The following is a 144,179-nucleotide window of genomic DNA, read 5'->3' as shown; positions in this document are numbered from 1 at the left end:
AGAAACACTTCAGGCCAGAAGGGATTGGCTTGAAGTTATCAAGGTAATGAAAAGGAAGAACCTACAACCAAGACAGATTTATCCAGCAAAACTATCATTTAATATTGAAGGTGAAATAAAAAATTTCCCAGACAATAGAAGGCTCAAGGAGTTCGGTACCACCAAACCAGCATTGCAAGAAATGTTAAATGGATTATTTTAAGAAAAAGAAGGAACACCGAAAGAAAGATACATCAGCATAAAAGAGAAAAATGGCATTAAGTAAGTATATATCAATAATAACCTAAAATGTAAATGGCTAAAATGCTCCAATCAAAAGACATAAAGTAGCTGAATGGATAAGAAAACATGACCTATATATATGCTGTCTACAAGAGACACACTTGAGAGCAAAATATTCACACAGGCTGAAAGAGAAAGGATGGAAAATAATATTCCATGCAACTGGAAACAAACAAACAAAAAAGCTGGAGTAGCAATATTTATTTCTGACAAAATGGACTTCAAAATAAAGACCATACCAATACACAATGAAGGACACTACAGAATACTAAAGGGATCAATCCAATGAAAGAAAATAACCCTTATAAATATGTATGTATCTAATATAGGAGAACCTAAATATAAAAAATATTTCTTGGTGTACTGTAAAGGGGAGATAGACAAAAACACAATCATAGTGGGGACTTTAAAACCCCTCTGTCATCATTGGACAGATCATCAAGGCAAAACTATCAACAGGAAAACACAGACCTTAAATGACACACTAGTTTTAATGGATTTAATTGACATTTACAGAACTTTTTATCCCAAAGCAGCACAATACACACTTTTCTAAAGTACATATGGAACATTCTCAGAGTTAGAGCACATGATAGGGCACAAAAGAAGTCTCTATAAATGAAAGAAGACTGAAATCATATCAAGCATTTTCTCAGATCACAATGGCATGAAACTATAAATCCAACACATTAAAAAAACTAAAAAGTACTCAAACACATGGAGGCTAAATAGCATGTTATTAAACAATAAATGGGTTACCAACGAGATCAAGGAAGAAATCAAGCACTTCCTGGAAAAAAAAGAAAATGAGCAAACAACAACCCAAAATTTATGGGACACAGTGAAAGCAGCCCTCAGAGGAAAGTTGATAGCATTACAGACATACCTCCAGAAACAAAAATAAGCTCTACTAAATCATCTAACAAAACAACTAAAAATATTAGAAAGAGAACAGCACAAAAATCCTCAAGGAAGTAGAAGAAAGGAAATAATAAAGATCAGAGAAGAAATTAATGATGCTAGAGAAAACAAGATGGCGGCGTAGGTGACAGCTGCACCTGCCGCCTCCCACAACCACATCAAAATTACAACTAAAATACAGAACCACCATCACTCAGAACCTCCTGAAATCTGGCTAAACAGAAGCCCTACAACCAGGGAACTGAAGAAGCACCCAGACCGGTAGGAGCGGTGGAGATGGGGGCAGATCAGGACTGGATCATGGAGACCCAGCTGCAGGCCCACACCTGGTACTGTGTTTAAAACCAGGGAGGGAATCTCGGCGGTGGAGGTTTCCTGAAGAAGTGAGGGGTCCCAGCCCCACAGCAGGCCCCCAGCCCAGGGCTTCAGGGCCAGGAAGAGATGTCCCCACAACTCTGGGCTTTGAAATCAGCAGGGACTGAGGCTGAGGGTCACGAAGGCTGTGGGGGTCCCAAGCTTTCTTCTTAAAGGGCCTGGACATGATCTCACTCAGCAATGCTCCCTCTGAGCCCCAGTGCAAGGCAGAAGCTTGAAAGGAAACTGGGACATTTTTGGAGGAACTAACCTGCAAGAAATTGGGGTGAGAGGTGAAGGGGTGGCTTTCTCCTAGGCAGAAGAGATGGCAGAGGCCATTGCTCCCCACACACAGCCTGCAGGCAGGAACCATATTTGAATCGCCAGCAACTGATTCACAACTTTGGCCCTGCCCTGTGATTCCTGGAGGCCTCACCCCTCCCCACCTGGAAGCTCATCCAGGCCATTACCAGTGGATTTTCTACGCAAGTGGCCTCTTTAGCCTCATGATTAGGACTTTCTTAAAATCTCTCAAACAAGCAGCAGCAGGCCCCATACAATTTGGTAAGTGGCCCCAGGCCTGGTACTAATGGCAGCCTGCATTGACTCAGCTTGTCCTCTCCTGGACACCAAGCCCAGGACAAGTAGCAGCCAACTACAGTTTGCTGTGTAGCTCATGCTGGGTGGCCCTGGGCAAGGCACTGGCAAAGGCTGACTTTGCACCTCCCCAGTGGCCCCAGAGGCAGTGCACCTGGTGGTCAGACTCAACCACGCTGATTTACAAACCTACCATATCCCCAAGTGACACACTCAAGGGGTGCATTTGGTGAACACCAAAGCTCCACTGAAATAAATCCTGATCCACAGGGGTGTCTGTAGTACAGCAACTCTTTGGCTGTAGTTGCAGCTGGTCCTCACAGCTGACTGGCCTGGGGGTCAATTCCTCTCAGGGATGCCAACAGCAACCAAGTCTCAACTACAACAAGACAGTGTACACAGCCCACACAGGGGAGCACCTAGAAGGTCCAGCTCAGGTGCCAGGGGAGGCTGAACCACTGGACCCTCCAGGACACCTACTACACAAAACCACTCTACAACTTCCAGGAGACATAGCAGCTCTACCTAATACATAGAAACAAACACCAGGAAGCAGCCAAAATGCGGAGGCAAAGAAACATGTCACAAAGGGAAGAACAGAAGAAATCTCTAGAAGAGGAACTAAATGAAATAGATCCAAGCAAGCTAACAGATACAGAGTTCAGAATTTTGTTTATAAGGATGTTTCAGCAGACTATTAGGGAAATAACTGAGAAAATCTATAACATAATAAAGTACCAATTTGAAATGACGGCTACAAGAACTGAAATGAAGAATAATTTACATGGAAACAACAGTAGCGTAGAAGACGCTGAGAATGAAATCAGCAATTTGGAACACGAGGAAACAAAAAACACCCAACCAGAAGAGCAAAAAGAAAAAAGAATCCAGAAATATGAAAATAGTATAAGGAACCTCTGGGAAAACTTCAAGAGGCTCAACATTCATATTATTGGGGTGCCAGAAGGGGAAGAAAGAGAGGAAGAAATTGAAAACCTAGTTGAAAAAATAACTACAGAAAACTTCCCCTACCTGGAGAAAGAAATAGACTTACAAGTCCAGGAAGCACAGAGGAACCCAAACAAGAGGAACCCAAAGATGCCCACAGCAAGACACATCATAATTAAAATGCAAAAGGTTAAAGACAAAGAGAGAATCTTAAAAGCAGCAAGAGAAAAGCAATTAGTTATGTACAAGGGAGCACCCATATGACTGTCTGCTGATTTCTCAACAGAAACTTTGCAGGCCAGAAGGGAGTGGAAAGAAATATTCAAAGTGATGAAAAACATGGAACTACAACCAAGATTGCTCTACCAAGCAAAGCTAGCATTTAGAATTGAAGGTCAAATAAAGAGCTTCACAGATAAGAAGAAGCTAAAGGAGTTCATCACCACCAGACCAGCACTACAGGAAAAGTTGAAGGTTATTCTTTAAGAAGAAGCTAATGAACAAAAGAATCTGATGAACTAAATACATCCAGAGACATTGACAAATGCAACAGATGATCATATTTCAGAGGAAAGGGGAAAGGGGGGTGGAGGGTGGGAAGAGATTAACCAAAGAAGTTATATGCATTACCCATGGACACAGTTAATAACAGGGTGAAGGCCTGGGGAGGGGGTGGGAGCGAAGTGGAGGGGGTCAATTGGGGGGAAAAAATGGGACACCTCTAATACTCTCCACAATAAAGATAAATTTAAAAAAAGAAATTAATGACATAGAGGACATAGTGACTAAAATTATATACAATAAAATCAATGAAACCAAGACCTGGTTCTTTGAAAAGATAAATAAAATTGACAAACCTTTAGTGAAACTCACCAAGAAACAAAGAGAGAGGACCCAAATAAATAAAATCAGAAAGGAAAGAGGTGATATAATAATTGACCCAACAGAAATAGAAGGGACTGTAGAAAATGGTATGAGCAACTATATGCCAACAAACTATACAACCTGGGTGAAATGGACAAATTCCTAGAAGCAAACAATCTTCCAAAGCAGAACGAGCAACAGGCAGAAAACCTGAACAGGCCGAACAACTGAGATTGAAGCTGTAAAAAAAAAACTCCCAGAAAAAACAAATGTCCAGGAACAGATGGATTTACAGGCGAGTTTAAACAAACATTCAAAGAAGAATTAGTACATATACTCCTCAAAGTATTCTAGAAAATTCAAAAGGAGGAAAAACTCCCAAACACTTTTTATCAAGGTAACATCATCCTAATCCCCCAAAGAGATAAAGGCACTCCAAAGAAAGGAAATTACAGGCCAATATCCCTGATGAACATAGATGGTAAAATTCTCAACAAAATACTAGCAAACCACATCCACTAATACATTAAAATGATCCTGCACGATGACAAAGTGAGATTTATTCCAGGGATGCAAGGCTGGTATAATATTCATAAATCAATAAATGTGATACACCACACACAAAAAATGAAGGACACAAATCATATGATCATATAAATAGATGCAGTAAAAGCATTTAACCAAATCCAGCACACATTTTTGATAAAAACTTTCAGCAAAGTGTGAATAGAAGAATCATACCTCAACATAATAAAGGCCACATATGACAAACTATAGCCACCATAATACTCAAAGGTGAAAAACTAAAATTATTTTCCATAAAACCACGAACAAGACAGGGTTGTCCGCTGCACCACTCTTATTCAAGATAGTGCTGGAAGTCCTTGCCACAGCCATCACACAGGAAGAAAACTTAAAATGTATCCAAATTAGAAAGGAGAAATGAAAACTGACATTATTTGCAGATGACATGATATTGTACATAGAAAACCCTAAAGACTCCACCAAAGTACTACTACATTTGATAAATGAATTTGGTAAGGTAATTGGATACAAAATTAACATCTGAAAATCTATGGTATTTTTGTAAACCAATAATGAACTCTCAGAAAGAGAAACTATAAAAACAATATCATTTACTATTGCAACTAAAAAAATAAGACACCTAGAAATAAACTTGACCAAGGATGTAAAAGCCTTTACTCAGAAAACTACAGGACACTGAAAAAAGAGATAGAGGAAGATATAAAAAAGTCAAGAATATACCATGTTCATCAATTAGAATAATTAATATCATTAAAATGTCCATACTACCCAAAGCAATTTATAGATTCAATGTAATTGCTATTAAAATACCAATAGCATATTACACAGATCTAGAACAAACATTTCAAAAATTTATATGGGACAAAAAAAAGACCCTGAATAGCTGCAGCCAACTGGAGAGAAAGAAATAACAGAGTGGGAGGGATCACTTTACCTAATATCAAATTGTACTGCAAAGCCATTGTGATCAAAAGAGCCTGGTATTGGTACAACACCAAACATATAGACCAATGGAACAGAACAGATACACCAGAAGTAGACCCAAGCCATTATGGTAAGTTAATATTTGACAAAGGAGGCAAGAGCATACAATGGAGTAAAGACAGCCTCTTCAATAAATGGCCCTGGAAAAATTGGACAGATATATGTAAAAAAATGAAACTAGACCACCATCTTTCAACGTACAAAAAATAAACTCAAAATGGATAAAAGACTTAAATGTTAGTTGTGAAATGATAAAAAGCCTAGAAGAAAACATAGGCAGTAAAGTCACAGACATCCCATGTAGTGGAATTTTCAATGATACATCTTCTAGGGCAAGAGAAACAAGAGAAACAATAAACATATGGGACTACATCAAACTTAAAAGCTTCTGCACAGCAAAAGAAAACAGCCAGAAAATACAAAGGAACCCCATGTTCTGGGAAAACATATTTGCCAAGGATGTATATGATAAGGGGCTAATTTCCAAAGTCTACAAAGAACTCATACTACTCAGCAAGAGAAAGACAAACTATCCAATTAAAAAATGGGAAAATGTCCTGAATAAACATTTCTTCAAAGAGGACATACAGATGGCCAAGAGACATATGAGAAAATCCTCAAAGGTCGCTAATCATCAGGGAGATGCAAATTAAAACCACAGTGAGGTATCACTACACACCTGTAAGAATGGCTACCATGAAAAAATCAAGAAATGACTTGTGCTGGCGAAGATGTGGAGAAAGGGGAACACTGGTACACACTGGTGGGAATGCAGAGTGATGCAGGTACTATGGAAAACAGTATGGAGGTTCTTTAAATAATTAAAAATGGAGCTGCCTTTTGACGCTGTGATCCCACTTCTAGGAATATATCCTAAGAATCCTGAAACACTAATCAAAAAGAATATATGTACCCTTATATTCATAGAAGCACAATGTAAAATAGCCAAGGTCTGAAATGGCTCAAATGTCCATCAGTAGGTGAGTGGATAAAAAAGCTGTGGGACATTTAAACCATGGAACACTTTGCAGCTGAAAAGAAGAAGGATCTCATACCTTTTGAGACAGTATGGAAGGACCTGGAGAAGTTTATGCTAAGGGAAATAAGCCAGGCAGAGAAAGACAAGCATCACATGATCTCACTTATATGTGGAATCTAAAGAACCTCATAAACTGATGAACAGAATAGATTCACTGACATGGAAGCGTAGATTAGACTGATGAATGTCAGAGGGATGGAGGGAGCGGGCGGATGGAAGGGTGGAGATTAACCAAAGACCTTATATGTGTATATGCACAACCCAAGGACAGGAACAATTGTTTGGAGAGGGACTGGGGATGGACTGGGGTAGGGTGCAATGGGGCATTAGGTAGAAAAAGGGACATCTGTAATATTTTGAACAAAAATAGAAAAAATAAAAATAAAACCTTATTTTATGTACTTGTAGTCTTCTTCTCTGATTAATCATAATTATATGCTATCAAAGTGTACTTTTTTCCCAGGGTAGAGACAATAACCTGTAGATTATATTGGGAGAGTATGATTTATTTTACCTAATATTTTTTTATTGATTGTGTACTTCTGCCTCAGTCAATGGAAAATCAGAGTGTCTCCAAAGCTATCCTTGAATAAATCTGAAATATTAATTCACATACAATATGTTAGAAAGTTTACACTAAAGAGAAGGAAAGTGGTGAAGTAGGCAACGGATTCATCTCTTCATCTGTGCAATTATTGTTCTGGCTGAAATGTTGGAAGTGAATATTTTGGAACTTTGGCATTTATTTGAACACTTGCAACATACAGAGAACAGTTTGGCTGGTAAATAGCAATTTATTTCAGTCAACTTCAGCCTTCAGCCCGCTGGTAGATTTTTTTTAAAAAATTATTTATTTTTTAATTTTTAAATATTTTTTGTTTGTTTTTTGAATATTGTTGAAAATATTACAGATGTCCCCATTTTACCCCATTGATTCCCTCCACCCCCACATCCACTCCACCCCCAGGCCTTCCCCAAAACAATGTCTGTGTCTATGAGCTATGCTTATAAACATATAAGTTCTTTGATTAATCTCTCCACCCACTTCCCCTCCACACCTTCCCTCTGAGGTCCCTCAGTCTGTTCCATATTTCTATACCTCTGGATCCATTTTGTTCATCAGTTTATTTTGTTTATTATAATCCACATATAAGTGAGATCATGTGGTACTTGTCTTTCTCTGACTGTCTTATTTCACTTAGCATAACACTTTCTAGTTCGCTCCATGTTATGCCAAAGGATAAAAGATACTTCTTTTTTACAGCGGCAAAGTATTCCATGGTGTAAACATGCCACAGCTTTTTTATTCACTCATCTACTGATGGGCACTTGGGCTGTTTCAAGATCTTAGCTATTGTAAATTGCGCAGCTATGAACATAAGGATGCATAAATTCTTTGTGATTGGTGTTTTGGTTTCTTAGGGTATATGCCTAGAAGTGGGATCACTGGGTCAAATGGCAGATCAAATTTTAATCTTTTGAGGAAACTCTATACTGTTTTCCATAGTGGCTGCACCAGTCTGCATTCCCACCAGCAGTGTACTAGGGTGCCCTTTTCTCCACATCCTCGCCAGCACTTATTCGTTGATTTGTTGATGGTAGCCATTCTGACAGGTGTATAGTGATACCTCATTGTGGTTTTAATTTGCATCTCTCTGATGATTAGTGACCTTTGAGGATTTTATCATATGTCTCTTGGACATCTGTATGTCCTCTTTGGAGAAGTGTCTATTTAGGACCTTAGCCCATTTTTTAATTGGATTGTCTTCCTTTTGTTAAGTTATATGAATTCCTTATGTAATTTGGATATTAACCCTTTATCAAATGTGTCATTGGAAAATATGTTCTACAATACAGTGGGCTCCCTTTTCGTCTTGTTGATGTGTGTTTTTTTTTCTGTATAGAAGCGTTTTATTTTGATGCAATCCTATTTGTTTATTTTCACCTTCGTTTTGGTTGCCCTAGGAGATGAATCAGCAAAAATACTGCTATGATAGATGTCTGAGGTTTTGCTGCCTATGTATTCTTCCAGGATTTTTATGCTTTCATTTCTTAAATTTAAGTCTTTTATCCATTTTGAACTTACTTTTGTGTATGGTGTAAGTTGGTGGTCTACTTTCATTTTTCTCTGTGTACCTGTCTAATTTTCCCAGTACCATTTATTGAAGAGACAGTATTTACTCCATTATATGTTCTTGCCAACTTTGTCAAATATTAATTGACCATAATGGTGAGATTCAACTTCTGGATTCTCTGTTCTGTTCCACTGATCTATATGTCTGCTCTTGTGCCAGTACCAGGCTGTTCTGATTACAATGGTTTTGTAGTATAACTTTATATCTTGTATTGTGATCCCTCTAACTTTGTTCTTCTTTCTCAAGATTGCCTTGGCTATTCAGGATGCTTTTTCTTCCATATAAACTTTTGAAGTGTTTGTTCTAGATTTGTGAAATATGCTGTTGGCATTTTAATAGGGATTGCCTTTAGTTTGTAGATTGCTTTGGGTAGTATGGATGTTTTAATGAGGTTAATTCTTCCAATCCATGAGCATGGTATATTCTTCCACTTGTTTATATATTCCTGTATTTCTTTTTTCAGTGTTCTGTAGTTTTCCAAGTAAAGGTCTTTTACATCTTTGGTTAAGTTTATTTCTAGGTATCAAATTTTTTTAGTTGCAGTGGAAATGGGATTGTTTATTTAGTTTCTCTTACTGAGAATTCATTACTGGTATATAAAAATGCCATTGATTTCTAGATGTTAATTTTGTATCCTGTTACATTGCTGAATTCATTTTTTAAAAGTAGTGTTTCTTTGGTGCAGTTTTTAGGATTTTCTATGTACAATATCATATCATCTGCAAATAATGACAGTTTTGTTTCCTCTTTTCTAACTTGGAACCCTTTTATGTTTTCTTCTTGTCTGACCCCTGTGGCTAGGACTTCCAGTACTATGTTGAATAAGAGTGGCAAAATGAGCACCCCTGTCTTGTTCCTGTTCTTAGGGGAAATGGTTTTAATTTTTGCCCATTGAGTCTGATGTTGGCTGTAGGTTTGTCATATACAGCCTTTATTATGTTGAGGCATGATCCCTTTATTCCCACTTTGATGAGGGTTTTTATCAAAAATGGGTGTTGGATTTTATCAAATGATTTTTCTGCATCTATTGATATGAGCTTGTGATTTTATCTTTTAATTTGTTTCTGTGATGTATCATGTTTATTGATTTGCAAATATTGTACCAGCCTTGCATCCATGGAATAAATCCGACTTGGTCATGGTGTAGGATCTTTTTAATATATTGCTGGATCTGATTTGCTATTATTTTATTGAGGATTTTAGCATTTATGTTCATCAGGGATATTGTCCTGTAATTCTCTTTCTTTGTAGTGTCTTTATATGGTTTTGGAATTAGGCTAATGCTTGCCTTGTAAAAAAAGTTTGGAAGTGTTCCTTCCCCTTGGATTTTTTGAAATAGTGTGAGGAAAATAGGTGTTAATTCTTTGAATGTTTGGTAAAACTCACCTGAGAACCCATCTGGGCCAGGGCTTTTGTGTGCTGGGAGTCCTTTGATTACAGCTTCAATTTCATCAGCAGTTATTGGCCCATGTAAACTTTCTGACTTTTCCTGATTGAGTTTTGAAAGTTGTTTTTTTTTTGCTAGTAATTCATCCATTTCATCTAGGTTGTCCAACTTGGTGGCATGTAGTTGTTCATAGTATTTTCACAGTATTTGTGTTGGGGCAGTTGTTATTTCACCTCTTTCATTTCTGATTTCATTTATTTATGTCCTCTCTTTTTGTTTCTTGATGAGTCTGGCTAACGGTTCATCAACCTTGTTTATCTTTTAAAAAAACCGGCTCTTGGTTTCATTGAGCTTTTGTATTTTTTTTTTTTAGCCTCGATGTCATTTATTTCTGCTCTGATCTTTATTATTTTCTTCCTTGTACTTAGTCTGAGCTTTTCTTGTTTTCTTTCTGTTTGTAAGGTTAGAGAGTCTATTTGCAGTTTTTCTTGTTTTTTTTTGAGATATGCTTGTAGTGCTATGAACTTCCCTCTCAAGACTTCTTTCATTGTGTCTCATAGATTTGGACTTGTTGTGTGTTCATTTCCATTTTTTTCCAAGATGTTTTTGTTTTCTTTCTTAATCTCTTTGATAACCCATTCATTGTTTAAAAACATGGTTTTTAGTCTTCATATGTTTGAATGTTTTTTAGTGTCTTTATTGTGGTTGATTTCTAATTTCATGTCATTTTGATCTGAGATGATGCTTGGTATAATTTCAGTCTTCTTGAACTTGTAGAGACTTATTTTGTGTCCTAACATGTGGTCTAGTTTTGAGATAGTCCCATGTGCACTTGAGAAGAATGTGTTTTCTGCAGCTTTGGGATAGAATGTTCCGTAAATATCAATTAAATCCATCTGACCTAGTATTTAATTTAGGCTCACTGTTTTCTTGTTGATTTTTTTGTCTGGAAGGCCTATCCAGTGAAGTCAGTGAGATGTTAAATGCCCTTATTATGATTATATTGCTATCAATCTCTCAAAGTCCTCTAGAAGTTTTTATATAAATTTAGGTTCTCCTATGTTGGGTGCAGATATGTTTATCGGGGTTATATCCTCTTTTTGGATTGATCCCTTTAGTATTATGTAATGACTTTTCTTGTCTGTCATTATGGTCTTCATTTTTAATCTATTTTGTCCAATATGAGTATTGTTACCCTAGCTTTTTTTTTCATTTGCATTTGCATGGAAAAATTTTTTCCACCCCTTCAAACTCATCCTGTGTGCGTCTTTTGTTCTGAAGTGGGTCTCCTGTAGACAGCATATATTTGGGTCATGTTTTCTTATCCATTCATCCACCTTATGTCTTTTTATTGGGGCATTTATTCTATTTATTTTTATGGTTATTATTGAAATATACTTATCTATTACCATTTTATTCCTTTATTCCTGTGTTTCTCATTATCTCTATTTCTACTTCTAATTATAGCAGTCCCTTTAATATTTCCTGTAATGCTGGTTTTGTAGTGATAAACTCCTTTAGCCTCTTTTTGTCTGGGAAGCTCTTTATTTCACCATCTATCTTGAAGGATAATCTTGCTGGATAGAGTAGTCTTGGTTTCAGATCTTTGTTTTGCATTACCTTGACTACTTCATGCCAATCCCTTCTGGCCTTTAGAGTTTCTGATGAGAAGTTGGATGAAAGCCTTATCAGGGCTCCTTTGTAGGTAACAGATTGTTATTCCCCAACTTCCTTGAAGGTTCTTTCTTTGTCTTGAATTCTTGGCATTTGAATTGTGATGTGTCTCAGCGTGGGCCTCTTTAGGTTCTTCTTGCTTGGGACTCTGTGCCTCCTGAACTTGGGTGACTTTTTCCTTTACCAAGTTAGGGAAGTGTTCTGCCATTATTTCATCAAACAGGTTCTCTAACTCTTGCTTACTTTCAATGTCTGGCACTCCAATAATGAGAACATTGTTACGTTTCCTGTTGTCCCACAGCTCCCTCAGACTGTCCTCCCATTTTTAATTGTTTTTTCTTTTTTGGATCTCTGATTGAGTGACTTTTTCCACCCTGTCTTCTAATTCACTGATCCAATGATCCTCAGCTTCCTCTAATCTGCTGTTTATTCCTTCCAATGTATTCTTTATTTCTGCTATGTCATTCTTAATTTCCTTCATGGCTTTCATATTATTTTTCATGCTGTTGAGCATCTTTACAATCAGTATTCTGAACTCTATATCTGATAGATTGCTTATCTCCATTTCATTTAGTTCTTTTTATGGAGACTTTTATTGTTTTTTCATTTGGGGCTTATTTTTTGTCTCCCCATTTTGGCTACATTTTTGGGTTTGTTTCTAATTATTTGGTTGACCTGCTAGGACTCTCAATATTTTTGGAGGGTCTCTGGTACAGGCCAATCTCAGATGCAGTTTGTGACTGGACCTGAGTACCCTGTTTGGAGTTATCAACAACCTTAAGCTTGAGGTTTCCTCTGCTGGGACTTGGTCCACTTGTACAGGACCAAGATGCACACCAAAGTCTGCTTTTCCAAGACCCGGGTCGAGAAGCTGATCAGGGTAAGACTCAAAGCACTCTGAGGTCTGCCTCTGCCTGCAGGCTGATTCATCTAATTCTCTTAATGAACCTCAGGCTGTAGAAGCTCCACATGGTGGAGCATCTGGTTGTTAGCAGCCTCTTCACAAGACTCATTCTGTAAAAACTCCTCTGGGCAGGGCAAGAGGCTTTACAGCAGGGTGAGGCAATGCTTTCCCCCTCAGGCAAAAGCCTAAAATTTTCTGCCCAAGAAAAATGCCTCCCACATTCTGAGGGAACGACTTGACATAGAAAACCAAATGGGCATCCCCTGATCTTACTCTCCACAGTCCACAACCCTAGACTGTCCCTACACAGCTCCAGTCCACTCTGCTCTTGCTCCAGCAGAGCCCAAGGTGAATGGCTGCACACAAAACTTTGCATTGACTCTTTAAGAGGGTGCCTGCAGTTTCAGCCACCTCTCTCTGGCATACAGAAACCCTGCTGCTTTTCACAGCCATATATTATGTGGGCATCTTTCTCAGTTCTGGTGCTCTTGGCTGGGAAGCCTAGCCTGGGGTTTAGGCACCAGAGTCCTCAGTGGGAACCCCCCACAGCCAAGATATTCCTCTGGACCTTTTGCTGCTGCCTGTGTGAGCACAGCCAGCCCTCTCACATCCACACTCCCTACCAGTCTCTATGTGGTCTCCACTTTTCCTCCTTGGTTATGAGAGTGCTCTCCAGCTAGTCTTCAGTTGGTTTAGGATGGTTTTTCTATGTTTTAGTTGTAAATCCAGATTGGTCTCAGTAGAGTATCAGTGTAGCTTCCACTCAGTCTACCTCCATTTTGGATCTCCCACTGGTAGCTTTTATAATCCCACCACCCAACTCAAGGTAGACAGCTTTGCAAAATGACCTGAATGTCTAGAGTGATTTGCTAGAGCCAGGGTAGGCAATAAGGTAAGTATCCTCCAAAGATTGGATTTCTATGATATGAGCATGGATTGCCGCTCTGAACAAAGTTTAGGGTTTGGAAGTTGGCTACCATTTTTCTAACATCTACCAAGTAAAGCAGTTTCCAAGAGATTAAAAGAAACCACACCTGTTTTGTTAGACATTCAAAAACAACCACATATACAGGGGAATCTAGAAAGCACCATGCATAACCAGAGAAAGCCATAGACTTAGAAAAGACCTCAGAACACCTTACACATTCAACTCAGGCTGATCTCTGTCACAGAGAAACCCTACAGCAATGAAAAATATCATACCTGGAGAAAGAAGAAATTAATTTCCAGAGTTAAAAAAAATTGTCATTTTCAAATGTCCAGTTTTCAACAACAAAATTCAGAAGACATACAAAGAAATTGGAAAGCGTGGCCCATTCAAAGGAACAAAGTAAATAAAGAGAAATCATACCTGAGGAAGCCCAGATGTCAGACTTACTAGATAAGAACTTTAAAACACTCTCCTAGAAGTGTGTTTAAAGAACTAAAGGAAGACATGTACAAAACAGGAAAAAAATATATGAACAAAATAAGAATATGAGTAAAGAAACAGAAATTATAAAAATTTTAACACTTCTAAATTTTTTTTAATTGAAAAAGTATAATAACTGAAATGAAAAATGCACTATAGAGGTTCAAAATCAGAACTGAGCAAGCAGAAAAAAAAATAAGTGAACTTGAAGATAAGATAATCAAAATGATCATGCCTGCAAAACAAAAAGATAAAAGGTGAAAAGTAAACAGAGCCTCTAATATCCGTGGAACACCATCAAGTTGACTGACATACACAATATGCATCTCTCGTAAGGAAAGAGAAAAAGAGGAAAATAAAATATTTGAAAAAATAATGTCTGAAAGCTTCCCAAATTTGATGCAATACATGAATCTACAAATGTAAGAAGCTCAATAAACTCCAAACCCAAAAAGATCAACACCACAACATATTATAAGCAAACTGTTGAAAGACAAAGACAAAGAGAAATTCTTGAAAACAACAAGGAAGAAGTAACTTGTCCCATACAATGGATCCTCAATAGGATTATCATTTGATTTCTCATCAGACACCTTGAAGGCCAGAAGCAATGTGTTGTTATATTCAAAGTAAATGGAAGGGGGAATCTGTGAACCAAGAAATCTATATACACCAAAACTGTCCTTTGAAAGAGGTGAAATCAAGATGTGCTCATACCCCCATCAAAATAGTACACAACAAAAGCCTGAGAGAGTTCATTATAAGTAGATTTGCCCTGCATAAAATGCTAAAAGCAGTCCTTAAAGTCGAAATGAAAGGAACCTAGATAGTAACTCAAAGCCATATGAAAAAATAAAGGTAAGTTCTTTCTGATTAGTGTTTCAGGTTTCTTCAGGTATTTTCTTAGAAGTGGACCAGTGATCCAACCAGTCTGTATTCCCACCAGCAGTGTAGCATGCTTCCCCTTTCTCCACATCTTTGCCAGCATGTGGCCATCAGTATATCAGTGGATAAAAAAGCTTTGATACATTTACACCATGGAATACTATGCAGCTGTAAAGAAAAAGGACCTCTTGCCCTTTGGGACAGCATGAATGAACCTGGAGAATATTATGCTAAGCAAAATAAGCCAAGCTGAGAAAGACGAATATCACATGATCTCACTTATATGTGGAATTTAGAGAACAAAATAAACTGATTAAAAAAATAGATCCAGTGACATAGAAACATGGAACAGACTGATGAATCTCAGAGGGAAGGTGGGGATGGGGGAATGGGGGAAGGCAAGAGATAAACCAAAGAATCATGGACACAGACAATAGTGTGGTGAAGGCCTGGGGTGGGAGATTGGGGGTGCGGGGCAGAAAGGGTCAATGGGGAAATAAAGGGGACATCTGTAATTCTTTCAACAATAAAGATAAATTTTTTAAAAAGATTAAAAAAGAACAACAAGTAAAGGTTCTAGGTAAAGGTAAATACACCTGGAAATATAAAAACAAGTGTTATTTTAATTTTGTTTGTAACTCCACTTTTTATTTACATGATTTGAAAACCATGTGCATAATACTAGTTATTAATCTATGTTATTGTGCACAAAATCTATAAAGATGTAATCTGACATCGATTACCTAAAATGGGGGGAATAAAGATGTGTAGATTTTGTATGCTATTGAAGTTAAGATGACATAAATTCAAATTAGATTGTTATAACTTTAGGGTGTTAAATGTAATCCCCATCATAACCACAAATAAAGTATCTATAGATTGTACACATAAAGAAATGAGAAGGGAATAAAAATATTTCACTATAAAAATCAATGAAACACAAAGAAGGCAGCAATGGAGGAAATAGGGAACAAAAAAGCTATATGGCATATAGAAAACAAATAGCAAAATGGCAGAAGTCCATCCTATCAGTAATTAAAGTATAAATGGACCAAGTGTTCTAATCAAAAGGCAGAGATTAGCAGAATGTATTAAAAAAACACACGATCCAACTATATTCTATCTATTATAGACTAACTTTTGATAAAATACACAAAAAGGCTGATAATGAAATGATGAAAAAATATTTCTTGCAAATAGTAACCAAAATAGAGATGGAGTGACTGTACTAATATCAGACAAAATAGACTTCAAGTCAAAAACTGTTCAAGAGACAAAGGATATTACATAATGATAAAAGGACAAATTCACCAAGAAGATAAAAATTTATCCACCAAACATCAGAGCTTCAAAATATATGAAGCAAATATTTACAGAATTGAAGACAGAGCCAGATCTACAATAAACGTAGGACACTTCAATTCCTCAATTTCAATAATGTATTGAACAACTGGACAGAAGAAAAACAAGTTAACAGAGTATCTAACAACACTATAGATCAATTGGACCCACCAGAAATGTACAGTACATCTGCCCAACAACAACATAATACACATTTTTTTAAAGTACACAAGGACCTTTCTCTAGGATAAAGTATATATTAGGTCACAAAACAAGTCTTAATAAATTTTAAATAACTGAAATCATACAAAGTATATTTTCCAATCACATTGGAATGAAACTAGAAATCAACACTAAAAAGAAATTAGGAAATTAACAAATATAGCACACTCTTAACCAATGGGTCAAAGAAGAAATCACAAAGGAAATTAGAATACATTTAGAGATGAATGAAAATGAAACAACATATGCAACTTATGGGATGCAGTAAAAGTAGTGCTCAGGGGAAAACTTATAGTTGCAAATGACTACATTTAAAGGAAAAGATCTCAAGCCATAACCTAACCTTATACCTTAAGGAACTTAAAAGAGCAAAGAGCCTAAAGCTAGCAGAAGGAAGGTAATAGTAAAAATTAGAACAGATACAAACAAAATAGAAGATAAAAATACAATAGAGAAAATCAATGAAACCAAAAGTTGATTTTTTGAAAAGATCAACAATTTGACAGCTAGACTGACAGAGAGAGAAGATGCAAATAATTAAAAAATGAAACAACACTACTACTGACCTTACAGAGATAAAAATGATTATAAGTAAATATTATAAATTGTGCACCAACAAGTTAGATAACTAGAAGAGCTGAACAACTTTCTTGAAACTTACAAATTACCTAACCTAATTTAAAAAGAAATTAAATCTGAGCAGACCTATAACAAAGAAAGAATTTGAAACAGTAATCAAAAATTTCCCAACAAAGAAAAGTCAGGAACCACCAAAATTCACTGGAGAATTCTACCAAAGATTCAAATCATAACAACAATCCTTCTCAAAAGCTTCTCAAAAAATTGAAAAGGAGGGAACATGTCCTAACTCATTCTATGGAGTCAGCATTATTCTGATACCAAAGACAGATAAAGACATTACAAGAAAAAAAATTCAGACCAATATCCCTTATTAATATAGAGGCAAAAGCCTTCAACAAAATATTACCAAATTGAACATAATATGTTAAAAAGATCATTCACCATGATCAAGTGTGATTTATTCTAGAAATGAAAGTATGATTCAACATTGGAATGTCAATCAATATAACACATCATGTTAACACAGCAAAGAGGGAAAAATATAACTACCTCAACTGATGTAGAAAAGGCATTTGACAAAATGAAACACTTTTTCATGACAAAAGCCAATGGAAAATTAGGAATAGAGGGAAATTCCTCAACATATAAAGGGTACTTATAATATTTTTAAAAAGTCAACTTCATACTCAATGGTGAAAGACAGAGTATTTCTCCTAAGATTAGTAACAACACAAAGGTGCCCACTTTCATCATTCCTTTTCAACATAGCACTGGAATTTACAGACAGAGCTATTAAACAATAATAAGAAATAAAAGCCATCCAAATTAGAATGGAGAAGTAAAGGGGTGTCTATTCATAGATGAAATGACCCTATAGATAGAAAATCCGAAAGAATCCAAAAGAAAGCTACAAGAGTTAATAAATGGATTCAGCGAACATGCAGGCTAAAAGATGAACAAACAGAAATAAGTTTTGTTTCTATACACCAGGAAAGAAACAGTAAATTAAGAAAGCAATTCCATTTAAGTAGCCCCTAAAATAATTAAATACCTAGGAATAGATCCAACCAAGGAGGTGAAATACTTGCATTACTGAAAACTATAAAACAATGGTGAAAAAAATTAAAGAAAACCTAAATAAAAAGACATCTCATGTTCATAGATAAGACTTAAATATGTCAGCACTACCCAAAGTGATCCAAATATTCAATGCAGTTCCAATCAAAATTTCAACATCCTTTTTCACAGAAATGGTGAAGCCTATCTTCAAATCCATTTGAAATTCCAAGTGTATAATTTTTAGTGTTCACATTTCTTGCCTAAAAAGTCTTAATTCATCACAAAACACTATTCTATCCTACTAATATTTCTGCTTGTCAAAGTGTAGTAAATATCTTGAAAATGGTTTGTCACTTGCTTTTATCTATGTTTTCCTATCAAGCTACTACCAACATATTGAGCATTAAATTATACCTTCTTTTACCAATTACACTTCTTATTCTACATTTTGAAAATTAGTTGAAGTCTTTTTGCAGCTGTAACAATTTAAAATTACTTATATGACAGAAGGGAGGTGGGAGGGAAAGAAGAGATTAACCAAAAGAACATATGAATATATGCATAACCCATGGACATAGACAGTAGTGCAGTGAAGACCTGGGGGAAGAGCAGGGTGGAGGGGGGTCAATAGGGGGAAAAGGGGGACATCTGTAATACTTTCAACAATGAAAATGTTTTTAAATGGGGGAAATTTAATATAGTGGTACACTGGCAAAGCTATCAAACTTATGTCCTGTACATGTAGATACAGTTAATGGGACCATCTTTGTGTACCAAGGGCTGCAGCTTCCACATAACCTAGGTTCAAGTAGTATTGTGTGCATGCATCATAATTGTGAAGTCACAATGCTTGCATCTATGTGTCTACATGCTCTCCTGTGTGGTGAGAGAGGGGAAGGCAGGGCCCACTTGACCACTTTATTTCCTCCTCTCCAAGAACTTAAGAAAGTGAAGCAAGAAGTTGGAAGGAGTCTCAGAGCTTATGCTTGGCAGTCACCCAGAATGCCTGCTGTTTTAACCAACCAATTTAAAGATAGTTGTCCTAACCTTTTCTGCCTTCCATGCCCCAGTCCTGAAATAATTCATTTCCTATTTTTGTTCCACTTACCATCTCTTTCATGTATGAATTAGAATGCTTAAAAAGGGTTGTCCTCATCAGGTACTTAAGTTTTTAAGGCAGAAAATATTTCCTTACAAATAATTAAGAATAACTATGATTACTATTTATTTAGTTCTTTTATCTTAGGCTCAATGGGAAGCACTTTACATTTTCTCATTCAATCCCACAACAATCCTACTGTCCACAATTCTGAGGAAATTGGTTCAAAAGAATTGGTAACCTAACCTCAGCAGTTGGCAAAGAACCAGAATTCATACCCAGGTCTATTCAATTTCATTTTGAAGCTTTTTATCATCACACTATTCTGCCTCTTACACTATACTTATTTTCCACCCTCATATCTGTGAGATCAGGTATATTGTTCTTTCACCCCATCGCTGCTTGCAGAATTTTCTTTCTTATCATTTTATCTATTGGCTCATTTCCTCAACAGTGTATGTTATGTAACTGGTGCTAATGTTGTAAATGAAGTGTCATTTATTTTTTAAATATGCTGGAGAACCTTGGTTGAGGCTGTTCTAAGGCTCAAACTGTGCTAAGGGATTTATATTTGCATTTCCTCATTTAATCATCAAAGCAATCTTGTGAAATATGTACTGTTGTTCCCATTTTATGAAAAAAGAAACTGAATTTAGAAAGGTTAACTAATTTTCCCAAGTATAATCGGTGCCAAAAAGGGGACAGAGTCTAAACCCTATTCCATAGAGAGATAGGTTCAAATAGAACTATAGAGCACAATTACCATTTATCCTATGCTGGCTCTAAATGAAACCGAGAGAGCCCACCTTCTTAGCATGATAGGCAAATCAAGTCATATCACACGTAGCAGATGTAGATGCATTTCTCATTTTGATCCACTTGTAATAATGAGAGCTAAAATTTTATGAATGCTTCCTGTAGTGTCAGGTATGGTTTTAAGGAACAATTTACTGGTATTCATTTAATCTTCATAACAATCCAATTAGATTGGTGATATTGTTATGTTTATTTTATGGTGAAGAAACTGAGATTCAGGGAGATTAGGTAACTTGACTTAGATCACACAACTAAAAGTCCAAATAAAATAAGGAAAATCAAGGTATCATTTTGTTTTTTCTGAAATGTTAGGAGACAGATGAATTTTATTGTTTGTCTACAAAATAAAAAATTGGCATAATTTTTGTGGAGATGGATGATTTCTGTTTTTAGCTTTTTTAGAGAAAGAATGTGTTAGGTTTCTGGTTGATAACTTAAAGGGATAAAAATATAAATTACAGTTTAATGATGTAGAAATATTAACAAGTTTCTTTTTAAAAAATTTTACCTTTATTGTTGAAAGTATTACAGATGTGAGTATTTTTCCCCCAAAGATCCCCTCAACCCCGCATCCATCCTATCCTTATACCAATGTTTGTGTCCATAGGTTATACATATGAGCATATAAGTTCTTTGATTAATCTCTCCCCACCCACTATTCCACCAACGCCTTCCCTCGGAGATCCTTCAGTCTGTTCCATACTTCTATAGCTCTGGATATATTTTGTTCATCAGCTTATTATATTCCATATATGAGTGAGATCATGTGGTACTTGACGTTCTCTGACTGGCTTTTTTCACTTAGCATAATACTCTCCAGTTCAATCCATGCTGTGCCAAAGGGTAAGAGATCCTTCTTTTTTGTAGCTGCATAGTATTCCATGGTGTAAATGTATCATAGCTTTTTTATCCACTCATCTGCTGATGGGCACTTGGGCTGTTTCCAGATCTTAGCTATTGTAAATTGTGCTGCTAGGAACATAGGGGTGCATAAGTTTTTTCTGATTAGTGTTAAGGTTTCTTAGGATATATTCCTAGAATTGGGATCACTGGGTCAAATGGTGCTTTAATTTTTAATTTTTTGAGTACACTTCACACTGTTTTTTATAGTGGCTGTACCATTCTGCATTCCTACCAGCAGTGTACTAGGGTTCTCCTTTCTCCCCATCCTTGCCAGCACTTGTGGTTCTTTGATTTGTTTTTTTTTCTTTTTAATTTTATTTTTGTTTTAAATATTACAGATGTCCCTTTTTCTCCCCAATGACCCGTTCCACCCCATCCCATTCCCCTTCCTAGTCCCTCTCCCCACCATTGTCCGTGTCCTTGGGTTGTACATATATGCATATAAATTCTTTGGTTACTCTCTCCCCTTCCACCCACTGGCCCTCCTCCATCACTCTGACATTCGTGAGTCTGAACTATGCTTCCATGTCATTGAATCTATTCTGTTCATCAGTTTAAGTTCTTTAGAGTCCACATATAAGAGAGATCATGTGATGTTTGTCTTTCTCTGCCTGGCTTATTTCGCTTAGCATAATCTTCTCCAGGTCCATCCATAATGTCCCAACACGTACGAGATCCTTCTTCTTTACAGCTGCGTAGTATTCCGTGGTGTAAATGTCCCACAGCTTTTTTATCCACTCATCTACTGATGGGCACTTGGGCTGTTTCCAGATCTTAGCTATTGTAAACTGCGCTGCTGTGAACATAGGGGTACATATATGCTTTCTGATTAGTGTTTCAGGATTCTTAAGATATATTCCTAGAAGCGGGATCACTGGGACAAATGGCAGTTCCATTTCTAATTTTTTGAGGAACCTCCATACTGTTTTCTATAGTGGCTGCACCAGTCTACATTCCCACCAGCAGTGTACTAGGGTTCCCCTTTCTCCACACCCTCGCCTGCACATGTCGTTTGTTGATTTGTTGATGGCAGCCATTCTTACAGGTGTGAAGTGATACCTCATTGTGGTTTTAATTTGCATCTCTCTGATGATTAGCACCGTTGAACATTTTCTCATTTGTCCCTTGGCCATCTGTATGTCCTCTTTGGAGAAGTGTCTATTCAGGTCCTTTGCCCATTTCTTAATTGGGGTGTTTGTCTTCCTCTTGCTGAGTAGTATGAGTTCTTTGTACACTTTGGAAATTAGCCCCTTATCACATACATTCTTGGCAAATATGTTTTCCCATAACATGGGGTTCCTTTGTATTTTGAGGCTGTTTTCTTTTGCTGTACAGAAGCTTTTTAGTTTGATGTAGTCCCATATGTTTATTTTTCCTGTTGTTTCTCTTGCCCTAGAAGATGTATCAGTGAAAATTCCACTATGTGGGATGTCTGTGACTTTACTGCCTATGTTTTCTTCCAGGATTTTTATGGTTTCATGACTTACATTTACATCTTTTATCCATTTTGAGTTTGTTTTTATGTATGGTGAAAGATGGTGGCCTAGTTTCATTCTTTTGCATGTATCTGTCCAATTTTCCCATCACACCAATTGAAGAGACTGTCTTTACTTGATTGGATATTCTTGCCTTCTTTGTCAAATATTAACTGACCATAATGGTGTGATTCTATTTCTGGGGTCTCTGTTCTGTTCCATTGATCCATATGCCTGTTGCACCAATAGCAGACCATTTTGATTACAATGGCTTTGTAATACAGCTTGAAGTCAGGCAATGTGACCCCTCCCATTCTGTTCTTTTTTCTCAAGATGACTGCAGGTATTCAGGGCATTTTTTGGTTCCACATAAATTTTAGAAATGTTTGTTCTAGATCTGTGAAATATGCTATTGGTATTTTAATAGGAATTGCATTGAATATATAAATTGCTTTGGGTAGTATGGGCATTTTAATGATATTAATTCTTCCAATCCATGACCATGATATATTCTTCCACTTGTTTAAATCTTTCTTTATTTCTTTTTCAGTGTCACGTAGTTTTTTGCACACAGGTCTTTGACATTCTTGGTTAAGTTTATTCCTAGGTATCTTATTTTTTTAGTTGCAATGTTAAATGGTATTTTTATAGTTTCTCTCTCTGAAAGTTCATTGTTGGTGTATAAAAATGTCATTGATTTCCAGATGTTGATTTTATATTCGGCTACCTTGCCAAATTTGTTTCTCCAATCTACTAGTACTTTGATGGAGACTTTAAGGTTTTCTATGTATGATATGATGTCATCTGCAAACAATGCCAGTTTTACTTCCTCCTTTCCAGTTTTGATACCTTTTATGTTTTCTTTCTGTCCAATGGCTGTGGCTAAGACTTTCACTACTATTTGAATAAGAGTGGTGAAAGTGGACATCCCTGTCTTGTTCCTGTTTTTAATGAAAAAGGGTTTTAGTTTTTGCCCATTGAGTATGATGTTGGCTGTAGGTTTGTCATATATGGCCTTTATTATGTTGAGGTGTGGTCCCTCTATTCCCACTTTGCTGAGAGTTTTTATCAGAAATGGGTGCTGGATTTTGTCGAATGCTTTTTCTGCATCTATTGATATGATCATATGATTTTTTTCCTTCAATTTGTTTATGTGATGTATCACATTTATTGATTTGCAGATGTACCAGCCTTGCATCCCTGGAATAAATCCCACTTGGTCATGGTGTATGATCTTTTAATGTGTTGCTTGATCCGGCTTGCTAGTATTTTAGTGAGGATTTTAAAATCTATATTCATCAGGGATATTGGCCTGTAATTTTCTTTCTTTGTAGTGTCTTTACCTGGTTTTGGGATTAGGATGATGCCGGCCTCATAAAAAGAGTTTGGGAGTTTTACTCCCTCTTGAATTTTCTGGAATACTTTGAAGAAAATAAGTGTTTGTTCTTCTTTGAATGTTTGGTAAAACTCGCCTGTAAATCCATTATGTCCAGGACTTTTGTGTGCTGAGTTTCTTGATTACTGCTTCAATTTCATCAGCAGTTATAGGCCTATTCTGGTTTTCTGACTCTTACTCACTGAGTTTTGGAAGGTTGTATTTTTTTAGGAATTTGTCCATTTCATCCAGGTTGTCCAGCTTGGTGGCATATAGTTGTTCATAGTACTTTCTTACATTCCTTTGTATTGCTGTTGGGTCAGTTGTTACTTTTCCTCATTGATTTCTGATTTTGTTTATTTGGGTCTTCTCTCTTTGTTTCTTAGTTAGTTTGGCTAAAGGTTCATCACTCTTGTTTATCTTCTCAAAGAACCAGCTCTTGGTTTCATTGATCTTTTGTATTGTTTTTTTGTCTCTATGTCATTTATTTCTGATCTGATATTTATTATTTCCTTCCTTCTACTTACTCTGGGATTTTCTTGTTGTTCTCTTTTTAAGTCTTTAAGTTGTAGGGTTAGAGAGTTCATTAGAAGTTTTTCTTGTTTTTTGATGTAGGCCTGTAGTGCTATGAATTTCCATCTAAGGATTACTTTCATTGTGTCCCATAGATTTGGGGTTGTTGTATGTTCATTTTCATTTGTTTCCAGGAAGTTTTTTATTTCTTCCTTGTCTCTTTCATAACCTATCCATTATTTAATAACATGCTATTTAGCCTCCAGGTGTTTGAATGTTTTTCATGTTTTTATTGTAGTTAATTTCTAATTTCGTGCCATTGTGATCCAAGAAAATGCTTGATATTATTTCAATATTCTTGAACTTGTAGAAATTTGTTTTGTCTGCTAACATGTGGTCTATCTTTCAGAATATCCAAGATGCACTTGAGAAGGATGTATATTATGCTGCTTGGGTGGAATGTTCAGTAAATGTCAATTAAATCCTTCTGATCTAGTGTGTCATTTAAGGTCACTATTTCCTTCCTGATTTTTTGCCTGGAAGACATATCCAGTGAAGTCAGTGGGGTGTTAAAGTACCTTCCTATGACTATATTGCTGTTGATCTCTTCCTTAAAGTCCTCCAGAAGTTTTTTGTTTTTTTTATAAATTTAAGTGCTTTTATATTTGGTGCATATCCTCTTGTTGGATTCATCCCTTTAATATTATGCAGTGACCTTTCTTGTCTCTCATTATGGTCTTCCTTTTGAAGTTTATTTAGTCAGATATGAGTATTACTACCCCAGCTCTTTTTCATTTCCATTTCCACGAAAAATTTTTTCCATCTTTTCACTCTCATCCTGTATGAGTCTTTTGTTCTGAGGTGGGTCTCTTATAAACAGCATAGATTTAGGTCATGTTTTATTATCCACTCAGCTACCTTATGTCTTTTTACTGAAGCATTTAATCTATTTACCATTAATATTATTATTGATAGGTACTTATCTATTGACATTTTAATTCTTTATGTCTATGTTTCTCTCTTTTTCTACTTCTACTTCTAATTATAACAGTTCCTTTAAGATTTCCTGAAATGCTGGGTTGGTGGTGATAAAGTCCTTTAGCTGTTCCAACACAATGCTTTCACCAGCATGAGGAGGAGACCCAAAATGTAAGGAAACAAGGTATGCCTTAATTTTCTCCAAATCAATTCCATGATGTAAGGCTTTCTCTGTTATCAGCTGGGGATCATGTATTCTTTGAGCTCCTGACAGTATTCTTCTTTCATGAACATGTCATAAAAGTTAGTCTGTTTAGAATTTCTTGAATTAGGCATGATATAGAAAGATCTTACAGCCAATGAATATTTATCAAGAATATAAAAATCTGTATCATACATTTCTTTTGCCAAACGACCCAACAGTTTTCTCTTTTGTCTTTTTTTGAAATATACTTTTATTGATTTCAAAGGGACAAAGGGAGAGAGAGAGATAGAAACATCATTGATAAGTCATCAATGGGCCTTCTTCTGCACTCCTCCCCTCCCCCCCGGGAATCAAGCCCACAACCTGGGCATGTGTCCTGACTGGGAATTGAACTGGGGTCTCCTGGATCATAAGTAGATGCTAAAACATTGAGTCACATGGGCTGGGACTGATATAACTTCTTAAGGTAAGTACCCTTAGGTAATACCTCCTTGTTTTTAAACATTTTGATTTTACCAATAATGTACATGTATACCCATATAGTATTCCATGCTCATAGGAAACTTTCCTAAATTTCTTGATTTATTAAATTCTACCATTTGATTTTGACTTCATTGCTTTACAACCTGGTGAGAAACCTACACTGATTCAGAAACAAGATAATAAAGTCTTTTCCCTGCTACTAATATGTATATATTTTGACTATATGACACTTTGAATTTACATTTAAAGTAATAGTTTTTACTCTTTTCCACCTCTTTCTTTTTATTAATTTTATTTATTTTATATACATACATGTATATGTATATGTATATGTATATGTATATGTATATGTATATGTATATGTATCATCTCTATAATCTATATATCATATATCTATATCTATATCTATATATGATCTATATCTGTATCTATATCTATATCTATCGATCATCTATATCTATATATCATCTATATCTATCTATATCATCTATCTGTATCTATATCTATCTATATCTATATATCTAAATCATCTATCATCTATCTATATCTATCTATCATCTATCTATCTATCTAAATTGTCCCAAATGTCTCCATTTTCCTCATAACAACTTCCGCTCCTGACCCATTCCCCACCAAGGCCTTCACCACCCTATTGTCTGTGTTCATGGGTTATGCATGTAAATTCTGTCATTAATTTCTCCCCACCTACCCTCCCACCCCTACCTTACCTCTGAGAATCTTCACTCTGATCCATGCTTCCATGTCACTGAATCTATTTTTTTCATCAGTTTATTATGTTCTTTAGATTCCACATATAAGTGAGGTCGTGTGATATTCTTCTTTTTATCTCTGGCTTATTTCACTTAGCATATATCTCTCTAGGTCCATCCATATGATACCAAATGGTACGAGATCCTTTCTCTTTACAGCTGTGTAGTATCCCATGGTATAAATGTCTCATAGCTTTTTTATCCACTCATCTACTGATGGGCACTTGAGCTGTTTCCAAATTTTAGCTATTCTAAATTGTGCTAATATGGACATAGTGGTGCATATATCCTTTCTGATTAGTGTTTCAAGATTCTTAAGATATATTCCTAGAAGTGGGATTACTGGGACAAATGGCAGTTCCATTTTTAATTTTTTGAGAAACCTCCATACTGTTTTCCATAGTGGCTGCACCAGTCTGCACTCCCACTAGCAGTGTAATAGGGTTCCCCTTTCTCCACATTCTCACCAGAAGGAGTCTTTTGTTGATTTGTTGATGATAACCATTCTGACAGGTGTGAAGTGATACTTCATTGTGGTTTCAATTTACTTTTCTCTGATAATTAGCGACATTGAGCATTTTTTCATATGGTTCTTTGCCATCTGTATGTCCTGTTTGGGGAAGTGTCTATTCAAATCCTTTGCCCATTTTTTAATTGGATTGTCTTCCTTATTGTTGAATAGTATGAGTTCTTTGCACATTTTGGAAATTAGCCCCTTATCAGATGCATCTTTCACAAATATATTCTGCCAGGTTGTGGGGTTTCTTTGTATTTTGAGGTTGATTTCTTTTGCTGTGTAGAATCTTTTTAGTTTGATGTAGTCCCATTTGTTTATTTTTTCTTTTGTTTCTCTTTCACTAGGAGATAGATCAGTGAAAATTCCACTATGTGAGACATCTGTGATTTTATTACCTATCTTTTCTTCAAGGATTTTTATGATTTTGTGTATTATATTTGTCTTTTATCCATTTTGAACTTATTCTTGTGTATAGAGTAAGTTGGTGATTTAGTTTCATTTTTTTTGCATGTACCTGTACAATTTTACCAACACCATTTATTGAAGAGAATGTCTTTACTACAATTTATGCTCTTGCCTCCTAAATATTAACTGACAATAACGGAGTGGGTCTATTTCTGGGGTCTCTGTTCTGTTTCATTGATTGTCTGTTGTGCCAATACCAGGTTCCTTTGATTACAGTGGCTTTGTAGTATAGTTTAATGTCCAGTAAAGTGATCCCTCCAACTCTGTTCTTCTTTCTCAATATTACTGTGGCTTTTCAGGGTCTTTTTGTTTCCATATAAATATTTGGAATATTTGTTCTTGCTTTTTGAAATATGTTGTTGGTATTTTAATAGGAATTGAATCTATAGATTGCTTTGTGTATTATGGACATTTTAATGATATTAATTATTCTAATTGATGAACATGGTGTATTCTTCCACTTGTTTATATCTTTGCCTATTTCTTTTTTCAGGTTTTTATGATTTTATGAGTACAGGCCTTTTAAATCCCGGTTGAGTTTATTCCAAGATATTTTATTATTTTAGTTGCAATAGTAAATAGTACTTTTTTTAAAGTTTCTCTTTCTGAGAGTTCATTGTTGGTGTATAAAAATGCTCTCAATTTTTGGACGTTATTTTTTTATGCAGCTTCCTTGCCAAATTCATTTCTCAAATCTAGTAGTACTTTGGTGGAATCTTTAGGGTTTTTTATGTAGAGTATCATGCAAATAATGACAGTTTTATTTTCACCTTTCAAATACAAATATGCTTTTTGTTTTCTTCCTGTTTGATGGCTGTGACAAGGACTTGCAGTACTTTGTTGAATAAGAGTGGTGAAAGCAGACAACCTTGTCTTGTTCCTGTTTTTAAGGGACTTGGTTTTAGTTTTTGACCATTGAGTATGATGTCAGCTATAAGTTTGTTGTATATGGCCTTTATTATGTTGAGATATATTCCCTCTATTCCCACTTTGCTGAGACATTTTATCAAAAATGGGTGATGGATTTTGTTGAATGCTCTTTCTATATCTATTGATATGAACATATGATTTTTGTTCTTCATTTTGTTTATTAGTTTATCACATTTATTGATTTGTGAATATTATACCAGCCTTCCACCCCTGGAATAATCCCACTTGGTCATGGTGTATGATCATTTAAATCTATTGCTAGTTCCAGTTTGCTAGTATTTTGTTGAGGATTTTAGCATTTATGTTCATCAGGGATATTGGCCTTTAATTTTCTTTCTTTGTAATATCTTTATCTGGTTTGGGGATTAAGATGATGCTGGATTCATAAAAAGAGCTTGGGGGTTTTCTATACTCTTGAATTTTCTAGAATAGTTTGAGGAGAATAGGTGTTAATTCTTCTTTGAATGTTTGGTAAAACTCACCTGTAAATTTATCTGATCATTGGGTCAGTTGTTTCCTCTTTCATTTCTGATTTTATTTATTTGGTTTATCCCTATTTCTTTCTTGGTGAGTTTGACTAAAGGTTCATCAGTATTATTTATCTTTTCAAAGAACCATTCCTTGGTGTCATTGATTTTTTGTAGCATTTTTTTTTAAGTCTCTATGTTATTAATTTCGGTTCTGATCTTTATTATTTCCTTTCTTTTACTTCTTCAGAGTTTTTCTTACTCTTCTCTTTCTAAATCTTTTAATTGTTGTGATAGATGGTTTAGTAGAGTTTTTTCTTGTTTCTTCAGTATACATGTACTGCTATAAATTAACCTCTCAGGACTGTTTTCATTGTGAAACATAGATTTGGGGTTGTTGTCTGTTCATTTTTATTTTTTCCAGGATTTTTTTTTATTTCTTCCTTGCTCTCATTGATAACCCATTCATTGTTTAGTAACATACTATTTAACCTCCATGTGTTTGAATGTTTTTGAGTGTTTTTTTACTGTTTGATTTCTTGTTTCATGCCATTGTGTTCTGAGAGGATGTTTGATATGATTTCAGTCTTCTTGAACTTGTAAAGACTTGCTTTGTCAGTTTGGACATTGAAATGGCTTTTAATTACCATTACCATGAAGTTGTGGAAGAAATTGCTGACACGTAAGTACAAATATTCAAAGGACTTCAAGAAAGGTTTCAAACTGAAATTCAGACAGTGAATAGACAATCCCCATGTGAGCCTTTCAAATTTTTGAAGCTCACTTTAAGACTAGAGTATTGTGAAGCATTGCCTATGCTTAGGGAAGCTGTAATTGAAATGGGAGAGGAAGAAGATCTGAGTATGCCAAATGAAAAACTGTTGGGTTGGGTGGGGATGGTGGCAAGGAAGATGGCAGCACTCTGACAAGAAGCAGAGTGCCCTTGCTTCCAGCCATGGACTGAATTTACAGCTAAAATACTGCATATCCAGCTTGGAAAATGAGAGAAATATACCTGAGTGGAAATATTTCAAGTACAGAGCACTGAAGAAACACCATAAAGTCTGGTAAGAGAGGGGTTAAGTATAAAGGGGGTGTCCCACTGAAGCCAGTGCTAAGCTGTGATGCCTAAGGGTTAAAGGTTACAAAGCTTCCTCATTTTGGGAGTCTGGACTAGCATCCAAATCTGGGATCTCAAACCTGGAGGGGAAGAGAAAGGAAGGAGTGCCAGTGCAGGGCAGGCAGAGTGAGCCAGGGGAACAATGTGCCTATGAGAAAGGTAACACACCTTATAAATGAAACTACATGCCTGATGGTGGCAGCTGGGACAGGAGAGTTTCACCCAGGGTGCTGACCTCAGGAAAGTTTGTCTCAAAAAGTGTGGATTCCAAATAGAAAGAGGACAGAGGACTTCACTAAGCAAAAACATAAAGGGACTCTCTGATTTTCTGTAAAGCATTGTGTATAACCCCAGAATACAATTGAACTGCGTGGTCTGGGGAAGGGGAAGAGAGCCTTCTTGCCACCAGAGATGGACCAGAGCTGTCTTTGGGGCAAATCAAGACTCCAAGTGCCCGAGCTGCTGGTGGGGTGAATTGGAGATTTTTGACTTGCTCTAAGGGGAGCCACAATAATGTTAAAGCAGCTGCCCTAGCTTTACTGAGATCATTTGTGCAAGACACTTTTATGGGGCTGACTTTGTGACCACTCTTGCTTGGTTTCAAGGCCCAGGCATGCCATGGTCTACCATGGTGGGTTCTCTGTTTGTTGCTTTGTGCATTTTTGATTGTTGAACAAGCATCAACCTTCCTGACTTGCATTCCAGAGACAGACCAGTGAAAACTGGGATTAGTGTCTGCACTGTGGAGAGTTTGAGTTGAGGGCCCAGTGAGATCAACCAACCAGATCTGGGGAAAAAAGGGCCTATCACTCTCGCAGGGTAAGAAGACCACCCTTAACAGGAAAGGGGCTGGTTCAGCTTACTGAAGCCCCAGATATTCCCTGCATGGGACAGTCTTGAGTGGGAAGGGAGAACAGCTCACAGGACAAGAGTAGAACTCTCAAGGACTATTGTTTGGGAACTAGAGAAAAAGCTTAAAACCCCTTCTGGGGGCTGGGGAGGCAATGTGAACCCCAGAGTCTCTTTTGATCAAACCCACTGAGCCCAGGCCACTGAATCTGTCCATACAGAAAAGGCAACAGACTGAATTCAATCTGAACCCACAGCAGGCCATTGTATGGGGAAATAGAATTGGAGGATATGGTAAAGTCTGAGGTGTTTGCTTTGGAGCAGACACTAACTCCCCCACAGTGAGTGCCTGACGGTGATACCTTTAAGTAAGGGAAATAATAGCCTGCACACTAAAGACTCTGTTCAGAAGACTCTGGAGCTAGACCAGGCAACCACAAGGGGGAAGCAAAATAGCTGACAGTTGGAGGTAGTCCACAGAAAGCCTCAGATCAGCCAAATACTTGAGGACACGAGCCAAACCTAGACAGCTCCTGATGTTGGCTGGCACATAGGTACCTCCCAGGAGACCCAAAATCAGCATACAAAATAGTGAGCTTCAGAAAACATAAGCTGCCCAGATGAAACTGACCTGATTGACTTTTTTTCTGAAGAAAAGAGGGAAATGTCAAAAATTTTCTTTTTAAATATTAAAATTGTTTATGTTTTTAATTAATTTTTTAAAAATTTGTTTTGTCTTGCTTTGACTGTTTTTTGCTTTGTTTTGTTTTTTTGTTCTATTATTAGGATTTTCTTGATATTCTCAGCTCTATTACTAGAATATAATCATTATAAACAATAAGTTTATTGCTTTTCTCTATTGTTTCCTCCATATCTCTTATTGGCCTCCTTTGCTCCCTTGCTTTACTTCTCTCTCTCACCTTGTTGCATTGGCATAACTCTCTTCTTTTTCATTTTTCTTTTCTCTTTATCCACTTTTATTCTCTGTCTTTCTGTCTTTTTGTCTTTTTGTTTGTGTTTGTCTCTATTTTATTTTTATTTTTTCTTTTTCAACCATTTTGCTATTCCTGCTCTCTACCTTATTTTTTTTTGCTTGCCCTCTTTGCATTCAGAATCTTTTCTCTGCCTCTTTTATCTCCCAGTAGCTTCTCTATTTTATTAATTTCATTATAATAGCAATTATTATTAATTACTATTAGCAATAATATCCTTTTTTTCTCTCTCTTTTTAAATTTTTTTTTTTTTTTTTTTGGTTTAAGATTTGTGTTTGCACTTCACTCTCCCAATTCTACTTTATTTTGTGTTGTTTCCGTTGTGATTCTCAGGATACTTTGTAAAGTCCTGTTTGTTTGCTGGCAGTTTGGATGTGTTTTGTTTTGCCCTGTCAGCACATGTACAACAGCTCACACAACATGGTTGTGTTTGAGCCCCACAGTTATCCAACCTGATAGGAGAGTCCTCCCAAGAATATGTCAACAAAATTCTAGACCCAATCACAACAAGAGAGTCTAAAGTACCCACAAAAAGGACACACCTAGAGCAAATAGCTTAATATTATAAGAAAAACACACCTCTGGTTCCCTCTGGACATACAGTACAAAATCCCACACCACAAGACTGGGAGGCAGCAAACATATGTAATATACAGACACAAACACTAAGAGTCACTAAAATAGGGAGACAAAGAAACAACCCCTAAACTAAAGAAAAGGAAAAATCACCAGAAAATTACCTTGATGAGATGGGGTTAAGCAAGTTATCAGAAATAGGGTTCAGAGTAATAGTTATAAACATATTCAAGAAAACGAATGAGAACCAAAAGACAATTAATAAGAAAGTCCAGGAACTTAGTGAAAACATGAAAAAAAAAAGAAGAAAAATATCATAAATAAGAACCATGCAGAAATAAAGAATACTATGTCTGATATGAAGAATACACTGGAAGGAATTACAAGTAGGCTCAATGGAGCAGAGGATAGAATAAGTGAATTAGAAGATAAGATAGGAAAAAAACACTCAATCAGAACAGCAAAAAGAAAAAGAAAAAACCACTTAAAAAGCATGAGGAGAGTTTAAGGGAATTTTGGGACAACATGAAGCAAAGTATTTGCATCATAGGGCTACCAGTAATGGAGGAAAGCGAGCAAAGGGTAAAAAACCTGGTGGAGGAAACAATGACCCAAAACTTTCATTAGCTGGTTAAGTAGAAAACCACACAAATTCAGGAAAAACAGAGGGTCCCAAGCAAGAGGAACCCAAAGAGGCAGACTCCAAGATACATCATAGTTAAAATGGCAAATGCTAAGGACAAAGAGAAAATGTTAAGGGCTGCAAGACAAAGACAAGCAGTGACCTACAAGGGAGCAACCATAAGGCTGACAGCAGATTTCTCAACAGAAACACTTCAGTCCTCAGCTGAAAGTTCATAGCACTGTAGGCTTACCTCAAAAAGGAAAAAAAAATTAGGAAACTATGTAACACTACAAATGAAAGAATTAGAAAGCGCCCTTGTGAAGCTGTCTGAACTAGGACTTTTGTTTACTGGGAGGTGTTTTTTTTTTATTGCTGCTTCTATTTCATCAATGGTTATTATCCTATTCAGGTTTTTTGATTCTTTCTGATTCAGTTTCACATGATCTCACTCATATGTGGAATCTAATAAACAAAATAGACTGAGGAACAAAATAGATCCAGAGACACAGAAGCATGGAACAAACTGATGAATCTCAGTGGAAAGGTGGGGTTGTGGGAGAGGTTGGGGAAAGATTAATTAAGAACTTATATGTATATATGCATAACTCATGGACACAGACCATAATGTGGTGAGGGCCTGGGGGGGGGGCAGATTTGGGATAGAGCAGATCAATGGGAAAAAATGGGAGGATAGCTATAAAACTTTCAAAAATAAAGATAAATTCAAACAAACAAAAACAATACCATTTTCCATTGCAACTAAAATAATAAGGTAACCTTGAATAAACTTAACCAAAGATGTAAAAGACTTGTACTAGAAAAACTAAAAGACAATGAAAAAAGGAATAGAGGAAGATATGAACAAGTGGAAGAATATGCCATGTTCAGAGATTGCAAGAATTAATATCATTAAAATGTCCATACTACCCAAAGCAATCTATAGATTCAATGCAATTCTTATTAAAATGCCTACAGAATATTTTGCAGAGCTAAAACAAATATTCCAAAATTTTTATGGAACCAAAAAAGACCCCAAATAGCTGCAGTTATCTTGAGAAAGAAGAACAGAGGAGGAGGGATCACTTTACCAGATATCAAACTATACTACAAAGCCATTGTAATCAAAAGGGCTTGGTATTGGTACAACAGACATATAAATCAATGGAACAGAACAGAGATCCCAGAAATAGACCCATGCCATTATGGTTATTTAATATTTGACAAAGGAGGCAAGAGCATACAATGGAGTAAAGACAGTCTCTTTAATAAATGGTATTGGTAAAATGGTACATGTAAAAAAATGAAACTAGACCACCAACTTACTGCGTACACAACAATAAACTCAAAATGAATAAAGACTTAAATGTAAGTCGTGAAACCATAAAAATGCTGGAAGAAAATGTAGGCAGTAAAGTCACAGACATCTCAGATAGTGGAATTTTCACCGACACATCTCCTAGGCCAAGAGGAACTAAAAAATAAACATATGGGACTACATCAAACTAAAAAGCTTCTGCACAGCAAAATAAATCAGCCTTTTAATACAAAGAAACCCCACAGTATGGAGAACATATTTGTGAAGGATGCATTTTATAAGGGGCTAATTTCCCATGTGTACAAAGAACTCATACAACTTTAAAGAAAACATACGTGGAACAGAACAGAAACCCCAGAAATAGACCTATGCCATTATGGTCAGTTAATATTTGACAAAGGAGGCAAGAGTATCCAATGGAGTAAAGACAGTCTCTTCAATAAGTGGTGCTGAGAAAATTGGACAGATACATGCAAAAATATGAAACTAGACCACCAACTTTCACCATACACAAAAATTAACTCAAAATGGATAAAAGATGTAAATGTAAGTCATGAAACCATAAAAATCCTGGAAGAAAACATAGGAAGTAAAGTCACAGACATCCCATGTAGTGGAATTTTCAATGATACATCTTCTAGGGCAAGAGAAACAAAAGAAAAAATAAACATATGGGACTACATCAAACTAAAAAGCTTCTGCACAGCAAAAGAAAACAGCCTCAAAATACAAAGGAACCCCATGTTCTGGGAAAACATATTTGCCAAGGATGTATCTGATAAGGGGCTAATTTCCAAAGTGCACAAAGAACTCATAGCACTCAGCAAGAGGAAGACAAACAACCCAATTAAGAAATGGGCAATGGACCTAAATAGACACTTCTCCAAAGAGGACATACAGATGGCCAAGGGACAAATGAGAAAATGTTCAACGGTGCTAATCATCAGAGAGATGCAAATTAAAACCACAATGAGGTATCACTTCACAGCTGTCAGAATGGCTGCCATCAACAAATCAACAAACGACATGTGCAGGCGAGAGTGTGGAGAAAGGGGAGCCTTAGTACACTGCTGGTGGGAATGCAGAGTGATGCAGCTACTATGGAAAACAGTATAGAGGTTCCTCAAAAAATTAAAAATGGAACTGACTTTTGACCCAGTGATCCCACTTCTAGAACTATATCCTAAGAGTCCTGAAACACTAATCAGAAAGAATATATGCACCCCTATGTTCATAGCAGCACAATTTACAATAGCTAAGATCTGGAAACAGCCCAAGTGCCCATCAGTAAATGAGTGAATGAAAAAGCTGTGGCACATTTACACCATGGGATACCATGCAGCTATAAAGAAGAAGAATCTTGTACCCTCTGGGACTGTATGGATGGACCTGAAGAAAATTATGCTAAGTGAAATAAGCATGGCAGAGAAAGACAAATATCACAATCTCATTTATATGAGGAATCTAAACACAATAATCTGATGAACAAAATAGATTCAGTGACATAGAATCATGTATCAGACAGGAATCTCAGAAGAAAGGTGCGGGTCGGTGGGTGGGGAGTGATTCACCAAGTAATTTATATGCATATATGCATAACCCATGGATTCAGACAATAGTGTGGTAGAAGTCTGGGGAGAGGAGTGGGTGCAAGATGAAAAGGGTCAATGGAGAAAAAAGTGGTAAACTGTAATATTTTGTACAGCAACAAGAAAAAAAAAATTTTGGGTTTGAATCTTGTGCAATTGTGATTTTAAGGTAATGCACCAAAAATGTATGTTCCTGCTCACAGTTACTTATTAATATAACTTGTCCCATCTTAGGCACAGAATGAGACTGCCTCCATCAGCTATGCAAATAACTCCACACTGTAGGTGGTATACTATCAGGGAAAAAATGGTGATATTTTTGTTTGTATTTTGATATTTAAACAAAAGCTTCAATAACCAGTCTTTGACATAAGGTGGCAGTATTATCTAGTTTAAGAACTGAAGGTCTAAATGATAAATATTGTAAGCTTTTTTATATTTAGTAGAAGTGTACATATTATTTGAATTTGAGGTTTTCATCATTTCCAGATACTATCAGAAACTTTCTAAAAATATAGTTTTAATCTTAACATACTGTCTTATTACAGATCTAAGTTAGGTAGTGAGTTTTGTAAGCCAAGACCTGCCAAATTCTAAAAGTTCAAAAGGTGCATGCATTGTTTGCTCTACCAAAATATTTTTAATTTAATATAGAAAGCAATCCACATACATATAAAAATATGAATATGTTTATGCATTTAAACTCTAATGATTATAAATCCCCTTTTCTGAAGATGCTGAATAAAACTGATTATTCTGAATTCTGATTCCAGATTGGTTTCATCTAAATGAATACTCACAATTGAAAATAGTATTTATATAATTTACATCTATAGCAAGAAGAGTTTAAATTTGTTAAAATCTCTCTGTACTTCAGAGTCAATATCTTTTTCCTGTCCCTTTTAAATTCACAGGCTTTTGTTTTTTTAACCCTGTAAAATGAAAACAAACAAAAGAAAAGAAATAAAAGGCAAAAGACTGGGGAAGGGCTTAAGACAAAGAGCCACACTGATAAAGAGCTAACATGGGGTATTTTCTAAGATAAAAACTTAAAATGCTTTAGAAACATTCATCAGTTAGCAGCACTTAATATTTTATATTTGCTCTATTTTATTTTATTAAGGAGTACCTGATCGTTGTAAAACATTTCAAAAATATTTGTAACAGACCAGACAACACAACCTATAGAATTTGCTCTGATTGGAACTGAGCACACCCAAGAATTTGAATTTTCTTCCTTTCTAGATATCATAACACATTTCCAGTTAAGAGAAAATCATCATCTTCCTTATTCTGTCTCTTTGCTTAGCTGAGAGTGCAGATAAGGGATATATGGCTTTTTGTTTGTAAATATTCCTCAATAGTAATCTTTTATGAAAGGCAAGATGGGTCTAGACCCTAGTCTTGGATGCAGACTGAGAATTAAATTGCTTTGTATATAAAAAAAAGAACTTGGATTTTTTTGAAGGAGCAGTCTAGAAAAATGGGCTGAGTATTCTAAGAACTAGGAAAAGAGTGTTTAAATGGAAAAGAAGATTTCTTGGCTTGAGGAGCAAGACCTGTCAAAGTGATGGTAGTTTTAAACCTAGGGCAGTCAAGATTCTCTTTAAGATGTCAATATTCAGTTTCAAATTGTTTCCTATTTGATGCAGTGTAGAAATATGCCTAACTCCTCCTCAGTAATTTAGTGGAAGTCACTTACCACACACTAGCCTTGTATTTGTGGTAGTTTGTGGGGGATAAAAGTGGAGCTATAAAAGCTACATGTTGGGCAGAAGTGCTGAAAGAAGACAACAGCTTCAGGAATTGAACCTAGGGCTTCATGAATTGAACCTAGGGACTGGGAGAACTGACTGTCGTTTGGACTGATTCATGAACAGGTGTTTAAGAAGAAGGTTACCCTGGAGTAAGAGGGATAGGTAAAGGATATAGATCCTGTTACCTGGGGTAAGAGCTCAAGATATTTGATTATTACAGGAATAATTGACTCCAGAAGACTGGAAGACATTTGGGTTAACTAAGAAATGCATAAAGTAGACATGAAAAATCTCTTAGAGTTCTATTGGGAGATAATCATTATTTAAATTTCAATGACTCTCTTTCTACTCTTTCTCTCTAGATATAGATATAGATTAGATATAGATATAGGTATAGATATATAGATAGGTAGATAGATATAGATATATGGCAATAGATGAAGCCTATACAAAAGCTCTATTTAAGGCACTTAAACACCTTGCATTTGATATATAGGTCACTGAGGTAAAAAAATCTTCCTTAGTATTCAAGTTTCAGCAAATACTCAGGGAGTGTGAACTTAGAACATTATTTTCATGTTAATAAAAAGTGTTTTTACTCTAGTTTCTTAAAAATTTAGAGAATCTTAAATAAAATTGAAGTCATACTATCCTTATTTTAAATTTAAGAATATATCATTAGTCTTCCGCAGCTGCTATAGCATTACATATAACATTTTTAAAATTCGCTCTCATTCAACAAATATTTATTTATTTATTTATTTTTAAATCTATCTTTATTGATTTCAGAGAGAGGAAGGGAGAGGGGGAGAGAGAGGTAGAAACATCAATGATGAGAGAGTCATTGATCGGCTGCAGCCCGAAACCAGGGGAATCGAACCCTGATCACCTGGATCCTAGGTCTATGCTCAACCGCTGAGCAATGCCCGGCTGGGCTCAACAAATATTTATTAAATACCAACCATGTACCAAATTGAGTCCCTGTGGAACATTTATCAAGCACCAGATACTACAGCAAATGCTTTACATATATAATCCCATTGGATCTGCACAATAAGGTAGGCATAATGATCCCAATTTCACAGAAGGAAATTGAAACTTAAAGAAGTCTCCTGCCAGAGATCACACATCCTGGAAAGGGTTGAGCCAGAATTCGAACCCACAACTAGTATGACTCCTGAGTTCGCTGCTCTGAATCAGATACTGAGTCACTTCACTACTTACACGTTTTCTTTTATTTAACCATCAAATATTTTATTTGCATTTTAATTGTTTCCAATTTGTGGTATTAAACAATGTTCCACTGAACATACTTATGCAATAAATTTTTAAATGTATATCACTTTAAATATTCCTGGAAATCCCAGAAACTTTTTAGAAAAGTAGTGTAGGTAGATGAAGCCTAGACAAAAGCTCTATTTAAGGCACTTAAATGCCTTGCATTTGATATATAGGTCACTTAGGTAAAAGATATTCCTTAGTATTCAAGTTTCAACAAATACTCAGGGAGTATGAAGTTAGAACATTGTTTTCATGTTAATAAAAGGTCTTTTTATTCTAGTCCCTTAAATATTTTGAGAATTGGAGAAAATTGGTGGAGAAAAGTTATTTTAAAAGGATTTTGGATACCATTAGTAGTAATTAATGATATTTAAGTTTTCTAGTTCTTTCCACTTTGTTTTAACAAAGAGTAAAATCAGGATAAATGTATTTTGAAATTACTGAATAAAAGACTTAAAGGAAAAAAATTCCAAGTACTACAATAGAATAATTCAGGAAATATTTTTGAATTAACTTATCTTCACATTGATTCTTTTTTTCTATTTCATTTTTTCCATCACCATTTATCCCCTCCCTCCCCTCTTCCACCTCCACCCCCCCTCACATCCCTGCAATCACCACACTGGTGTTTATGTCCATGCGTTCTCTCACATTAATTCTTAATTAAGTAATATAATGTAATTTAATCCTTATCCAAGGACGTGCTTAGAGAGAGGAAGAGAGAGAGAGAGAGACATTGATGTGAGAAACATAGATCAGTTGCCTTTCATATGTGCCCTGACAGGGAATCCAATCTGCAACTTTTCGGTACACAGGACAACACACAACCAATTAAGCCACCGTGGCAGGGCAGGAATTTAATGTAATTTAAATATTGTTTTTCTGCCTTCAAATAATCTTCCTTTTAAATTACTCAGTAACCCAACTAAATCTTATTATAACCTGCTTTTCTAGTCTCTTTGAATATTCCTGCTCCTGCACTAGTACTCTGGTAAAGCCTCTTTATCTAGAATATGGTGGGTGAGAAGCATAAGACTGATAATACAGCTGTGGCTCCAGAAAAATTTTATATGCTGTTCCCCTTATTTGTACAAATTAATGTTACTAAACTTTGTCCATTTAATTATTGTCTTTCTGAAATGTCCCCAGTTAAAAAGGAAATCCCAGCTCCAAAAGAAGAATAGTGACAATCTTTCTCTTGCTCTATCTCCAATCAAGAACTAACATTCTTGGAGAAAATGAGAGGTAAAGTTAGAAACTCTTAAGAGGAGCATGATTCTGGGATGAAAGCAAACAAAAAGGGCTAACAAAGTTGATGAAATTGAGAATTCAGTTTACTTTGGGGTTATTAAGAAACATTCAAGATAGCAGGAAGCAAAGTTAAAGGAAGCACATTTTCAGAAACCAAATTTGTATCCATGATGTTTGAGGAGGAAATTCTGCTTCATTTGAACTTTGGAACTGGAAAAATCTATTTCATAAATAAATATGATTTTTTTAATGCCATACATTTATTATACAAAAAGTAATAAACTGTCTTCTGTAATACCTTGGGTTATTATGAAAAAGGTTATTACCACAAATATTGGGCTTAATTAGTACGCACCAGACACTAGTGATTTTGCAGTATATATTCTAAGATATTCTCTTTTTCTTCTACAAACTTATCTGTTACCAAAAATTTAGTTATCTATCATAGAAAAGGATGAAAAAAATAGATATTTCTTAAGTTGACCCTGGGGCCTATGCCATCCTCACTGGTTTGGTGATGATGTTGCCAACATCGTAATTGCTTTTAGTTGGCTGAAATGTATAGACTTTTGGAGAATAAGCTCAGAATTCAAAATGCCCTCAAATAGGGAAGAGGTAGTAGAAAACCACTGGATTTGGCATCAACAATACAAAAGTTAAAACATAACAAACATAAAAAACACACAAACCTGATTCAAGAATAGACTCTGTGCTTCTTAGTCCATTCAAACGAGAAAAAAAAATGTATTAGAAAGTAGAAATGTAAGGGATATTACATTTAGAGAGAGAACTATGAAAAACGAGAAATAGCTAACTGATCAAATATATGACAGAAAATAATTTAATGAATAGTTCTTGTTAATCTTCTAGACTTCCTCCTCTGAGCACCTCCGTTAAATGTTAGTGATCCCTGTGGTACCAGTCCTGATTATCACCTCAAGCTGTCATTTCCATGGGGATTCTTACCACTTACTACTGCCCTGCCTACCTCAAACTCTACTCATTAGCCATTTTGGACTTCTTTCATTTCCCAAGTACAGGCCCTCTCCCTGTCATATTCAAGCAAGTGGCTCTTCTTATGTTCTTATCCACTTCCTAACCCCCAACAATTCTTACTCATTGTTCAAATCTCAATCTAAAGATAACTTTCTGAAGGTCTTCCCTGACTCCCTTTTAACAAATTTGCCTCCCATGTGCTCCACATTGCACCCATTCTTCCTCTATATATTGCCAAAAGTAAACAGCCACATCAGAACCACCTGGGGGTTTATTAAAACACAATCCCCAGGATCCACCCTCCAGATGTTCTGATTTAGTGGATCTGGTGTGGAACTAGTCTTCAACTTAATCAACATCACAAATGATTCTGATTCACACTAAAGTTTAAGAGCCACATTCTTTCATATTACTCATAACCTGGAGTTAAAATTGTATAGTTGTCTCTTCCCTCTAATCTGTAATGAGATCAGGGACTTGTCTGTCCTGCTCCCAATTGTATTCCAGTGCCTGTCATATAAAAAGCAAGGATAAGTGGTGATGGAAGGAGACTTGACTTTGGGAGGAGGGCACACAATACAATATGCAGATGATGTGTTATAAAATTGTACATCTGAAACCTATATAATTTTATTAACCAGTGTCAACCCAATAAATTTAATAAAAAGGAAAAAATAGAAAGCATTCAATACATATTGGAACAAATAAATAGGTAAATATAAGAAAGAAAGTAAAGAAGGGGAAAGAACAGTTTTCCTAAAGTGGAAGGAACCATATGATCCTTTAAAACTTGCATGTCAATTATTACAGAGATGTGGTCTGAGAAAACATATACCAACTCCTGGATTCACTGTCATAATAACTTCTAACTAGGAGTTTCATAATAGTCTTTTAATGGAAATTGTAGATTTTTTAGAAACCAATAAGGCATGGTCACAGCACAGCAAATTGTTAAATCTGGTTACTGCCTGAGAATGGGATTGGGAGGGAAAGTAAGGGATTTTGGTTTTTACTTTATATAATTTGGTATTGTTTGATTCTCCTTCCCCCCACAAAAAATTAAGAGCATATAATACCTTTGTATTTTTTAAAAATCCCCCCAAATTAATTGTTTTAAAAAGTCAAGGATTGTGTTATTGACTCAATTTTTAATATGCTACTCTACAAAAAATGCATTTTGATAGTTTATAATACGACTTTCTCTCTGATATTTATATATGTGGGATTGAAGTGGAAGTATTTAGCTTCAAATGTTTGTCTTATTCTTTTATCCGGACCCTTTTAAATATGGCCCAGATACATCCCTTACATTATTGATTTACTGGAGAAGTCATACTAAACAGATATTGAAGCAATGTGGAAAGGGAGTGAGGTGGGGGAATTGGAGAGATATTGTTTAAAAGTAAAAACTTACAACTAGTAGATAAATAACTTCTGGAGATCTAATGCACAGCAAAGTGATTATAGTTAACAATATTGTTATAAATTTCAAAGTTGCTAAGAGACTAGATCTTAACTGTTCTCAACACAAGAAAGAAATAATAATTATATGATATAGGTGTTAGCTGACTGTAGTGATCATATTGCAATATATAACTTATACAATGCTATACATTAATTATATATCAATTGAAAAAAGAAGCAATGAGGTAAGCAAAGAGCACTTGCTTTGAAGTCAAGCAGTCTACAATCTGGATCTGATCACTGAATTTAATAATGTTGTGATGCTACAAAAGTTAGTCTTTCTGAACTTCAGTTTACTCCTGTTTAAAATGTGTTAATTAATACCTTCTTCACAAAACTGTTGTAAAGATCAGCCCTAACAGTTTTGGCTCTGTAGTTAGGTCATCGACCTGAGGACTGAAGGGTCCCAGGTTCAATCCTGTCAAGGGTGTGTACCTTGGTTGCAAGCTCGATCCCTGGCCCTGGTCGGGGCATGTGTGGGAGAGGGCCAATTGATGTATCTCTCTCAAGTCAATGTCTCTCTCTCTCTCTCTCTCTCTCTATCTCTCTCTCTCTCTCTCTTCCACTCCCTCTGAAAAGCAATGGGGAAAAAATATCCTAGGTGAGGATTTGAAAAACCCCCACACAATTCCTTTCAAGAAGCCATTTCTGATTACCTCAGCACAAAACTATAAAATTATTAAAAAAAATAACTGTTGTAAAGAACAAATGTGAGTTTATGTCTAAAGTGTCTAACAAAGGGATAGGTGTGCAGTAAATGCCAGCTTTCTTCTCCACAAATATGTATTGATCAACTATGTGCCAGACCACTTTATACACTGGGAATACACTGATGAGCAAAGTCAACATCATCCTTGCCCTTTTGATGGTAGAGTATAGTGGGGGAGACAGACATTATATCTATCTGTCTACAGAAAAAGGTATGAAAAGTACCATGAAGAAGAACCACAGGGAGCTATGAGAGAGTGTCACAGGGGTATCTAATTTGTTGGCGTTGCTTTTAATGTGGAAAGGTGGGTACCTTCCTTAGGAAGTGACAAATTGAGCAGGTTTTGGCCAGGCAAAATGGGGAGGCAAAAGCAAAAAGAAATATGTGTTGTTGTTTTTTAATCTGAAGCATGTTTTTTCTTCCTTCCACTTGAAGGTAGAAAAGTATAGGAAAGTGTGTGTGTGTGTGTGTGTGTGTGTGTGTGTGTGTGTGTGTTAGGGAGAGAAAAAAGAAAAGAGACCTGTCCAGTGGCTTATGTAAAGGGTAGATACAACTTTTGAACTCTGCACATACAAGAACTTATCTCTAAGTTGATCTGTAATGAGCCCATAGGAATTTGCTTAATCAAAAATCTGTAGTGCCCAGCTGGGCGTGGCTCAGCCATTGAGCATCGACCTAAGATCCAGAAGATCGCAGTTGGATTCCTGGTCAGGGCACATGCCCGGGATGCAGACTCAATCCCCAGTCGGAGGAGTGCAGGAAGCAGCTAATCAATGACGACTCTCTTATCATTGATATTTTGACTCTCTCTCCCCCCTCCCTTCGTCTCTCTGAAATCAATTAAGATATATTTTTTAAAAATCTGTAGTATCATAACACATACTATCAAGATTTCAAATAAAAATATACACACAATTAAAATAAATATTATATTATAAATATATATTTATATGTAAATTATAAAATACATTTTTGTAGACAAAAACTTGCTTGAGTGTTCAAATACTTTCAAAATCTCTCTATTAGCAAGCTTTAAGTTTTCTTTACAATGCATCAATGCCATAAAACTTGCAATAATAAAACTGTCTTTATACAATCAAGTCATTCATTCTTGAATCATTCCATTGAAGCCCTCGCTCAATATGTGATTCATTGCTAAGCAATGCCTTAAACTTCAATGTCTAATTTTTTTTAAAGATTGCAAATTGCCTGCTCAAGGTATTTAGTGAATTCCAAAGGAAAAGAATTGCGTGACAAGTGATGTAACGCACTAATAATCCTGCATTACTCCTGGTCGAGAAGGTCTCTTCAAAGCCAAAAAAAGAAAGTTTTGTGTCTTTTTCAGTACAGACCCAGTAAACCCTAAATGATCTCAAAGGTCTCTGAATTGACCTAGGTTCCCAAGAGTTATTTTGAGGATTGATCCATAATTACAATAGGTTTCAGGTTCTTTCTCCCCTTCATTATCTCCAGTCCATCAGTAAAGGAGCCCATCATTTCTTTGAATTTTATATCTCTCCCATCCACCCCATCTTGCATTACCTCAACCTGGATTAATGCACCAGCTTCTCATTTAGTCTCCTTAGCTTCAGGCCTTATCCATATGCTCTATCCTTCCCATGTATCCAGATTATTCATTACTTTAGTCACATATATAGCATTAGGTGCCTGAACTTTTCTGAACATAACATTATCAACATATTAATTCATTTAATACTCCCAATCATCCTATGATATAGGTAATATTATAATTCTCATTTTACAGGTGAGGACCCTGAGGCTCAGGAGAGATTAAGTAACTTGTCCAAGGTCACACAGTAAGTGGTAAAACTAGGATTTCAATTTCGGCAGCCTAGCTCCGGAGTCTATGCTTTTAACCACTATTCTATACTGCTGCTCTCAGTACAAAGAATGAGTCACAGTCTTGGTATTCTGGCCTACTGATCTTTCCTGTAAATTCCTTCAGCATATATAAACTATACCACTTTTCTAATTGCTTTTTATGTAATTGTTTTATGCTTATTGATTTGGAAAATCTGACCTGGCTATAAAATCCTCAAGGAACAATGACCATGTCTTATCTGAGTTCTGTCTTATCTGAGCCCTCAGAATTCCTAGCACAGGGCTAGGTACCTAATGAATTGCCTAAGACCTGAACAAACCTCCAGGGACTGAAATACCCAATGATGACCTTTATCACTTTCATTATGAGCTTCACCCTCCTGTTTTGGTTAATATGTTATTATAGGATACGTATTCACCATAGTCAAAATGACTCATGAATCAAAGTTCAGTTATTTTGAAGCACTGTAAAACTGACTCAGGGAATATTCTAATTTATCAGCTCAAGTTCCTCAAGGTCTGCCATTTTATAATTCCTTAGTGAGGTATTTTACCCCCCCCCCCAAAAAAAGAAGATAAAAGGAAAAGAAAAAGCTAATTAATTTTTGTTACTAACTTGCTGATTCTGATTCTGATATAGTTTATTGTGATTTAGTATGTGATTTTAGAACCAAAAGACTTGAGTCCTAGTCCTAGCTCTAAGTCTTTACAAGTTATATAACTTTGAGTTTATTTAGTTTCTATGAACCCTGTCCCCCTCACCTCACCCCACCCTTGCTTTCTCATCTATAAATTGGTGATAATATTTGTCTTACTTCAAAGATGGTTTTGGGGATCAAAGAAGCTAATGTGTTTTAAAACTCTAGAGCACTATACAAATGTAGGTTTTTTATTATTCATAGTATCACACCTGAGAACAAAGAAACGTTAGTTTAGATTAGCGCTTAAATCTAAACTGTATGATCTGGGCTAAGGCATTTACTTCTCTGAACCTCATTCTCTCCTTTTGTGAAAAAGTTTTAACATTTTGTGATTTAATTATCTTAATTTCCTCCATATCTTGTTGGGCAAATAACTAAAAATCTGATACTATAAAAAAAATCTGAAGTGTTACAAAATTTTTTTCAACCCAAATGATTAACATGCCATGAGGTAAGCTATTTTATATCTTTGCCTTGTGTTGCCACTTAGTAGTTTATAACTCTTTTGCATGAATAAATGATTTTAATTACTCCTGTGTTCTGTACTTATAAATGATGATAGATCAAATGCTGTACTTATATTAACTTATATAAAAAATAAATTACTTTCTTTGCATTATTAAAAAATAAATGAAAGGAACATATTTTAGGGACCTCTTGAAGTAAATAAAATAATTTTGCACCAGGAGCAGAATATTTCTTCTGTGCTCAGAACTAAATCTCCCAAAGTATATAAACTCCAATTAATGAATACTCTATTCCATTAATAATAACATAACACTTCTTACAAATTATATGTATTTATATGTGTGCATGTATACATGCACATATATTCTTTTAAATTTTCTGCCAATGGAAAACTTCAAGACAGAAGTCTTTAAGGCGCATTAAACCAAGAAAGAGAAATGTTTGACTCATAATAAAGGGAAGGAATGAATGGAGGAGAATGTAGAAATTTGAAAATTAGATTGAAGAAAGAGAAAAAGCATTCATTCAGTTAAGCACCCATTCATAAAACATTTATTGATCACCTACTATGTGCCAGGCATAAGTCAGGCTCTGAGGAGACAAAGATGAAGATAAATCTCTGCTTTCAAAGATTTCAGTGTTGTTGGAGAGGCAGGCATAAATAACAAATAAATACAGACATACATACATTGATGATAGATAGATGATGATAGATGATAGATTGATAGATGATAAACAAGTCAATGTAAATGCTGTGTTAGCCATATGCAGAGGGTGCCATAGGAGCAGGGGAAAATAACATCTAATTTAAACTGAAGGGTCAGGTAAAGCTTTTTTGGAGAAGGTGACAGTCTCACCTGAGCTATAGGTGAAAAATGTGAGAGTTATTCATATTAAAGAATGATGGGATGTATTCCAGGTAGTGGAAGAAGATTTTATGAAAGTCTGGAAATAACAAAAAGCAAGGATAATTCCAGACATTTGCTAAGCTTGTTCAATGCTTAGAGTATGAAGGAAGGAATAACAATCAATGAAGGTGAAGAGGTAAGCAGGAGACAGGTTTTTAAAGAATTTGGTACAGCTTTGCTAAGGAGTTTGGCTTTCTCCTAAGTGATTGAGAGCCATCAAAGGAATTTAAGGAGAACATGTTAAGTTTCGTGCTTTTTGTGTGAAAAATATTTACAGTGTTTATTTTTTCTTAATTATCAGTTCGTGTTTTTAAAGTTGATGTATTTTTCCTATATACTACAAGGGCAATTTTAGGAAATAAACAAAAACATAGATGAAACCCCATTAAAACATTTTTGGGGCCTGCCCCCGTTGTTTGCTAAGAGTAGGAATGTCTTTGCCTCTACACACTGCATGTAAGTTCAAGGGACATGAATCAGTGAATTTCCTGACATTGTGTGCAAAATGGAATGTGCACATGTGCACTGTTTGAAGAGAGCGTTCATAGTTTTGTTTTAGAGATAATTATAATAAACAGGAGAAAGAGACAAAACCAGTTGAGAGGTTGTTACTTTAATCTAGATTTTAAGAATGAGGCTCTGAAATCTAGCTGTGGATGTAGGGAAGAAAAAGAAACACATTAAAAATTATTTAGGAGGTAGAATTGACTTGGTGACTGTATGTGAGGACTGGTGAGATGGTATGATATAGGAAGACACCTAGGTTTTGGGCTTTAGTGAATGAATGGATAAGAGTGCAGTTTAATGAAACATCATATATAAGGGGGGGGGGAGGGAGCAGGTAGGGAGGAAAAATTGAGTTCACTCATATCAAATTTGGGGTATATTTGAAATTTTCACACAGAGATATTCAGTTAGCAATTGGACATCTGGGCTGGACATTGATTTAGGCTTACTTAAAGAGAGATGGTAATTGAGGACAAAAATCACAGTAAGGTTACTAAACACAGAACAAAAAGTGAGCGTATCAGAACCCCAATGACAGAATCCTAAAATGTACCAATGTATGTGGACTAAATTTAAAAAGAACACCTGAAGAAACTGAAAAAAGTTATCTAGAGAGCTATGGAGAAAGTCAAGAAGACAGTGATATCACAGAGGCCAAGGGAACAGTTTGCAAAAGAGAGTGGCGACCACTGTCAAATACTCCAAATGTTCACAGAATATAAAGATTGAAAAGTACCCACTTGATTTAGCAACAATTAGGTTATATATAACCTTATTGAGTACAGTTTCAATTTCAGTGGAAAGAAAGGAATGGAATTATACTGACTGAAGTAGACTAAAGAGTGGATAAGAAGTGAAGGAGTAGAAGCAATGATTAAATATTACTCTTCTATCTAGCTGTGCTATGAAGAAGGGGAGAAGAATACTGATGACTGAGAGACAATGAGCTTGATGGAGATATCTCTCCTTCCTTGTATCCCTCTCTCTCTCCCTCACTGTCTCTTTCCTTCCTTCCTTCTCTCCCTCCCTCTCTGAAAAGACTTGACTATGTTTAAATGCTGATAGGAAGGAGTCAACAGAAGAGTTTGAAGATTCAGGAGAGGGAATAATCAAGGAAGAAGGATCATAAAGAAGCAGGAGAGGATGGGATGTGTAATATAAATGGAATGATGGGATTTGTTAAGAATGGGAAATACCTCATCCACTGAGATGGGAATGAAGGAGTTAAGGATGGAAGCCTATGCAGATAAATTTATATATGAAGGCTCAATGGCAAGGGCCAAGACGTTGAGGATTTATCACATAATAACTTCATTTTCACCTTGGGAAAATTATTATTTAATGTGTTGAAAGTCTGTAATAGTATGTGAAAGTAATGGTTGAAGGAGATGACTACATTTAAGAAGACTTCCTAATTTGTCTGATGCTAGATGCCATAAATATGTCTTGCTCTTCACCTCTACTATTCTAACATCTCATTTCCAATCCATTTGGAAATTATGTCAGCTTTATCTTCAAAATATACCCCAAATCCAACCACTTTTCTCTAACTCCACTAGCACCACTCTAGTCTGAGTTATCATCTCCGTTTGATTACTGTAATAGATTCCCCCCACACCATCAGCTTTTTTCAAGGGGTTCTCTTTACCTTTGGTTTTCTGCAGTTGCATATGATATACCTAGGAGTAGAACTTTTGAAATTTATTCTGCTTAGTGCTCTCTGATTAATGCTTTGGTGTTGTTACAAAGCATAAAGAGTCTGTCCACCTGATACTAGCAGAGTCAAACACTAGACACCAAGAATTGCTGTGGAGAAATATCAGCTATTTTATTGATGAACTGCATCATCCAGGCAAATAGGAAGCTAATGCTCAAAAGCTGGAATTCCCCAAATGGCATGTAGGTTATAGATTACATAGGGCAAAGTCACAAAACAACATGGATTAGGGGCTCAAGGTTGTGTTAGGAGCTGGTTGGTAGGAGGTGAGATTAAGGCAGTAAATGATTTCTTCAGGTCTTAAGTACAGTCCTGAGGTCAGTTCCAGTGTCCTTCTGCTTGGTTTCCTGAGAAGGTAGCCAGATGGGTTGTCCCACATTAGAGCTCAGAAGCTGAAACACAACTCAGGTCAAGATATTACCTTTATCCTGCCAGAGGTCTGGACCATGTGATGATTACTCAGGTCCAGACTACTGTCTTCTGTTGTCTCAGAGGTTGCTGATTATCCAGAGGTAAAGCTGGGTCTCTGAGGGATATAAAGAGAGAAATAATTTCTAGATCTAGAATTTAAAGCTAAGTTTAATCAAAGTCACAAGGTCCCTCAGTTTCTGTGTCTTCCATTAATTTTGGAAAATATTCAGACATTATTACTTCAAATATTTCTTCTGTTCTGGTATTCCCATTACACGTGTTACACCTTTTATAATTGTCTCATAATTCTTTGGTATTCTGTTCTGGGGTTTTTATTCTTTTTTCTCTTTGTGTTTCAATTTGAGAAGTTTCTATTGACATATTTTCCAGTTCAGATTCCTCAGCCATGTCCAGTCTGTATTTTTGTTACAGTGTTTTAGTTTCTAGAGTTTCATTTTGACACTGTCTTAGAGTGTCCATCTCTCTTGTTAATTACTCATCTCATCTATTCTTACATGTTGTCCACTTTTTCCATTTGAAGCTTTAGCATATTAACACCTTGCTGACCAGTCATGAGTATTCAAGTGTGGAAAAGTAGCCAGCTGTACAAGTGAGTTCTGGCTCAAAATAGCAAGTCATCAAGCTAATCATGAATTTTTAAAATCCCCATCTAATAATTTCAAAATCTCTGCTATATCTGAGTCTTGTTTGGATGCTTTGTTTGTCTTTCAAATTGTTTTCTTTCTTGCCTTCTAGCATACCGTGTAATTTTTTGCTGAAAACTGGATATGATTTATCAAGTAGGAGAAACTAAAATAGACCCTTCATGTGAGAGATATTATGTTTATATGGAGTTAGGCTATATTTACTGTTTGCTGTGGTTTTGGTGTCAGCAGCTAAAATGTGCTCAAGTGTCCTTGTTTTTACCTTTCCCATTGTCTTTGGATTTTCCTAGAGGCTCCTCAAATAGAGTCTGTCAGTTTTAATCCACCATTATTATACCACAGGCCTGTTGTTGTGGCAGTAAGGTATTGAAGAAGGGTACTGTTCTATAATCTTGTTATTAGATGTCATTTTGTTAGTGATCCTGAGTCTTCGGACTGTGACATTCAGAAACATTTCTTAACCTGTTTTCACGCCTTATATCTGAAAAAAGGAAGGCTAGAGGGAACTGGAGTTGCCTAATTGCCTTTCCTCAAGTTAGATAGGCTGTGGTAAAGTAGTTTCCCTTGAGGGCATGCCTTTGTTACTGAGAACAGAACACTCTGAGCTTTCCAAACTGGTTATTTGCCTCTGGTCATATTTTAATATGGTTATTTTTCCCATCTTCTGCCCAAAGTATGAAGGATTTTCCACTAATCTTTACCACGAGAATCTGGTGGGGCTCCTGTAGGTAAAATTAAAGTGTAACCTCCCCCATAAGACTGGAACTTTAATTCTCAACCTGGTCCACATTCAGCCTCCAGCAATTATTCAATTACCACTTAAGTGTTCCTACCAACTACTGGCTCCAGCAGCTTCTGTTTCAGGTAGATCTATCTGGGATGTTATTCTCTATATTCACCTCTCTCTCCAGTTTTGGGGGCAGTGGCTTGCCCTACGACCTTAATTATCTGACTGGTCTAAGATCAATTACTGATCTTCAGTTTGCTCAGCTCTTTTCCTTGCTTTAAGGTTGACAGTGACAACTTCTAAGCTCTTCACATGTTGGAGTTGAAACCAGAAGTCTGTAATAGCTTTCTAATGTCCCCCGGGTCCACCCTTTCTATTGCAATATTTTCTCCACACTGTGGCCAATGTGATCCTTTTAAAAGATGTCATATAGTGTCACCCTGCTCCCCTTGCCCAGAATGCCCTTCAGATAGAAACTTTCATGACTCCCTTCCTCAAATCCTTCAGTTCTCTACTCAAATATCATCTGCCTTCATAAAGCTTACTATCTGAGGCAGACAGAAATAATCAACAAAACAAACAAAAAAAATAGAATGTCAGATGGCTATAAGTGTTATACAGAAAAATAAAGCAGGGAAGGAGATCTGGGACAGCTGGTGTTGTGGAGGTGATGTAAATTGAAATAAAATAGGAAGCTAGGGAAAGTCTCACTTAAAAGTTGACTAAATGTGACTAACCTACAGCCAACATCATAACTCAATGGGCAAAAACTAAAACCATTTCCCCTAAGAACAGGAACAGGACAAGGATGTCCAATTTCACCGCTCTTATTCAACATAGTGTTGGAAGTCCTTGACACAGCCATCAGATGGGAAGAAAATAGAAAAGGCATCCAAATCGGAAAAGAGGAAGTAAAACTGTCATTATTGGCAGATGACATGAGATTGTACATAGAAAACCCTAAACACTCCATCAAATTACTACTAGATTTGATAAATGAATTTGGCAAGGTAGCTGGATACAAAATCAACATTTGGAAATGGGTGGCATTTTTATGCACCAGCAATGAACTCTCAGAAAGAGAAAGTAAAAAACCAATACTGTTTACCATTGCAACTAAAAAAATAAGATAGCTAGGAATAAACTTAACCAAGGATGTAAAAGACCTGTACTCAGAAAACAACAGGAGACTGAAAAAAGAAATATAGGGAGATATAAAAAGTGGAAGAATATACCATGTCCATGGATAGGAAGAATTAATATCATTAAAATGTCCATACTACCCAAAGAAATTTTATAGTTTCAATACAATTCCTATTAAAATACCAATAGCATATTTCACAGACCTAGAACAAACATTTTGAAAATTTATATGGAACCAAAAAAGATCCCAAATAGCTGCAGCCATCTTCAGAAAGAAAAACTGAGTGGGAAGGATCACTTTACCGAATATCAAACTGCACTACAAAGCCATTGTAATCAAAAGAGCCTTGTATTGGTACAAGATCAGACATATAGATCAATGGAACAGAACAGAGACCCCAGAAATAGACCCAAGCCATTATGGTAAGTTAATATTTGACAAAGAAGGCAAAAGCGTACAATGGCTTAAAGACAGCCCATTCAATAAATGGTGCTGGGAAAACTGGACAGGTACATGAAAAGAAATAGAACTAGACCACCAACTTCCACCATACACAAAAATGAACTCAAAATGAATAAAAGACTTAAATGTAAGTCATGAAACTATAAAAATCTTGGAAGAAAATATAGGCAGTAAAGCCACAGACATCTCACATAGTGGGTTTTTCATTGATACATCTCCTAGGGAGAGAGAACAAAAGAAAAAATAAATATGTGGGACTACATCAAACTAAAAAGCTTCTGCACAGCAAAAGAAATTGGCCTCAAAATACAAAGGACCCCACGGTAAGGGAGAACATTTTTGCCAAGGATTCATCTGATAAATGGCTAATTTCAAAGTGTACAAAGAACTCATACTACTCAGCAAGAGGAAGACAAACAATCCAATTAAAAAATAGACAAAGGAACTGAATAGACACTTCTCCAAAGAAGACATATAGATGGCCAAGAGACATGAAAAAATGAGCAAAGTCGATAATCATCAGAGAGATGCAAATTAAAACCACAATGAGGTATCACTTCACACCTGTCAGAATGGCTGCCATCAACAAATCAACAAATGACATGTGTTGGCGAGGATGTGGAGAAAAGGGACCCCTAGTGCACTGCTGGTGGGAATGCAGACTGGTGCAGCCACTATGGAAAACAGTATGGAGGTTCCTCAAAAAATTAAAAATGCAACTGCTTTCTGACCTAGTGATCCCACTTCTAGGAATATATCCTAAGATTCCTGAAACACTAATCAGAAAGAATATATGCACCCCTATGTTCACAGAAGAGCAATCTACAACAGCTAAGATCTGGAAACAGCCCAAGTGCCCATCAGTAGATGAGTGCATAGAAAAGCTGTGGGACATTTACACCATGGAATACTATGCAGCTATAAAGAAGAAGAATCTTGTACCATTTGGGACAGTATGGAAGGACCTGGAGAATATTATGCTTAGCGAAATAAGTCAGGCAGAGAAAGACAAACATCACATGATCTTACTTATATGTGGAATCTAAAAAACTTAATAAACTAATGAACAGAAATGATTCAATGACATGGAAGCATGGATCAGGCTGGTGAATCTCAGAGGGATGGAAAGGGGCGGGTGGGTGGAAGGGGAGAGATTAACCAAATAATTTATATGCATATATGCACAACCCAAGGACAGGGACAATGGTGTGGAGAGGGGCTGGGGCAGGGTGCAATAGGTCATTGGGGAGAAAAAGGGACATCTGTAATATTTTGAACAACAAAAATGAAAGTTGACATTTGTGCAGAAATCTGAAAGAGTGAGAGAATGATTCATTTGGATATCTGGAGTTGGAGCATTCCAGGCTGAGGGGACAAGTACATAGCCCCAGAGAACAGGAGTACCTAACATTTTGGATTTAGCAATAAGGAGGCAAGTGTAGAGTTTGAAAACCCAGTGAGCAAGGAGGCAATTAGGAGATATGGTTAGATTATGTAGGACCTTAGATTATAGTAAGACTGAGATGAGCTGATTTGAGGGGAAAGATAATAAGGTGGCTTTGGAAATCAGTTTGAGATACCTATTACACAATGAAGTGGAAATGTCAGGTATGCTGTTAGATATATTCTGGAGTTTAGAGTGGTTTGGACTGGAGATAGACATGTTGGAATCATTAGCTTGGGATGAGATGATATCTCCTATGAAATGGAATAGAGAAAAGAAGAGGTTTAGATTTAGACTAGGGAAGTCCGTGGTTTAGAATTTAACAAGCCAGAAGAGAGAATTGCTGACTAAAGTCCTTAAGTAGGCAAAGGGAGATAAGAACCAATGTACAGAGAGAGGGGGTGCAGATACTGGGTGGAGGTGGGCAAAAGGAGGAAAATGGGGACATCTGTAATAGTATCAACAATAAAAATAAGGTTTAAAAAAAGAACCAATGTATGAGTTATTACCACAATTAAGCCCGGCTGGGCGTGGCTCAGTGATTAAGCGTGGACCTAGGATCCAGGGGATCAGGGTTCAATTCTCGGTCAGGGCACAAGCCCAGGTTGCGGGCTGCAGCCGAACAATGACCCTCTCATCACTGATGTTTCTATCTCTCTCTCTCCCTCTTCTTTCCTCTCTCTGAAATCAATAAAGTTATATTTAAAGAAAAAAAAATAGTTATTGTTACTCTTATGTATTAGAATAGAGGAAAATGTAATTTTTTGTTTGTTTTTGAGATACATAACATGAGAGCATGTTTGTTTATGGGAGAGTATTTTTGTGAGAAACCCCAGCAGACTTCTCTTTATGTCTCATTGGTTAGTATTGTGCCGCATGGCCACACCTACTTGCAGGGTAGGCTGAGATAGCAATAACTGGCATTTCAGCCTCTGTTGGGGAAAGAAAAGCTTTTCCCTACATAAAAGATGTTTGTTGGGCTAGGGATGGGTCAATTTGTTGTATTTGCAAGCACCATTGTGTATCTCATATAAATAATTTATAGCTAAACTTAATTTCTTTTTTTAAAACTTAATTTCTTAAAGAGACAGATGAAGAAGGGAGATATTAATTATACCCATAGTAAATCAGGTATGTTAGCTGAAACATTCCATTCCCATAACTTCTGCTACTGTGCTGCTGAAGTCTCACCATATGGCAGGACTTTCTAAGTGGGTCACAGTGAATTTGTTCTACATTGACTGAAAGTTTCAAGAGAGTGGATAAAAAAGCTGTGGTACATTTACACCATGGAATACTATGCAGCTGTAAAAAAGAAAGACCTCTTACCCTTTGCAACAGCATGAAGATCTCTGATTTTGGACAGGATTGAAAACTGCATTCATAGCATAAGGTGTGTTTTTTTGGCAAATAATGAAACATTATGAAACCTAGGACAATGACAAGCAAAGAGTTTTTGTAGGTAACAAGTAGCTGTGACTAAACTTAAGCAGTATACAACTCATAGACAAATTATATATGGTCTATAGATAGAAACTATAGATTTAGGGAACCAATAAACATGCAATCAAAAAGTTAACCAGTAAGTTATATAGGCTGGAAAGAAGAAGTTCAAAATCCATGGTCTCTTATCTCCTATATAAACCACCACTCACAATCTCTATTGGATGATTTCCTCTCATAATTGCAGTTGTTAGAACTGCTTGTGTTTCTTCCTTGCTTTCACTACGATGGATTACATGTTTATATGGACTCGAATTCTATTCATCTACTGCTGTTTTCTGACTGTACATTCTGCACAACGTAAGAAAAATTTTAATTGTTTTATTTCTATAAGTTGGATATGTAAAGAATTAATTAGATTTTAATTAGAAAGGGAATCAAGGCCATGGGAGGTAACCTAAGAGACTAGACAGTATTCCAAACAAAGGTTTTTTTCATTAAAAATCTGAAAGTATCTGACTTTTTTAAGGTGTTTATTTTTACATCAATGATTGTTTTCTCTTAAAGCTATCATGTCTGTCTCTGATCTCTGAGATAAATATAAAAAATTCTGTGAATTAACAACTAAAAGTTTATTTGTGTAGATATGATCATTTTAGACTACTTATATTTAAAAGCACTTTGTTCTTTTTATAATATATAAAGGTTGTACTTAATTTTTTTTTGTTTTTATTTTTGTTTAAAATATTACAGATGTCCCTTTTTCTCCCCAGTGACCCAGTCCACCCCTTTCCACTCCCCTCCCCAGTCCCTCTCCACATCATTGTCCATGTCCTTGGGTTGTGCATATATGTGTATGAATTCTTTGGTTAATCTTTCTCTGGTTGTACTTAATTTTTCAGAAAATTTTCACTCTGCAATGTGTTCAAATCACATCTGTCTATAAAACATAGCCTAAAATATTTGCCAAGCCAAGAAGTACAATTCTTTTTCTAAACACTGTCTGTTGAAAACAAATGTGACTTAAATTTCTCCAAGAAGCACCATTAGACCCACTAATTGTGGTGAGGGATTTTTGCAAGGTAGTTAGATGGTCGGTGGACCCTTTTGGCCAACTAAAGTTTCCATATTCAAAGAATAAAGTGACTGAAATTGTTTTAAAGTACTGGGAACTAGAAAGTATTATGCTAAGTGAGATAAGCCAGTCAGAGAAGGACAAGTACCACATGATCTCACTCATATGTGGAATGTAATAAACAAAATAAACTGATGGACAAAATGTATCCAGAGACATAGAAGCATGGAACAGACTGGGGGATCTCAGAGGGAAGGTGGGGAGGGGGGAGTGGGCAGGGAGAGATTAATGAAAGAACTTACATGTTTATAAGCATAACCCAAAGACACAGACACTGATCTTGGGAAGGGGGTGGGTGGCTGTGGGGTGGAGGGGATCAATGGGGGTAAAAAAGGGACATCTGTAATATTTTCAACAATAAAGATAAAGAAATTTAAATAATAATAATAAAATAAAATAAACCCATTAAAAAATAAAGTACTGTATTGTGTTTTCACTTAAAAACACTATTGTGTTTTCTAATGTCACCCTTCTTTTTTTAATATACATGTATGTGGCAAAATTAATGTGTTATCTTTTATATTGGGAAAATCATGCTATTTAAAGTGCAATTTTCCTTTGGATTCTATAGGCCTGATCTTATCAGAGACATTTTCCCCTCTTGCCAGATACCTCTAACTCCAACAGATACTCAGAGGCCTGGGATTCAGTCAATCTGAAATCTCACTCTATAGAATCTCTTCTCTGTGTTTAAGCTGGCAGAGAGTCAAAACAGTTCTCCTTTACTTGAAATTACAGTTTCTGTGCATGTTAATAGGTCCTGTAACTCCTAATAAAATTTCCCACTCACTAATTTTCAGAGTCTAGAAAACCTTTGCTTAGTCCACAATGCTGAAAGAGATACTTCGGCCATTATCCTTGGCAGAATGACTCTCCAGGATAGCTTTATAAATATCAAAAAGTCATAAACAGTTGAGGCTGAGGTCTTTACTACCCCAGTGATCTATTAGTAGGGTGACTAATTTGTTTGTGTCAACCAGGGCACTTTGAGAGTAGAGAAGTATTAATAATTAATCCAGGAAAATAGGCATAAACTGGAACTGTCCTAGCAGACTGGGGTTATGTTGACTCTGTCCTTGAATAGATCATTTTGTCTTCCTTTAGCCAAAGATGATACACACGTTTTGCCAAAAAGAACTTTATTTCAAATGTTAGATGTCTTTTGGGCTATAATACTATATATTGACTTTTGAAAGCCATGCTGTGAAACCTATCAGTTCAAAATAATAAATGCGATCATGTTTGTTGTTCATCTTGATTTTTTGAGACTGGTATTGGAAATTTGATATTTAGACACTCTCAAAGTACCACAAAGCTATTTTCATTTTCATAATTTAAGATTCTTTAACAAAAATAGTTTTCTAACATGCAGAACTTTTCATGTGTGCATTTGCCAAGTTTGAAACATTTGTTCTATATTGTTGAGGGAGGTTTGAACATTGCTTTTTACAGCCAATTGTACATCTGTGACTGACTTTGACAATTGTCCAGGGAAGATAAGAGATTTTTGTCCAGAGAATATTGATTGTGCATGCAAAGATGGAGTCCCTTTTTGCAAGTAAGTGGCTATATGTGCTGTTAAAGCAGTCAGCACAATTGTACTGTGAGTAATAATTAACTTTGTTTTTATTTGTTTGCTATAAACCACAGATGCAATACATGTTTTAAAATAACATTTTAATCAGAAATGGCTCTTACACATATAACACAGTTGTTTCTGATTCCCTAAAATATTTTAATCTACTGTTTTAAAAAAATATATATAATCTAAAAAATTAACTGAGAGAATATATAGTAACTTTAAGAGAGAAGTACCATTCAAAAATGCTTTTGCCAGACAGACTTTTTACAGCTAAATTACTCATTCATAAATAAACTGTTTCACTGTACTAAAGAAGAAAAATTAAGGTGTGTCTTAAGTTACATGACAATAATCCTGACTTGTTATATATGAATAAAATTTTGTAACTCAAGAAACAATTAAAATGCACTGTGACCGATCTCTTTGCTTCCAGGTTTACTTTTTAAAAAAGAGTGTGTTTTTTGAGTCATAGGTAAATTTTTCTTTTAAAAGTTAGGCAGATTTTCTACTTTGTTTTAACTATAAAAATTTGAGTAGTTGGGTCAAAAATTGGAAGAGTACTTAAGAAAAAAGATAATATAAGAATAAGAAAGAGTGTGTATGTGAGGAAAAGGTTTTCCAGGGTCCAAGCCTCTTAAACTGAATTTTGGAAACCAGTAGTAAGAAAATCACATGTAGGCAAAGGGACCAATATGGGCAAAGGCAATGAGGTTTAAGAGAACTTTTTGTTTGTTGAAATGCAATTAGTTTTCACATCATGCTCTTGACATACTGAATGACACTGTTTTCAGTTCCTTAAGGGCACTATTTCCTCTTTCCTTTAATTGCTATGTCATATTAACATTATGCTTCTTTTGAAAATTTTCTCCACCAAGCTGATCCAAACAAGCTACTTCAACTTATTTTACTGATGGATTTCAATGTAGGACATAATTGAAATAGACATGGTGTGTCTATATAGCTCCATCTATCTATCATCTATCTATCTATGTATCTATCATCTATCTATCTATCATCTATCTATCTATCTATCTATCTATCTATCTATCTATCTATCTATCTATCTATCTATCTATCATCTATCTATCTATCTATCTCTATCTATCTATCTATCTATCTATCTATCTATCTATCTATCTATCATCTATCTATCATCTATCTATCTATCTATCATCTATCTATCTATCTATCTATCTATCTATCTATCTATCTATCTATCTATCTATCTATCTATCTATCATCTATCTATCTATCTATCTATCTATCTATCATCATCTATCTATCTATCATCTATCTATCTATTATCTATCTATCTATCTATCTATCTATCTATCTATCTATCTATCTATCTCTATCTATCTATCTATCTATCTATCTATCTATCTATCTATCATCTATCTATCTATCTATCTATCTATCTATCTAATCTATCTATATCTATCTAATCTATCTATCTATCAATCTATCTATCTATCATCTATCATCTATCTATCATCTATCTATATCTATCTATCTATCTATCTATCATCTATCTATCATCTATCTATCATCTATCTATCTATCTATCTATCTATCTATCATCTATCTATCTATATCTATCATCTATCTATCATCTATCTATCTATCTATCTATCATCTATCTATCTATCATCATCTATCTATCTATCTATCTAATCTATCTATCTATCTATCTATCTATCTATCTATCTATCTATCTATATCTATCATCATCTATCTATCATCTATCATCATCTATCATCTATCATCTATCATCTATCTATCTATTATCTATCTATCTATCTATCTATCATCTATCTATCTATCTATCTATCTATCTATCTATCTATCTATCATCATCATCTATCTATCATCTATCTATCATCTATCTATATCTATCTATCTATCTATCTATCTATCTATCTATCTATCTATCTATCTATCTATCTATCATCTATCTATCTATCATCTATCTATCTATCTATCTATCTATCTATCTATCATCATCTATCTATCTATCTATCTATCATCTATCTATCATCTATCTATCTATCATCTCTATCTATCTATCTATATCATCTATCATCTGTCTATCTAATGTATCTATCATCTATCATCTGTCACATTGTTTGAATGTCTACCTGATGGCAAGAGATTATTTTATTTATTATTAAATATATTTAGCAACACACAGTTTGGATTAGTTATTTTGACATTGTAAATCAGAGTTAGGTACTATCAAATCAGAATTAAACATTTGAAACTAAATGATATAATAATAATTTTATTTATTTATTTATTTATTTATTTATTTATTTATTTATTTATTTATTTTTTACTTTTTGGTTGTTCCTGTTGTTGGTTTTTTTTGTTTTGGTTTTTTGTTTTTTGTTTTTTGTTTCTATTTAATTTATATTTATTGTTGAAAGTATTACAGATATACCACTTTTTTCCTTTTTTCTTTAAAATATATATTGATTTCATAGAGAGGAAGGGAGAGAGAGAGATAGAAACATCAATGATGAGAGAGCCGTCATTGATCAGCTGTTTCTTGCATGGCCCTGACTGGGGGTCCAGCCCACAACCTGGGCATGTGCCCTGACCTGGAACAGAACCGGGATCTCCTGGATCCGAGGTCTTTGCTCAACTGCTGAGCCACTCCCAGCTGGGCTCTCCCCTTTTATTTTGCCATTGATCCTCTACACCCTGCATCAGTCCCCCCAGGCCTTCACCACACTCTTATCTGTGTCCATGAGTTATGCATATATGCATAAAAGTCCTTTGATTAATCTTTCCTCACCCACTCAGCCACAACCGCCTTCCCACTGAGATTTATCAATCTGTTCTATGCTTCTATGTCTCTGGATCTATTTTATTCCTCAGTTTATTTTGTTTATTATATTCCACATATGTGTGAGGTCACTTAAAAGTGAATCAGGAAGAATCAGAAAAACTGAATAGGCTAATCACAACTGATGAAATTGAAGCAGTAATAAAAACTACCAGCAAACAAAAGGAATGGTCTGGAGGGCTTAACAAGGGAGCTTTCTAATTCTTTAAGTTGTAGGGTTACACAGTTTACTAAAAATTTTCTTGCTTTTTGAGATAGGCTTGTAGTGCTATGGAATTCCCTCTCAGGGACTGCTTTCACTGTGTCCCATAAATTTGGGGTTGTTGTGTGTTCATTTTCTTTTCTTTTTTTTTAAATATCTTTTTTATTGATTTCAGAGAGAGGAAAGGAGAGGGAGAGAGAGAGATAGAAACATCAATGATGAGAGAGTCATTGATCGAGCCCGCAACCTGGGCGTGTGCCCTGACCGGGAATCGAACCCCGATTGCCTGGATCCCAGGTTGACGCTCAATCGCTGAGCCACGCCCGGCCGGGTGTGTGTTCATTTTCATTTGTTTCCAGGAAGTTTTTGATTTCTTTCTTGATCTTATTGGTAACCCATGCATTGCTTAATAACATGCTATTTATCCTCCATGTGTTTGAATGTTTTTGAGTGTTTTTATTGTAGTTGATTTCTAATTTTATGCCCTTGTGATCCGAGATGCTTGATATGATTTCAGTCTTCTTGAACTTGTAGATACTTGTTTTGTGTCCTAACATGGGGTCTATCTTTCAGCATTACCCATGTGCAATTGAGAGGAAAGTATATTCTGAAGCATTGGGGTGAAATGTTCTGTAAATATCAGTTAAATCCATCTGATATAGTGTGCCATTTAGAGTCACTGTTTCTGTGTTGACTTTTTGTTGGAAGACCTATCCAGTGAAGTCCGTGGGGTGTTAAAGTCCTTGACTATGATTGTATTGCTGTTGATCTTTCCCTTAAAGTCCTTAAAGTTATTATAGACAGATCTTTATTTATTGCCATTTTAATTTTTTATGCCTATGATTCTCTATTTCTTATTATTATAGCAGTCCTTTTAATCTTTCTTGCAATGGTTCTAATCTACTTCTAATTATAGCAGTCTGTTTGACATTTCCTGCAATGCTCGCTTGGTAGAGTTAAACTCCTTTAGTTTTGTTTTGCCTGGGAAGCTCTGTATTTCACCATCTATTTTGAATGATAGCCTTGTTGGATAGAGTAGTCTTGGTTTCAGATCCTTGTTTTGCATTACCTTGAATACTTCATGCCATTACCTTTTAGCCTGTACAGTTTCTGATGAGAAGTCAACTGACAGCCTTATGAGAGCTCCTTGGTAGGTAACAGATTGCTTTTCTCTTGCTGCCTTTAATAGTCTCTCTTTGTCTTGAATTTTTGACATTTTATTTATGATGTGTCTGGGCATGGACCTCTTTGGATTCTTCTTGCTTGGGACTCTCTGTGCCTCCTGAATTTGTGTGACTTTTTCCTTGAGCAGGTTAGGAAAGTTGTCTGTCATTATTTCTTTAAAAAGGTTCTCTAACCCTTGCTTACTTTCTACCTCTTCTGGCACTCCTAGAATGTGAATATAGTTACCTTTCACGTTGTCCTACAGCTCTTTTGGACTGTCCTCCTGTTTTTTAATTGTTTTTTTTGTTTTTGGATCTTTGATTGAGGGATTTTTTCTAACCTTTCTTCTAATTTTCTGATCCAATCATCAGCTTGCTCTAATCTGCTGTTTATTCTTTCCAATGTATTCTTTATTTCTGCTGTGTCATTTCTGACTGGTCATTTTTCATAGTTTCCAAATCTTCTTCATGCTGTTGAGCATCCTTACAATCAGTATGCTGAACTCTATATCTGATAGATTGCTTATCTCCATTTCATTTAGATATTTTTCTGGAGACTTTCCATTTTCTTTCATTTGGGGTTTGTTTTTTTGTCTCCCCATTTTGGCTGCCTATTTGGGTTTGTTTCTATGTATTAAGTAGGCCTGCTATGACTCTCAGTATTTTTGGAAGGTTTCTGGTGCAGACCAATGTCAGATGCTGTTTGTTACTGGCCTTTAGTACCCTGTTTGGAGCTGTCAACAACCCTTGGCTTAAGGTCCCCTCTGTTGGGGCTGGGTGCATTTGGACAGGACTAAGATGCACACCAAAGTCTGCCTTTCCAAGGCATGGGTCCAGAAGCAGACCAGGAAAAGACTCAAAGAAAGCACTCTGAGGTCTGCCTCTTCCTGCAGGCTGATTAATCGGATTCTCTTAATGAGTCTCAGGCTGTAGAAAGTCCACAGGGTAAGGCAAAAGGTTTTCCAGCAAGGTTGGGCAATTGCTTACCCCTCAGGCAAAAGCTACTTGGAAGGTAAATTTCTCCCTGTGAAAGATGTCCTCTGCAGTATGGGGGAATGACTCAGCATAGGAATCCAGAGGGTGTCCTCTGAGCTCTGTCTCCAGAGCCCACAACCTTAGATGCTCCTCAAACAGTTCCAGTCCATTCTGCCCTCCCTCTGCTGGAGCCCAAGGTGAGTGGCTGCACATAAAACTTTGTGCATTGGATTTTTAAGAGGGTGCCTGCATTTCCGGCTCTCTCTCCCTGGCAGATGGAAACACAGCTGCTTTTCACAGCCAGATGTTATGTGGGCACCTTTCTCAGTTCTGGTGTTCTTCAATGGCTAGCCCAGCTTGGGGTTTAGGTCCCAGAGTCCTCAGTGGGAACTCCCCACAGCTGAGATATCCCTCTGGACCTTCAGCTGCTGCCTGGGGGAGCCCAACCAGCCTTTATGCGCCTCCACACTTCTTCCCAGTCTCTATGCTGTCTCCACTTTTCCTCCTTGGTTCTGAGGGTGCTCTCCAACTTGTTTTCAGCCGTAGTTGATTATTCAGGATGATTTTTCTACATTTTATTTGTAATTCCAGTTGGTCCTGGGAGAGTGTCAGTGTCACAATCTTTAAATTTTTTTAAAAAAATATAATGGCTATATGTGGAATCTAATGAACAAATTAAACTGATAATAAAAATAGATCCAGAGACATAGAAGAATGGAACAAACTGACAGATTTCAGAGGGAAGGCCAGGGTAGGTGGGTGAGTGGGGAGGGATTAACCAAAGAAGTATATGCATATAGATGTAACCCATAGACACAGACAATAGTGTGGTGAAGGCATGGGGGGTGGGGGCGGGGGAAAAGGGGGACATCTGTAATACTTTCAACAATAAAGATAAAATTTGAATAAAAGTTTAATGGCATTGCTGAAACTGTATAAGGACACATATACCACCACCACCTACAGCCCTACAGGCAAATATCACAGACACACACACACACACACAAACAGATATCCCAAATATTTCACTCATATAAAAAATGAAGAAAATCAAAAGGTAAATTTAAAATGTTTAAAGAGAGACAACAATAAAATTGGCCAAACTAAGAGCACATACTTATTATATAATTTTTAAAATTTCAGTTGTTTATTTATATATTTTTCTTAAAACATTTTCTTATTATTTCTATAATTTTTAAGAACTATATTTTACATTGTTACAAATAGAATACAAAATAAAGATTTTAAACTTTAAAAAAATCAACTAAGTCTGATCTGGTACTTCCATTACTGTCATCAGAATGAGAATCAGTGCTACAATAGATATAAACAGGATTCACAATTTTTTGTTTTATTGAGATATAATTAGTATACAAAAAATTTCACACACTTAATGTATACATCTTGATGAGTTTGGACATATACATACACCAGAGACAGCATCAGACACTAAACATATCCATTATGAGTGTTTGTGGTATCTTTTCTGTATTTTCTTCTTTCTTTCTTCCTTCCTCCCTTTTTTTTAAGGTAAGAGCACTTAACATGAGACCTGTCCCCTTAACATATTTTAAAGTGCACAATTCCTTATTGTTAACTGTAGGTACTGTGTTGTACAACTGATCTCTGGAACTTATTCATCATGTTTAACAGAAATTTTATAGCATTGAAAACCAATTCCCCATTATCCTCTCTCCCAAGCTTCTGACAACCTCCATTCTATTGTTTACTTCTTAAAGTTTATTTTTATTTGGAACAGTTGATGTGTTTCTCAACTAATGTTCACATTTCTCACATACTTACTAGTTATTGAGAAAAAAATGTAGATTACATTTCAAATGTATTCTTATTTAAAGCTTTTATTTCCTATTGATGATAGGAAGAAAAAGTTACACACCACCCAGGAATGCTAGGAGACTTAATAAGATAAAATATTTAAAATTCCTCGCATAGTAACTGGCTGAGAGAGGTGCTCCAAAAAGCTAATTCTTTTCTTCTCCCTGGCCTCTATGATGTTAAGCCTAATAGCCAGTTCTCAATCTTCATCTTAGTTTACCCTTCAGCAGCATTTAACACAGTTGATCACTCCTCTTTGAATTTTCACTTGACTTCCAGGACACCCCTCTCTCCTGTTTTTACTTCTTCCTTCTGCCTCACTGTCAACTTTTCAGTTACCTTTGCTATTCTCTTCTCTGGTCCCTCACTTACTTACTTTTGTACTTAATGTTGGAGTGTTCCAGGGCTTAGTTCCTCATCCTCTTTATCTATACTTCCTCCAATGGTGATCTCATCTTTCTCAACTGGGAAAATTCATAACTCCAGACTCAGAGAATAACTGCTTACTCAACATCTCCACTCAGATAGCTAATACCTATTTCAAAATCAACATGTACAAAATGTAACTCCACAACTCCTATCACCACCTCCCTAAACATGTTCTTTCTATAGTCTTTGCCATCTTAGTTGGTGACAATTCCATTCTTGCATTTCTTTAGGCCAAAAATCTTAAAAGTCATCCATCAGTCCTCTTTTTCTTGTGCACTCTAATTCCTGTCCATCCTATTGGCTCTACCTTAAAAAAAAAAAAAAAAAAAAAGTAAAAATCAACTTTTTTTTTTTTTTAACCTCACCACCACTGTTACCACTGTGGTCTAAGCTATTCTAGTTACCTCTTGCCTATATTATTGAACAGCTTTGCAACCTTTCTCCCTGTTTTTACCTTTGTCCCCCATACAATCTGTTTTCAATACAGTAGAAAACACTGTGATCCTTTCGAAACAACCTAGATCATGTCACTTTTCTCAAAAATCTGTAATTGTTTCTCATTTTATTCATTGTAAAAATCAAAGTCTTTATAATGACCTGTAAGGTATTTTGTGATCTGTCGCCTTCCTTCTCGGCCTTAACTTCTACCATATTCACCTAACTCACTGTGCTCCAGCCACACTGATTTCCTTGGGTTCCTCAAACATGCAAGTACACACCCACTTCTTTTTGAGCATTTTGTACTTGCTGTTCCTGCTGGTTAGAATGCTCTCTTCTCCCCAAATATCCTATGGCTAACTCCCTCACCTCCTTGGACTTCTTTCAAATGTTACTTCTCTATGAGACCTGTCCTTTACTACCCTGTTACATCACTGCAACCTGTCTCACTACCTGATACCACATTGCCAATCCTCCTTATCCTGCTCTTTTAATTTTTTCCTTAGCACTTGTCACCTTTAAACATCTTAGATAATTTAGTAATTATGCTTATTTTTGTTGCCTGTTTTCCTCGGCTGCATTTTAAGCTACTTGAGGACGTAGATCTTTGTTTTATTCACTGGTCTATCTCAAATGCCTGGAACAGTAATTGACACATAGTAGGCACCCAATAAATCTTGTTGAATAAATGAATGAAATGTTATTTCTTTTTTTTCTTTTTTTGGTCTTTTTTTTGAAATGTTATTTCTTAATAGATAATTCATTTGTGATTCATTCCTAAGCTAAACAAGAAATATATTCTTGCAAATGTCTTTTTCCTCCCCAGGAACAAATCCATAAGGATTGATAAAATATTTTTAAAATATATTTTGTCCTCCTTAAATGAATGACACTGTGTTACATATTAGAAGCCATGTTCTACTAAGTAGATTACTACCTATTTGAAGCAGTAGATTCATCTTCTTATAGAATCCTAGACTATCAGAGTTATAAAAGATTATGATAATCATCTAATCAATCCCTTCATGTCATTCATGACAGTACTCCTTAATATACCGGAATAATACAAACCAAGAGAAGCTTACTTAGCATCTGACATTTACTGTTCAGTTGGGTAATTCATTACCAATTCTACAGAAGACAATGAAGCAATCTCTAAAGACACTACAAGAACTAACCTCACCATTAGTCACTCCCATGGAGGATGGTGAGAAGTCATATTATTCCTCTCCACAAACCCATAGACATTTCCATGTGGGTGTATGCCATGCCAGTTCAGTCTATGCACCAAAGAACCACATTCAGGTTATTTGGCATAGTGTCAAGGCTTTATAAAAACACCAGATGTTCCTATATGAGTCATTTATTTCTCTAAAATAAAGGAAGAAAATCTGGAGTCATGGGAACGATGGGGGTAGATTTTGATGACAGTCTAGTCTCACCTTCTCATGTTTCTTCTTGTATTTGCTGTAGAGTGATAGAGTCAGTCTGCTAACCGGCATTCATTGCTATAAGAGTGGGTAGGGGAACGCCTAACTTGAAGTTACATAACTGGTAGACTAGGCTGTTTCAAACTTTTTTCATAACACTCACAGAACTAAAGTAGCTGAAGTAAAGCGAGTGGGAAAAATGTGGATAGTTTTAAAAGGAGTCTTGAGACAGCCATTCTGAGTGAGGTGTTTTTTTTTTTTTTCCCCCCATTTCTAACTAAGTGCCACATCTTCATTAGCTAATGGTTGGGAAATCCTGACAGCCTTCTGCATGCTGATTCAATGTGTTCAAACCTGTAGGTCTTAAAGTGTTTGCTCAAGTGGAAAATGGGATAACATAAATTTCTTAAGGGCTTTAAAGGGAAACCTCATGGCTTAGTACCAAGGAAATGTTTGATTCATTCAGGGGAGACATTTTTTTTCTGATTTGTGAGCTTTTTCTATTTCTATTATCTCTATCTAGATGTCCAAATTTCAGAGGTCCGTGGGGAACTTATTGGTACATGGGGGCCAAGTGTGACCAACTCTGGAATACCCTGGACCTGATTTTAGTAGCAACATTGCCTGGAATAGGACTGGCTTTCATAGTTTGTGTAACAATCCAGACTGTCCACTACTGTAAAAAGAAGTCAAAGAAGAATATAAATGATCACGGGTAAGAAATTTCTAAATACCTCCCAGAATGATGGGAAAACTCTTGTGAAATCAACAAATAAATCAAGAAATAATAGATATCACTTATAATACATAGTCCTGGTATATTCTCTTTCATATTTATCAACATTTAATTATATTTGAACAAAAGTCCAGATAAGCAAATATATTTTGGTCAGAATATAGATACATCAAAAAATGGAGAGTCCCTTCCCCAGATAAAAGCCAAGTATAATTCACTAAAGAATTGTACTGCTACAGTGTCTCCCTTCTATTTGTGTGCACCAAACATGCTGTCCTAAGTGGGGGGTGGGGCTGCTGTACCTCCTATTCATCCCAACCCCCAGCAACAAAGTTAGAGAAATACAAAGAAGAATCCAATGGACTTGACTATAATATGACTCTACCTTGGGTAAATTTCTTCATCTCACTGAGTTCCCATTTTCTCATCTATAAAATAGAGATTGTTATAATCTGGCCTACTCACCTTACTGAGATGGCGAGAATGATACTGAAGGCAACAATCATTTATTGAGGGTTTTTTATGCAAGTCAGGCTGAATTATAAATGTTTTATACTCATCAATTTATTTAATCCTCACCAGCACCTTATAGAGTACAGATGATATTACCAAAGCACAGATCAAATAACTTGGCTGAGGTTGCAGGGCTAAATATGTACCCAGACAATCTGGCTCCAAGCCTAAACCCTTAACCCTCATGCTATAGGAATGGAATGTCATAAGATAAAACATTGCTTTGAAAGCTTCAAAGCCTTGTTGCTTACACTTAATTTCTTTACTTAAAAGCAAACAATGACCTTTATATTTTTTACTGCCTCTGAACCATAGAGATATAAGAGGTAAATACCAGCAGGGTAAAACCTCATCAATTTTATAACAGTTAATTCAAATTAACATCTACTTTGAAATATCATTCTCCAGTGTTAAACTGTATGCAGTATGAGGACAGTTTGAAATATTACTTTAAAATTGGAAGTAGCTGGTAATGTGAGCCTCACACTCTTAAAAAGAAGCTTTCAAATTGTAATAAAATCAACAATTTGAACAGTGTTAAATATTTGCTTCTAGGGAAGGGTGAGATAAACTAGCCAACATTTTTGCCATTTCAAAATCCTAACCTTTGTTTGTACCATCATTTCATACTCTTTAAAATACCATGTGGTACATAACTATATATGCATAAAATCAATGTTAATCAGCATGTTGACGAAAGGAGACTTGAGTTGGTGTTGTAAACAAGCAGTACAATATACAGTTGATATATTATAGAATTGTACATCTGAAATGTATATAATTTTATTAACCAGTGTCACCCCAAAAATTCAATGACAAATAAAGAAATAAAGAAATAAATGTGTAGAATTTCATATTACCCTGACTTAAGATAGAAACCTCCTGAGATTTTAAAGAATTATTATATTTAGAAATCTTGCCTGTAAACAATTCACCTTTTAAGGATCCTCCATAGCTTTTCTACTCCAAAGCTTTGTAGAACAGTGGATTTATTTTCTAATCATCTGTCTTCTACTAAATGACTATTACTTTGAATGAACCGCTTAGCCACTGATTCCTCCTTTATAAATGGAGAGTTGTGTAACATATTCTATTTCTTTATAGTCTCAAGAATCAAACAAAATAATTAATGGAAAAACCACATTGAGAAGCAAAGGCAATACAAAAGGCTTGATTATAAATCAAGATAATAGTAAATAAGCATTTAGGCTTATTTAAAGGCTTTTGGGGTAAAAATTAAAGTGCCTTATTTCCTTCCAGTTAAAATATAATTTAGTTTAAATTCCTTTTTTCCTCTCTGCCAATTGTGAATTAACAACATGGTTCTGTATATACTCTGGGAGATTCCTTAGTATAGTGGAAAAAGTATGGTAATGGAGCCAGACAGACTGGAGCTCAAATCTCTGCCTTATAAATCAATGACTGTGTCACTTTGGGGGAGTTTCCTTAAAATTTTTCAGCCTCAGGTTTTTTCATCTGCAAAAATGGAGTTAACAATACCTATCTTGGAGGGTTTTTTTTCTAATATTCAAATAAGATAATATAATTTTTGTGCCTTAAACTGATATTTGAAATTTACTTTCAATAATATTTTATTATACTTGCTTTAACATATATGTGTCCATCCATCCATTCTTTTGTCCCTCCATTAATCCATCTTAGTTTTTTGATGCAATTACTGATAAACTTGCGGTGGTAGGTACATGGCCATTCACAGTAAAATTTAATTTTGCTATATGTTTGAAAATTTTCATAATAAATTGTTGGGGATAAATCAAATAGTGAAAACACTTTGAACATGGAAAATTTTCAACAAATGGTAGCTTTTATTATTGCCTTGTCTAAGGTAAATATAATAATAGAGTCCTAATATGAGAGAACTCATTCTGTATTGTCAAAAATAAATTTATCAAAAAAGTGTGGTGAAGGCCTGGGGCAGGGGTCAATGGGGAGGGGGGGGGGAAGAGAACATTTATAATACTTTTAACAATAAAGATATAAATTTAAAAAGTTATTTATAACTAATTAAACAAGTCTTCTATCCTAACTATGTGTTTTTATTTATTTAACTTGCTAGAGAACAAAGGAATTCATCAGGACTCCAACCTCAGCATAATTCTGCATATGCTTTTGATACTGCTGTGAGACTTTCTCAACCTGATCAAGGCCAGGTAAACACCAAAACTTATTTGTCAGATAAACTAAGTTTCTAAAAGACACCAGAAAGAGAAAATGCCTTGCAGAAACAAAAAGAAGCTTGAGAGATTAAAGAAGTATTCAGAGACAATAAAATGAAATGTTATCAGGAGATCGAATTGCACAAATAAGGGATGGTTAATGCCAGGTTATTTATCAGTAGAGTACAGGCAAGGCCTGGGGCAAATTACAATGGGAGTGCTGTCTACTTCTTCTATCCATCATTTGTTTCCAGGTAAAATCAAATTAAAACACATATCAACAGTAGTCTTAGGGAAATTTAAAACATATAACAAAGGGGAAAGGAAGTAACTAAAAGAAGGCAGCAAACCAGAAGGATATGGGTAAGAAAAGAATTCGAGCCATTGTGTTTTTTTATACTAGCTAAAAATCTCTTCTAATTAATATGTTATTAGTAGCACAGGTCCACTAAAACAGGAGATTTTTTCATTTCATTGTACTTCAGGAATAGCTCTAAATGCAAAGATCTGGATGTCATACTTGACCACAAGTATCAGAAACAGCAGTAAAGCTTTTATTGTTTTAATTCAAACAAATCACTAGTAAGATACCACAAGATAATTGTTTGTTATGGTATATAAGTCCTAGAATATACCCAATTATGATCTCTATATTTTAAGGAAGATATACATTGAAATTAAACAATTTGAGCTCAGTATAATTCTACATATGTTCCTGAGATGGTACCTTCTCAATTATATTAAGGCCAGTTAAAACTGAAAATCATGAAAAGGTTAAGATAAAAAGTTGATAAAGGGTTGATGAATGAAGGCTAGTGGTCAGATATTTTTTACTCAGTATCAGAACAGTTAAATATTGGGACTTAAATTACACTATGAAAAGAGAATTTATATGTGTGTGTGCATTATATATAACATTTTTTTAAAAAGTGGTTAAGATCCCCTGGATGAATATACTATAGTAAATACTATTGATGTCTACAAAAGGTCAATTTTTCTCTTAAAGTGACCAATTGCTTTTTAGATGGATCTTAATATTTAAAGAACTGAGGAGGTAGGAGGTGCCTTTACTTTTCCAAGAATTCACTTATTCTCAGCCTTCCTACTACTTTGGTCAACTACCAAATATTTCAAATCTAGTTGACCATCTAATCTTTTCTCATCATCCCTTTTTTATTTAATGCTATACAACCTCTAATTGTGAAAAAATTAAGAAGGAAAGCCAAGTATAATGCCTGCCATTTAGGGTATGTTCAATAAATGTTACTCTCTCTTTCCCCAGACCTAGTCTTCCTATGGAAAAATTCCTGCTTTAGTTCTGTTACATCTATCTGAATGCTTCCACTGTAGATATTTTCTCTTCAGTGCTGTGACCATTTCCTAAACTTCCCTTAACTGAGGATACCGCAAGTGAACTACCATGCTTTGTCTCAACCTACCATATTTTTTTCTTCCCCGTCATTTCCCAAACCCTGGGGAATTAGGAAGCAGAAATGAACTACAGGTTTAACAATTTAACAGAGGTTTAGGAAACTTTCCAATTGAGTTAAACTGTTTAGAAAGGTGTCCAGATGCACTATGCTCTCAATGTACATTTAAAATATTGACTTTGCGTATATGCACAACCCAAGGACATGGACAATGGTGGGGAGAGGTACTGGGGAGGAGGATGGGATGGGGTAGAATGGGTCATTGGGGAGAAAAAGGGACATCTGTAATATTTTAAACAAAAATAAAATTTAAAAATGTAAAAAAAATTAAAAAAATAAAAAATAAAATATTGACTTTGGCATGTGATGATTTCTCAGAAGCTAAGGCTCAACTAAAGTTTCCACAGAACTGAATAATGCTATTTCATGCAAAATCATCACCATTTTCTTTATTCACCTAGCTCACACACATAATTAATAGGCAGAGCCTGAGTTCATTCTTGAATTGTTATTGCTAATTTTTTCTGATTGACTTAGCAAGTAGATTTCAGTGGCTGGAGATAAGACTACATATCTGCTACCTTTTCTTTACCCCATCCTACACCCCAAACCCCATTTTTACATTTAGCACAAAGTAGCTTGTGACTTTCAAAGCTGTTACAATCCTAGCATGAGCATATAATTAGAAATCTAAACATACTCTGTGAATCTCTGGCAGGAAGGTATACTACATAGTTTAGTCCTCTGAGATGAATTCACCATTGCCTTTGTTGTTTTTGTTTGTTGTTTTGATCATAAATATGTTTTTTAAGTTTATCTGTCTTTAAAGCAAGCTTATGTGGCATGGTTCAGCCATTCCCACAGGATATACCATGTTTGAATTACCTTCACCTGGTGAAAATATACCACAACTATGTCTGGAGTGGGGGGGGGGGGCGCTACATTTGTTACATAGAGACCCAGGAATGGGCAATAGTCTGAAGAGCATAGAAATAAATACTGATATAGTTTAAAGAGCATATAATAAACCATCCAATACAGGTAACAAACAATGAGAAATGCTCACTGAAAACGAAGAATACTTTGATTAATAATACGATTTTCTAAATTTGGCAGTGATAATCAGAAACTTACCAAATTACTGGATTTATTGTGTTATCAAATAGAATAAATTGAGAGTGGAAGATGATAAAATAAGCTTTACTTTTTCCATTTACGAAATTCAATAAGTTATTCTTCCTAGATAATACAAAAAATGATATCCAATCATTACATAATGGATAATATTATTATAATTTAAATAATATTTCTTTGAAGTTGTTTATATCATCTTCAAATAGTTAAACATTATCAAGCATTTCACTACAGATGGCATTGTGCAACCTGTGATAATCTCCAGACCACTGCTATGTTTTATATGCATTATAACTCAATATGTACATTATTAATTCTACTTTATCAGTAGATTATTAGTTACAGTTTTATTAATATTTGCATAGTTGAAGACTTATGTTATGCCACTTATCCAATTCATGAAATTAATTTGTTCAAGACACCCAGTTATCTAAAGTGAACTGGAAATCAGCAAGGTAGAAATAACTGTGATTATTTTTACTGTGATTATTTTTTTCAAAAGTCCCATCTTTTGCTTATGACAAAAAATATTATGTTGGCCAGAAACAGTAAAAGAATCTAAGTAATTGAAAACTAAATATTATTCTGAAGTGTTTTTATCTTTTTTTTAAAAAATCGATGGTGGAAATATAAGTTTCCACTAAAAATTAGTTTAATTGGTTTAAAAGATGATTGACAGTAATCTTATGTACTGATGAAAAGCAAATAGTATATCTTATTATCTTAAGTTAATGTCTACAACAAGAAAGTAAAATTAGCAAAGACATGAATTATCCTTCTGTTTTCTGTTTCATTTCAAAGTTTTTATTTTGGTTTGTATAAAGCCAAGTGTCATACCTTGAGAAAGTCAGGAATTCCCATATAAAAGTCATACCGAGTTTGTATTCTACTTTAAAATGCAAAACCCACAAATGTCAAACATTTGTGAAAGCAAATGCAGTTAAAAAAGTAGTAGTCTTAATAAAGAAATAATATATAAAGGAAAGAATGTGTCTGTTTTGTTAGAGATATAGGCAGAGGATCATTTATGAGTTTGTTATTTTTCATCCTACTGTCAACATTGCCTACTGCAAGCACTGGGCATATTACAGAAACTGAGTGCTTGAATACATGAATGAAAGCAGGAATGAATGGTGTAGAGAGGATAAATGGCGATGAAAAACGTAAAAATAAATTAAAAAAAAAGAAACTGAGTGCTTGAATACATGAATAAAAGCATGAACAAATGGTAAACACACAATACAGTATACAGATGATGTATTGTAGAACTGTATATCTGAAACCTATATATTTTTATTAACCAATGTCACCCCAATAAATTCAATTAAAATTTTTAATTTTTTTTAAACAAGCATGAATGAATGAATACTTCCCTATGAGTTTTAGTCTACTCCATGTATAAACTGTCATATTATGTGTGTCTTATGTTGATGATCTGGTCACTAAAGAGGGACCTCTGGAGTCAAGAATATCTAGCATGGTGATTTGAAGCTACACAATACTGACAGAGTAAGAAATAGCTTCTTGTGGTTACAAACCCTAAATGCAAGCCACTGGTTACAAGGGTACCAAATATGAGATTTAGCATAAATCAGGGTAAACCTATTACTAATCCTGTGTTGTGATTACAAGACAGAAGGCAGGGCAATATTTAAAGATAAATTAGTAATCTAATTAGAACTAAAGATTTCTTTTATTGTTTGTTGTTTACTGTTTAATCTGAGAAAATCAAATCCATAGACAACATTAAAGCTTAACTATGAATATTTATATAATAGAATCAACACATTATTTAACTCCTGTACTTTCTTGGTATCTTTATTCAAGGATATTATTGAAATACAGTTAATGAATATGTAATTGTTATTAACATCATTCCAATGTTTTCTTTTTCTTGCCTGATGGATTTCTACCTGTTCTTATTTTTTAAATTAAAAATTTAAATTAGTAATATTATATAACTTTCAACTGTACAATTCTATCATACATCATCTGTATATGGCATTGTGTGCTCACCATCCAAAGTCAAGTCTCCCTCTGTCACCATATATTTGACCCCCTTTACTCTTTTCATCCACTCCCTATCCCCCCTCCCTTCTGGTAACCACCATTCTTTGTGTGTGTCCATGAGTTTGTTTTGTTTGTTCATTTGCTACTTTCTGTTTTATATCCCACATATAAGTAAAATCATATGGTTCTTGTTTTTTACCATCTGACTTATTTCACTTAGCATGGTACTCTTAAGATCCATCCATGTTGTCACAAATGACAATATTTCATCATTATTTGTGGCTGAGTAGTATTCCATTATATATATGTACCACTTCTTTATCCAATAATTTGTTGAAGGACATTTAAGTTATTTCTATGTCTTAGCTACCATGAATAATGCTACAATGAACACAAGAGTATGTAGAGCTTTATGAATAAATGTTTTCATATTTTTCTGGTAGATACCCAGAAGGGGGACCACTGAGTCATATGGTAGCTCTATTCTTAATTTTTTGAGTAACTTCCATATTGATTTTCATAGTGGCTATATAGCAGTTTACATTCCCACCAGCAGCGAATGAGGGTTCCTTTTACTCCACAACCTTTCCAACACTTGCTGTTTCTTCTCTTATTGTTAATAGCCATTCTAACAGGTGTGAGGTGGTATCGTAATGTGTTTTTTGTTTTTTATTTTATTTATTGGGGTGACATTGGTTAATAAAATTATATGTCTCGTGTACATCACCATTTATCCCCCCCATACTTACTTTTACCTCCCTCCACCCTATTTCCCTCTGGAAAACACCATACTGTTCTCTGTGTCTATCAGTCTCCTCTTTCTCTCTTTCTGTCTCTCTGTCTCTCTCTCTCTCTCCTTAATCCTTTCACTCCCTTTACCCAGCCCCACAACTCTCCTCCTCTCTGACAGCTGTGGTTTTGAACAAATGTTTTCATGTTTAGAAAATTTTGCCCTTCCAACTTTTGTGTTTAATCTGGGAAAAGAAAGTTTGTGTTTTCTTGCCTGTATGTTTAAGAGTGTAAATACCCCAAGCCTGAAAGAAGAAGACAAAATGTCTCTCATACCCAGAAACTTTATCATTCAAGATTCCTTAAACAAGAGAGCAATTAGAAAAGACATTACTTTTTGTCTAAGCTCACCATAAGAATTGTTAGACACGAATCGATGACAAGAGAAGCTTTAAAAGAAAATAATAGCATGCTATTATTGCTACACATCATGTACTATTTGGATATTTTCTCCTTTTAAAATCTATCCTCAAAATGATTTACTTATTTCTCCATTGCTATTTAAACACTTGAGTTTTGCATTGAGAGTTTATCTCTAAGACATTTCTTTTGGAAATGTTCAACCAAAACAGTGAGGGGAAAAAAATCTGTTTATCTAAGTATTTTGATAGATTATTTCTTCTGTTCTGAGTTAGTAAGAAAAAAAAAAAATTTAATCTACTTGGTCACACACAAATTTATTGGATAGATTTCAATTTTATGTTCTAGTCACACATTTGATAAGTTCTCTTCTCTCCTCTACACAACAATATCATTCTTTCCTCACTACATTGACTCTATTTAGAATTATCTCCATCATTTTTATCATTGCTGGCAAATGTCTTCTCTCTCCTTAGCCTTTTATGCAGCTGGCCCATGTCCAAAATCTGAATCTCAATATACAGGTAACACTATTGTGCTACAGCATGAGCTTGCCTCACTGAGAGTGCTCACTATACAGCTGCAGAGGTGAAGCTTGAACCATTGACACTGTACTTACCAACTTTCCACTGCCTGATTTTCTCCCCAAACTCCCAGCACCTGGAAGATTTCCAAGGAATTGCTCTAGACCACTTACCTCCAAATTATGTGGTTAAAGCCAGGGTTTGAATTTCATGGAGCAACATGAAAATGTTATAAGAATAGGAGATATTGAGCCAGAGGCCTGGAAATTACTGGCTGTTGGATGGTTATTTAACATTCTGAGTCTGAGATTTTAATTAATTTATCTTATAAGATTCTTGAAAGGATTAATGAGATATTATATACAAGCAGCTTGATTTAGCATCAATCAGGGTAAGCCTATTCCTAATCCTGTGTAAACACTCTCAAAGTGATATTTGTTACTGATATTTACTGTAGGTAAGCAACTGTAGAATATTCTATGTCAACTGTCTATCAGGAGAAGACAAGCAGGGTGCTGTGCTACTTTGGCATTCCAGAAGTCTATGAGTATAGATAGAATAATACTAGTATCCTGAAAAGGAAACTCTTATAGTACTTTCCACCAACATGTAGTCAAAGAAACAATGTCGGCCTGGCAGGGAGTGGCTCAACAGTTGAGCGTTGACTTAGGATCCAGGAGATCGGGGTTCGATTCCCGGTCAGGGCACATGCCCAGGTAGTGGGCTGCAGACGATCAATGACTCTCATCATTAATGTTTCTATCTCTCACTCTCTCTTTTCCTCTCTCTGAAATCAATAAAGATATGTTAAAAAAAAAAAAGAAACAATGTTGATGGTAGGCAAAGGAATAGTGAATAGTGGAGGGGGTATGAGGAAGTAGCCTGAATTATCATTACATTTCAACCTCATGCTCAGCTACTATCAGAATGAACCTGAATTGTTGTCCTAATTCCAGAAGGGCCTATGATGGAGCAAGAGACATTGAGACTCTAGGTTTCTCAGAGCTCAGGTCTTTGTGCCATGATAGAATTTGTTTGTATCCTACTTGCATCTCTTTGCTGTCGCTACAGATTCCCTCATCCCTCTGGGACAAGCATGAACCCAAAACCTAACTCTGTACCTGTCCGTATTGGTTCCCTTAGGGCATAAAACAAAGAAACTTTCTGCATGCTGGCAAGGTGGCTCACTGAGTGCTGGTATCTTGCCTATAAAATTTCATGCTGGCTGCTGGCAAAACAAGTAACTTTCTGATGTTGGAGGGATAGGTTTGAGAACTAACTAGACTCCATCCAATATAGTCACCCTTAGCTGCAAAGACAAGGGATTAATACCCTACATCCTCACTTGATGAAAAAGAAGGTGGCAGATAATGGCTTTCAGGTTCAAGCCATGAGAGACCTGGGAATAGAAGGCAGCCTTGTGGACAGATAACTGGCTCAGCATACCCCATAGCTTATCCCACCAATTCTGAGTTATATTTAGGGGGCCACATGGAGAGGCTTGTACTATTTGGCCTTCAACCCCTCTTGATTGGCAATCTATGACCTCATCAATCCCCATCTATTGAGCAAAATTATTAATAAAGCTGGAAATTTAGGATACCTACAATGACAGGAACAGTGGCACTATGTAAAAGAACCTTCCAAATATATCTCAATTTGAGTACACATCAATTTTTTTTAATAACCTTTGATATAAGCTTACTGTCTCTCAGTGATTACTGAGTGAGAGTAAAGTGACTTGGTAAAGTGACCTCCTAGACCAAAGCGTCTTTCATTTACATAATGATATTTTAATCTAATCATACCTTACCTCTAGAAACTTTGAATCAATTATTTCTAGATTGTCCGCTTTGAGGCCAATCTTGAGAAATGTATTTGAATGACTGGAAGTGGAATTCCAGTATTATGCTCTGTTTGACCAAGAAATTCCCATAATGCCAGACAAGAGATTGGTGGTCCTGAAGTCAATGCCTCTAAGACCATGAAGCAAGAATGCTATTTTGTCACAAGAGAATCAAGTGCTAGCTAATCATCTTCATGTTTACCTCTTAGGAATTACTTTTTCCATACTGTGTTAAAGCTGTTGACTATCAATATTTCATTGAAGCTTCAAGGGCTAATTTGAAGGGGCTTGGTATGATATAGTGGTGCTTCCAAACACCAAAACCTGGAGCAGCCTGTGTCAAACAAGTAGAACCATCATCTTGAATTGGCTAGTCTTATTCATTATATTCATACTGGGCAGCTAAAACCACTAGGCAGGCTCTCTATCTCATGAGGGAGAATTTTATTTTATTATTATTTTAATTTAATTTTTGTTTAAAATATTATAGATGTCCCTTTTTCTCCCCAATGACCCACTCCACCCCATCCCATCCCTCTCCCCAGTCCCTCTCCCCACCATTGTCTGTGTCCATGGGTTGGGCATATATGCAAATAAATTCTTTAGTTACTCTCTCCCCATCCACCCACCTGCCCTGCTCCATCCCTCTGGCATTCATCAGTCTGATCTATGCTTCCATGTCATTGAATCTATTCTGTTCATCAGTTTATTAAGTTCTTTATATTCCACATATAAGCAAGATCATGTGATGTTTGTATTTCTCTGCTTGGCTTATTTCACTTAGCATAATATTCCGCAGGTCCATCCATACTGTCCCAAAGGGTACGAGATCCTTCTTCTTTACAGCTGCGTAGTATTCCATGTTATAAATGTCCCACAGTATTTTTATTCACTCATCTACTGATGGGCACTTGGGCTGTTTCCAGATCTTAGCTATTGTAAACTGTGCTGCTATGAACATAGGGGTGCATATATTCTTTCTGATTAATGTTTCAGGATTCTTAGGATATATTCCTAGAAGTGGGATCACTGGATCAAAAGGCAGCTTCATTTTTAATTTTTTGAGGAAACTCCATACTGTTTTCCATAGTGATTGTACCAGTCTGCATTCCCACCAACAGTGTACTAGGGCTCCCCTTTCTCCACATTCTCGCCAACACGTCTTTTGTTGATTTGTTGATGGCAGCCATTCTTACAGGTGTGAAGTGATACTTCATTGTGGTTTTAATTTGCATACCTCTGATGATTAATGACGAGCATGTTCTCATGTGTCCCTTGGCCATCTGTATGTCCTCTTTGGAGAAGTGTCTATTCAGGTCCTTTGCCCATTTCTTAATTGGGTTGTTTGTCTTCCTCTTGCTGAGTAGTATGAGTTCTTTGTACACTTTGGAAATTAGCCCCTTATCACATACATCCTTGGCAAATATGTTTTCCCAGAACATGGGGTTCCTTTGTATTTTCTGGCTGTTTTCTTTTGCTGTGCAGAAGCTTTTTAGTTTGATGTAGTCCCATATGTTTATTTTTTCTTTTGTTTCTCTTGTCCTAGGAGATGTATCAGTGAAAATTCCACAACATGGGATGTCTGTGACTTTACTGCCTATGTTTTCTTCCAGGATTTTTATGGTTTCGTGACTTACATTTAAGTCTTTTAACTATTTTGAGTTTATTTTTGTGTATGGTGAAAGTTGGTGGTCTAGTTTCGTTCTTTTGCATGTATCTGTCCAGTTTTCCCAGCACCACTTATTGAAGAGACTGTCTTTAAGTCATTGTATGTTGTTGCCTCCTTTGTCAAATATTAACTGACCATAATGGCATGGGTCTATTTCTGGGGTCTCTGTTCTGTTCCATTGATCTATATGCCTGTTGTTGTACCAATTCCTGGCCTTTTTGATTACACTGGCTTTGTAATACAGTTTGAAGTTCAGTAATGTGATCCCTCCCCCTCTGTTCTTTTTTCACAAGATGGCTGCAGCTATTTGGTGTCTCTTTTTGTTCTATATAAATTTTCAAAATATTTGTTCTAGATCTCTGAAATATGCTGTTAGTATTTTAATAGGAATTGCATTGAATTTATAAATTGCTTTGGGTAGTATGGACATTTTAGTGATATTCTTCCAATCCATGAGCATGGTATATTCTTCCACTTGTTTAAATCTTCCTCTATTTCTTCTTTCAGTGTCACATAGTTTTCTGAGTATAGGTCTTTGACATTCTTGGTTAAGTTTATTCCTAGGTATCTTATTTTTTTTAGTTGCAGTGGTAAGTGGTATTGTTTTTTTAGTTCGTCTCTCTGAAAGTTCATTGTTGGTTATAAGAATGCCATTGGTTTCTGGATGTTGATTTTGTATCCAGCTACCTTGCCAAATTTGTTTATCAAATCTAGTAGTACTTTGATGGAGTCTTTAGGTTTTTTGGACAATATCATGTCATCTTCAAATAATGCCAGTTTTACTTCCTGCTTTCCATTTTGGATGCCTTTTATGTTTTCTTCCTGTCTGATGGCCGTGGCAAGGACTTCCAGTACTATGTTGAATAAGAGTGGTGAAAGTGGACATCCCTGTCTTGTTCCTGTTTTTAATGGAAATGATTTTAGTTTTTGCCCATTGAGTATGATGTTGGCTGTAAGTTTGTCATATATGGCCTTTATTATGTTGAGGCATGATCATGAGGGAGAATTTTAAGAAGCAACAGAGGCTCTCCTGCCCTGAAAAATTCTCTAGCCTGAAAAATTTGTGGCACATAATAAAACTTGGACAGCATCACATGATCCTAACCTTCAAGAATAGCAGCGTGTGTGTTCTGGCCTGCATCCTATGATTTTTCCAAGATATTTTTCTAGCAGGCCACTGTTAGAACTTTGGTTTATAAATAATGGATGATGAGAAACATATAAATGAGAGTAAATGGGATTCTCTAGGGAGATTACCTAGTATAAGAAAAGAAGAGGATCAAGAATGAGGAACTGCAATATTTACTAGTTGTGTGAGCTTGGGCAAGTCACTTAACTTCACCAAGTGCCAATTTTATCATTTAAAACATGAAGATAGAACCCACACACGTTAGGGTAACTATGTGCAGCAATAAATCATTTGATAAATAAGGGCTATAACTAGCATTCTCTTGCATGTTCCATTCAAAAGAAGATTGTGTTAGGTAAACAAATCCTCTCTCATGTGTGTGAGTATTAATGTCTAGACTGCAAGAATGACTTAAAAGACACTCCTGGACAGCATTATGACAAGCTGAAAGTACATATCATATGCAATTATTTTCTTTTAAAACATACCACTCATATTCCTTTTGAAAAAAAAAATCAGTGTGGCTACAGTGCACTGAATTCTCCATTTCTACATTAAAAAAATCAAATCAAGGAATATTATCCACCTTCGTTTCAAACTCTCTGGAAATAATACTTGGAAAAAAGTTTATATGCTGACATTATTTTTTTAAAAAAGGATATATTCATGTATGTGAGGGGTATGTGAAGGCTTTAACCATTACATTCATTTACATAGACATGTATTCAAAAATACTTATTGAGTTCCTACTACATGTCAGACACTCTGCTAGGTACTGGAGATGTAATGTCAAAACAAAGAGTTCTGCCTCTCATGGAGCTTCTAGTCTAGTAAAAAAACACAGATATCCATAAAGTAATCATATAATAAATATGAAATTCTAACTGCAATGCTTGTTTAGAAGGAGGGCAGTCTAATTTAATTCAATGTGTAACAGAACAGAACAGAAGGAAAGGAAAGTGCTTTCATTTATTCTATGCCTCAAATGATTTGCTATACTCTCATCTGTCCCTCTGTTCCCCATACCTCTTGGACTGATTGTCTTATTTAGGGCTTATACAAGCATGTATTAAGCAAAATCAATATGTGAATCAACAATAAAAATCTAAGTCATTAAAATTAAAATTTCAATCTCTATCTTATGTTAAACCACTATTATTATATTGTCTATACTTTATGGTACCTTAGATCATGGTAAACATAAAAGCTTAGTTTTACAGAGTTATTAGCTGGTTTGGGAGCAGTAAGATTAGATTAGTGTTGTACATCTATATTGAAAACAAAAGCCAAGAGAAAGAACAGTATGTTTTGACTAAACTTCTAAGCTTCCTTAATTTTTATTATTATTTTGTTGGAATTTTATTTAACATTATCATGTCTCCCAATTTTTAAATTTATTTTCATTGTTGACAGTATGATAGATGTCCCCCATTTCGCCCCACCTTTGCTCCTTTCCTCCCACCCCCCACCCCACACCCGCCTTCATCACACTATTGTATTTGTCCATGGACTATGCATATATGCATATAAATTATTTGGTCTCTCAACTTTCTGGAATTATTTTTAAAATATGTTTTTCATAAACAGTAAAATATCCTTGCCATAAGTCACTGGATGACATTTTCCATCTTTACCAGTAGATGGCAGTAATTAACCTTTACATTGTTGATGATTCAGGGTTGGAGTGGAAGATCTTCCTCAGTATAAATTCAAAAACAGGAAAGAAAAAAAAAAAAGGAAAAATTATAGCAACATACTATAATAAAAGTTACGCAAATGCAAAAAAAAAAAAAAAACCAGAAAACCTGTAGTTAAGGATTCAGAGCCAAATTTTTCAGAAGACTGTACCACCAGTATCAAATTTTGACTATTCTGATAAAATTTTAACTGATTTGTATCACAGTAATGTCATTGTAAATCAAGAATCAATCACATAAAAAATAAGAAATAAGAAAACTAGAGATGCTGAAGGATCACAACTATCCTTTTCTAAAATATATATAAGTGATTGAAATGAATTTTCCAAAATATTAATCATACTTTTCATCAGGTTGGACGCTACAGGTGGTTTTTTCTCTCTTATTTCAATTTTTCCTTATATTTCAAAATTCCAAATGAAAAATTATTTGCCTTTTTCAAATATACAAAATAAATGATAAGGTGAGAAATAACTTCAAAACCAGAAGAAATTAAAAGAATCACAAAAGACAACTTTGCTCAACTCTATACAGATATATTATAAAAGATAAATTCAATAATTTTCTAGAGAAATATAACTATTTACAGAAAAGATAGTGAATTTAAACAGACTACTTTCTGTGGAGCTAATAAAGCCCCACCCCCAGCCACATATATGCACATACAAAGCTCTAAGCCCACCAGTTTCACTGAGTAATCCCAATGATATTTAAACCATTTCAGAACATTAAAAAAAAAAATACAAAAATTTTAATGGAGTATAACATTGATATCAAAATCTGAAAAAGATGACATTTAAAAAGAAAACCTTAAGAGTGGTGTAAAAATTCTGAAGGAGAGTAAGAAGTACAAGCTTCCAGCTATAAAATACATAAGTCACAGGGATGTAATGTACAGCATAGGACATATAGTCAGTTATATCATAATGTTGTACAGTGACAGATGGTTACTAATCACTGTGATAACTTCCTAAAGTATATAAATGTTAAATAACTATATTGTACACCTGAAACTCATGCTATTGTATGTCAAGTATACTTTAAATAAAAAATAATAATTCTTTAGGGAAAATAAAAATATAATGCCATAGAACAATTACTTTTATAATTATATATGCTAAAGTCCTGAAAAAATCTAGTAACAAACAGTATCTAGTGACACATTAAAAAATAACCATCATGATAAGAATTATTCCAGAAATGCAAGGGTATACAATATAATTAATCATATTAATATATTAAGGAAAAAATGATCATCTCTACAAATTTTGAAAAGGCAATTGACAAAAATTACTACCCATTTATGGAAAACACACTCAATAAAAATAGAAATAGATGGATAATTCCTTAACATAATAAAATATATTTCTCCCAAACCAAAAGTCATCATTAGTCATAAGAAACATAGAATTAATCCCTCTAAAATAAGGAACAAGACAAGGATGTTTACTATCACCTTTATTATTTAACAGTATTTGAGGTCCCAGCCAACATAATTAGACAAAGAAAGAAATTAGAGTTCTAAAAATTAAAAAGGATTTAAAACAGTCATTATTTATGTATAGTAAAATCATGTGTATAGAAAAAAAGAATGTTGCATAGAACCAGCAGCTTCCATTTGTACAAATAACAAGTTTAGAAGAAACCAATCCATTTATAATAGCAATAAAAGGATAAAATATTTACATATAAAGAATTGAAACTATATAACTACTAGAAGAAAACATTAGAGAAATCCTTTATAACATTGGAATGAGGAAGTTCTAACTATGACTCAAAATACAGGAGTCATAAAAAGTGACTAACAAAATTTTGCTACATTAAAAAAAAGTCAAACAAAAATTTCTACATAGTCAAATCACCATGAGCAAAGACAAATGCAACACTAGGTAAAAATATTTGCAACTCATATTGCACTAATCAGAGACCCAGTAAGATGGTTTATTCCAAGAGAGTTTAATAAAGGGACTATTTAGAAAGGTGTGGACAGGGTAAATAAGGGAACCACAAGGATAATGTGATACCCCAGACCTAGTAAAATCAGGGCTCTTATGATCCCTATGCTTGAAAGAGTGAGGGGAGAGAGTGGTTACTGGAACCTGAAAGGAAAGTATTGTTTGGAGAAGACCATATTGGGCAAAGAATGTAGTAATCCCAATGCAACCTTGTAGGGAGGGAGCTGGAAAGAATAAACACTTCAGTTTCACTCTTCTGCGACCTTTTATCTTCTAATCTAATGAGTCTTCCAATTGATCAAACACATTATAAACCAAGAAAGCCCAATGATATGATATGGGTAAGAATCTGGGGCAGAGAAAAGGGAAGAGAAAAATGAAGAGTAGATCTAAAAAAGCAAACAAAAGATATCCAGCATAAATATAACAAATGGTTAATTTTCCTTAATATGTAAAGACTTTTCATAATCATGAAGTAATCGACAACTCAATAAAAAAATGGACAAATTAGATGAGCGGACAGTTCACTGAAAAGGAAATTCAAATGGCTCATAAACATATGAAAAGATGTCCATTTTCCCTCAATATTATAAAGGAAATGTGACTATAATTACACTGAAATACCACTTTTGCCTATTATTTTTAGTAAAGATTCCAAAGCTTGATAATGTATTCTATTAGAAAAGCTGTGAGGGAAATGGCTGGTCGAAAGGTAGCTTGGTGTTTATGAATGCATACGTCATTTGACCCCAACAATATCACTTCTAAGGCTATATCCTACAGATAAATTCCCACAGGTACAAACTGGTACATTTATAAGGTTTTTATTGCAGCATCAATTGCAATGGGACAGAATTGGAAACAACACAAATGCCTATCAAAAGAGGCTGGTTTAATAATCTATAGTACATCTGTACAATGGAATACTATGAAATGTTACAAAAAAAGGTTATTTCTGTATTGATATAAAAAGCTCTCCAAGATATGTTCAGTGAAAAGAAAGGTGCAAAAGAGTGTGAATAGTATACTTCCTTTTGTGTAAGAAAGGGAAGGAAGTAAGAATGCCTGTATATTCATATTTGCTTATATTTCTAGAAACTCTGGATGAACACACAAGCAACTATAAAACTGATTACTGCTTAGAGGGTTAGGGGGTGGCAACTGAGTAGTTGGAGGACAGAAGTGTGAAGAATTTATTTGTTTAAAGTATTACTCACTCAAACATTCTTAAAGAGTACTTTGTTCTTATGCAATAAATAAAACCGTATTTTTAAAAAAGTATCTGGCAGACACCACCTTAAACATGTGATCAATGTTAATGTTACGGTTAATAAGACATATCGACATTATGTGCCCTCTGATATGATGCACTAGAAGCGAATATCACTTCTGTGGTTTTCTTGACAAAAATAAATAGCCTTAATCTAATCATGAGAAAACATCAGACAAACTCATTTAAAGGGACATTGTACAAAATAAATGATCAGAATTCTTCAAAAGCATCAAGGTCATGAAAAACAAAGAAAGACTGAGGGTCTGTCACAGATTGGAAGACACTAAGGAAGGATGACATGTAATTGTATTGTGGGATTCTGGATTGGATCCTACACCAGAAAAATCTCATTAGTGGCAAAAATGTTGAAATTCACCTAAGGTCTGTAGTTTAGTTAATAATATTCTGCCCTTGTTATTTTCCTGATTTTGATAAGGTACCACATATATGTCAGATGTTAACATTAAAGGCAGCTGAGCTAAGGCAATGTTAGAACTCATTGTACTTTCAAAATAAATAGTTAATTTAAAATAAAAACTGTTTGAAAACCTCCTTTGTACCTAGTCCTGCTGTGACATGGGAGAAAACATGATGTCCAAGGATATGAGAAATATCCATGAAACAATGGACAAGTCTAGGTGAGGTTCCTTTGCTGTATATTCTTGTACAGAGATGTTTCTTCCTTCATAACACATCTGACATTATAACTATACACTCATTTGTGTGGTTATTTATTTTAAACTTTTTATTGTTGACACTACTGCAGTTGCCCCTCATCCTCCCAGCTTTGCCCACCTGCACCCAGCCCCTGCTGCCACTCCCTTGGCCCTCAACACACTATTGTATGTATCTAAGGACTATGCATATATGTTCTTTAGCTAATCCTTTCAACTTCCTTTATCCAGTCCCCTGAAACACTTCCTCTCTTACATTTGTCAGTCTGTTCTATGTATCCATGCCTCTGGTTCTATTTTGTTTGTAAGTTAATTTTGTTCATTAGATTCCACATATAAGTGAGATCATATGGCATTAGCTGTATCTTACTGGCTTATTTCACTTAGCATAATCCCCAGGTCCATCCATGCTGTCACCAAAGGTAAGAATTCCTTCTTTTTTTACAGCCACATAGTATTCCCTTGTGGAAATGTATCACAGCTATTTATTCATTCTTTTACTGATAAGGACTTGGGCTGTTTCCAGATCTTGGCTATTGTAGATAATACTGCTATTTATATGTGGTTGTACATGTTCTTTTTGATAGATGTTTCAGGATTCTTAGGATATATTCCCAGAAGAGGGATCACTGGGACAAATGACAGATCAATTTTTAATTTTTTGAGGAACCTCCCTACTGTTTTCCACAGTGGCTGTACCAGTCTGCATTCCCACCAGCCATGTACTAGTGTCCTCCTTTCTCCACATCCTCCCCAGCTATTGTTGTTTGTTGATTTACTGATAGGTGTGAGGTGACACCTCCTTGTAGTTTTTATTTTCATCTCCCTGATGAGTAGTGACCTTTTCTATTAACTACATATGACCTCTTTGGAGAAGTGTCTATTCAGGACCTTTGCCCATTTTTTTTTTTAACTTTATTTTTATTGTTGAGACCATTACAGATGTCCCCCTTTTAACCTTACTCATCCCCTCAACACCACATCCATCCCACCCCCAGACCCTCCCCACACCAATGTCCAGGTCCATGGGCCATGCCCATAAACATACAAGTTCCCTCATTAATCTCTCCCCACTCACACCCCCCTCCCCCGCCTTCCCTCTGAGATCCCTCAGCTTGTCCCAAGCTTCTATGTTACTGGATCTGCTTTGTTCCTCAATTTATTTTGTTTATTATATTCCACATATAAGCAAGATCATTTGGTACTTGTCCTTCTCTGACTGGCTCATTTTACATAGCAAAATACTCTTTAGTTCCCTCCATGCTGTGCCAAAGGCCAAAAGGTCCTTGCTCTTCACAGCTGCATAGTACTCCGTGGTGTAAATGTGCCACAGCTTTTTTATCCACTCATCTACTGATGGGCACTTGGGCTGTTTCCAAATCTTCACTATAGTGAATTGTACTGCTTTGAACATAGGGGTGCATAAGTTCTTTGTGATTGGTGCTTGGGGTTCCTTAGGATATATTCCTTGAAGTGGGATCACAGGGTCAAATGGCAGGTCAATTTTTAATCTTTTGAGAAACTCCATACTGCTTTCCATAGTGGCTACACCAGTCTGCATTCCCACCAGCAGTGTACTAGGGTGCCCTTTTCTCCACACCCTTGCCAGCACTTGTAGTTCGTTGACTTGTTGATGGTAGCTATTCTGACAAGTGTGAAGTGATACCTCATTGTGGTTTTAATTTGCATCTCTCTCATGATTAGCAACGTTGATCATATTTTCATATGTCTCTTAGCCATTTGCATGTCCTCTTTGGAGAAGTGTCTATTTAGGTTCATTGCCCATTTTTTAATTGGATTGTTTGTCTTCCTTTTGTTCGGTTGTATAAGTTTCTTATATATTTTGGATATTAACCCTTTATCTGATGTGTCATTGGCAAAAATGTTCTCCCATAAAGTGGGCCCCCTTTTCATTTTGTTGATGGTTTCCTTTGCTGTGCAGAAGCTTTTTATTCTGATGCAGTCCCATTTGTTTATTTTCTCCTTAGTTTCTCTTGCCCTAGGAGATGTATCAGCAAACATATTGCTATGAGAGATATCTGAGATTTTACTGCCTATGTTTTTCCCTAGGATTTTTATGGTTTCATGCTTTACATTTAAGTCTTTAATCCATTTTGAATTTACTTTTGTGTATGGTGTAAGCTGGTGGTCCAGTTTCATTTTTCTGCATGTATCTGTCTAATTTTTCCAACACCATTTATTGAAAAGACTGTCTTTACTCCATTGTATGTTGTTGTCTCCTTTGTCAAATATTTATTGACCATAATGAGATGGGTCAATTACTGGGTTCTCTGTTCTATTCCACTGATCAGTATGTCTGTTATTGTGCCAGTACCAGGCTGTTTTGATTACAATGGCTTTGTAGTATAATTTGATATCTGGTATTGTGATGCCTCCAACTTTGTTCTTCTTTCTCAAGATTGCCATGGCTCTTAGGGGTGTTTTTTGGTTCCAGATAAATTTTCAAAGTGTTTTTTCTAGATCCATGAAATATGCTGTTGATATTTTAATAAGGATTGCATTGAGTTTATAGATTATTTTGGGTAATATGGACATTTTAATGAGGTTAATTCTTCCAATCCATGAACATTATATATTTTTCCATTTGTTTATATCTTGCTCTATTTCTTTTTTCAGTGTCCTATAGTTTTCTTAGTAAAAGTCTTTTACATCTTTGGTTAAGTTTATTCCTAGTTATCTTATTTTTTTTAGTTGTAATGGTAAATGGAGTTGTTTTTTTAGTTTCTCTTTCTAAGAGTTCATTATTGGTGTATAAAAATGCCATTGATTTCTGGGTGTTAATGTCATATCCTGCTACCTTGCTGAATTCATTTATTAAATCTAGTAGTTTTGTGGTGGAGTCTTTAGTATTCTCTATGTACAATATCAAGTCATCTGCAAATAATGTCAGTTTTACTTCTTCTTTTCCAATTTGGATGCCTTTTATGTTTTCTTCTTGTCTAATTGCTGTGGCTAGGACTTCCAGTTCTATGTTGAATAAGAGTGGTGAAAGTGTACATACCTGTCTTGTTCCTGTTCTTAGGGGAAATGGTTTTAGTTTTTGCCCATTGAGTATGATGTTGGCTGTAGGTTTGTCACATATGGTCTTTATTATGTTGAGGTTTGATCCCTCTATTCCCACTTTGCTGAGAGTTTTTATCAAAAATGGGTGTTGGATTTTATAGAATGCTTTTCTGCATCCATTGATAAGATCATGTGATTTTAATCTTTCCCTTTGTTTATGTGATATATCATGCTTATTGATTTGCGAATATTGTACCAGCCTTGGATCCCTGGAATAAATCCCACTTGGTCATGGTGTAGGATATTTTTAATATATTGCTGGATCCAATTTGCTAATATTTTGTTGAGGATTTTAGCGTCTATGTTCGTCAGGGATATTGGCCTCTAATTCTCTTTCCTTGTAGTATCTTTATCTGGTTTTGGAATTAGGCTAATGCTGGCCTCATAAAAATAGTTTGGAAGTGTTCCTTCCCCTTGGATTTTTTGAAACAGTTTGAGGAGTATAGATGTTAATTCTTGTTTGAATGTTTGGTAAAACTCCCCTGTGAAACCTTCAGGGTTAGGGCTTTTGTGTGCTGGGAGTCTTTTGATTACTGCTTCAACTTCACCAGCAGTTATTGATCTATTTAAACTTTCTGACTCTTCCTGATTGAGTTTTGAAAGGTACTTTTCTGGGAATTCATCCATTTCATCCAGGTTGTCCAGCTTGGTGTCATATAGTTGTTCATAGTATTTTCTTACAGTCCTTTGTATTTCTGTTGGGTCAGTTGTTATTTCACTTCTTTCATCTCTGATTTTGTTTATTTGGGTCCTCTCTCTTTGTTTCTTGATGAGTCTGGCTAAAGGTTCATCAACCTTGTTTATCTTTTCAAAGGACCAGCTCTTGGTTTCATTGATCTTTTATATTGTTTTTTTTTTTAGTCTCTATGTAATTTATTTCTGCTCTAATCTTTATTATTTATTTCTCTCTACTTACTCTAGGCTTTTCTTGTTTTTCTTGTTTTTCCTTTTTTAAGTTGTTTTTTTTTGTTGTTGTTGTTTGTTTTTTTAATATATCTTTCTTGATTTCAGACAGAGGAAAGGAGAGGGAGAGAGAGAGAGACAAAAACATCAATGATGAGAGAGTCATTGATCAAACCCACAGCCCAGGCATGTGCCCTGACCAGGAATCAAACCCTGATCTCCTGGATCCTAGGTCAATGCTCAACCGCTGAGCCACTCCCGGCCAGGCTCCTTTTCTAAGTTTTTGAGTTGTAGGGTTAAAGAGTCTATTAGAAGCTTTTTAATTTTTTGAGGTAGGCTTGTAGTGCTATAAACTTCCCTCTCAGGACTGCTTTCATTGTGTCCCATAGATTTGGAGTTGTTGTGTATTCATTTTCATTTGTTTCCAGGAAGTTTTTTATTTCTTTCTTGATCTCTTTGGTAACCCACTCATTGTTTAAAAACATAGTTTTCAGTCTCCATGTGTTTAAATGTCTTTTAGTGTTTTTATTGTAGTTTATTTCTAGTTTCATGCCATCGTGATCTGAGAAGATGCTTGATTTGATTTTAATCTTGAACTTATAGAGACTTGTTTTGTGTCCTAACATGTGCTCTATCTTTGAGAATGTCCCATGTGCACTTAAGAAGAATGTCTATTCTGCGGCTTTGGAGTAGAATTTTTTTAAAATGTCGATTAAATCCTTCTGATCTAGTGTGTTATTTAGGGTGGCTGTTTCCTTGTTGATTTTTTGTCTGGAAAACCTATCCAGTGCAGTCAATGAGATGTTAAAGTCCCAGAGTATGACTGTATTGCTGTCGATCTCTCCCTTAAAGTCCTCTAGAAGTTTTTTTAATAAATTTAGGTGCTTCTATATTCGTTGCATATATGTTTTTCAGGGTTATATCCTCTTGCTGAATTGATCCCTTTGGTAATATGTAATGTCCTTTCTTGTCTCTAGTTATGGTCTTCATTTTGAAGTCTATTTTGTCTGATATGAGTGTTGCTATCTCAGCTTTTTTTTCATTTCCATGGAAAATTTTTTTCCAGCCCTGCACTCTCTTCCTGTATGAGTCTTTTGTTCTCAGGTGGGTTTGTTGTAGACAGCATAAAGTTGGATCATGTTTTATCATCCATTCAGCCACCCTATTTTTTTTATTGGAGCATTTAATCCATTTACATTTAAGGTTATTATTGAAAGATACTTATCTACTGACATTTTGTTTTTTTTTAGCTTTTTCTCATTCTTTTTATTTCTATGTCTAATTAGAGTAGTCCTTTTAACATTTCCTGTAATGCTGGTTTTGTAGTGTTAGTCTTTTAAACTTTTTTTTTTCTTGGAAGCTCTTTTTTTCACCATCCAGTTTGATTGATAATCTTGCTGGAGAGAGTAATCTTGGTTTCAGATCCTTCTTTTCCATTACATTGAATATTTCATGCCATTCCCTTCTGGCTTGTAGAGTTTCCAATAAGAAGTCAGATGACAGCCTTATGGGAGCTCCTTTGTAGGTAACAGCAAGCCCAGGGTAAGTGGCTGCAAATAAAAAGCCACTTTAAAAAAAAGTGGCTTTGTCTCTGGCAGACTGTCTCCCTGGCAGATAAAAACCCCACTGCCTTTCATCAGTGGATGCAACCTGGGTGGCTCTTCCTGGCTCTTCCTCGACTGGGAAGCTCAGCCTGGGGTCCAGGCCTCACTCCTCTCAAGGGGAACCCCCCATAGTTGAAAAATCAGTCTGCACCCTTGCCTGCCTCCTGGGAGCAGGACCAGCCCCTCTCTCACGACCCCATCCTTCCTACCAGTCTGGAGGTGGTTTCTGCCTTTCCTTGTTTAAAAGTCTCCTTTTCAGCTAGTGTTCGGTTGGTAATTCAGGGTGAATGTTCCCCAATTTAGTTTTATTTCCAGTTTAGCTCTGGGAGGATGTATGAGAAAGGTCCACCTACTCCACCACCATCTTGAAAAAAACCAAAGTGCTTATTTTTTAAATGCCTGCTTCCCCACTAGATTATAAGTTTAACAGGAGCAGGGAAATGTATCTATATGTTGTACATGATAGGTGTCTTAAAGCATGTGTAGGGCATTTAAGTGGAAGAACCGTTATGTTTATTTTGCATGATTCAAAAAGGAAGAACCAAAAAAAATGTTGGTGATTACAGGAAGCAAATTTCAGTTCAATGTAATATATTTATTTTCTAACAGTTGGAGCAAATAATTTAATAGATTGTTGTAGTGAGGGGATACACTCCTTAAAACTGGAGGTGTTCCAGAAGTGGCTAGGATGAGACAGGACTGACATTTTCAGGTGGGAGAGCAAACTAGAGAACAGCTAAGGTTCTATGATAGTCAACTTTAAGATTCTGTATCCTTTTGGGCATATTATACTTTAGATTTGCCTCAGCTTCCTTCATATTTGAAGAATCAAAGGAGTTCTTGTTTTTTTGCTATTTTTTCCAGTCTGTGTTCTATGTTAAAAGCCAAGGTTATTCTTTGAAGTCCGTTTTCTAACAAATAACAGCTCATTGAAGCTTATCTGCTGAGTTCTACCCACTCATTCAGCCTTGGGAGAGCTGCATGCAGATTGTTCTTGTAAGATTTGCAGCTCATTTTCAGGAAGGCCAACATCAAATGTCAGTTTGGAAGAAATTTTAGAGATATTTGTTCAATAACAGACACTCTCTCTAATCCCATGAGGACCTAAATTTTAAAAGGGCTTTAGTGTGGAAACTTGTCAAAATTTGTTGAATGTCTAAATAAGTTATAACCATTTTAATCCTCTCACTCAAAATGCTCAAAAACCTTACTTTATTTCATCAGTCATAATTGTTCTTTCCACAAATTATGATTGCTTTTACCTAGTAGGTTATGTTTTTTTTTTTTAGCGTTTGTTGATACTGCTCTTTGTTAATCAGCCATCACACTCAAAATGGTGGAATAAGAATTATTGGCCTATAGTTCTCAGAATTCTATCCTTATGGCTCAGAGTTAGCATTGTGGTCATTGATAAAAAGGTGTAATACTTCATGGTCATCTATTCCAAGATTTCAACTTTGAATTTGTTCAAACAATTCAGGAGATGCTCTCCAGCACTTGGGATTTTTTTACAAGGTACTCTGGAATATGAATAAGGAAATGAAGTAGAAAACTAACATATTTTGAACACTTACCATATACCAAACATTTTATTAATCATAAGATATCTAGCCCTGGCTGGTGTACCTAAGTTGGTTGGGCATCATCCCACATGCAAAGAGGTTGCAGTTCAATTCCTGGTCTGGGCACATGCCCGGGTTGCTGGTTCAATCCCCAGAAGTGGGCCTGCAGGAGGCAGCCAATAGATGTTCTGCTCTCACATCGATGTTTCTCTCTTCCTTTCCCTTTCTCTCTCTCTCTAAAAAAATCAATGAAAATATTTTTAAAACTTTAAAAAATATATCTATAACATAGTATGTCTATTTTAATTTTCATGACTTCCCTGCATATCTTAATACCCTCATTTTTTAAAATGAGAAAATCAAGGATAAGATAAGTTAAGTGACTCACACATGGCCACAGAACAAAGCAACAGAACCAGGACTCAAAACCATGTCTATGAAGTCTAAGTTCAATCTTCTCTTCACTAAACCACAGTTGCCTCCTGAATAATTTTTAAGAACAGCAATAATAACTAATATAGGTTAGCATTTATGTTCCAGGATATATGCTAAGTACTCACATATATTACTATTTAAACTTCACAACAACCTGATGAATTTTACAAAGAAACTATAAAACACAAGTTAAATAACTTTAAGTTAGCAGGGTCAAATGCTTTAGAGAGGTCATGGATGATTTGACAGGTCAGCTCTTCTACCACGCCCATTTTTCTTTAAGCATGATAATTGACTGGCTTGAGGCCCTCTTTACATTCCAATTTCAAAATATTTCTTGAGTGTTCATAATGTACAAAGCACTATGCTAGGCTTCCGAAAGTTGGCAGATTGCAAAGATTCATAAAACCAGATTTTTTTGGCTTAATCAATAGAAATTTATTGTCTCAAAATTTTGGAAGCTACAAGTCCAAGAGCAAAGCGTTGATAAGGTTGGTTTCTTCTGAGGCCTTTCTCCTTGGCTTATAGATGGTCTTCTTCCTGTGTTGTCACATGGCCTTCCCTCTGTGTGTGTTTGTGCCCAGATTTTTTCTACTTTTTAAATATATTTTTTATTTTTCAATTATAGTTTACATTAAATATTATTTTGTGTTAGTTTCAGGTGTACAGCATAATAAAACCAGATTTTTGTCTTCAAAAATTTTTTGCTCTTCCATTCTCTTCATTATCCCTTCCCTCCCATATTCACAGTCTATAAAATTTATCAAAAGATATTCAGTCTGAAAGAAAAGTTAGCAATATGTAATTTCTAGTTATTGTAAATTTGGTTCCTGATATAAGTCATATTTTAATTATGTCCAGGTAGTCAGTGCCCAGGTGGAAGTTATTTACAGTTTGTTAGATGGGCTCAAAATTAACAGTAAAATAAGAAGGTACTTCTTGTTTATAAATTCATGATCCAGTTTCTTCAATTTTGTTTCAACACTTATATATTCTACTTTGTCTCATGCACTTCAGTGTTTCCCTCCCAAATGTTTTATTTTTTATCATAACACTAAAAATATATTTGTAGTCATTTTCAGACTTACAGTGACTTCCCTATGTAATTTCTCTTCTTTGCCGTAGGAGACATTAAGTATAACCTAAGTGGACAAATAGGAGCTGGTGCTGACCAAGCTCATAACAATCATTTAACAAGAGTAAAATCTGCCATTTGATAAAATAGCTCAATGAGAAAAAATAAGTGAAAAATAGCATGAGTTTGTGTGCGCGCACACACACACACACATTTCCCTCTTGGATCTAAATATGAAGAAAAAATGTCCATGGAATAGTTACTTTCCTCTTTATCTTTTTTTGTAGTCTGTTTCTGGTTCAGTCTGGGAAAGATCCAGATGATAATCTGAAATCTGGAGTGATTCAAGATGCCTACTCTTGGAAACTTAAGATAGTTCCCAATTTAAACTTGCATTTCAATTTCACTTTGTAGGAAACTGGAGGATGCAGTATCTCTGGGATCATTCTAGCCTGCCTCATAGCAGACTCAAATCTGACTTGCTTGGAGAAAGGGTTAGATCTTTATGAGTCTTAGTCACCAGTCCCTTTCCTTCAACTCAAAGTAAAACCCAAATACTTTAAAAAACCCAAAAAATATTTTTTTTAAACTCCCTTAAATTATTTCAAAGATCCTGATCCCTCAGAAAGAATATAGAGCTATGGGTTTGGCTGTGTGAACACAGTTAAATCATAGCTCTCTATGTTAGTTTCATCATCTATAATAAAGGAGATGGGAATATGTGCCATCCCTGCCTATCTCACAAGGCTGTTGTGAATATTCAGTGAGGAAATAAAGGTAAAGTGCTTCAAATACCCAAAATTGTTACACAAAATAATATATTATTATAGGGAAAGAAGCAAAAATGTTTTTTAGCCTTAAGCACTAAAGTAATGTGTACATTTTTCTGTGTTTTCTTTACATATAAAATATATACCTCACAACATAAAGCAAGACATTGTTTTTAGAAGTTCTAAACCTTTTAAATTCTTCTGGAAATTTCTAACCCTTACTCCATAATTGTAAAAAGAAAACAAATTAGCACAGAATTCAAATAGTTTCTAGTTTGTTCATATAAAAAATACTATGATTTTGTGAAAGGCCTGTGGTATATTTTTAGCACATTCTACTATTTATTATCACTTTGGAAACAAATTTTTACCTTCTTTGCATGCAAAAATGTAGTATATATAAAATATATTTAGCCATAACATGAAAATACAAAAATTATGTTTTAATCAGGGGAAGATATGGTACGATTTTACTTACTTTCCATTAAATAATTACTATTTTCAACCTGGTGTGGTTTTATAGATCATTTTAAATGTCTATGAGTTGATTGGGATATGAGGAAGTACAGGGATTTAAGGAGGAATTTTGTACATGCAAAAGAGTACTTTACAAGAAGAAAATATTGTAAAATATCACAAGAAAATATCTTCATTACTTATCTATTTGAGTTACAAGTTTTTCAATAAACAAGATGTGACATTCATTTTGATAGCCCTTTATGCTTATATGAGTGCTACGTACCTTGTGAATGCCCAATTAATGTTATTAATGTTAATTAAAAACAGAGATACCTAGTAAACTGTGCTCCTATTCATGTCTCCCTTCAAGCTTTCATACTGATTAAAGGCAAAGCATAATATACATCAATATGCAGCTACCAAATTGTTCACAATATTCTTAGATTTTGTATTTCAGTGTATAAAAAGAATAGTTGATCAGACAGTGAATTAACTCAAACATACAACAGTATAATTCAACATTTAGGCTGATCAAAATAATTATATCAAATTGTTTCATAGTCCTGTTATTTTATTTTATTTATTTATTTTTGTTTTTTTTTTGTTTTTAACAGCTTTATTAATGTATAATTTACATACCATAATATTTATCAATTTTATTTTTACAGTTCAGTGAACTTTAATAAATGTATACAGTTGTGCAACCATCACCAGTTTAATTTTACAAAATTTCCATCATCCCCAAAAGTTCCTCCGTGCCCATTTGCAGTCAATCCTGTCTCCAACCCCAATCCCTACACAATAACTGATCTGCTTCTTTTAAACTGTAGCTTTGCCTTTTCTAGAAATTTTATATTAACAGAATTCTATATGTAGTTCTTTTTTATTTTAAATTTTAAATTTTTATTTTTGTTTAAAATATTATAGATGTCCCTTTTTCTGCCCAATGACCCATTCCACCCCTTCCCGCCCCCCTCCCCAATCCCTCTCCCCACCGGCCGGGTGTGGCTCAGTGGTTGAGCACCGACCTAAGATCCAGGCAATCAGGGTTCGATTTCTGGTCAGGGCACATGCCCGGGTTGCAGGCTAGCCAATCAATGACTCTCTCATCATTGATGTTTCTATCTCTCTCTCTTCCTCTCCTATTATTTTAGTCATATATGCCAAGCGTAGAAACTGTGAAGTTTCATTTTCATCACTTTTGCTAGAATGTTCTATCTTTAAAAGTTTCTATCTCTGGTTGTATGAGAATGGAATCCCAGAAAACTTGCTGCAAAGGGGGTTCTATTACTTATTTATTTATTTATTTATTTATTTATTTATTTATTTATTTATTTATTTATTTATTTAGAATTTATTAGGGTGACATTGGTTAATAAAATTATACATGTTTCAGGTATACAATTCTACAATGCATCATCTGTATATTGTACTGTGTGTTTACCACCCCAAGTCAAGTCTCCCATCACCGTTTATCCCCTTTTTACCCTCTCTACCTCCCTTAACCACCCTTTCCCTCTACAATGAAAACAAGGGTGCATAAATTCTTTTGAATTAGTGTTTCAGGGTTTTTTGGATACATTACCAGAAGTGGAATGGCTTGGTTATAAGGCAGTTCTATTTTTAAGTTTTTGGAGTAATTTCATACTGTTTTCCCCAGTGATACTATCACTCTATATTCCCAAGAACAATGCACAAAGGTTCCCTTTTCTTCACTTTCTCACTAACACTTGTTTGTTGATTTACTGATGGCAATCATTCTGACAGGTGTGAGGTGATTTCTCATTGTGGTTTTAATTTGCATTTTTCTGATGATTAGTGACTTTGAACATTTTTTCATATGTCTCTTGGCCATCTGTATGTTCTCTGTGGAGAAGTGTCCACTCAGGTTCTTTGCCCATTTCTTTTTTCTTTTTTTTTTTTTAAATATGATTGATGTTACTTTGCATTATTTTGCAGAATTATATTTTAAAATTTATTTTTATTGTTGAGAGTATTACAGATGTCCCATATTATACTCAATTTTCCCCCCTCCACCTGGCTCCTGCCCCACCCCAGACCTTCACTGTACTATTGTCTGAATCCACAGACTTTGTCCATTTCTTAATTGGATTGTTTTGCTGTTGAGTTTTATAAGTTCCTTTCAAATTTAAGATATTGAACCCTTATCAGGTGAATCAGCAAATATGTTCTCACATTCAGTGGGTTCAATTTTAATTTTGTGGATGGTTTCCTTTGCTGTGCAAAACCTTTTAGTTTGATGTAGTCCAAATTTTTTATTTTTTATTTTGTTTCCCATGCTGGAGTCGATATAGCAGAAAAAATATTGCAACAAGAAATGTCTGAGATTTTACAGCCTATGTTTTCTTCAATGATTTTTATTGTTTTGAGTCTAACATTTAAATTTTTAATCCATTTTGTGTTTATTCTTTTGTATGGTGTAAGACTGTGGTCATGTCACTTTTTTAGCACATATCTGCCCAATTCTCCCATTATCATTTATTGAATAGACTATCTTTATAACCATTATATGTTTTTGCCTCTTTTGTCAAATATTAAAGGACTATAAAGGCATGGATTTATTTCTGGCCTCTTTGTTCTGTTCCATTGATTTATGTGTCTGTCTTTATGCCAGGACCATGCTGTTTTGATTACTATGGCAGTCTAGTATAGCTTGATACCAGGTAGTGTGATTTCACCAACTTTGTTCTTCTTTCTCAAGATCACTGTTGCTTCTCAAGGAGGACCCTGAGGACCCTCTAAAAGGGTGAGCTCTCTCTTCTCAATCAGAGAGAAGGGCTGGGCTGACAGCTCCTTCGCAAGGAGCTTCCAAACCTCTGGGAAGCTTCCAACTAACAAATGGTCTCCACATTCACACCCACGCACATTCACCTTCAGTCAGGTCCTGTCCGCCACCATCTTGGAATCCAGAGACCAAAACATATTCATTCATAAATCGTGGTTATAACAACTCTATTTGGTCAATTGTGCCTCTATTTGTTACAATGAGCTAAGGACAAAATAGTCTATCCAGTAAGACATACATACATTTAGAATTAACAGAAATAAAAATTAGTATCTAAAATATTTTTGTTTCACTAGGAAAATTCTATTTAATAACCAATGATAGTTGTCTTGTTTGAATAAGTTAAAGTCATAATCATCTGATATAAAAATAAAACAACGACAGTAATAATATTAAAAGACATGATTTTTTTAGAAGGTTAATCCACACATTTTGGTAACTAACACAGTTGGATAAAGATGATGATCCTATTTTTCAAGGACTTCCCAGCTTGCATTATTCCACTAATAAGCTTATTAACTGTGTCAAGATTAATTGCTAACAAACTTGCTATAAATAAACTATCAACATGAATATAAATATCTTAAATAATACTCACTAAAAGATATACTAGATGTTAGAACAAATATTCTACTATTTAATAAAATTAATAAAGTGGAATTTTTCAGTTAATAGTTTTACTTGTGTTATACTAGACCTTATCATTCATTCAAAAGAGAAGCAAGTTCACAATTCTACTATAAAATAATGAGGCTAATTCTCATAAGTTGAACAGAAAATCAGCCTCATTCAGTTATTATCATACTCTTATTGAGACTATGGCAGAAGAGCTGATGTAAATGTGAAAACTGTGACTATTAGAATAATGTCAATTTTATAGTCAATTGAATAATTTCATGTATCCTAGAAGACAGTACTTCTATAAACATGGTATTTCAATCAACCATTGCAATATTTCATTGCAAAATGTATATGAAATAATCAGGAAGTACTAGGTGTATTTTCTCGCCTTTATGAGCTTATAATAAAATTGGAAAGACTAAAGCAACATATGATATTTAAGTATAGTTAAAGCTAAACTGACAATAAGAACAATAATAGTTTAGAAAGAAATCAGTGTGGGCTAGAATAGTTAGTTTAATCATGATGAAGTTAGGACTTGAGTTGGTCCTTAAAGGATCACCCTATGACAGATGTGCCAATAATCAATCCTGGTAATATGCTTAGCAAAAGGTTCAGATTAATATATGAAATTAAAATGTCAAATGCATATATGTGGTGCTTTTTTATTTCTTAATTCCTGAAAGCTTACAGTCTCAGCCTGAATAGAGTGCCTGGCTTGAGCTTTCTCTGTCTTCATCTTACAGACCAATATAGTAGATTAAAAAAAAAGTCACTCCCAGCTTAACAAAGCTTGAACACTTATGCATGTAAATCCAGAAGAAAAATTATGTGTCAACTAGCATAAGGCATGCACTACCATGAAAAATTGAAAACAAATGTACATTATGTGACAAATGTTGACATCTGGTCATAGGAGAATTGCTAAAGTATTGATGTGAATGAGAATCAAGGTCAGTATCACAAGCATATGTGGGTGATGTTATCATTGTTTCCTTAGCAAGAATATTTTTTCAGTCTCAGTAGAGGTTAATTGTTCCTTTTTAAAATGTGAATGCAATCACTTGAGGTTCAAGTAATAGTAATGTGATGTTCTCCAGAATGTATTTGAGGATCTGGGCACGGTATTATAAGGGTCATTGGGTGGTCAAACCTCGACTATGTCTGAGGGTTATAACCTTGTGGGAAATAGCCCTGTGCAATATACAACCTGACTTCTGAGGCAAAGATAGAGCTGGGAATAGTCAGTGCCAGTGCTCTTGTCTGAGGTCCAGTCTCTGGCACTTAAGTTATATGAGAGAATATAATGAAAAACTGGTGATTTAGGAATTTGTAGTTGTGTTTTCTCTTCTACATTCCTTGAACCAAGCTAACGGCTCCTTTATACTTAAAATCCTTGTTCTGTGATCTTTCAATATGATATACCCACTGTAAACATCTAACAGTGTAATCAATTGACAGTTTAATCTAGCTCAGTAAGAGACCATCACCCATCTACCCATATTACTGAAACATGGATTTGATCCTTGACTATTCTCTTTTCCTCCCTTGCCATGTTAATTACCAAATCCCACCTGCTGACTCTTCCTATTTCTTAAACTCATCAGTTGTCTCCATTTCCATTGCTACTGTCATAGTTCAATCAGTTATCCTCTTCTACCTGGCCTATTACCATAGCTTTCTGACTGGTTTATCATCTTCTAATCCTGACCCACTCCAGACTCTGCCTTATATTTTCCAGAGTAGATCCAGCATGATCTTTCCAAATAGACATCAAATCCTATTACTTCCATGATTTAAAACTTTTTAAATGGTGTCCAGCAACCTGTAGGATAAATATCATGTTGCTTGGCATAACATAAAGCCTTTCGTAGTAGGTTCCCAGCATTTTTTGCCAATCTCATTTTCTATGATTTCCTTTCCACCCATCCTATGTTCTAACCATTTCAAAGTACTTGGAGTTCCACAAGCACTCCCTACGTATTCACACTTTCCATGCTTTGCACATGCTATTTTCTTTGCCTCTAATGCCATCCCTTTTATTTGATTCCAACTTCCAGATACCTAACAAACTCATGCTCATCCTTAAAAACTTAGTTCAAAAAACACATTCTTTATAGAACCCTTCCTTGATGAAGTCAAACAGTCATTTTCTTTGTCCACTTGCACCCACAACCTCTCTTACTCACTGTTTTTATAGTGTAAGCTGCATTGAATTATTAGGATATACACTTATATTCTTTATACCCACTGCTTAGCAAAATGCCTAGAACCTAGGAAACCCTCAACAATTACATGTCAGATGATTTGTGTATGTTTGCAGAAGGTATTTGGTAAATGTATTATAAACAAAATACCACAAATAAAACACACATGCATGTGTTTTTAAGTCATGGGCAACTGTTTTAATATTAAGTATCTGACCTCGGCTCTACTCTACTCTTGATGCTTTCACTGTTAAAAAAAAAAAAAAGTGGGAAAATCAAACTAAAGATAATAAAAAAGTTTTAGTTAAAGGCAAGCAATGATGTAGTGTTAGTGAGAATTATGTATTTTTGGAAGATATTCAAGCATCAGGAGACTAATAGTATTCAAACTCACAGTCAGGTGGGGAGAAAAAAAGCAACAACACAATGTTATCACTTCTGTAATCCAGAAATACTCACAGAATGCTATGTAATCTCATATGTGTCTAACCCACGGATGGTTAAAGAAAGCTTCCCAGAAATGAACAGGAGTTACTGAGGCAAAGAAACAGAATAGATCCTGGTCAGCATGGCTCAGTGGTTGAGCATTGACCTATGGTCCAGGAGATCACTGTTCTATTCCCAGTGGGGGCACATGCTCAGGTTGAGGGCTTGATCCCCACAGGGGGGTATGCATGAGGCAGCCAATCAATGACTTTCATTAATGATGTTTCTATCTCTCCCTTTCCCTTCCTCTCTCTGAAATCAATAAAGACATACTAAAAAAAAAAAAAAAAAAAAAAAAAAAGAAGCAGAATAAAGAATCCAGGCAAAGGAGTCCATGAAAAGGCAAAGAAGTGAGTGAAAGTGTGGCTTATTTGAATACCTGCATATGATATATGCATGTTTCAATATATCTAGAACACAGGGAACATAGGGGTAAAAAAGCATGGTCCAGTTCAAAAATTATCTAAGTCATAGTAATGGATTTTATCCTGAAGACTGTGACAGTAGATTGGGAGTTGGGGAGAATAATTGATAAATTTTAAATAGAAGTGTGTCATGATCTGATTTGCATTTTAGAAATATCACTGGCTGTTGTGTATACAATGGATGAGAGTGAAGGAAACAGTTGAAAAGATTGCAGACAGAGATAACAATTATAACCAAGGCAAAGTTGATCATGGCCTGAACTGACTTGGTACTAATGGAGGTGAAAAAGATTTTGAAAACATAAAATCAATAAGTCTGATAAGATGTGTGTGTTAAGGAAAAGGGAGTGTCCAGAATACAGTCTTAGATTTCTGATTTGAGTAACTGTTTTGGTTAATGATTTGGGTCTGGGTATACCATTCACTAGGACTAAGAATAAAAGATAACATATTTGGAGACAAAAGTTTTCCCCGTTAACGATGAAGAACCTGCGGGTCATGAAGGTGGAGACGTAGAGTGTAAAGTTGAATATATAGGTCTGCAGCTTAGGAGAAATATTGGATGTGAATATTGATTTGGGAAACATCACCATGGAGACGCTAGTTAAAACCATGGGAATCAATGACTTCCAAATATTTGCTTTTAGTCACAGCTATTCTTCTGAGTTCTAAACATTTTAAATTGACTAGTGGAAGACAAAGGCAGGTGGTAGTAGATTGAGAAGAGTGAGTAGTAAAGAAGTGGAGGTAGTGTGGCCCACACTTTTAAGAAGATCGAGTGTGAAGGGGTCAAGAAAAAACGTTATTTCTGAGAAAATTTAGGGTCAGAGTTGTTGATAGGATGTGGGAATCAGAAAGAAGGACATATTTCTTATTGAAAATGGAGACAAGTAGGTAAGTTTGAGTCTAAAAATAATATTGTCTGTAGGGCCTCAGAAAGTTAAGGGCATCTTCAGAATTGCATTTTACAAATATCACTATGATCACACCTGAAGATTGGATTGGAAGTAGTTAAATTATTTTATAAATATGTGCATTTCTCAAGACTGGAGAAAAAAACACAGAGTTTTAGCTCTTAAAGGAAGGAGCATTGCATACCCAACACATTCCTATAGTAAAGAGACTGGATATAACCTCAGGTTACACTGAACCTGTGGTCGAAATTGAGTGGGATACAAGAACAATATGCTCAAATCAATTGGATTTCTATACGCTAGCAATAAAGAATCCTAAAATCAAATTATGAAAATAGTTACAATATCATCAAAATGAATATAATACTTAGGAATAAATTTAATAAAAGAAGTGTACAAAACTACAAATTACAAAACATTGCTGAAGCAAAGTAAAGAAGACCTTAATAAATAGAAAGAAATCCCATGCTCGTGAATTGAAAGACTTAATATTGTTAAGATGGCAATACTCCTCAAATTGATATAAAATTCAATGCAAGTTCTATCAAATTTCCAACTGCCTTTCTGGCAGAAAAGGACATTCTGACTTAAAAATATGGAATAAAATATGAAAATGCAAGGGAATGAGAACAGCCAAAACAATCTAGAAAAAGAAGACCAAAGAATACTCACATTTCTCAACAAACCTACTATAATCATGATGATGAGGTACTGACATAAAGATAGACATATACATAATGGAACAGAATTGAGTATTTTGAAATAAACCATCACACTACAGTCAATTGATTTTCTTTTTTCTTTTTCTTTTAAATATATCTTTATTGATTTCAGAGAGAGGAAGGGAGAGGGAGAGAGGGAGATGGAAACATCAATGATGAGAGCCATTGATCAGCTGCCTCCTGCACGCCCCCCACTGAGAATGGAGCCCGAAACCAGGGCATGTGCCCTGACCGGGAATCGAACCCCGATCACCTGGATCCTAGGTCGACGCTCAACTGCTGAGGCATGCCTGGCCAGGCCAGTCAATTGATTTTCAATAGAGCACCAATACAATCCAATGAGGGGAATAATAGTCTTCTAAAAAAACTGTGCTGGGATAACTGGATGCTCACATGCAAAAGAATGAAATTGGACACCTGACACCATATAAAATAATTAACACAGAATAGATCAAAGGTTTAAATGTAAGAACTAAAATCATACAACTCTTCAAAGAAGAAAATTTATAAATCTCTGTGACTTTTGTTTAAGCAATGGTTGATTAGATATGACACTAAAAGCACAAATGATGAAAGAAAAAATAGATATATTGGAAATCACCAAAATGTAAACTTTGTGCTTCAAAGAAAACCATTAGGAAAGTAAAAAGACAACCCCAATTTTTTGGTAAGTCGTGTGTCTAATAAGGGACTTGTATCTAGAATTTATAAAGAGCTCTTACTACTCAAAAATAAAAGATAAATAACCTAATTAAAATTTTGCCAAATAGATTCTTTTAAAGAAAATGTGTAAATGGCAATAAGCACATAAAAAGATGCTCAACATCATTAACCATTAGGGAAATGTAAAATAAGATTCTGTTTCACATCCGCTGGGATTACTATATTAATAAAAAAGACAATAATAAATGTTACCAAGGATGCTGAGAAATTGGAACCCTCTTAACACTGCTGGTGGGAATGTACAATGGTGCAGACTGGAAAACAGTCTGGCAGTTTCTCAAAAAGTTAAATATAGAGTTCTCATATTATCTGAAATTCTACTTCTAGCTATTTACCCAAGTGAATTGAAAACATTTGTCCAATCAAATCTTGTACATGAATGTTTATAGCAGCATTATTCAAAATAGCCAAAAAGTAGAAACAACTCAAATGTCCATCAATAAATGAATGGATAAATGAAACATGGAATATTAGTTGCAAAAAATAAATAAATAAATACTGATACATGCTACAACATGGATGATCTTTGAAAACATTGTGCTAAGTAATAAAAGCCAGTCACAAAGGATTACGTATTGAATGATTTCATTTATATGAAGTATTTAGAATAGGCAAATACATTTAGTCAGAAAGTAGCTTAATAGTGGCCTAGGGCAGGGGTGAGAGAGAAAGCATTTGGGGAAATGATGAATAAGTGTTAGTGGGTACAGAGTTTCTTTTGAGGGTGATGAAAATGTTCTAAAATTATAGTGATAAGCCTGGCCGGGAGTGGCTCAGCGGTTGAACGTCGACCTGGGATCCAGGCGATCGGGGTTCAATTCCCAGTCAGGGCACATGCCTGGGTTGCGGGCTGCAGCTGATCAATGACTCTCTCATCATTGATGTTTCTATCTCTCTCTCCCCCTCCTTTCCTCTCTCTGAAATCAATAAAGATATATATTTTTTAAATTAAAAATAAAATAAATAAAATTATAGTGATAGTGGCACAACATTGTGAGTATACTAAAAAGCATTCAATTGTACACTTTAAGTTAATAACTTTTATGATATGTAAATTATATTTCAGTTAATCATTGTTTTTAAAGTGAATAAATGTAAGAAAACAGAATTCTCTTACTATATTGTTGCACTTCTAAATTTTTAAAATATTTCATGCACGTACTCCTACTTATCCCTTTCATTATCCTTTGAAAATGGAGGAAAAACTATTTACTGATATGTTGTGCATTCCCCCTAAACTATAATATCTGTGCCTTACATCTATGCTCAAATGTTTAACACATAGAAAGTGCTTGATAAAAAGATATGGCATAAATACCCGAAGTTATAGCCCTATATTAAAAATTTTGTTTAAGACAGACCCAATGAAAAAAATATGCCTTTCTAAGCACTGGGCTCAGCTATTCATATGCATTATCCCATTTAATGCTCATAACAGAAATCTTTAAGTCAAATATTATTATTATTCCCATTTTTAAATGAGGAAAGTGAATCTCCAATAATACAGAGCTGGTAATCAAACCCTGGGAGTAGTTGTATTTACCCAATAAAGAGCTCATGGATAATAAAAAGGAATAATGATAGAAACTTGTCCTTGATCCTCAGGCCCATCCTACTAAATTTTATGCTCTCTTTCTTATCAGTGTTTTATGTAAAAAGTTATTTAAAATAAAAGGTGATACATGAATGGTAATTGTATTTTCTGTTCTAAAAGCAAGATCATGTGATTTGAAAAAGTTTTTAATTTGTGCATTTATTTAATATTATTTATTCATTTATTATTTATTTTTAATCTGTGTATTTCTTGCAGAGGCATGGCAGTCTATATAAGTAATATAGTTAGCAAATTTCTATTATTGAAAAATATTTATCTTTTTATTGAATTTATTGGGGTGACTGGTTAATAAAATTATATAGGTTTCAGTTGTACAATTCTATAGTACATCATTTGTTTATTATACTGTGTGTTCACCACCCCAACTCAAATCTCTTACCATCACCACTTATTCCCTCTGTACCCTCTTCTACCTACCCCCACAACACTTTTCCTCTGGTAATCACCGTATTGTAGTCTGTATCTATGAGGTTTTTTTGTTTCTTTGTTTGTTTGTTTAATCCCTTCATCTTTTTCTTGTTACATTTTATTTATTTATTTATTTATTATTGACAGCATTACAGATGCCCCCCATTTCCCCCTCCCTTTTCCCCTTCTACCTAGCCACTGCCCCACCCCAGGCCTTCCCCACCTATTATCTGTGTCCATAGGTTATGGATATATGCATATATGTTCTATGGTTAATCTCCTCCTGTCCCTTCCCCATTTCCCTTCTTCCTTCTGAGATCTATCAGTCTGTTCCATGCAATCATGTCTCTGTATCTATTTGGTTTATCAGTTTATTTTGTTCATTAGATTCCATATATAAGTGATATTGTGTGATATTTGCCTGTCTCTAACTGGTTTATTTCACTTAGCATAATAATCTCCAAGTCCATCCATGCTATTGCAAAGGGTAAGATCTCCTTTATTTTTATATCTGCGTAGTATTCCACTGTGTAGTAAATGTACCACAGCTTTTTTATCTACTCATCTACTGATGGGCATTTGGGCTGTTTCCAGATCTTAGCTATTGCAAATAACGCTGCTATGAACATATGTGTGCATATATTCCTTCTGATTGGTGTTTCAAGATTCTTGGGATATATTTCCAGAAGTGAGGTCACTGGATCCAATGGAAGTTCCATTTTTAATTTTTTGAGGAAACTTCATACTGTTTTCCACAGCAGCTGCACCAGTTTGCATTCTTACCAGCAGTGCACTAGGGTTCCCCTTTCTCCACATCCTTGCCAGCACTTGTTTTTTGTTGATTTATTGATGGTAGCCATTCTGGAATTCTTTCACATTTTTTTCCCCAGTCCCACAACACCCCTCCCCTCTAACAGCTATCAGTCTCTTCCAAATCTATGAGTTTGTTTCTGTTTTGTTTCTTAGTTTATTTGGTTCAGTAGATTCCACATATGAATGAAAAGAAGTCAGTGTTGTCCGTAGAAAATTTTAAGACATACGGTTTCTCTATTAGGTGTAGTGCCAATGGAGGAAACTGTGAGTAACATGAATCAGGCTCTCCCAAGATTTAAAATGTGTGCCTTTGGCAGATGCATTCACTCTTTCTGGTTTACAATAACTCAGGGCATTGTTTTGTGGTACTAACTAGAACCCCAGGGAGGTGACTGCATTTTAATATTTCAATGCAGCTTCCAACACACTCACATTAATACATGTGTATGTGTATATTTTATGTGTCTATGTGACTTAAAGAAAAAGTATTCTTAAAAAAATTTAAATACTTAATTTCATTAGATTTCTGTGCTTCTGGCTAGAGAGAATTTAGGCATAGCCTAGAGGATATTAATTAACATGAACTGTTGAAGGAAATTAAGACTCTATTATGCTAGTTTTAAAAGATTATTTTAAATATTATATTGTGTATTAATACATACTTGATTGTTTTAAAGTTCTGCTCTCAATGAGTTGTTTTAATCCCATTTATATATAGTTATGGATGAGTTGTTTGTTTTTCAATCTTAAGTGTTAAACTTTCCTCTGAATTTTGCAGGCCAGTCTAGCATAAATTAAAAAACATTGACAAAGTTTAAATTCTGTTCACAACTGATCCAAAAGAACTCAAAGGGGGGTTAGAGTAACAATTTTTGGTGAACAAGGCTATTATTTGAAACAAATGTGGGGCAAAAAACAATCCCTTTGTGATTATTGGATAAGGGGTTGAAGACTATTAACCTCTTTCTTTTCTTCCATTTCTTTTTTTTTTTTTTTTAAATATATCTTTATTGATTTCAGAGAGGAAAGGAGAGGAGGAAAGAGAGATAGAAATGATGAGAGAGTCATTGATCAACTGCTTCCTATACGCCCCCCACTGGGGATAGAGCTCATAACCCAGGCATGTGCCCTGACCAGGAATCAAACAGCAATCTCCTGGATCCTAGGTCAATGCTCAACCACTGAGCCATGTCCTGCGGGGCTCTTCCATTTCTTTGACTCGCTTATTCCCTGGATAAGTGACTACTATTTGCCAGATTTTAAACACCCAATGCTTAACTATCTTTAGTCTTGATTGAAAAGTGGCACAAGAGGAAATTTGGATATATTAAATCTCTAAACAAAAAATCAAATTTCTTTTCAGAATATACTTCCTCCTACCAACTTTTTAAAATGTGATTTTTTTAATTGATATTTTTAGAGAGAGAAGAAAGGAGAGGGAGAGATATAAACATCAATGAGAAAGAAACATAGATTGGCTGCTTCTTACACACCCCCTACTGAGGGTGGAGCCTGCAATCAAGGCATGTACCCAGACTGGGAATTGAACTGGTGACCTCTTGATTCATGGATCAGCTCTCAACCACTAAGCAAAAGCAGCCAGGCTCATCCTGCAAACTTTTGATTAAAGTTGCTAATGAAGCCTAATTGATGAGTTTTTTAAAAATTTTATCTTTATTGTTGAAAGAATTAACAGATGTCCACCTGTTTTGCTCATTGGCCCTGCACCCACACTCCACACCAGTACTTAACCACATTATTGTCTGTGTCCACTGGTTATGCATTTATGCATATAAAATCTTTGGTTAATCTCTCCCATCCCAGTCATTGACCCCCGAGTTCCCTCTGAGATTTGTCAGTTTGTTCCATGTTTCTGTGACACTGGGTCTATTTTGTTCATCAATTTATTATGTTCTCTAGATTCCACATATAAGTGAGATCATGTGATGTTTGTCTTTCTCTGATTTATTTCACTTAGCATAAATCTCTCTAGGTCCATCCATACAGTACCAAAGGGTACGAGATCTTTCCTCTTTACAGCTGCATAGTATTCCATGGTGTATATGTCCCACAGCTTTTTTATCCACTCATCTACTGATGGTCACTTGGGCTCTTTCCAGATTTTAGCTATTGTAAATTGTGCTGCTATGAACCTAAGGGTGCATATATTCTTCCTGATTAGTGTTTCAGGGTTCTTAGGATATATTTCCAAAAGTGGGATCACTGGGTGAAAAGGCAGGTCAATTTTCAATTTTTTGAGGAATCTCCATACTGTTTTCCATAGTGGCTGCACCAGCTTTCATTCCCACCAGCAGTGTACCAGGGTTCCCCTTTCTCCATATCTTCACCAGCATGTGTCATTTGTTGATTTGTTGATTATAGACATCCTGACAGGTGTGAAGTGATACCTCATTGTGGTTTTAATTTGCATCTGTCTGATGATTAGTGACTTTGAACATTTTTTCATATGTCTTTTGGCCATCTGTATGTCCTCTTTAGAAAAATTAGTTTAAACTGAAAGTCTGAGGCTTGAAGAAATCTCAGTAAATAATTTAGAAATATTTACTCCTTTATTTTATATTGTCTTCATAATTCTTTGAGGTTGCTCTCGCTCAGACAGAAGCTTTTCTTTGAAGATGCATTTATTGGAGAAAGTGATTTGTGAAAGACTTTAGTGTATTTTAAATTCATGTATTAATAAGTTCTTTACATTGAGTTAATTCAAATTTGCTCTATAATTTCCATTAGCAAAGTCATTCTATGCATCCTGTTTCTCCCTATTTACATGTGGCAAAAAAGCTGGGCCAGCAAAAGGAACTGGGATGGGTCATACAGAGCAATAGGAGAAAAAGCAGGAGAGTGTAATATCATGGAAGCAAAGAGAGAAAAGAAAGTATTTCAAGAATTATGGTATGGTTCAGTATATAAATGCAACTAAAAAATAAAGTCAATTGGGTTTGGCAAAATGAAATGATTGGTAACCTTGACAAAAGGTGTTTTTGCACAATGGTGGGGACAGAAGCAAGGCTGACATGGATTGAAAAGAGAAAAAGAGGTGAGGGAGTAGTTATAATGAGGATAGGCAACTTTTCTGAAATGTTTACAGTGATACAAAGCAGAAAATGAGGCAGTAGCTGGGATATAATGTTCAACTAAGAGTTTTATGTAAAACAAATCTATGTTAATAGCAATTATCTGATAGGGAGAAAAAAAAGTGATATTATAGGATAGAATGAGAAAAATTGTATCTATAAAGTCTTTCTGAGGGCAAGAAGAAGAAGATACTGAGTATGCTTGAAGAATTTTGTCTTTCATACAATACTTATCCATAATAGAGTATGTGGATACAGATGCAGGTAGGTTTGTAAATTTGGTGGTGAAAAGATGCAACCGTTCTCTTCTAATCACTTCTATTTTCTTAGTGAAATAAAATGTGTGGACATTAACTGAGAATAAAGAACATGGAGAAGTTGGAAGTTTGTGGAGAGAGGGTGTGGTGAAATAGTTGTCTTAAAGAGTTGAAAAATTAATTAATTAGGGAATTAAAGAATGGCCAGGCAAGGTTGTTGGACCCTTTGGATAATTTTTTAATCATATATTTCAAACCTTGAAATTCATCTGAGAAATTCATCTGAGAAACTCAGATCGATCTCTCCATGATGCAATCTAATCCTGGTTCTAGGTATTGGTGCCATAGATAGAGCCTTAATCTGTAGTAATTGTGGTCCTGCCATCTCTATAATTTTCTACTCTTAGGTTCTGCTTGAAACACTTTTCTACATTTACCTAGATGAAATCAAGGGTTAAGTTTAGATTAATGAGTTTACATTAGGAAAAATGAAAGGTAAAAAACAGATCCTCTATATGCTGAGACCCCTACCAAACTTCCTATGAGATCCTCCTCCCCAATATATCAATAGTGCTGAAGCTAGAGAATCTGGTTTGTGGTCCCCAAATCCAAATTATAGATAGGCCTTTTTTCATCATATCGGGTATACTACTCTCTTGCATGCAAGAGAAAAGGCCTGAGGCCCTTTAAGACCTGATGTACAGAATGGTCAGGGTCCTCTGATTCTGTCCACTATGACATCATGGAGCAAAGGTCAGAGGTACTGGCTATAGATACAAAGGAAGGTTTCTTGGAAAGCTTACTGGACTCACAGTTTCAAGAATAATGATTTTCTTTCTATGCTTTCTTGTGATTTTTTGTTTTATTTTCAAGAAGATTATAAAAAGAAAGCAGAAAAAGAAAGCCCAAAGACAAAAGAAAGATAATTAAACAACGGAGGACTAAGGTTTGTCTCATTCTTCCTGTCTGTATTAGTTTGCCTTTTTATATGATACATAATCTTTATCTGATCTTAAACATTATTACTGACCCAAAATTAACCACCGGTCCAGGGGTAGTTGTAGACATGAGTTGAAACTTTAGGATGAGTCTGGTGTATATTTCACATGCTACTTAATTTTTAAAATCAAAGTAAAAAGGATTATTTTATAGTCTGCATCAAATTTCCCCATGTCAAAATATCACTATCAAAGTAGCTATGTAAAAATATCCTTGATTTCAATACGACTCCACCGAAATGACCATATCACAATGTTATGTACTCACCTATAAACAGTGTGACTATAAAAATAGGCTCTGGGTAGATCTGGTCTGGATTTACTGTTATATGCCTCATGTCTGTATCAAAATGCCGATTTTTTTTGCTTCAATGCCCATTTACTACAATTTATTCTTTGCTTGTACAAACTTTAAGTACTAAGTTTTTATCAATTGATTCATATGTATTATCTTCCCTCTAAAACTCTGCAGTATGCTATGGCTGTTTGATGATGCAGGTATCTATATTCACCCTATGTATTCAGTGTCTGAGTTACTTTTGTGGATTGTATTTTCTTTGGGGATAAGTGTTTTACACACAGTGACAATAGGAAGTGGAATTTATATTTAATCCCCTTGGCTGGAAGGGTCACTTAATACTTAGAGTGACAGTTGACATGAATCTTCCATTTGCATTTCCCTTTCAGTAAGCCACTCTCCATTATAGGTAGGTAGGTATGTAAGTAGGTGGATAGATAGATGATAGATAAATAGATTAGATGATAGATAAGTGATAGATGATAGGTAGATAGATAGATAGATATAGATAAATGATAGATAGATGATAGATAGATATAGATGATAGATGATGATAAATGATAGATAGATATAGATAGATGATAGATAGATGATTGATAGATATATAGATAGATGATAGATATAGATAGATGATAGATAGATGATAGATGATAGATAGATAGATAGATGATAGATAGATAGATAGATAGATAGATAGATGATAGATGATGATGATAGATAGATGATAGATATATAGCTATAGATAGATAGATGATAGATAGATAGATGATAGATGATAGATAGATATAGATAGATGATAGATGATAGATAGATGATAGATAGATGATGATAGATGATAGATAGATGATAGATAGATAGATAGATAGATAGATAGATAGATAGATAGATAGATAGGTAGATGATAGGTAGATGATAGATAGATAGATAGATGATGATAGATAGATGATAGATAGATAGATAGATAGATAGATAGATAGATAGATAGATAGATAGATGATAGATGATAGATAGATAGATGATAGATAGATAGATAGATAGATAGATAGATAGATAGATAGATAGATGATAGATAGATAGATGATAGATAGATAGATAGATAGATAGATAGATAGATAGATAGATAGATAGATAGATAGATAGATATAGAGAGATAGAAATGAGAGACTTGCTAAGGTATCATTGTAATACAAAAACATTTGCCTTTTAACAATACCTTTGTCATTTTTTAGGATTAGGCCTGGAGATACCTTGACATTTAGATATTTAATATGCATAATCAATGTATGCTATTGTATTTCAAATTTTCTTTAAAATCATAGCTAACCATTTCCTCTTTTCCTTAAATATCTATGTACAGAATCCCAGGACCCTATCCCTTCAGAATGTCCGTCCTGCAAGTCCTGCATCTCCACCACAATTCCTTGAAAGGAATCACAAGTAAGTCTCTTAAAAAGGAAGGTGAAAGCTTGTAAATACTAAAAAAAAAAGAAAATAGGATCTAATTTAGAAAGAATTTTAGTAGAGAGTTTTATGTATTTATTTTTCAGTAGGACATGGGGTTGCAGAGAGGAAGGGGCACAGTAAGAAATAACAATATTTGTGTTCATGCCAAGGTAGAATATAACTTTTAAACATATTTCCTGAGAAAAAGTCAGCACTGACCAAAATTAACCTATAAAATTTTAAACTTGTGCTTCCTTCATTTATCTAAGTATCACAGTAAATTCTTAGATATTCTGCAAAGGAACATAGCAACTATTCCCTAACAAATCCCCTAATTTTAGTGAGAAGTATAATAAAAAGAAAATAGTTTTCTTTGCATTATGAGGATTTCATTATTTTATTTTATCTACTATATCAGTCTAATGGGGCTTCTGAATGTTTGTATGATTTCATTTATTTTCTTCCAATAGAATATAATGATAACAATTTATTTCATCATAACTCAACACTATGTGAGTTTTTGATATTTTTTAAGTATCCTTGGCCAAGGGAAACAAAAGAAAAACTAAACAAATGGGACTACATCAAACTTAAAAGGTTTTGCACAACAAAGGAAACCATCAACAAAATGAAAAAACAGCCCACTGAATGGGAAAGCATATTTCCTGATGCATCTGATAGGGGGTTAATATCCAAAATTTATAAGTATGCTAGAATATCTCATGTTTATTTTTTTTAATTTAAAATAGCTTTATATTTCATAAACCCAAAGAAGATAATCCTTACATCCATCCATCTTATAATTGGAATGGCTCTCTGGGAACAGCTAAACCAGAAGCAAATTATGGGAACAAGTATTCTTCATCCATGCACATGAAGCCACTCTTCGTATGTATCATGCATTTCAATTTCTATGCACATACATTTATCATCACCATAATTTAAGTAAAGAAAACACAATGATAAGATCTTGCTATAGCAAAATGATATGACAGAATCAGTTGTGATATAGATATGGAAATTTAAGTTTATAAGACTCACTATCACTATTTCATTGTGTAAAATGAAATTAAGAAATATGAGTCAATGATATAGTATATATAATATTTCATGGGTATTAATATACTTTATATATAAAATGTTACTATATATAAAATGTTATATATAAAGTATATATGAATCATGAGAATATTAGTCAATGGAATAATATATATAATGCTTCTTATGTATTAATATACTATATACATATGTGTATTTACATCTTACTTAAATATGCAATCTTTAGAAAGGAGATTAGAGATCAAAGAAAAACTGGTTAAATGCCATGAGACTATCTCAGAGATCCAACTGGTTTTGTTAATATAATCATTACAATGTTATAATTTAATGAGGCAAATGTTATTTTGTGTTTCAATATACTTAAATAATACATTAAATAGTACATTGCTCAAGCTAATGATGAACACTATCTAATGGCTGCTCTCTAGTTACAAGACATATTAACAATTAACATAGAGTGCAAACTGTGTTTCTTTATACAAGAGTTTAAAAACAGCAGTCAGAGAAAAACTGTGAAATGGATTATTACTTAAAAGTTATCTTTACAAATTTTGTTGACAAATGCAATAAATTACAGAAGAATAGAATAAATACCTGGTGTTTGTTGACATTTTTTTTTAGCGAGGGGGACATTTTTAGTTGAGTTGACCACATGAAAAAATATCTTTCCCCAAGAAGTCCACTATGGGAAGATTGATATCACCAAGAAGGCAACATAGGTCATTACTAACTTCACCCCCCCTCCCTTATTAAAAGGACAACTAACAACCATTCATGAACAAGACACCAACTGAGAAAATCTTGGGACACAGGAAGGAGGCTGAAGCACCCCCCTGCACCACAGAAACCAAGAGAGGCTGCATTATGTGGTTAAGAGAAGTGACTACACAGTGACTGCATTGTTCCACAACAGGCCAGTGCAGTGCCATGTGGAAAGGTTCCCCCTGAGTTTCTTTTTACTCCGGTGAGAAAAGAGATCCCAGCACTCTGACCAGGGAACTCACTGGGATGTAAATTTGCCTGATTCAGGTCCTCAAAGGAGTTTTGCTGGCCTTAGAGCCTGGTTTGCCCACACTCAGTCAAGGGCTGAGTAATATATCCACGACTGAGGTGAGTGTATCCTGGCTCCATCTGGTCAGATGAGCTGGAGAGATCACCTGGAAGTTGTGTGCCCATAATATTCCAGCCAAGAGATGGGCAGAGCTGATTGCCCCTAGAAAAAAACCCAATACCTAACATAGAAGGCTTTCCTGCTATACCCAAGCAGGGGGATTACTTCATAGCCAAGGCTTAGGGTAGTTCCCAGCACCTTCTAACTAGAAAGCTTATTGGGAAAAAAGCAGAAGAGGCCTGGAGTGACCCCTTCCAGTCCTGTCCAGGTAAGGGAACTGAAACAGAGCCATACCCACTTTGGAGTGTGTCTCCTAGCCCCATCTGACCAGAAGAAGAGATTAAAGGGGAAATAAAGGTTTCTTGACACAAACAAAAATGGAAACACAACAAACTAGAACTTACAGGATGCAGCAAAGGCAATTTTAAGAAAGAAGTTCATAGTAATAAATGCCAACATTAAGAAGTAAAAAACATCCTAAATATAACTCTACACCTTAAGTTACTAGAATAAAAAGAAAAAACTGAGCTCAAAGTTAGCAGAAGGAAGGAAATAATAAAGTTTAGAGCAGAAATAAAATAGATAATAGAAAAATAGGAAAAAACTAACCAATCTGAGTTGGTTTGTTGAAAAGGTAAACAAAATTGACAAACCCTGTGCAAGACTAAGCAAGGGAAAAAAGAGAGAAGACCCAAATTAACAAAATTATAAATGAGAAAAGAGGCCATGTAACTGATACCACATAAATACAAAGGATCATAAGAGGCTACTGTGAACAGCTAAACTGGACAAGTTAGAAGTGAAAAAATTCTTGGAAACATGCAACCTACCAAGACTAAATCAGAAAGAAAGAAATTTTGAGTAGATCAATTACTAGTAAGAATACTGAATCAGTAACAAAAAATTTCCCAGCAGAAAGTCCATGATCAGATGGCTTTGCTTGTGAGTTTTACCAAACATTTGAAAAACATCAATCTTTCTCAAAATCCTCCAAAATATTGAAGAGAAGGGAACACTCCCAAACTAATTATTTAAAATACATTTTTATTGATTTTAGAGAGAAAGGAAGGGAGAGGGAGAGAGAAAGAGAGAAACATCAATGTGAGAGAGAAACATCGATAAATTGCCTCCTGTGTGCATCCCAACTGGGGATCAAATCTTCAGCCTGGGCATGTGCTCTGACTGAGATTCCAACTGGCAACTTTTCTGTACACAGGACAATGGATGTTCAACCAACTGAACCACACTGGCCAGGGCAAAAACTCACTTTAAAAAATATGTATATCTTTATTGATTCCAGAGAGAGGAAGGGAGAAGGAGAGAGAGAGAAACATGAATGATTAGAGAGCCATTGATCAGCTGCCTCCTGCATGGCCCCAGTGGGGATTAAGCCCACAGCCCAGGTATGTGCCCTGACTGAGAATCAAACCACAATCTCCTGGAACATAGGTCAATGCTCAACTGCTGAGCCATACCAGCCAGGCCTAAACTCATTTTTATGAAGCCAGCATTATTCTGATACCAAAGCCAGAAAAGGATCCTCCTAGAAAAGAAAACGGTAGGCCAATATCCATGATGAATATAGATGTAAAAATTCTCAATAAAATACTAGCAAACTGAATTCAGCAGCACATTAAAAAGATCATTCTCCATGATTGAGTGGGGTTTATCCTTAGAATGCAAGTATGACTCAAGATATACAAATCAATCAATATGATAAATTGCATTAATAGAATGAAAGACATGAATCATAATTTCAATAGATGCTGAAAATGCATTTGACATTATTCAACATCCATTCACAATAAAAACACTTAACAAATTAGGCATAGAAGGAACATATCTCAACATAATAAGGACACATATAAAATGCCTACAGATTATATCATACTCAATGGTGAAAGTTTTAAAATAGTTCTTCTAAGATCAGGAACAACACAAGTGTGTACACACTCACCACTCTAAACAATCAGGCAAGAAAAAAATAAAAGTAATCAAAATTGGAAAGGAAGAAGTAAAATTGTCTTTCAGCAGATGACATAATTTTATATATATAAAATCCAAAAAACTCAACCAAAAACTGTAATAACTAAACAACTTATGTAAAGTTGCAAATTAAATCTAGGATGAGTTTATCACCTTGTACCTGTTAACATGGCCATCATTAAAATGATAAGAAATAACAAATGCTGGAGTAAATGCAGAGAAAAAGGAACATTTGTGCACTGTTGGCGTGATTGTAAATTGGTGCAACCTATACATGGAAAACAATAGGTAGGTTCCTCAAAAAAATTAAAAATAGACCTACCATATAATCCAGAAATTTCACTTCTGAGAATATATCCAAGACAAACAAAAACACTAATTTGAAAAGATATGTGCACCCACATGTTCATAGCAACATTATTTACAATAGCCAAGGAATGGATAAAACCAAAGTGTCTCTCAATTGATGAATGGATAAAGAATTTGTGATATATATACACACACAATGGAATATTATTCAACCATAAAAAGGAAATCCTACCATTTTGACAACATGAATGGACCTTGAAGGCATTACACTAACTGAAATAAGTCAGAAAGACAAATACTATATGATTTCACTTATACGTGTTTGCCTCATAAAAATTTGCTTTTGTAATGTTTACGTATTTTTGCACAATATCTAAATTTGTCTGGGGGAATTATACTAACAAGCACAGTATTTACTGGTTATTTAAAAGCAGCCAATGATTCATTTGCTAATTGAAAATATTTTGTGTTATTTTTAAATCATTAAAATATATAATGGTGATGAAACAGATTTCTAAAATGACTCAGATATTGTATGCTCATTTTTCTAATACATAAGCATATCGGCAAGAACAAAAATTTTATTAACCAATGTCACCCCAATAAGTGTATTAATAAAAACTTTATTAAATGCTATTTAATAACATTTGGTATTTTTAACTTCTTGCAGAATTTTTCCACACAAGGAGTTCCAAAGTCAAGCTACAGTCAAAGAGAGAGACAAGTTGGATACTCAAATTCTGAAGAGCAATACATGCCTTATAGGATAGAACATGTGCAGATAAAACCCAACTATTAAAAGTTTTCTGTCTTCTATTATTGTCCCTTTTGTACCTCGGTCCATGATCACAGAGCAAAACTTTCATATCCAATATCCAACTTCATTAACTCAGCAAGGGAGATAAATACTTGTCATCTCCAAAATTCAGCATAACACTTGGTTCCTGATTTATTACATGTATCTTTATAAAGTGCTCAGTGAAATGCACAGAATGTTGGTTGCAAATTGCTTATAGAGAATATTGAATACTTTTGAGTTACTGGATAAATCTAAGGAAATGCACCAAAGCATCAGCATATAAATAATGAATTTTATTTGAAATGTGCAGTTTGATTATAAACAAATTTCTTAAAATAAACTAATAATTGCTAAATTATTTCTGTAAACTGAGTGGGACAGTGGAGTGATCCCAAGATCTGGGCCCCTCCTTCCTTTCTTCCCTTATTTCTTCTCTTCTTTTATTTCTTAGGGTGATAAAGACCTAGGGGGGAGGGGGGGCAGGAACCTGTTGGAAGGGGTCAATGGGGGGAAAAAAAGGAAGACGTCTGTAATACTTTCAACAATAAAGATTTTTAAAAGTACTTATTTCACACCAACTATGTGATGAGCATTGGTTAGTTACTAAGGTACAAAGATAAACCTGAGATAGTCCCTGGAGCTCAGACTGGTAGAAGAGACAGAGACAAAAATCACTTGTTATTTTCCAATATGATCAATACAGTGATAAAATGTATACAAGAAAGTATATTTCAAAGAACAATTAACCAAGCCTAGGGAGAAGTGTGATGCTAATAGTGGAGAAAGAAGTCTATAAAAAATGAGGTAATGTCTAAGCTGTTGTAAAAGGTAAATGGGAGTTAGCTTTATGAAGGGAGGTTGGGAGAGTTTTTGAGACAGAAAGCAAAAAGAACAGAACTGAAAAAACAACATGGAGTATGCCAACCTTCAAGGACCGTTAAAGTAAGGAAAAGAATAGTGTACAAAGTGAGGCTGAGGAGGTGGTCAAAGACTATGTCATGGAGAATCTCAAATGTCTTGTTTAGGCTAAATTTTACTGGTTATGTGAATATATTGAAGGGTTATAAGTAACACTCTTAACAATAAAAATAAATTTAAAAAATAAAAATAAAATCCAATGAACAAAATAAACTGATGAACAAAATATATACAGAGACACAGAACCATGGAACAGTCTGATGAATTTCAGAGGGAAGGTGGGGATGGGGAATGGGGGGGGGGGACAGATTAATCAAAGAACTTATATGCATATATGCATAACTTATGGAGGCCTGGAGGGTGGGAGGGCGGATGCCAGGTAAAGGGGATCAATGGGGTAAAAAGGGAGACATCTGTAATGCTTTCCACAATAAAGATAAATAAAGAAATAAAATCAAAATATATATTTTTAAAAAGTAAAAAAACCCTTTCTGGAAGTCATGAGAATGTGATTCAGAGTTCTCTAACCAAGGACCCAAGCTATTGTGCTCTGAAATTCATCTCTACATTTGCCTGGAAGCTGTTTTCCCCAGGATGCTCTTAGCCAATGCCAGAAAGAAGGATACAAATGTGAGTCCATTTCTGATAGTCATGGGACTCTAATAGCTGACTTTGACTTGAGGACACCTTAATGGATTTGCTGAACCTTCCTTAGATTGCTCAGCAGTCCAGAACACTTCCAAATGTCCTTTCCTTTCTCATTCACTTAGGGTCAGACTCTCACACGTTTGAAGATCTTTCCCCATTTTCTCTCAACAGGTGTTTCCTCTAAAAAAAATCCTTGCATATTCTGATCCCACTTTGATGTTTGCAGCTGGGAAGGCCTAGTTAAACACACCCCCTTAATACCATTTCCCTCCATGATTTACCTTCACAGTCAAGCTTCTGGAATGAGTTGTCTACTCACTGTCTTTTTAAAAAAATTTATATTTACTATTGAAATTATTACAGATGCCCCCTTTTTTCTAGTTAAATCCTTCCACCCCACATCCACTCCTCACCCAGGCCTTCACTACACTATTGTCTGGGTCCATGGGTTATGCATAAATGCACAAAAATTCTTTTGGTTAATCTCACCCCACCCACCCACTCACCCAACCCCACCTTCCCTTTGAGATTCGCCAGTCTGTTTGATACTTCTGTGTCACTGAATCTATTTTGTTCATAAGTTTATTAAGTTCTTTACATTCCACATATAAGAAAGATCATGTGATATTTGTCTTTTTCTTCCTGGCTTATTTCACTTAGCATAATATTCTCCAGGTCCGTCCATACTGACCAAATGGTAAAAGATCCTTCTTATTTAGAGCTGCGTAGTATTCCATGGTGTATATGTCCCACAGCTTTTTCATCCACTCATCTACTGATGGGTACTTGGGCTGTTTCCAGATCTTAGCTATTGTAAATTGCGCTGCCATGAACATAGGGGTGCATATATTCTTTCTGATTAGTGTTTCAGGATTCTTAGGATATATTCCTAGAAGTGGAATCACAGGGCCAAAAAGTATTTCCATTTTAAAATTTTTGACGAACCTCCATATTGCTTCCATAGTGGCTGCACCATTCTGCATTCCCAACAGCATTGTACCAGGGTTCCCCTTTCTCCACATCCTTGCCAGCACATGTCATTTATTGATTTGTTGATGGTAGCCATTCTTACAGGTGTGAAAGTGATACCTCTTATGTTTTTAATTTGCATCTCTGCTGATTAGTCACCTTGAACATTTTTTCATATGTCTCTTGGCCATCTCTATGTAATCTTTGGAGAAGTGTTTATTCAGGTCTTTTGGCAATTCTTTAATTGGATTGATTGTCTTCCTCTTGTTGAGTTGTATGAGTTTTTTGTACACTTGAAAATTAGGCCCTTATCAGGTGCATCCTTGGCAAATATATTCTCCCATACTGTGGAGTATCTTTGTATTTTGAGGCTGATTTCTTTTGCTGTGCAGAAGCTTTTAAATTTTATGTGGCTCCATTTGTTTATTTTCAGTTTTGTTTCTCTTGCTCTAGATGTAGTTGTGAAAATTCCACTATGTGAGATGTTTGTGATTTACTGCCTAGTTTTCTTCCACGATTTTTATGGTTTTGAGACTTCCATTTAAGTATTTTATCCATTTTGAATTTATTCTTTTATATGGAGTAAATGGGTGATCTAGTTTCATCTTTTTGCAGGTATCTGTCTAATTTTCCTAGCACCATTTGTTGAAGAAACTGTCTTTACTCCATTGTATATTCTTGCCTCCTTTGCTAAATATTAACTGACCATAATAGAGTGAATCTATTCCTGGGATCATGTTCTGTTCCATTGGTCTCTATGTCTGTTGAACCAATACCAGGCTGTTTTGATTACAATGGTTTTGTAGTACAGTACGATATTTGGTAATGTGATGCCTCCTACTTTGTTCTTTCTCAAGATGGCTGCAGCTATTCAGGGTCTTTTTTGGTTCCATAAAAATTTTTGGAATATTTGTTCTAACTCTGTGAAATATACTGTTGGTATTTTATTAGGAATTGCATTGAATCTATAGATTGCTTTGGGTAGTATGAACATTTTAATGATATTAATTCTAATCCGTAAAGATGGTATATTCTTCCACTTGTTTATATCTTCCTCTGTTTCTCTTGTCAGTGTCCTGTAGTTTTCTGAGTACAGGTTTTTACACCATTGGTTAAGTATATTTCAAGGCATCTTATTTTTCTAGTTGCAATGGTAAATGGTATTATTTTTTTAATTTCTCTTTCTGAGACTTCATTTTTGGTGTATAAAAATGCTCTCAATATTTGGATGTTAATTTTCTATCTAGCTTCCTTGACTAACTCATTTATCAAATGTAGTAGTACTTTGGTGGTGATTTGGATATCTTACGTACAATATAATACACCTGTAAATGATGACAATTTTACTTCCTCCTTTCCAATTTTGATACTTTTAGGTTTTCTCCCTATCTGATGACTGTGGCAAGGACTTCCAGTACCATGTTGAATACGAGTGGGGAAAGCAGACAATGCTGCCTTGTACCTCCTTTTAAGGGAAATGGTTTAAGTTTTTGACCATTGAGTAAGATGTTAGCTGAAGGTGTGAGATATATGGTCTTTAATATGTTGAGGTATGTTTCCTCTATTCCTACTTTGAGGTGAGTTTTTATTAATAGTGAGTGTTGGATTTTGTCAAATGCATTTTCTGCATCTATTGATATGATCATATGATTTTGGTCCTTCATTTCATTTATGTGATGTATCACATTTATTGATTTGGCAATATTATACCAGCCTTGCATCCCTGGAGTACATCTCACTTGCTTGTGGTGTATGATCTTTTTAATGTACTGCTGAATCCAGTTTGCTAGTATTTTGTTGACAATTTTAACATCTGTTTTTATCAGGGATATTGGCCTGTAATTTTCTTTCTTTCTAGTGTCTTTATCTGGATTTTGGATTAGGATGATGCTGGCCTCATAAAAAGATCTTGGGAGATTGCCATCCTCGAATTTTCTGAAATAGTTTGATATTCCAGAATAGGTGTTAATTCTTCTTTGAATGTTGGGTAAAACTCACCTGTAAATCCATCTGGTCCTGGACTTTTGTTTTTTGGGAGTTTCTTGATTACTGCTTCAATTTCATTAGTTGTTATCAGCCTATTCAGGTTTCCTGTTTCATCTTGATTCAGCTTTGGAAGGTTGTATGCTTCTAGGAATTTGTCCATTTTACCCATGTTGTCCAATTTGTTGGCATATAGTTGCTCATAGTATTTTCTTACAATCCTTTGTATTTCTGTTGAGTCAGTTATTATATAGCCTCTTTCATTTCTGATTTTATTTATTTGGGTCCTCTCTCTTTGTTTCTTAGTGAGTCTGGCTAAAGGTGCATGAATCTTATTTATCTTTTCAAAGAACCAGCTCTTAATTTCATTGATCTTTTGTATTGTTTTTTTAGTCTCTATGTCATTAATTTCTGCTCTGATCTTTATTATTTCTTTCCTTTTATTTTCTTTGAGCTATTCTTGCTCTTCTCTTTTTAATTCTTTTAGTTGTTGTATTAGATGGTTTAGTAGAGCTTTTTCTTCTTTCTTGAGGTATACCTGTACTTCTGTGCACTTTTCTCTTAGGACTGCTTTCTCTGTGTCCCATAAATTTTGGGTAGTTGTCTGTTCATCTTCATTTTTTCCAGGAAATGTTTGATTTCTTTCTTGATCTCTTTGGTAACTCATTTATTGTTTAATAACATGCTATTTAGCCTCCATGTGTTTGAATATTTTTGAGTTTTTTTATAGTGATTCATTTCTAGTTTCATGCCATTGTGGCCTTAGTAGATGCTTGATATGGTTTCAATCTTGTTGAATTTGTAAAGACTTGTTTTGTCCCCTAACATGTGGTCTATTCTTCAGAATGTTCCACATGCACTTGAGAAGAATGTGTATTCAGCTGCTTTGGGTTGAAATGTTGTGTAAACTTCAATTAAATCCACTAGAACTAGTGTTTCATTGAAGGTTTCTTTCCTTGTTAATTTTTTGTCTTAATGATCTGTCCAATGATGACAGTGAGGTGTTAAAGTCCCCCACTATGATTGTGTTGCTGTCCATCTACCCCTTAAAGTCCACCAAGAAATTTTTTATGTATTTTGGTGCTCCTACATTGGGTGCATATGTTTATAAGGGTTGTTTCCTCCTTTTGGATTGATCCCTTCAGTATTATGTAGTGACCTTCTTTGTTTTTTTTTTATGGTCTTCATTTTGAAGTATATTTTTTCAGAAATTTGTATTGCTACTCCAGCTTTTTGTTTGTTTGTTTGTTTCCTTTTACATGGAATATTTTTTTTCCATCTCTTCATTTTCAGCCTGTGTGAATCTTTTGCTCTCAGGTGAGCCTCTTGTAGACAACATACACATGGGTCATGTTTTTTTTTTTATCCATTCAGCTACCTTATATCTTTTTATTGATATATACTTGTTTCAGCCATTTTCGTCCTTTATACTGATGTGCTTTTCTCTCAGTATTCCTTCTTCTTCTTAAAGCAGTCCTTTTAACATTTCTTGCAGTGCTGGTTTGGTGGTAGTTAAGTCTTTTTGTCTTCTTTTGTCTAGGAAGCTTTTTATTTCACTTTCAATTTTAAAGGACAGCCTTGCTGGATAAAGCTGTATTTGTTGCAGTTTCTTGTTTTTCAGTACTTTGAGAACTTTTTGCTACACTCTTTTGGCCTGCAGATTTCTGTTGAGAAACCTTCTATCAGCCTTATTGTGGTTCCCTTGTAGGTCAGTGCTTGTCTCTCTCTTGTAGCCTTTAATATTCTCTCTTTGTCCTTAAACTTTTACATTTTAATTATGTTGTGTCTTGGAGTGGATCTCTTTGGGTTCCTCCTGTTGGAATCCTCTGTGCTTCCTGAACTTGTGGGACTTTCTTCTTCACCAGTGTAGGAAAGTTTTCTGTCATTATTTCCTCCACTAGGTTCTCTATCACTTGCTCATTTTCCCTGGCTCTGTTACCCATATGATGTGAATGTTGTTTTGCTTCATGATGTCCCAAAGTTCCCTTAAACTGTCCTCATGCTTTTTAAGTGTTTTTTTCTTTGCGCTGCTCTAATTGAATGTTTTTTTCCTACATTATCTTCTAATTCATTTATTCTATCCACTGCTTCATTGAGCTTGTTTTTAATTCCGTCCAGCATATTATTCATATCAGATATAGTATTTTTCATTTCTGCCTGGGCTTTATTTGTGATATATGGTTCTTTTTTCATGTTTTTACTAAGTTTCTTTACCTTTTCATTAAGTGCATAGCTGTTCTCATTAATTTTCTTGAGCATCTTTATAACCATTACTTTGAACTCTCTTTCTGATAACTTGCTTAACTCCATCTCATCAAGGTCTTCTTCTGGAGATTTTTCTTTTTCTTTAGTTTGGGGGTTGTTTCTTTGTCTTTCCATTTTAGTGATTCTTAGTGTTGATGTCTATATATTAAATATATTTGCTGCCTCCCAGTTTTATGGGGTGGGATTTTGTAGTGTATGTCCAGTGGGACCCAGAGGTTTGTTTCCTTATACTTTTGAGCTACTTGCTCTAGGCATGTCCCTTTTGTGGGAGTCCTTTTGTGGGTTCTTTGGGCTCTCCTGTTGTGATTGAGTCTAGATTGTTGTTGATCCATTCTTGGGAGGATTCTCCTCTCAGGCTGGTTAACTGTGAGGCTCAGCCATAAGCACGTCATGTGAGCTGTTGTAAAGGTGCTCACAGGGGAAAACAAAACGCAATCAAACTGCCAGGAAACAAGCAGTATCTTACAAAATATCTTGATAATCACAATGAAAACCTACAAAGAGAAAGTAGAATTGAGACAGTGAAGCAAGAACACAATTGCTAAAAAGAGAGATAGCACAGGAGAGAGAAGGGTATTATTGGTAATAGTAAAAAAATAATAATAATCGAAAAATTTTAAAATAATAATAATGAAATAAAATATAAAGTAAAAAATAGAGAAGCTTCTGGGAGATAAAAGGGAAAAAAAGTTTCTGAGAGGAAAGAAAGGCAAGCAAAAAATTAAGGGTAGAGGGTAGGAATGGAGAAATGGTTGAAAAATAAATATAAAAATAAAAGAGCTAGACAAATGCAAAGAAAGAAAGAAAAGGACAGGAAGACAGAGAATAAAATGTGAGAAAAGAAATAAAAGAAAAGAAAAGAAAAAGAAAAAAAAGAAAAGAAAGGAAAAGAAAGAAAAGAAAAGAAAAGAAAAGAAAAGAAAAGAAAAGAAAAGAAAAGAAAAGAAAAGAAAAGAAAAAAAGGAAGAAGGAGAGAGAGAAGTAAATCATGGGCAGAGGAGGAGTCCATTCAGAGATATGGGTAAAACAATAGAGAAAAGCAATAACTTTTTTGGTTATAATGTTAATATCCTAGCAATAAAGCAGAGAATATCAAGAAAATCTTGATAATAGAACAAAACACAAGACAAAACAAAGCAAAACAAAGCAAAGAAAGCCAAAACAAATTTTTAATAAATTAGTTTAAAAATTAAAAGCATTAAAAAATTTTTTTTTGTTTTTCTTTTCTCTCTTTTTTAAAAGAAAAAAAGTCAATCAAGGGGGTTTTGTCTGGGCAACTTATGTTGCCTGATGCTCACTGTTTTGTATACTGGTTTTGGATCTCTTGGGAGGTGATTTTGTGTCAATCAATGTCAGAATCTGTCTGTTTGGCTCTGGTGTCCTTAGGCATTTAGCTGGTCTGAGGCTTTCTGTGGACCATCATCACTTGTTAGCTATTTTGCTTCCCTCTTTTGGTTGTCCTGTCTTACCTCATAGACTTCTGAAGAGTCTTTAGGGAGCAGACCAGCTAGTGTAGCTCAAGATATTGCGCCCCTTACTTAGAGGTTTTGTTGTCAGTCAGTCACTGTGGGGAAGTTAGTCTCTGCTTCAAAGCCAACTCCTCAGTCTCTACCATATCTTCCAATTCTAATTCCCCATACAATAGCCTGCTGCAGGTTCAGATTGACTTCAATCTGTTGTCTTTTCTGTAGAGTCAGTTTCAGTGGCCTGGGCTCAGTGGGTTTGATTAAAAAAAGATTCCAGTGAGCACTTTACCTGACCAGCCCCCTTCAGGAATTTTAAGCTTTTCCTCTAGTTTCCAAACAGTAGCCCCTGAGAGTCTTATTCTTGTAATGTTGTCCTGTGAGTTGTTCTCCTTTCTCCTTCAGGACTGTGCCCTGTGGGGAATATCTGGGGTTTTAGTGAGCTGAACCAGCCCCTTTCCTGTTGAGGGCGGTGCTCTTAGCCTCCATAGTGGTAGGAATGCTCCGCCCCTCCTTTCCCAGCTCTGGTTGGCTGGTCTCACAGGACTCTCAGCTCAAACTGTCCACAATGCAGACACAAATCTCAGCTTTCACTGGTCTGTCTCCCCAATGCAAGCCAAGATGTTGGATGCCTGTTCAGCAATCAAAACCTCAAAAATGTACAAAGTAACAAACAGAGAACCCACCCTGTGATGTCCTGACTCCCTTCCCCCCGGAACCAAGCAAAATGGGTCACAAAGTCAGCTCCACACAGGTCCCCTGCACAGTGGATGTCAGTAAAGCTGGAGCAGCCCTTACGTGCTATCTTGGTTCTCCTCAGAGCAGGTCAAAAATCCAAGATTTGCAACACAGGCAGCTTCCATGGCTGGGGACCCAATCTGTCCCACTGGCAGTCCAGTTCCTCTCTGGTGAAGGGACAGCTCTCTTCCACTTCCCTCCACCACACAGTTCAAATGCTTTCTGGCATTCTACACAATGCCTTACAGGAAAACAGAGGGTCCCTTTAGGTGGTTGCTGAGTACAGTTATATGGCACCTTTATATATTCTGTACACTGCGGTATAGCCTTTTTTCTGTGGTCAGTAGCCAGGGTGAGAATTTCCTGTCCCGGCTGCCATCATTAGGTGCATTGTTTCAGAGGGAATGTGCTGTCGCCTCCTTTCAGGCACTCTGTACCCCTGACTCTCTCTGCCCACCGTGCACTGGTTCTCCTTCCCTTCTCTTTCCCTTCAAGTTTTAGATCCCAGCTTTTGGGTGCCAGTCCACACTCCCAAGGGGAGGGAGCTTTGCAGTCTCTAAAACCCTTGAGCCTTGCAGCCCAGCACTGACTTCAGGGGAGGACTCCCCCCTTCAACACTTCCACTCTTATCCGACTGTATTTTTTCTTCAGTACATCTTACTCGAAATATGTCTACTCAGATATATTTCTCTTGTTTTTCCAAGCTGGTTACACAGTATTTTAATGGTGAATCCAGTAAGTAGCTGGGAGCAAGGGCACTCTGCTTTTTCTCAGAGTGACTCCATCTTTTCTTTCCCTTACACAATAAACTTTAAAAACCAAGAGAAGTGTAGCAGATTATCTAAGGAGCACTGAAGAAACCATATAGAGACTGGTAAGAGGAAGGAAGTCTCAAAAAGAGGGAGATCCCCTTGGAGCAGGTGTGGCAACTGAGAGGCTGAAGGATATCAGCTGCAAAGCTCCCTCCCTTTGGGAATGTGTGGTTTCAACCCCACCCATGGATCCCAAACCCAGAGCAACAGAGATGGACAAAAAACCAGTGTAGCACTGGGCAAATTGAACTAGGGCAATTCCATCTCTCTGGGAGACTGGGACCACACTTTCCTAGTGAAGGAGTGCTCTTATTGTTAGCAGCTCCAGCTTGAGAAGTTTGCTCAGGTTATGACTGCTGGAAAGGCTGTGCTGTTATGTTTGGATCCAACAAAGATGTCTGTTGACTGCACCCAGCAGTGATTTTGAGGGCCCTTCTGCTTTCTTGAAAGGCAGTATGCAAAGTCTCAGTTAGTGACTAGACTGTTTGGTGTGGGGAAAAGGGAAAAGATTCTCCCACTTCAAGCATAGAGTTGGAACCCCTCCTGCAGCTGTGGAGCCTCCAAGACTGCTCTATATTGTGTTGGTGGCATGGGGAAGTAGCACAGGTCAGGAATTTTTGGACTCCACTGCAGAGAGTTTGTAGCACTAGCAGAGCTGGGAATCTCAGTCCCCACAATATTGAGACAAGCCTGTGCAAAGATCTGAGTCCTACATAAGGCTGTTTTTATAACCCCTCCTGCTTGGGCAGGAAGCAGAAGGGCACCAGTTACATGCAGAGCTAAGATTTACAAACTACTTCCCCTAAGGAGGCTTCCATTGGGGAGACAGAAGGGTGAGTGCTAGGCTCTGTGATTAAATTGTAGGGAGAGTGATCTGAACCCCCTGTGAGTTCTGCCAGGCAACCCTATAAAGTAGAGACAGAGTACATCTCCCTCTCTTGCAGGCTGCAAAACCATCCCTAACAGGAAACTTGTTCAGCTCTGTTAGGTCCCAGATAGCCTTCTGGGCAGTCTTATGGGTTCTGTGAGAGCATCTCAGAGTGGGACTTTCTAAGTGTGAACCTTCTTCTGTAGATAAGATTTCAGGCTATACTCAAGCTGAAACTTCTGCAAGCCCCCTTAGAGGGAACTAGATTTGGAGTTTCTGGTAAAGACTAAAGAGTATGGCTTTGAGTAGAGACTAATTTCTCTTCATTGAGTTACTGACGGCATAATATCCAAGTAAGGGGCCCACTAGTCTGAGGTAAGCTAGCCTGAAACCATCATACAGATTCTCTTGGAAGGCTCTAAAGGAAGACCAGGAAACCACATGGAAGAGGCAGAGTATCTGACAGGTGGAGGCAAACCACAGCAAGCCTTGGTCTGACGACGATTCTGCCTCCAACTCTAAGCTAAAAGAACACAACACATTTACATAGATTAGCTCCTTATGTGAACACTAAGGTCTAGCAGACACAGACAAAAACAGTGAACAAGTGATAACTACACACAGGAAAACTAAGGTCAGATACACACAGTTACCTGCATCTGAAACCCACCTAAAAGAACCCCAAACCAACATAATGAATGGTGGGCTTCAGACCACACCAGAGCTTGACTCAACTAGACACACAGATGACCAAACTGGACACCCAAAGGTGGGTCCAAGAAGACTGTAGTCACTGCTGGAAAAAAACCTCACCTTGTGTGTGTGGGAGCCCTTGCAAAGCTTTTCATATGCGGTGATAAAGAATTACCTCTATAGACACCCAAGATGAAGGGTTAATGAGTGTGTTACTAAGACCATAAAGACACATTGAGACTGTACCTGCACAGCAGTTTGCATGCCATGGTCAGTGCTGAGACTGATAGTCAGTCAGCTTGAGGATTGATTTCAACCAAGAAAGGGTCATCAAAAATCAAGAGACAATTACAACAGAGTGGTACAAACAACCACCACAAGTGACATTCCTAGGGCACCCAGTTCAGGAGATCAAGGAGACTGTGTCATTGGGAGCCACAAAACACCTACTACTGAAAGTCACTCCACCAAGACTTGGAGTCATAACAGTGCTATCTAAAACATAAAAACAAACACAAAAAGACAGCCTAAATGAAGAAATAAAGAAACGGGCCCAAAATGAAAGAACAGGAGGACTCTCCAGAAAACGAGCTAAATACAATGGAGGCAATAAATTTATTATATAAGAAAGTTATCTTATAAAGTAATGGTTGTAAAAGTGCCCAAGGAACTTAGCAAGAAAAATAACAGCATAAAGAAGAATATAGAAACCATGAAAAATAATCAGGAGAAATTGAATAATGCCACATCTGAAATACAGAATACACTGGAAGGAATAGGCAGTGGGCTGGAAGAGGCAGAGGATAAAACCAGTGAGTTAAAAGACAAAGTAGAAAATAAATCACTCAATCAAACAGAAAAAAAGACAAAATAATTAAAAAGTAGAAGGGTAGTTTAAGGGAACTTTGAAACAACACGAAACATTAACAACATAACATCATAGGGGTCCCAGAAAAAGAAGAAAGCAAGTAAAGGATAAAAAAAACCTGTTTGAAGAAATAATAACAAAAAAATTCCCTAGCCTAAGAAGAAAAAATGTCACACAAGTTGAGGAAGCACAGAGAGCCAAACAAGCTAAACACAAAGAGACAAACCCAAAGACATATCATAATTAAAATGGCCAAGATTAAAGACAAAGAGGGAACCTAAAGGCAGCAAGAGAAAAACAATCAGTTACCTACAAAGGAGTTCCCATAAGACTGTCAGCTGATTTCTCAACAGAAACATTGCAGGCCAAAAAGGAATGGCTTGAAGCATTTAAAGTAACAAAAAGCAAGAACCTGCAACCAAGGCTGATCTATCCAGAAAGGCTATAATTTAAAATCAAAGGCGAAATATTTTCCCAGACAGAAGAAGACTAAAGGAGTTCATGATCACCAAACCAACATTGCAAAAAATGTGAAAAGGATGGCTTTAAGAAGTAAATAAAGAGAGACAGAGGAACATAGGAATAAAAAAATGGAAATAAATATCTGTCAATTGTACACTAAAATGTAAATGTATTAAATGTTCCAATCAAAAGACATAGGGTGGCCGGTTCCACTTTGCCAGGGCTGTTCCATAAATGGCCTGTGTTCACTCTCCTGGGCTTTTTAACTGATTTCTTCCTTCTCAGCACCTAGTGGGGGTTTTGTAGCAATAAAAAACTAGCACAAGGGCAGAATTCCAAGATGACAATGGATTAAGTTGAAGCTACACTGACAATTTCCCAAGACCAACATGGAATTACAACTAAAATATAGAAAAATCATCCTGAATAATCAACTGAAGAATAACTGGAGAGAACCCTCATAATCAAGGACATAAAGTTGAGACAGAATAGAGACTGGTACGAAGTGTGGGGACACTAGAGGGCTGGCTGTACGCACACAGGCTGAAGCTGAAGTTCTGAAGGGATATCTCAGAGAGAACTCTGGGGTCTAAACCCCAAGCTAGGTTTCCCAGCCAAGAGCACCAGAACTGAAAAAAGTGCACACTTAATATCTGACTGAAAAGCAGCAGGGTTTCTGTCTACCAGGGAGAGATGGTTGGAAATGCAGGCAACCACTTAAAGGGCCAACACACAATATTTCATGTGCAGCCACTCAACTTGGGCTCCAGCAGAGGGAGGGCAGAGTAGACTGGAGTTGTATGAGGAGAGTCCAGGGGTACTGGATCGAGAGATAGAACTCAGAGGGCAGCCGTCTGAGTCATTCCTCCATACAAAGGAGTACACCTTTCTCAAAGGTTTCTTTGCCAGCCAGGCAGCTTTTGCTAGAGAAGGGAAATAAAATTGCCCCACACATTGGAAAAAATTTAGCCCCACTCTATGGAGTTTATGCTATGTTGTATTTTACAGCCTAAGGCTCATGAAGCTATTCAGATTTATCAGCTTGTGGTCAAAGGCAAATAACTGGATGCTTTGAGCCTTTTTATGATCTGCTTCTGTACCCAAGACTGGAAAGGCAGACTTTGGTGTGTATCTTCATCTATTACCAACACAACCACTCCAGCAGAAGGAACCACAAGCTGTGGATTGTTGATAGCTCCAAACAAAGTACTCAAGGCCAGTCACAAACAGTGTCTGACACTGGCCGGCACCAGTGACCCTCCAAAAAGACTGAGAGTCCTAGAAGATCTGCCTAATAAATAGAAACAAACCCAAAGAGGCAACCAAAATAGAGAGATAAAAAACAAGCCCCAAATGAAAGAACAAGAGAATTCTCCAGAAGAAGTACTAAATAAAATGGAGATAAGCAATCTAACTAATATAAAGTTCAGAATACTAATTGTAAGAATGAGAAAAAGATAGGGAAAGTATGAAAGAAATTATGAATGACATAGAAGGAATAAGAATATATTTGGAAGGAATAAACAGCTGATAACTGGGAGCTGAGGATCAGATCAACAACTTAGAAGACACGGTAGAAAAAAATCACTCAATGAGACATTAAAAAAATATATATTAAAAAGCAAGAAGACAGTTAAAGGGTGCTGTAGGACAACATGAAAAGTAACAATATTAGTACCAGAAGGGGAAAAATGTAAGAAAGGGATAGAGAACCTGAATAATGGCAGAAAACTTCCCAAACTTGGTGAAGGAAAAAGTCACACTAGTTTAGGAGTCACAGAGAATCCCAAACAAGAAGAACCCAAAGATGCCAAAGCCTAAACTAATCATAAATAAAATCTTGAAAATTAAAGACAAATAGAGATTCTTAAAGTCAGCAAGAGAATAACAATATTAATTACAAAGGAGCTCCAATAAGGCTGTCTGTCAGCTGATTTCTCATCAGAAACTCTACAGGCCAGGAGGGAATGGCATGAAATACTCAAGGTAATGCAAAACAAGGATCTGACCAAGACTACTCTAACTAGCAAGGTTATTATTCAAAATAAATGGTGAAATAAAGAGCTTTCCAGACCAAAAAAAAAAAAAAAAATGCTAAAGGAGTTTATCACAACCAAACAAGCATTGCATGAAATGTTAAAGGGACTACTGTAATAAGAAGTTGAAATAGAGAAAGAGAAACAAAGGCATATGACATTAAAATGTCAATAGGTAAGTACATGTCAATAATAACCTAAAATGTAAATGGATTAAATATCCATTCAAAAGGCTTAAGGTAGTTGAATACATAAGAAAACACAACCCTAACACATGGTGTCTACAAGAGATTCACCTCAGAAAAAAAGATTCACACAGGATGAGTGAAGGGATGGAAAAAATTTTCCATGTAAGTGGAAATGAAAAAAAAAAAAACCAAAAAAAAAACTGGGGTAACAATACCCTTATCTAAAAAAACAGACTTCAAAATGAAGGCTATAACAAGAGACAATAAAGGTCACTACCTAATACTAAAGGGATTGATCCAACAACAGGAAGTAACCCTGGTAAACATATATGAACTGAATATGGGAGCATCTAAATATATAAAAACTTCTGGACGTCTTTAAGGGAGAGATAAACAGCTATACAGTCATAGTAGGGAACTTTAACACCATACTGACTTCACTGAATAGATCTTTCAACAAGGACACAGTAACCTCAAATGACAAACTAGATCAACTGGAATTAATTGACATTTATAGAGCATTTCACTCTAAAGCTACAGAATATATATCCTCAAGTGCACATGGGACATTCTCAAAGATAGACCACATGCTATGATAAAAAAAAAAAACTGGTCTCTACAAATTCAAGATGATGGAAACCATATCAAGCATCTTCTTGGATAACAATAGAATGAAACAACAACAGTAAAAATATTCAAAAACTTACAAACACAAAGAGGTTAAATAGCATGTTATTAAACAATGAATGGGTTACTAATGAGATCAAGGAAGAAATAAAAAATGTCCTGGAAGCAAGCAAATTGAACACACAGCAATGAAAATCTATCAAACATAGCATATATGCACAACCCAAGGACACGGACAATGGTGGGGAGAGTGACTGGGGAGGGGGAAGGAACGGGGAGAACGGGTCATTGGGGAGAAAAAGGGACATCTGTAATACTTTAAACAAAAATAAAAATTAAAAAAAAAAAAAAGCGAAAGCAGTCTTGAGAGAGAACTTCATAGCACTAGATGCCTTCCTCTATAAACAAGAAAATCTTTTAATAAAGTATCTAACCCTACAACTTAAAATCTTAGAAAGAACACAAAAAAGAAAAGACCAATGTAGAAGGAAGGAAATAATAATAATCACAGTGGAAATAAATGACATAAAGACTAAAAAAATAATTCAAAAGATAAATGAAATAAAAAGCTAGTTCTTTGAAAAGATTTTTTAAAATTCGATGAACCTTTATCCAGACTCATAAAGAAACAAAGAGAGAGGACCCAAATATATAAAATCAGAAACTTAAGAAGTGAAGTCACAACTGAGCCAACAGAAATACAAAGAATTGTAAGAAAATGCTATGAACAACTATATGCCAACAATCTGGACAACCTGGATGAAATGGACAAATTTCTAGGACTATACAGTCTTCCAAAGTTGAGTCAAGATGAATCAGAGAATGGGAATGGGCCAATAACAGTTGATTAAATTAAAGCACTAGTAGAAAAGCTCCCAGCAAACAAAAGCCTTGGCCAAGTTGGCTTCACAGGGGAGTTTTACCAAACATTCAAAGAACTAATACTTATCCTCCTCAAAATATTTCAAAAAATCTAAGAGGAAGGAACACTTCCAAACACTTTAATGATTCCAGCATTAACCAAATTCCAAAACCAGATAAAGACACTAGAAAGAAAGAGAATTAAAGGTCAATATTTCTGAAGATCATAGATGCTAGTATCACCAACAAAATATTAGCAAATTGGATCTTGCAATATATTAAAAAGACCATACATCATTACCAAATGAGATTTATTCCATGGATGCAAGGCTGGTATAATATTTGCAAATCAATAAATGTGATGCATCATATAAACAAATTGAAATCCAAAAATCACATGGTCATATGAATAGACGCTGAAAAAGAATTTGACAAAATCTAACACACATCTTTGATAATAACTCTCAGCAAAGTGAGAATAAAGAGATCATATGTCAACATAATAAAGACCATTTATGGCAAACCTACAGAAAACATCATACTCAATAGGCAAAAATTAAAAGCATTTCCCCTAAGAACAGGAAGAAGATAGGTGTGCCCACTTTCACGACTCTTACTCAACATAGTACTGGAAGTCCTAGCCACAGGGATTAGACAAGAAGACAACATAAAAGGCACTGAAATTGGAAAGGAGGAATTAAATCTGCCCTTATTTGCAGATGACATGGTATTGTACATAGAAAAATCTAAAGTCTCCATCAAAAACCCCACTAGATTTAATAAATGAATTTGGCAATGTAGCAGTATAAAAAATTAACACCCAGAAATTGATGACATTTTAATACATCAATAATAAATTTTCAGAAAGTGAAAATTTACCATAGCAACAACAAAAACTAAGATACTTAGGTATAAACTTAACCAAGGGAAAACAACAACAACAACAAAAAAAAAAACAGTACTGAAAAAATATGGGACAATGTAAAAATAGATAGAGGAAGATATAAACAAGTGCAAGAATATACCGTGTTCATAGATTTTTACCATTAACATCTTTAAAATGTCCATAACACCTAAAGCAATCTATATGTTCAATGCAATCCCTATTAAAATACCAAAGGCATATTTCACTGTTCTAGAACAAAGACTTCAAAAACTTATATGGAACCAATAATGACCCTGAATAGCTGCAACAATCTTGAGAAAACAGAACAAAGTCAGAAGAATCACAATACCAGATATCAAGATATATTACAATGCCACTGTAATAAAAATAACTTGGTACTAGCAAAAGAACAGACATATAGATTTGTAGAACAAAACGGAGAACCTAGAAATCAACCCAAGCCATTACGCTCAACTAATATTTGACAAAGAAGGAAAGAACTTATAATGGAGTAAAGACAGACACTTTAATCAATGGTGTTGAAAAAATTGGGCAGGTAAATGCAAAAAATGAAACTGAACCACTAACTTACACCATGCACAAAAACAAACTCAAAGTGTTTGACCCAGTGATCCCACTTCTAGGAATATATCCTAAGAATCCTGAAACACTAATCAGAAAGAATATATGCACCCCTATGTTCATAGCAGTGCAATTTACAATAGCTAAGATCTGGAAACAGCCCAAGTGCCCAACAGTAAATGAGTGGATAAAAAAGCTGTGGGACATATACACCATGAATATTACACAGCTATAAAGAAGAAGGATCTCATACCTATTGGGGACAGTATGGATGGACCTGGAGAATATTATGTTAAGTGAAATAAGCCAAGCAGAGAAAGACACACATCACATGATCACACTTATATGTGGAATCTAAAGAACTTAATAAACTGATGAATGGAACAGATTCAATGACATGGAAGCATGGATCAGACTGACGAATCTTAGAGGGATGGAGAAAGGGTGAGTGGAGAGAGAGAGATTAACCAAAGAATTTATATGCATATATGCACAACCCAACGACATGGACAATGGTGTGGTGAGGGACTGGGGAGGGGGGTGGGACAGTGTGGAATGGGTCATTGGGGAGAAAAAGGGACATCTATAATATTTTAAACAAAAATAAAGTTAAAAAACAAAAACAAACAAAAAAAGAATTTTATATTCTGAAATATGACTTGACTAAGTAGTGGTTCTTTTATGTTCATAACAATGCCTTACATCTTAAATTTCAATAATAATAAACATTAATAAAAAATGGATAAAAGTTTTCACTGTAAGTTGTGATACCATAAATTCCTGGAAGAAAACGTAGGCAGCAAATCTCAGATATCTCTCATAGCAGGTTGTTTTACAATTCATCTCCCAGGGCAAAGAATACAAGGGAGAAAATAAACAAATGGAACTATATCAAAATAAAAAGCTCCTGAACAGTAAAAACAACCATCAACAAAATGAAAAGTGAGCCCATTGTATGGGAAAACATATTTACCAATGACACATCTGATAAGGGGTTAATACCTAAAATATATAAAGAACTCATACAACTTATCCAAAGGAAAACAAACAATCCAAATAAAAAATGGGCAAAGGACCTAAGCAGACACTTCTCCAAAGTGGACATACAGATGGCCAAGAGACATATGAATACATTCTCAAAGTGACTAATCATCAGAGAGATGCAAATGTGAGAATGGGTACGATTAACAAATCAACAAATCACTAGTGCTGGCAAGGATGTGGAGAAAGGGTAACTCTAGTTAAGTGCTGATGGGAATGCAAACTGGTGCAACCAGTTTGGAAAATGTTATGGAGGTTCCTCAAAAAATTAAAAATGGAACTGCCACTTGACCCAGTGATCCCACTTCTAGGAATATATCTTAAGAAATCTGAAACACCAATCAGAATGAATATAAGCATCCCTGTGTTCATAGCATCACAATTTACAATAGGTAAGATCTGGAAACAGTTGTTGAGTGGATAAAAAAGCAGTGGTACATTTACACCATGGAATACTATGTGGCTGTATAAAAGAAGGATCTCTTACACTTGAAAACAGCATAGATGCAACTAGAGAGTACTATGCTAAGCAAAATAAGCCGGTCAGAGAAAGACAAGTATCACATGATCTCATTCACTGTGGAGTGTAAAGAACGAAATAAACTGATGAACATAATAGATCCAGAGACATAGAAGGATGGAACAGACTGCGGAATCTCAGAGAGAAGGTGAGGGTGGGGAAGTGGATGGGGGTGATTAATCAAAATCTTATATGCACATGTGCATAACCCATGGATACAGACAATAGTGTAGAAAAGGCTGAGGTGGACAGATGCGGGTTGAAGGGTATTAATGGGGGAAAAGGAGCGACATCTGTATTACTTAAAATAACAAAGATAAATTTTTAAAAAACTATCACAAGAAAAAATAAGACATAGTGTATGTCACGGCCAGTGTATCTTGGTTGATAAGGCATTGTCCTGCACACCCAATGGTTGCAGGTTGGACTTCTAGTCAGGACATATAACAGTTTTGAGGGCTCTATCCCTGGTTGGAGGCATGCAGGAGGCAGCTGATCAATGTTGCACTGTTACATTGATGTGTGTGTGTGTCTCTCTCTCTTACTCTCTCTCTAAAAATCAGTAAAACTAGTAAATAAATAAGATAAATAAATAAATAAATAAAAAGATATAGGATAGTCCAATGGATAAGAAAACATGATCCATATATATGCTGTCTGAAAGAAACCCACCTCAGAACAAAATATACAAACAGGCTGAAAGTGAAGGGATGGAAAAAATATTTTATGCGAATAGCAACAAAAGAAAGCTGAGGTAGAAATATTTATATTTGAAAAAATAGACTTCAAAACAAAGGTCAAAGCCCTGGCCACTATATGCTCAGTGGTTAGAGTGTCAGCCCATGGACCAAAGGGTCAAGGGTTTGATTCCTGGTCAAGGTCATGTACCTCAGTTACTGCTTTGATCCCCATCCCTGATCAGGGCACTTGCGGAAAACAACCAATTGATGTGTCTTTCCCATGACAATGTTTCTCTCTCTTTCCCCCTCCTCCCTCCTCTGCACTGTCTCTAAAAATAAATTTTAAAAATATCTTTGGGTGAGAATTAAAAAACATACAAAACAAACAAACAAAAAAGGCCATAAAATAGTCAAGGAAGGTCACTACATAATAATAAAGGGATCAATCCAAGAAGAAGATATACCCTTATAAACTTATGTACACCCAATAAAGTAGCTTATAAATATATAAAGAAAATCTTGGTGGACATTAAAGGAAAGATCACCAGCAATATAGTCATAGAAGTGGCAGTAACACCTTATTGACATCAATGGTTGGGTCTTCCAGGCAAACATTCAACAAGTACACAGAGACTTAAATGACACACTACATAAGATGACTTAATTGACATTTACTGAACATTTCATTTCAATGATGCAAAATATACATTCCTTTCAAGTGCAGATGGAACGTTCTCAAAGATAGACCACAGGTTAAGACACAAAATAAGTCTTCACAAATTCAAGATTATAATCATATCAACTATCTTCTCAGATCACAATGGCATGAAACTAGAAATCAACTATAATAAAAAAACTCAAAAATATTCAAACACATGTAGGCTAAATAGCATGTTATTAAACAATTAATAACAATTGGGTTACCAATGAGATCAAGGAAGAAATTAAATGAATTGGACACATAGCAACACAAAATCTATGGGACAAAACAAAAGCAGTTCTCAGAGTAAATTTCATAGTATTGCAGGCCTACCTCAAGAAACAAGAAAAAGCTCAAATTAATGATCTAACCCCATAACTTAAAGACTTAGTAAGAGAACAACAAGAAAAGCTCAGAGTAAGTAGAAGGAAGGAAATAATAAATATCAGAGCAGAAATAAATTACATGGAAACAAAAAAATAATAATAAAATAAAAGATCAGGAAAACCAAGAGCTGATTCTTTTAGTAAGTAACCAAGAATGGCAAACATTTAACCAAACTCACCAAGAAAAAAAGTGAGAGGATTCTAATAAACATAATCAGAAATGAAAGAGGTGGAGGAAATACTGATACTACAGAAATACAAAGGATTGTAAGAAAATATTATGAGCACCTACATGCCAAAAAACTGGCCACACTTGGCAAAACGGACAAATTCCCAGAAACATAAAACCTTCCAAAACTCAATCAAGAAGAATCGGAAACTTGAATATGCCAATAACAACTGAAATCGAAGTAGTTATCAAAAAACTCCCTGTAAACAAAATGCCTGGACCTCATGGATTTATGGGTGAGTTTTATCAAATATTCAAGGAAGAACTAACACCTATCCTCCTCAAACTATTTGATAAATTCAAGAGGAGGGAAGACTCCTAATCTCCTTTTAAGAGTCTAGCATTATCCTAATTCCAAAAGCATATAAAGACACTGCAAAAAAGAAATTTACAGGCCAATATTCCTGATGAAGATAGATGCTAAAATCATCAACAAAATATTAACAAATAGGATCCAGTAATAAATTAAAGAGATAATACATCATGACCAAGTGGGATTTATTCCTGTGATACAAGACTGGTGCAATATTCACAAATCAATAAAAGTAACACATCATATAAACAAAATGAAGGATAAAAATCATACCTATAGTTGCAGGAAAAGCAATGGACAAAATCAAGCACCCACTTTTGATAAAAATGCTAGGCAAAGTGTCAACATAATAAAGGCCATGTATGACAAATCTTTATCCAACATCATACTCAACAGGCAAAAAGTAAAAGTGTTTCCCTTAAGAACAGGAACAAGACAGGGTTGTCCTCTTTCACCACTCTTATCAATATAGTACTGGAATTCCTAGCAACAGTGATCAGACAAGATGAAAAAATAAAAGGCATCAAAATTGGAAAGGAGGAAGGAAAACTGTCATTATTCGCAGATGACATGATATTGTCCATAGAAAGCCCTAAAGACAGTACAAGAAAACTACTAGATTTAATAAATAAATTTGGCAAGTACCAGAATATAAAAATAACATCAAGAAATTGATGTCATTTTCATACACCAATAATGAGCTCTCAGAAAGATAAACTAAAAAAAAAAAAAAAATTCCTATTACCACTGCAATAACAACAGAAAAATATGAAACCCAGGAATAAACTTTATCAAGGAGGTAAAAGATCTGTACTCAGAAATCTATAAGGAACTGAAAAAAGGAATAGAAGAAGATACAAACAAGTGGAAGAATATACTGTGCTAATGGATTAGGAGAATTAACATCATTAAAATGTCCATACTACCCAAAGCAATCTATAGATTCAATGCAATCCTTATTAAAATACCAATGGCATATTTCACAGACCTAGAACAAATATTCCAAAAATTTATATGGAACAGAAAAAGACTCAGAATAGCTACAGCAATCTTGAGAAAAGAACAAAGTTCTTTTCTATAGTTTCAGAAAAACCAGTCACAATACCAGAAATGAAAATATATTGCAAAGCCACTGCAATCAAAACAGCTTTGTACTAGCACAAAAACAGGCATATTGATTACTGTAACAGAAAAGAGTCCCCAGAAGACGACCCAAACCTTATGGTAAATTAATATTTAACAAAGGAGACAAGAGCATAAAAGAGAGTAAAGATAACCTTTTCAATAAATAGTGCTGAGAAAAGTGGACAGGTAAATGCAAAAAATAAATAAATAAATTGTACTAGACCACCAACTTACACTGTACACAATAATAAACTAAAAATGCATAAAAGACTTAAATATAAGTCAA

General features: G+C 35.4%; 1 protein-coding gene across 1 annotated transcript; it reads left to right on the top strand.

Annotated features, from left to right (window-relative positions):
• Nucleotides 1-56,333: 56,333 nt before the first annotated feature.
• Nucleotides 56,334-121,032, top strand: LOC148090467 (uncharacterized). Its single transcript, XM_087829529.1, has 7 exons — nt 56,334-56,454; nt 58,682-58,787; nt 68,656-68,847; nt 71,459-71,552; nt 115,707-115,762; nt 116,518-116,656; nt 120,904-121,032. Exons 1-7 carry the CDS (start codon nt 56,382-56,384, stop codon nt 121,030-121,032), a joined length of 789 nt encoding a protein of 262 aa, XP_087685655.1. The 5' UTR covers nt 56,334-56,381.
• The last annotated feature ends 23,147 nt before the right edge of the window (nt 121,033-144,179 follow it).

The sequence above is a fragment of the Miniopterus natalensis genome, chromosome X, assembly GCF_054644295.1.
Source record: "Miniopterus natalensis isolate mMinNat1 chromosome X, mMinNat1.hap1, whole genome shotgun sequence".
Taxonomy (NCBI): domain Eukaryota; kingdom Metazoa; phylum Chordata; class Mammalia; order Chiroptera; family Miniopteridae; genus Miniopterus; species Miniopterus natalensis.
Note: the sequence above shows the minus strand (reverse complement) of the source record. Positions and strands in the feature narration are given on the sequence as shown.

Bases quoted from the DNA above. Each gene is read 5' to 3' on its own strand.
- LOC148090467 (XM_087829529.1), top strand. From the start codon at position 56,382: ATGGATTACATGTTTATATGGACTCGAATTCTATTCATCTACTGCTGT. The intron at 56,455-58,681 runs GTAAGAAAAATT...TGCTTTTTACAG, and splicing joins GACTGTACATTCTGCACAAC to CCAATTGTACATCTGTGACT. The intron at 116,657-120,903 runs GTATGTATCATG...AACTTCTTGCAG, and splicing joins TGCACATGAAGCCACTCTTC to AATTTTTCCACACAAGGAGT.